General features: G+C 42.8%; 8 protein-coding genes and 1 long non-coding RNA gene across 15 annotated transcripts; 3 read left to right on the top strand and 6 right to left on the bottom strand.

The window, feature by feature from the left end:
• Positions 1 to 4226: 4226 nt before the first annotated feature.
• LOC147309416 (serine/threonine-protein kinase pim-1-like) lies at positions 4227 to 16175 on the bottom strand. 2 transcript variants are annotated; one of them, XM_086269509.1, is made up of 11 exons: positions 16089 to 16175; positions 8875 to 8948; positions 6890 to 8389; positions 6259 to 6495; positions 6008 to 6133; positions 5790 to 5884; positions 5604 to 5651; positions 5301 to 5519; positions 5031 to 5211; positions 4774 to 4944; positions 4227 to 4684 (listed from the first exon to the last, which is right to left on the bottom strand). In XM_086269509.1, the coding sequence occupies exons 3-11, from the start codon at positions 6948 to 6950 to the stop codon at positions 4593 to 4595; spliced, it is 1230 nt and encodes a 409-aa protein (XP_086125635.1). In that variant the 5' UTR covers positions 6951 to 8389; positions 8875 to 8948; positions 16089 to 16175; the 3' UTR covers positions 4227 to 4592. The 2 variants fall into 2 exon arrangements, with proteins under 2 accessions (XP_086125635.1, XP_086125636.1); XM_086269510.1 differs by lacking the exons at positions 8875 to 8948; positions 16089 to 16175 and adding an exon at positions 8634 to 8670.
• Positions 16176 to 19848: 3673 nt separating this feature from the next.
• LOC147309415 (serine/threonine-protein kinase pim-1-like) lies at positions 19849 to 29655 on the bottom strand. The gene is made up of 11 exons (XM_086269508.1): positions 29570 to 29655; positions 25674 to 25747; positions 23689 to 25188; positions 23058 to 23294; positions 22807 to 22932; positions 22589 to 22683; positions 22403 to 22450; positions 22100 to 22318; positions 21830 to 22010; positions 21573 to 21743; positions 19849 to 21483 (listed from the first exon to the last, which is right to left on the bottom strand). The coding sequence occupies exons 3-11, from the start codon at positions 23747 to 23749 to the stop codon at positions 21392 to 21394; spliced, it is 1230 nt and encodes a 409-aa protein (XP_086125634.1). The 5' UTR covers positions 23750 to 25188; positions 25674 to 25747; positions 29570 to 29655; the 3' UTR covers positions 19849 to 21391.
• A 3670-nt stretch (positions 29656 to 33325) lies between these two features.
• LOC147309414 (serine/threonine-protein kinase pim-1-like) lies at positions 33326 to 38471 on the bottom strand. Its single transcript, XM_086269507.1, has 9 exons — positions 37163 to 38471; positions 36533 to 36769; positions 36282 to 36407; positions 36064 to 36158; positions 35878 to 35925; positions 35575 to 35793; positions 35305 to 35485; positions 35048 to 35218; positions 33326 to 34958 (listed from the first exon to the last, which is right to left on the bottom strand). Exons 1-9 carry the CDS (start codon positions 37221 to 37223, stop codon positions 34867 to 34869), a joined length of 1230 nt encoding a protein of 409 aa, XP_086125633.1. The 5' UTR covers positions 37224 to 38471; the 3' UTR covers positions 33326 to 34866.
• Positions 38472 to 43762: 5291 nt separating this feature from the next.
• On the top strand, positions 43763 to 44866 carry LOC147309413 (uncharacterized). Its single transcript, XM_086269860.1, has 4 exons — positions 43763 to 43894; positions 44130 to 44296; positions 44419 to 44617; positions 44717 to 44866. The coding sequence occupies exons 1-4, from the start codon at positions 43763 to 43765 to the stop codon at positions 44864 to 44866; spliced, it is 648 nt and encodes a 215-aa protein (XP_086125986.1).
• Positions 44867 to 46387: 1521 nt separating this feature from the next.
• Positions 46388 to 51569, bottom strand: LOC147309412 (serine/threonine-protein kinase pim-3-like). 2 transcript variants are annotated; one of them, XM_086269506.1, is made up of 10 exons: positions 50640 to 51569; positions 50009 to 50245; positions 49758 to 49883; positions 49540 to 49634; positions 49354 to 49401; positions 49051 to 49269; positions 48781 to 48961; positions 48524 to 48694; positions 46652 to 48434; positions 46388 to 46570 (listed from the first exon to the last, which is right to left on the bottom strand). In XM_086269506.1, exons 1-9 carry the CDS (start codon positions 50698 to 50700, stop codon positions 48343 to 48345), a joined length of 1230 nt encoding a protein of 409 aa, XP_086125632.1. In that variant the 5' UTR covers positions 50701 to 51569; the 3' UTR covers positions 46388 to 46570; positions 46652 to 48342. The 2 variants fall into 2 exon arrangements, with proteins under 2 accessions (XP_086125632.1, XP_086125631.1); XM_086269505.1 differs by lacking the exons at positions 49354 to 49401; positions 49540 to 49634; positions 49758 to 49883; positions 50009 to 50245; positions 50640 to 51569 and having other exon boundaries at positions 46389 to 46570; positions 46652 to 46786; positions 47353 to 48434; positions 49051 to 49286.
• A 17-nt stretch (positions 51570 to 51586) lies between these two features.
• Positions 51587 to 56962, bottom strand: LOC147309411 (uncharacterized). The gene is made up of 4 exons (XR_015125751.1): positions 56749 to 56962; positions 56448 to 56534; positions 52625 to 52698; positions 51587 to 52139 (listed from the first exon to the last, which is right to left on the bottom strand). It is a non-coding gene; the product is annotated as an uncharacterized LOC147309411 (long non-coding RNA).
• Positions 56963 to 61756: 4794 nt separating this feature from the next.
• aldh1l2 (aldehyde dehydrogenase 1 family, member L2) lies at positions 61757 to 83934 on the top strand. Its single transcript, XM_086270004.1, has 23 exons — positions 61757 to 61997; positions 64307 to 64451; positions 71495 to 71729; positions 73790 to 73955; positions 74115 to 74216; positions 74775 to 74864; positions 74947 to 75081; positions 75266 to 75391; positions 75502 to 75593; positions 77164 to 77311; positions 77407 to 77526; positions 77620 to 77747; positions 79223 to 79373; positions 79459 to 79529; positions 79637 to 79742; positions 79830 to 79917; positions 80261 to 80354; positions 80425 to 80524; positions 80723 to 80821; positions 80934 to 81099; positions 81624 to 81729; positions 81816 to 82015; positions 82377 to 83934. Exons 1-23 carry the CDS (start codon positions 61950 to 61952, stop codon positions 82430 to 82432), a joined length of 2772 nt encoding a protein of 923 aa, XP_086126130.1. The 5' UTR covers positions 61757 to 61949; the 3' UTR covers positions 82433 to 83934.
• On the bottom strand, positions 82655 to 88848 carry nopchap1 (NOP protein chaperone 1). Its single transcript, XM_086270010.1, has 4 exons — positions 88704 to 88848; positions 87449 to 87523; positions 87200 to 87333; positions 82655 to 85024 (listed from the first exon to the last, which is right to left on the bottom strand). The coding sequence occupies exons 1-4, from the start codon at positions 88762 to 88764 to the stop codon at positions 84851 to 84853; spliced, it is 444 nt and encodes a 147-aa protein (XP_086126136.1). The 5' UTR covers positions 88765 to 88848; the 3' UTR covers positions 82655 to 84850.
• slc41a2b (solute carrier family 41 member 2b) lies at positions 86489 to 127107 on the top strand. 5 transcript variants are annotated; one of them, XM_086270009.1, is made up of 11 exons: positions 86489 to 86507; positions 91005 to 91643; positions 92598 to 92705; positions 95072 to 95143; positions 95695 to 95839; positions 95980 to 96126; positions 99351 to 99498; positions 99946 to 100025; positions 109070 to 109201; positions 109584 to 109732; positions 124311 to 127107. In XM_086270009.1, the coding sequence occupies exons 2-11, from the start codon at positions 91104 to 91106 to the stop codon at positions 124494 to 124496; spliced, it is 1707 nt and encodes a 568-aa protein (XP_086126135.1). In that variant the 5' UTR covers positions 86489 to 86507; positions 91005 to 91103; the 3' UTR covers positions 124497 to 127107. The 5 variants fall into 5 exon arrangements, with proteins under 5 accessions (XP_086126135.1, XP_086126131.1, XP_086126133.1 ...); XM_086270005.1 differs by lacking the exon at positions 86489 to 86507 and adding an exon at positions 89798 to 89937; XM_086270007.1 differs by lacking the exon at positions 86489 to 86507 and adding an exon at positions 89807 to 89914.
• The last annotated feature ends 14146 nt before the right edge of the window (positions 127108 to 141253 follow it).

The following is a 141253-nucleotide window of genomic DNA, read 5'->3' as shown; positions in this document are numbered from 1 at the left end:
GTCTCTTTCATCTGTTTCACAGCATGCACGGGAACTGGAAACTCGCCGAAGGGAGGCAGAGGAGAGAGAGCGGAGGAAGCAGAGGGAGGTGCAGCTGGAACTGGAAAGACAGCTGAAAGAGGCTGTGATGGTAAAAAAAAAAGTTTTCCACTTGACACCAATTATGTACAGAGTCTTTTCTCCTTGACTTTGATCTTTGAGAACTCCAGCAAAATGTTGACTGTCATTATAAAATTCACACCTAGTCTTTAATGATTTGGAAAAATGGTTATGACAGTCCAGGAAAAGGTAATTCAGGAATAGGTCAGTTTATACCGCTCTGTTGGTGCATCTGTTTATGTAGCTGTGTGTGTGTGTGTGCGTGCATAGATAAAAGACAGCATGCAGGCTGAGATGCAGGTGAAGGAAAAGGAGGCTGAACAACAGAAGAAGAGGATCAGGGAGCTGGAGCTGACACAGCAGCAGCTGGAAGTTGCCCTTAATATGGAGATCCAGGCTCGGCTGGAGGAGGAGAGGGCCAGACTGGAGCTTGAGCGGTAACAATGCATTTCTAACTCTTATTATGGCCCTTTATTATTTTATTTGTGATGGAGATCTGAGATATCCATGAGAAGTATTAACATTTTCAGTTGTTTCTTCCCTTTTTCCCCTCCTTCAGGTTGCTGCAGGCTGAAGATGAAAAGAGGAAACATTTCCAGCTCCTCCAGGAGCAGCAACGTACAATGCAAAACCTCAGCCCCATACAGGAGCTGTCAGATGGCAGAGGACACCCCCTCAGCCCTCAACTCTGCCTCTCAGGAGCTCCAGGATCTGCAGGCATCTCGCCAAAGAAGTCACCAGCGTCTGGAGGTGAACAAGTTTGTTTTGACTGGCTTTGTGAGCAGCATCTTATTTAGTGCTCTTCTAAAACAACACTGATGAAGATGCCTGCATGATTTTTGTTTCCAGGAGGTTCAGGAGAGGCTGAGGAATGCCAGTCAACAGGTACGGCACTGGAACATCCAGCTGAACCGACTGATGACCCCCATTACTCCTGCAGGTGCGGTATTCACTTTGCCTCTTTGCAGCACAGACTTCTGGAACAGAGTGTTAGTATAGTTAATAACAGTGTAGACCAGGGGTGTCAAACTCAAATACACAGTGGGCCAAAATTCAAAACTGGATCAAAGTCGCAGGCTAACTTTAATATTTATTGAAATATATTTATTCCTCCAGATATAAGAATGAACCTTTTCTTATGGACTCAAACACATTTTGCTGAAAAACTGAATATGGAACAAGCAAAGCTTAATACTAAACAATATATATATTAGCTGTATAATACCAGTAGGCCAGCTCTAATAGTAATTTGGTATGGCTTCGCGGGCCAAATGTAATTAGGTTGCGGGCCAAATTTGGCCAGAGTTTGACACCTATGGTGTAGACCATATAATCTGTCAGATAATTGCATTAAAATGCTACAAAAGGCACCTACCCCCAAACATGTCAAGAGATTCATTCAGTGACTTGAATGAAAGAATCTGACTCACCTCAAGTTAATTAAAATTAAAAATAAATCTTATTATGATTTAAACACGGAAATCTTAAAACGAAAAATAAGCGCATGCACAGTTGTTACAGGCTGCAAACATGTTTTATACTGCTTTGAAGTCTGGGACAGCATCATAAGAGGCATAACTGATCTCACCATAGTCCCATGAAGACTCAAGATGAGTGTTTTCACGACTGCCATCTTGGTGTTTTGAAATCAGGCATGATGAATGAAGGGAAGAACTGTCTGTTAAGGTTCTCAGTCGTTCAGGTCATCGTAGTCTAAGGAGCTTGGAAAGAAAAGCATCTGGACTTCTTTAAGTTTCTTGAAGAGCATTTCACCTCTCATTCAAGAAGCTTCTTCAGTTCTCTGAAGAAATTCTGAACTGAAGAAGCTTCTCAGATGAGAAGTGAAACATCTTCAAGAAACTTAAAGAAGTCCAGATGCTTTTCTTTCCAAGCTCCTTAGACTGTAGTTAAACTTCACACACTGGACTTGTCAGTCACACATCCTTCGCCAGTAGGCATTCCCAGAATGATCTTTCCCCTTCTGACGCTTAGAATGACCAAATATGTGCAAAATGGACAATTCCACATGCCACCATGTCAGTCTTTTATTAAATATGACATGAAACAAATGACTGAGCCATTAAATTTGTCACAAAGGTGTTCACCTAATTCCAGGCAAATGGAATAGACTTCTATGGGACCATAAGTCTTTTTGCACTTTGACATTTGTTTTACTTTTCAGATCTGTAACCTATAACTTTTATACTGTATGTGTTTTGATCATAGGAGTCTACTTACTTACTTTTAGCACGTTTAGCAGATGATGTTGGCTTCTTTTTTCAGTACTGGAGCTTCCTGCTCATTGAAGACTTTTCTAAAAGGAAATGCTTAATCCAAAATGGCGTTTTAAGGGCTTGGATTAATGTCAATTTCAGCAAATATTCTTTCTTATGTTAAAAGAACATGGATCTCTGTCAGTGATAACTTCTGACTTTATAACTCAAATTTTAAGAGAGAGCTTCACTGCTAAGCTCTCATCTGTGTGGGTGTCACGGTTCGCTTGAGGACTCACACGCAGGACTCAGAGGCACAGTCTGTATTTATTACAGTTCCACCAGGTGTATATACAAACAGTGCAGGGGATAGTGCTATATACAAAGCGGTGACAGGGAAAAGGCTCTGGGGAAATCCAGGTAGGGAAAAGACACTTGCTCCTCTTCTGACTCTCTCTCCAAACACCGCTCGGGGGATGCAGAGTCGGGTCCAGGGGATCTATGTACAGAAGGAAACACACGTTAGAGGTTTTGCACAGGGAAGCAAAAGAGAACTTGCTCAGAGCCGGGCTGCACTGACGCGAGTCACACACAACGATCCAGTGATGAGTAGAAGCCACTCCCTGGCTTAAATGCTAGCTGCACTGATGAGGCCCAGGTGTTTCCTCCTCAGAGGGGCGTGGGCCGAGGGCGTGAACCCACCATGAGTTCCGCCCTGGCGAGAGAGAGAGAGAGAGCACTACTAGTCAGCGGCCTGCTGATCCCCTGGCCGTGACAGTGGGGTTCAAATCCCTTATTCAGATTAAGATTTTATGTGACATTACATTGGCAAAAATTAAATTTACTTGAATAATGTGAGTATTGGAGTAAGTACTTGAGTAGTTTTTGAATAACTTTCATTTTGTAATGTGCATATTTTATGAATAATGATGTTTCAATACTTTAATCTACTGAATAAGTAAGAATTAGACTTAATAATCTTTTTACTTTAAAAAGGGAAATTGTGTACAATCTTTTATTCTCCAAAATGCACATAATAAAAATGTTTTGGGGAATGTATATGCTTTTTAAAAACCAATTGCTTCTTACTTGATGGATGCTATAACTTTCAGCAAAACTGAACTAAAATGTGTTAACAAGCTTACCAAATAAGAAATGTTTTGCACCAAGGCGTTAAAGAAATGCTAAGAAAAAATGAAAATACTACGTTGCAACCTGTGTGTGTGTGTGTTTATATATCTGTATCTATATAGATATAGATATATATGTGTATTCGTACCCTTTTTTCATCATCTAGTTTCCTGTGCCAGATCTTCTACTGATCCACTGAGGCAGACATGTAAAAAACATGAACTAAAGCATATTTCTGTATATAAACAGGACTTTAAATCTTTATCAACAGCTACTTTAGAGGAAATTCTTCAATAAACTGCAACCAAAGGCTCAACTCAGAGGACAAAACCCAACCTGTTATAAATAGTGTGACACCAAACTTTCTCTTGTGTAAAGTTACAAATAGGAGTAATTATCCACAGAAGCTTTTATACATAATGAAGTTATAATTCGTCCTGTAGAAATTGTACATTTAAGCTATATAGTTCCCTCTGTGATAACTCTGCTATGAATGCCTCTTATTAACTTTTATGCTTTTACAACCCACTATGAGCAAACACTCAGCAACAGTGGGAAGGAAAAACTCCCTTCTTGAAGGAAAAAACCTCTGGTAGAACCTGGAAATCTGTCTAAACTAGTTGGGGGTTAGAGCAACAGATGCAAGTCTTCAGATCATTTGCAGTGTGACTGTCTTTGTGCACACTTTAACCTGATTCAGTTTTCTTATTTGTCAAAATGCACCATGGGTAAAAAAAAACAAAACAAAACAAAATAGTAATGAAGGAGAATCCTCAGCAAAGATGAATTAAACAAGTTTTATTTTGATCCAATTTCCTTTAAGTAAAACACATCTTTATTTGATGACTTTAATGTCATCAAATAAAGACAGTTTTGATGGAGCTCCTGACCCAGCCCAAGCTCTCTATGAAGACGAGGAAAAACTCCCCAGGGGGCCAGATCGATGGGAAGAAACCTCGGGAAAGCCCATTCAAAGAGAGATCCCCTTTCCTGGGATGGCTGGGGGGGTTACAGGAAGTCCGAAAAAGCTAATTTTTTATTTATTTATTTTTTAAGATTGACCCATTCCTGTCCAACAGAAAAAAGAAAGGAGGTTACCACAATGTATCACACTTATATGATAAGGTGTGAATTGTGTGTTTGTGTGTGTTATCTTAGCCAGGGGTGAAGCTGGAGCTCCTCCAGTGTTGGGCGCTTCTCCGGGGCTATAGTTAAACATGCCTCCAAGAAATTCTGGCATTCTTGAAAGAAAGAAAAGATCAAAAAGATGAAGATGATAGTTCTAGTGATCCAAGGCATCAGTGAATCTGGAAGTGTGAAGTTTTCTTACCTGTGGACAGACGCTTTTTGATGCTCAGTTTCTTTGCGAGGAACCTCTCGGTACTAAAGTGCCGTGCATGAAGCGCTTCATACAACACCACTCCCATTTGCCACACCGTGGTGGGTCCACACCTGTAGCAGCTCCTCCTGTACCACTCGGGAGGGGTGTGAAGAGGAGTGCCTAACAAACAGACACAATTACAATTTCTTCTAAAACAAAAGACACAAATTGTTACATCTGTGAAAAGCAGGAGCAGAATATGTTACCATAGAAGACGCGATACAGAGATCGCTGTTTAACAAAGCAGCTCAGTCCAAAGTCAATGATGCGAACTCGAGGCACATCGGAGCCGGTCTCAATCAGAATGTTTTCTCCCTTGATGTCCCGATGAAAGATGTGTTTATCCTCAAGTTCCTTTACAGCATCAACGAGTTGCTTCAGAATGACCTGGAAAAGATGAAAAACACAATAATGAGTTAATGCTTTTCTGCCTTGATTGAATGCTGTACAGTCTAAGGCTCTCCCAGTCAACCTACCTTGGCCTTGTCCTCTGGTAAGGTTCTTCCATATTCTGCTTTGTATTTTTGCAGGTCCACAGCGGGGACAGGTCTCTCCAGCACCAGGATCAGCTCTTTGCCAAGGTCGAACCACTCCAGCAAGGACACAGGTGCTGATATTCCCACTGACCCTTCTGCTTCACCTGCAAGCTTAACCATAATGGCCACTTCCACCGAGAGCATCTTCCCGCTTTCATCCTGAAATATTACAACAAAGTGGATGATGAGGAACGCCGCATTCAATCCAGTAATGTAAAACTAATTCAAGTGTTGGACGCTTACCGCCACTTTGCAGTAGACTTTATTTTTGGGAATGTGTTTGATGGCAACCTAGAAGACACAGAGCATTGGTGAGCATTTCCTCAGTATGACATAATGAAAGGTGGAAACACAGCAGACGTCTCAGTTTACGATATTATCCATTATCTGCGTTACTGCCTGTCTTACTACCATCATCTGAACACTTACTGGAAAACGATCTTCTATCCGGTAGCCAGAAAACACTGCTCCGCAGCCTCCTTCTCCGAGCTGGTGCTCCTCCACATATCTGGCTTGGAATTCACCTGAACAGACAAAACAGCAAATCTTGTTTTATTACAGCTGTGACACAAATTACTCTCCTCTGTAGCCTAAATGTTCCTTTTGCCCTTCCCCTGAATATAAAACCCAAGCTGCTTGCTACTTACGTTTTTGGTCTGCCACTGATTTTTTGTCCTGGTCCACATTCCTTTTTTTTTTCTTGGGTGGCTCTCTGTTGTCTCCCGTGGCCTTTCTTTTGCCATTTTTTGCGCACACCTGTTTGTTGTTCAAGTCTGGAGATGTGGAAAACACCAAAAGCACATCAGCTCACTGGATGATAGACACAAACACTAAACACCAATATCTTAAACCTAGCAACCACACTTAATCTACCCCCTTATTCAACTAATTAGCCTACCTTTACCAGAGTCCAACGAGGAGGATGCTTGCTCCTTGTCACCGCTCATATGGTCAAGAAGTTTAGCCCTCTTTGCTTTCTTTGTTGTGTCCTCTTCATCTTGCACAACCTTGCGCTTCACTCCTTTGACCACATCTGAGCTGGTGGAAGGACCAGCCTGCTCAGCGACCCTCCTCCTTTTCATTGGGGTCTTCTTTTCAGGACTGGCCTTTCTTTTAGCAGTCCTGCTCTTACGATCTATAAACGACAACAACACAGTGGTGAAAAAGAGTCCCCGACATCAAGACTGGAAGCAGTTTGATGGCAAAGAATTTGAAATTGCTTTTGCTTAAATGATCACAAGTTTAATCTTGGGATGAAAAAAAAAAAACTGATCAGTGCGAGTTGATACTAGGTTTACTAAGTCTTAGATCTTGATGGCACTTGTTGGTCTGTTTTTACTGTTGAGTCCAAGAATAAACTTATTACATTATTTTACCAAAAGACCGGTAACCTTTCTTTGATTAGACATCTTGTATTAAAGCTATTTTCAATTAAACATATGATTCAATTGCTCTAAAAATGATTCACACAGTGTCAACATTTCTAGGATTTGGATTTTACCAGGATTTGATTTTATTATTTTACTTACCTTGATCTCCCGAATCTTTCTTATCGGCTGGAGTGGCAATTTTTCTTGTTTCCTTTTTCATTGTAATTTCGGAGACCCTTTAAAATCGAAAATGTAAACCGTAATGAGCTAAGATTGAGTTAATATTCCTTCAAATGTGCACCCTTCAAATGCTTGACTTTTCTAACTGAATTCTGTAAGTGAGCTTTATAAGTAAACTCTGGAAACTACGGCAACACAACATAGAATCTTGCCTTTCAGTGACTTCACTGACTGCCAGTAGTTCAAAGTAGTTTACAGAAAAACACTGGCAGACAAAGCCATAATATTTCATATAATTCAATCATTTCATATCAATTAAACAGTTTCTTTCATTATCTTTCATCATTTGTATAAAGACCTCATCTATGGATGACAGTATGAAGATTTGTGGTTGACCACACACATTATAATAAACACAGTGTCAGCTACATTGTCATCTGATTTAAAGTATTTATTATGTACATTTAACTGTCATGGTAGTGAGTCTGTGACCCAGTGTTTTGTGTTTGTTCATTTATATTCATTGATTATTCTTATGTATGTTTTTGGTTCTCTTTATTGTTTTCTTCTTGTGTTATATTCTTAGGCTTTAGGTTTCTGTTACTTTGCCTTGCCCCTGTGTCCCACGTGTCATGTCTAGTCACTCTTGTTTCCATGTTCCCCAATTTCTCCCCAGTCAGTCATGTCTCTGTGTCAACTCTGTGTCTTTGTAAAAGTCTCTTGTTTGCTGTTTTACTTTGATAGTCATGTGTGCTGTGTTAGTGTTTTCATGTCTGTGAAGGTTCTCAGTCATCTAGGTCATCGTAGTCTAAGGAGTTTGGAAAGAAAGCGTCTGGACTTGAAGTTGCTTGAAGATGTTTCACCTTCTCGGATGAAAAGAACTTAAACTTTGCTTGAACGTCTTCAAGCAACTTAAAGAAGTCCAGACGTTTTCTTTCTAAGCTCCTTAGACTATGTTAGTGTTTTCAGTTTTCCTTCCCCATGGTCTTGTTGTTTGTGATTTCTCGCAGCTGTGCTCTCATCCTGTGTCTTATTCCCTCATTTATCCCTCTGTGTATTTAAGCCCATTGTTTTCCTCTGTTTGCTGTTGGGTTATCTGTGTATCATCCATGACAATTAAATGAAATAGCAAATGCAACTACAATTTCAATGAGATTCATTCCTGGCATTCTACTGCGGTGGCTGAAAGTAGACACCAAGCATTATCACTGTAACTGATGTAAATATTGGACTTGGAGGGGATTCGTCTGATAGACTGATGCAAACATTACTGTGAGGAAATTTTTGAATCTCCCAATTTTCTTTTTTTCAGAAAGAAAGAAAGTTGGTTACTGTATCACATTTGTATGGCAAGATGTGAATTCAGTATGCGTGTGTGTTTGTGTCAGAGAGGAGTTTATCTGAGCCAGGGGTAAAGCAGGAGGTCCTCCAGCATTGGGCACTTCTCCAGGACTTTGTTAAAACTTGTTTTCAAGACGTCTGAAATGAAAGAAGGACAAGAGATATCGAGATGATAATTCCAGTGATCCAAGCGATCACATTGATTTTCTGCAAAATTTTCTTTTTGAGAGTCATTCGGCTGGGCAGGGGGTATAACACATCTGCAATGCAGCAACATCTGCTCTCTGGGCCTGTGTGAGAGTGTTATCTCAATGGCGGGAATGAGGATGTTGGAATTTGGCATCTCAGGCACCAACTCATCTCTTTCCTTAACCGGGCTCACCAGAGATTGGTTTCAGCCTCTCTCCATGCTTTAAGGAGGTTGAGTTGATAAATCTGACTGGCCCCTCCCCTGTCTGACCCTATCTCTTCATAGTCAACACCAATGTTCTCACCGTGTGACCATGAACGGTCCTTACCACTTGGCAAGTAATTTCGAGCTAGAAGAAGGGAGTAAGACAAGCACTTTATGTCCCTGTTAAAATACAACTACATTTTATCAAATATCACTAAGCAGTCCTTACCTTTAAATACAGCCTGGTTTCTTTCTCTTTCTTTCTATATCTCTGAGTGAAGTTAGCTCTCATTCTTTCTCTTCCTGTGAAATACAGCAAGTAGAGCTTTAGATAGCAACACACTGTGACACAGTTAGTGTTTGTTGAGGTGATAGAAATGCTGCATTTGAAATTACCTGACACAACATTTTACTCCCTTTTATGTTCACTCCTTTTTTTCTGAAGTACCGCAAATTATGGGCACGTGGGGTTGTTCTGGTGTTGTGCTAAAAATAAATCAATCAAAACTACAGTACATGGTTTGTTCTTTCATCTCTTTTTATGCGACATCCTCTACTGATTAAAACGCGACTGCCTTTCACTGTTTAGGCTCAAATCTCATTGTTTGAAGGCCTGCAGTGACGTGAAATATTAACTTCCCCCAAATGCGTTAAACCCAAAGTAACGAGTTTGTTTTGAAAATATACGGAGTGGAAACTACAGATATTTGTAGTTTTGCACGTCTTTCTTCCTCCACCAGAGGCCATAGGCGCTGTCGATCTTGTATGTCCTCCTGCGGCAACATCTCTGTGAAGCTGATGCCTTCTTGCTTGCAGGTTGAAGAATCTTTGGTGCGCCTCCACAATTCTTCTTTAATTCGCCTCTGTGTGAATAGAATAATGATGTTTCTGTTTCTGCCATCAACTTGTTTCCCTAAGCGGTGGACAATATCAACAGCCTCTTCTAAGTTCAAGTCAGGGGCAATCTTCTGAAGCGTTTGCAAAACCTTCACTCTAATGTTTTCGTCTTTGTCTTCCTTCACCCCTTTCAGTTTTAGGCACCACCTCATTCGGTAGCGCTCTTGTTCTCTCACTCTTCTTTTCAAGTCTTCGTTTTCTTTAAGCAGCAGTTCATTCGCATTTGCCAGTTTAACAACTTTCAGTTTGCAATCAGCTATCTCTGCAGCGTTAAACTCTACAGCCTTAGCCAAGCTGGCAACCATAGCTGCACTTTGTCTGTTTTGTTCCTTGATATCCTCCAGTTGTGCTTCAAATTTTTTGTCAAGTCCCATAATGGCTTCAAAAATAGTTTTATTGGAGATATCATCAACCTTTCGTCTCCCTGTGAGGTGTCATGCCGAGCAGATATCAGAATTGAGTTCAAGCAAAGTTGACTCTTTTGGTGATTACAGTTTGTCCGGGCGGGCTGTGCGTCTTATTTCATCTGCAGACACGTCGTTGGATGAGGAACAGCTCATGTTGGCATCAGTGGCAGTCAGGATGGCGGCATCTTCCAGAGGGAAGGTCAGGTCGCTGGTCTCTCTGAGCAGGACGCTGTCCACCAACAAGCCCGGTTCCACGGCTGGAGATTACCCTCCTCCGGCTGAAGCCCCCGCTTTTCCCCCGAACAGCGAGCCAGCAGCGGCGCCTCAGCGGAGACCCAAAAGCAGCGGCTGCTCCGTGCTCCTCTTCCCCAGTCAGGGCAGCCAGTTTGTGGGCATGGGCAGAGGACTTTTGAAATACCCCAACATTAAAGAAATGTTCACCATAGCCCAGAAGATCCTGGGTTATGACCTGCTGTCTCTGTGTCTGGAGGGCCCCGAGGACGAGCTGCAGAAAACCCCAAAGTAAGTGCCAGATAAATGTCTGGAAAAGGACAATAACTGCAGGTCCTGCCTTCTTAAATGTGGCCATTTTATCTTTTAAAAAAAAAAAAAAATACTGCTACAGTAATATTAATTTATATTTAAAATGTGCGCACATTATGTATGAAGGTGTGGATGAATGATGCTTGTTGTAAGAAAGCATTTTGAGTGCCCAGTAGAAGAGCATCTTTCAAATGCAAAGTTTCTCATTTCAACTTTAATTACTGCACATGATTAAGGCGATAAGAGTAAATAAGGCTTCCAACAGTGGTTATTTCTTATTATCATATCTTATTTTTATTGGTTTTATCAGTAGATTGTTGTTTCACTCCCACCAAAAACATCACCGTAAATAATCTTCTGATTCTGAATGACCATTTAAAAAAATAAACAAATTGTTCTGAGTTAATTTCAGTTACGGATGTATCAGTGACGTAAATGATATATCGGTCATAATCGGGAGGCTGTTACATTTTTATTTTTTTTTACTTGTTTTGACTTGTCTTTTCTGGGGCGATGAACTTTGCAGAAGGTAGAAAGATTTCTTTTTTGGGGTCTTTTTGTGCATTTGTACAGTGGCGTGTCTAGAAAATTTTTGTTGGGGGGGCCAGGTAGGGGCACAGATTTGGAGAAGGGTGGCAGATGTAATTGGCAGATAATGTTAAAAACAATTCTACCAACCGTTAACCATAATTCAATAACCCTGTAAACCTAATAACCGTAACCTTATTAGAATGAGATTTTAACCACTACGGTGCAAAGTGTTTAGATACTGTGTTGATTAAGTACAAGAGATACAATCAGTCAGTGTTTATTCAGCATTCAAGGACATCAATATTTGCATAGTATTTTTACTGACATGTAGTGAATGAATGAATGAATGAATGAATGAATGAATATTCTTTATTGTCATTGTCACAGGTACAATGAAATTGAAAGATGTCTCTGGTCAGTGCAACATCACAAAAGATAAATACTTAAAAACTATAATGATAGGATATAAAAGATAGAAATACATATAAAATACAGTATTCTCATACCGTAGATACACCCAAGCAATCCAGGCCTAAGGCCCCATACAGACACTCAACATACGACCTAGTTGATATATCACTCAAACAATCAATCACTCAATCAATTTGTTAGCGCATCCAACAAAACATGTCTGAAAGCATTCCAACATCAAGGGCACAAATGACAACAGGGGCAATGAAAGTCATCTACTTTTAGTAGCATTGAGACATGATATTGCAATTGGGTAGAAACTGTGTTTGAGTCTGTTAGTCCTTGTGTATGTTGTTCTATACCGTTTACCTGAAGGCAGCAGTTCGAACATGGAGTGACCAGGGTGTGAGGTGTCCTTTATGATGTTATGGGCTCTTTTGAGGCAGCGGGAACTGTGTAGGTCTTTCAGTTTGAGGAGAGGGCAGCCGATTGTCCTTTGGGCAGCGTTGATTACTCCCTGGAGTGCTTTCCTCTCAGCCACTGTGCAGCTAGCGTACCATATGCCTATGCAGTACGTTAGTATGCTTTCGATGGAGGCTCTGTAGAAAGACAACAGCAGTCTCTGTGTGATGTTGTTCTTCCTAAGCACTCTCAGAAAGTACAGTCTCTGTTGTGTCTTTTTCAGTAGCTCAGAGGTATTCACACTCCAGGATAGGTTTCCCTCTATGCTGACTCCCAAGAAGCGGAAGTCTGCCACCCTCTCCACACAGTCGTCGCTGATGATTAGTGGTTGGATTTCTGTCTTGTGTCTTCTGTAGTCAATTATGAGTTCTTTGGTCTTTTTCGTGTTTAGGAGAAGGTTGTTATCCTTGCACCATGAAGACAGCCGCTCCACCTCATCTCTGTAGGCAGACTCATCTCCCCCAGATATGAGCCCCACCACAGTAGTGTCATCTGCGAACTTTACAATGGCGTTGCTCTGGTGGGCGGGGGTGCAGTCGTGTGTATAAAGCGAGTAGAGCAGTGGACTAAGCACGCAGCCCTGTGGCGACCCAGTGCTTAGATTTAGGGCTGGAGATGTGTAACGTCCCACTCTCACTCTCTGTCTGCGGTCGGTGAGGAAGCTATTGATCCACTTACAGGTGCTGTGAGGAAGCCCTAGGTCTTTTAGCTTGGCGTCCAGTTTGTATGGAAGAATGGTGTTAAATGCCGAGCTATAATCCACAAAGAGCATACGCACATAGCTTCCTTGCCTCTCCAGATGTGTTAATGCTACATTGAGTGCTGTTGCTATGGCGTCCTCTGTCGATCGGTTTGCTCTGTAGGCAAACTGGTGTGGGTCAAGGCTGCTGGGTAGGGCTGCTGTAATGTGGTAACGCACAAGTTTCTCAAAGCACTTCATCACCACCGGGGTTAGTGCCACTGGTCTATAGTCATTTAGGCTAGAGATATGAGATTTCTTGGGCAAGGGTATTATGGTGGAGGTCTTGAGGCAGGGTGGGACGTTTGACTGTTCAAGGGATTGGTTAAAAATCCTGGTGAAAATATAGGCAAGCTGGTCTGCGCAGTCTCTCAGCACACGTCCTGGTACACCATCTGGGCCGGCTGCCTTCCTTGGGTTAACAGCCCGCAGGGTGCGCCTCACTTCATGCTCCTCCAGAGTGATGATGGTACTGCTGCTGTGGGCTGTATGGTGTAGCTGTTCCTCTGAGGCATAGGGTGCAGTGACCTCAAAGCGTGTGAAGAAGATGTTCAGCTCCTCCGCCAATGCTGGGTCACCTTCAGCCATACCTGATTTGGACTTGTAGTTTGTCAGCTGCTGGACACCCTGCCACACCAGCCGGCTGTTCTTACTCTCCAGGTGGTTCTCGATCTTCTTCCTATAGTCCGCCTTGGCCTTCTTAATGCCTTTTTTCAGGTTGGCTCTAGCCCTGCTGTAGCTCTCCCTGCTTCCGGACCTGAAGGCGCTGTTCCTCTCTTTTAACAGCTGCTGGACTTCCTGGGTCATCCATGGCTTTTGGTTGGTGTAAACCCAGATCTGCTTGTCTACTGTGACAGTGTCTATACAGTGTTTGATGTAACAGAGGACACTGTTTGTGAACATTTCCAGGTCTTGATGTTGGAAGATATTCCAGTTGGTTCTGTCAAAGCAGTCCTGTAGCTGTTGAGAAGCGCCCTCTGGCCATGTTGTTATAGTTTTAGTGATGGTCGACGCAGTTTTCCTGATTGGGGCATATGCAGGAATTAGGAGCAGGGATAAATGGTCAGATTGGCCCAGATGTGGTAAAGGTCTTGCTCTGTAGCCCTTCTTGATGTTGGAATAGACTTTATCTAAGGTGTTAGCCCCTCTCGTGGCACACTTCACATGCTGGTGGAAATTAGGGATAGCTGTTTTTAAATCCACCTGATTAAAATCACCCGCTATAATGTGCACTGCGTCAGGATATTTATTGAGTTTATTGTTGATGTTCGTGTGCAAAAGCGCTAGTGCCACGTTAGTATTTGCATCTGGCGGTATGTAAACAGTTGTTATTACCACAACAGTGAACTCCCGTGGAAGATAGATGGGCCTGCATTTGACAGTCAGATATTCTATGTCCGGAGAACAGTGACGGTCTATGATCACTGTGTTTGTACACCAGCTGTTATTCACGTATATGCAGATTCCCCCTCCTTTTCTCTTACCGGAATTGTTTGTTCTATCCTGGCGCTGTGCGGTGTAGCCTGCTAGCTCAATAGCAGAGTCCGGGATGGACTGATGCAGCCAGGACTCAGTGATTAGAAGAATACATGAGTTTTTGATGTGATTGTCCGTTGTTATTTGTAACCTTAGTTCGTCCATCTTGTTCGCCAAGGATCTGACATTCGAGAGATATAAACTCGGGAGCGGTGGTTTGAAAGGCTTCCTCCTTAGCCTGGTTAGCACGCCAGCCCGGCAGCCTCGCTTCCTCCTTCTCTCTCGTCGCCGTCTGCGTCTCCCTCCCGCCGGAATAGTAATCCAAGGAGCGCCCGGTCTCCTCGCTACTTCCTCTGGTATTTTGTGTGAGTGGATAAATTCCATGGTCACGCTCACACGGTAACTCACTCCGATCTTAAGAAGATCATGTCTGCTGAAGATGTTATTCGCTTGACTGATCGCGCACAAAACAAAACACAAAACGTACAAAGATAACCAAACACCACACTGACCAGTGGTACATCGAGCTGCTGCAACTGTGTGCGCCGCCATCACAGTGCACATGTGTTTTGGGCAAAAACATTTTTGAATATTAAAATACGAACATTTTTAACATACATTTGGCAAATTAGCCAATTCCAATGCAAAACCAATGCCTGTTAAAAAAAAAAAAGAAGATAATCTTCTCACAAACTGGTGTTTGATTTTGAAACAGGAAAAAAGTGGAGAAACAACTGAAAAGACTAACATTTGAATAAAACCTGAAAGCAAGTAAATACTTTATATGCTGCCTTACTTTGGTAATATTGAGAACAACACTGGCTGATGATGAAATGCAGTCAGCTGGCATGGTGACACTGCCAGTATTAACCTGCAGGGCTGGACTGGGACAAAAAATTGGGCATTTTCACTACAGATTGGCCCACCAGGTATTAAAGCCATAAAGCCTTTGAATGAAAACAAATGCTGTTGTGACAGTGATGTACAGTCTTTTTGGTATATGTATGATTTCTATACATTTTACGTCAGATAAAAACTTTCTTCGCAAGATTCAGATAATTATTTAATAAAAGCTAGATATTTTAAATGAGAATAAAAAAGAAAAGTATTTCTTTATGCCCTCCTCTCCCTGTTAATGCCCTACCTGGCCCCCTGGCAACACTTTGCTAGACCCGCCCCTGCACAGTTACCAGCTGTCAGCTACATAAAAAAAGGATCCTGGTGTTATTTGTCTCTCAGAAACAGTTCATAACTTCAACTCATTCCTGTCACCTAAAAGGTAAACCTGTTTCTCCATCACCTGTTCAGCTCTGATGGTTCAGTAAGGACATCTCCTGGTTTCATCTTCATGTTTCCCTCTCACCACATATCCAAACCGACATCATGACCAGCAGCTTTACAGCTGTGGCTCCAGCAAACATTCTAACTAAATCAATTCTAACAACAGCTGATCAAGCTTAAACGTGCTGCTGCTGTTTAGCGCGACATCTGCTGGTTTCCTCTTTCTGGCTCAAAGTGGGTGATAAACAAACAAGAGAGACGATCAGCTGATCATTGATCAGTTTCATGATTGAAGTAGCAACAGGAGAGAGAGGAGAGAGAATGAGAGGAGAAGAGGCAGCTGTGCAGCGTAAAGACAGAATAACTCCAGTTTTGTGTCTTTTTCCATTCTAGCTGAAGTCCGGGACAAACTGCGTCTCTTCTCAGCTCAATACCAAACGCGTAATATTTTCTATGAATGAGGGACCATTCCATTTTTAAGGAGCTGTTGGCAACTCTACTAACTAACCTTATGAATAAAATAAAGTTCACTATCAGTAACATCATAGCAACCGAACATCTGTATAAACTTGTCATGCTAGCTCACACAGTATGAGGTATTGTAACTGACTGTAAAAAGTCAGCACAACGAAAATAAACTCCACCTAAACTTGGTTTATATCTGACCCAGATAGACTGCAGCTCATAACTTCTTACCTGAAGTTCAGTTCACCTGACACTCGGACTGGTGGCCGCCTCGGGGCTCTCCTCCTGCTTCCCCTTCCCTCATCCACCTGCTGGCCTCTGTGGAAGCCCCGCCATAGCCACCACCAAACAACTGAGTTATTTTTACACATCGACCTGCATCTTATAACTCATAACTCTTATGTTAAGTGGGGGAACTTGCACAATCGGTGGCTAACTAAATACTTTTTTGCCCCACTGTACACTCACTGGCCAAATTTTTGTTAGATACACCTGTTGAGCTGCTCATTAGGTCAAATACCTAATCAGCCTATCACATAGCAGCAGCTCAGTGCATTTAGGCATGTATACATTAATAAGATGACCTGCTGAAGGTCAAAGGGGATTTAAATGACTTTGAACATGCATTGTTGTTTGTGTCGGACAGGCTTGTCTGAGTATTTCAGAAACTGTACAACCATCTAACCGGTTTATAGAAAATGGTCTGAAATGGAGGAAATCTCCTGTGAGCAGCACTTCTCTGGGAAAAAATCACTTGTTGGTGCCAAAGATCAAAAGCGGAATGAGCAGATTACTTACAGCTGTAAGGAAAGCAACATGAACTCAAATACCCACTTACTTCAACCAAGTTATCAAGAAGAGCACCGCTGAAAGCACAATACGTTGAACCTCGAAGCTGATGGCCTAGTGTCACCTGCTGGATAGAGGTGAAAACACAAAGCAAACAATGTCTCTTTCATCTGTTTCACAGCATGCACGGGAACTGGAAACTCGCCGAAGGGAGGCAGAGGAGAGAGAGCGGAGGAAGCAGAGGGAGGTGCAGCTGGAACTGGAAAGACAGCTGAAAGAGGCTGTGATGGTAAAAAAAAAAGTTTTCCACTTGACACCAATTATGTACAGAGTCTTTTCTCCTTGACTTTGATCTTTGAGAACTCCAGCAAAATGTTGACTGTCATTATAAAATTCACACCTAGTCTTTAATGATTTGGAAAAATGGTTATGACAGTCCAGGAAAAGGTAATTCAGGAATAGGTCAGTTTATACCGCTCTGTTGGTGCATCTGTTTATGTAGCTGTGTGTGTGTGTGTGCATAGATAAAAGACAGCATGCAGGCTGAGATGCAGGTGAAGGAAAAGGAGGCTGAACAACAGAAGAAGAGGATCAGGGAGCTGGAGCTGACACAGCAGCAGCTGGAAGTTGCCCTTAATATGGAGATCCAGGCTCGGCTGGAGGAGGAGAGGGCCAGACTGGAGCTTGAGCGGTAACAATGGATTTCTAACTCTTATTATGGCCCTTTATTATTTTATTTGTGATGGAGATCTGAGATATCCATGAGAAGTATTAACATTTTCAGTTGCTTCTTCCCTTTTTCCCCTCCTTCAGGTTGCTGCAGGCTGAAGATGAAAAGAGGAAACATTTCCAGCTCCTCCAGGAGCAGCAACGTACAATGCAAAACCTCAGCCCCATACAGGAGCTGTCAGATGGCAGAGGACACCCCCTCAGCCCTCAACTCTGCCTCTCAGGAGCTCCAGGATCTGCAGGCATCTCGCCAAAGAAGTCACCAGCGTCTGGAGGTGAACAAGTTTGTTTTGACTGGCTTTGTGAGCAGCATCTTATTTAGTGCTCTTCTAAAACAACACTGATGAAGATGCCTGCATGATTTTTGTTTCCAGGAGGTTCAGGAGAGGCTGAGGAATGCCAGTCAACAGGTACGGCACTGGAACATCCAGCTGAACCGACTGATGACCCCCATTACTCCTGCAGGTGCGGTATTCACTTTGCCTCTTTGCAGCACAGACTTCTGGAACAGAGTGTTAGTATAGTTAATAACAGTGTAGACCAGGGGTGTCAAACTCAAATACACAGTGGGCCAAAATTCAAAACTGGATCAAAGTCGCGGGCTAACTTTAATATTTATTGAAATATATTTATTCCTCCAGATATAAGAATGAACCTTTTCTTATGGACTCAAACACATTTTGCTGAAAAACTGAATATGGAACAAGCAAAGCTTAATACTAAACAATATATATATTAGCTGTATAATACCAGTAGGCCAGCTCTAATAGTAATTTGGTATGGCTTCGCGGGCCAAATGTAATTAGGTTGCGGGCCAAATTTGGCCAGAGTTTGACACCTATGGTGTAGACCATATAATCTGTCAGATAATTGCATTAAAATGCTACAAAAGGCACCTACCCCCAAACATGTCAAGAGATTCATTCAGTGACTTGAATGAAAGAATCTGACTCACCTCAAGTTAATTAAAATTAAAAATAAATCTTATTATGATTTAAACACGGAAATCTTAAAACGAAAAATAAGCGCATGCACAGTTGTTACAGGCTGCAAACATGTTTTATACTGCTTTGAAGTCTGGGACAGCATCATAAGAGGCATAACTGATCTCACCATAGTCCCATGAAGACTCAAGATGAGTGTTTTCACGACTGCCATCTTGGTGTTTTGAAATCAGGCATGATGAATGAAGGGAAGAACTGTCTGTTAAGGTTCTCAGTCGTTCAGGTCATCGTAGTCTAAGGAGCTTGGAAAGAAAAGCATCTGGACTTCTTTAAGTTTCTTGAAGAGCATTTCACCTCTCATTCAAGAAGCTTCTTCAGTTCTCTGAAGAAATTCTGAACTGAAGAAGCTTCTCAGATGAGAAGTGAAACATCTTCAAGAAACTTAAAGAAGTCCAGATGCTTTTCTTTCCAAGCTCCTTAGACTGTAGTTAAACTTCACACACTGGACTTGTCAGTCACACATCCTTCGCCAGTAGGCATTCCCAGAATGATCTTTCCCCTTCTGACGCTTAGAATGACCAAATATGTGCAAAATGGACAATTCCACATGCCACCATGTCAGTCTTTTATTAAATATGACATGAAACAAATGACTGAGCCATTAAATTTGTCACAAAGGTGTTCACCTAATTCCAGGCAAATGGAATAGACTTCTATGGGACCATAAGTCTTTTTGCACTTTGACATTTGTTTTACTTTTCAGATCTGTAACCTATAACTTTTATACTGTATGTGTTTTGATCATAGGAGTCTACTTACTTACTTTTAGCACGTTTAGCAGATGATGTTGGCTTCTTTTTTCAGTACTGGAGCTTCCTGCTCATTGAAGACTTTTCTAAAAGGAAATGCTTAATCCAAAATGGCGTTTTAAGGGCTTGGATTAATGTCAATTTCAGCAAATATTCTTTCTTATGTTAAAAGAACATGGATCTCTGTCAGTGATAACTTCTGACTTTATAACTCAAATTTTAAGAGAGAGCTTCACTGCTAAGCTCTCATCTGTGTGGGTGTCACGGTTCGCTTGAGGACTCACACGCAGGACTCAGAGGCACAGTCAGTATTTATTACAGTTCCACCAGGTGTATATACAAACAGTGCAGGGGATAGTGCTATATACAAAGCGGTGACAGGGAAAAGGCTCTGGGGAAATCCAGGTAGGGAAAAGACACTTGCTCCTCTTCTGACTCTCTCTCCAAACACCGCTCGGGGGATGCAGAGTCGGGTCCAGGGGATCTATGTACAGAAGGAAACACACGTTAGAGGTTTTGCACAGGGAAGCAAAAGAGAACTTGCTCAGAGCCGGGCTGCACTGACGCGAGTCACACACAACGATCCAGTGATGAGTAGAAGCCACTCCCTGGCTTAAATGCTAGCTGCACTGATGAGGCCCAGGTGTTTCCTCCTCAGAGGGGCGTGGGCCGAGGGCGTGAACCCACCATGAGTTCCGCCCTGGCGAGAGAGAGAGAGAGAGCACTACTAGTCAGCGGCCTGCTGATCCCCTGGCCGTGACAGTGGGGTTCAAATCCCTTATTCAGATTAAGATTTTATGTGACATTACATTGGCAAAAATTAAATTTACTTGAATAATGTGAGTATTGGAGTAAGTACTTGAGTAGTTTTTGAATAACTTTCATTTTGTAATGTGCATATTTTATGAATAATGATGTTTCAATACTTTAATCTACTGAATAAGTAAGAATTAGACTTAATAATCTTTTTACTTTAAAAAGGGAAATTGTGTACAATCTTTTATTCTCCAAAATGCACATAATAAAAATGTTTTGGGGAATGTATATGCTTTTTAAAAACCAATTGCTTCTTACTTGATGCATGCTATAACTTTCAGCAAAACTGAACTAAAATGTGTTAACAAGCTTACCAAATAAGAAATGTTTTGCACCAAGGCGTTAAAGAAATGCTAAGAAAAAATGAAAATACTACGTTGCAACCTGTGTGTGTGTGTGTTTATATATCTGTATCTATATAGATATAGATATATATGTGTATTCGTACCCTTTTTTCATCATCTAGTTTCCTGTGCCAGATCTACTGATCCACTGAGGCAGACATGTAAAAAACATGAACTAAAGCATATTTCTGTATATAAACAGGACTTTAAATCTTTATCAACAGCTACTTTAGAGGAAATTCTTCAATAAACTGCAACCAAAGGCTCAACTCAGAGGACAAAACCCAACCTGTTATAAATAGTGTGACAGCAAACTTTCTCTTGTGTAAAGTTACAAATAGGAGTAATTATCCACAGAAGCTTTTATACATAATGAAGTTATAATTCGTCCTGTAGAAATTGTACATTTAAGCTATATAGTTCCCTCTGTGATAACTCTGCTATGAATGCCTCTTATTAACTTTTATGCTTTTACAACCCACTATGAGCAAACACTCAGCAACAGTGGGAAGGAAAAACTCCCTTCTTGAAGGAAAAAACCTCTGGTAGAACCTGGAAATCTGTCTAAACTAGTTGGGGGTTAGAGCAACAGATGCAAGTCTTCAGATCATTTGCAGTGTGACTGTCTTTGTGCACACTTTAACCTGATTCAGTTTTCTTATTTGTCAAAATGCACCATGGGTAAAAAAAAACAAAACAAAACAAAATAGTAATGAAGGAGAATCCTCAGCAAAGATGAATTAAACAAGTTTTATTTTGATCCAATTTTACTTTAAGTAAAACACATCTTTATTTGATGACTTTAATGTCATCAAATAAAGACAGTTTTGATGGAGCTCCTGACCCGGCCCAAGCTCTCTATGAAGACGAGGAAAAACTCCCCAGGGGGCCAGATCGATGGGAAGAAACCTCGGGAAAGCCCATTCAAAGAGAGATCCCCTTTCCTGGGATGGCTGGGGGGGTTACAGGAAGTCCGAAAAAGCTAATTTTTTATTTATTTATTTTTTAAGATTGACCCATTCCTGTCCAACAGAAAAAAGAAAGGAGGTTACCACAATGTATCACACTTATATGATAAGGTGTGAATTGTGTGTTTGTGTGTGTTATCTTAGCCAGGGGTGAAGCTGGAGCTCCTCCAGTGTTGGGCGCTTCTCCGGGGCTATAGTTAAACATGCCTCCAAGAAATTCTGGCATTCTTGAAAGAAAGAAAAGATCAAAAAGATGAAGATGATAGTTCTAGTGATCCAAGGCATCAGTGAATCTGGAAGTGTGAAGTTTTCTTACCTGTGGACAGACGCTTTTTGATGCTCAGTTTCTTTGCGAGGAACCTCTCGGTACTAAAGTGCCGTGCATGAAGCGCTTCATACAACACCACTCCCATTTGCCACACCGTGGTGGGTCCACACCTGTAGCAGCTCCTCCTGTACCACTCGGGAGGGGTGTGAAGAGGAGTGCCTAACAAACAGACACAATTACAATTTCTTCTAAAACAAAAGACACAAATTGTTACATCTGTGAAAAGCAGGAGCAGAATATGTTACCATAGAAGACGCGATACAGAGATCGCTGTTTAACAAAGCAGCTCAGTCCAAAGTCAATGATGCGAACTCGAGGCACATCGGAGCCGGTCTCAATCAGAATGTTTTCTCCCTTGATGTCCCGATGAAAGATGTGTTTATCCTCAAGTTCCTTTACAGCATCAACGAGTTGCTTCAGAATGACCTGGAAAAGATGAAAAACACAATAATGAGTTAATGCTTTTCTGCCTTGATTGAATGCTGTACAGTCTAAGGCTCTCCCAGTCAACCTACCTTGGCCTTGTCCTCTGGTAAGGTTCTTCCATATTCTGCTTTGTATTTTTGCAGGTCCACAGCGGGGACAGGTCTCTCCAGCACCAGGATCAGCTCTTTGCCAAGGTCGAACCACTCCAGCAAGGACACAGGTGCTGATATTCCCACTGACCCTTCTGCTTCACCTGCAAGTTTAACCATAATGGCCACTTCCACCGAGAGCATCTTCCCGCTTTCATCCTGAAATATTACAACAAAGTGGATGATGAGGAACGCCGCATTCAATCCAGTAATGTAAAACTAATTCAAGTGTTGGACGCTTACCGCCACTTTGCAGTAGACTTTATTTTTGGGAATGTGTTTGATGGCAACCTAGAAGACACAGAGCATTGGTGAGCATTTCCTCAGTATGACATAATGAAAGGTGGAAACACAGCAGACGTCTCAGTTTACAATATTATCCATTATCTGCGTTACTGCCTGTCTTACTACCATCATCTGAACACTTACTGGAAAACGATCTTCTATCCGGTAGCCAGAAAACACTGCTCCGCAGCCTCCTTCTCCGAGCTGGTGCTCCTCCACATATCTGGCTTGGAATTCACCTGAACAGACAAAACAGCAAATCTTGTTTTATTACAGCTGTGACACAAATTACTCTCCTCTGTAGCCTAAATGTTCCTTTTGCCCTTCCCCTGAATATAAAACCCAAGCTGCTTGCTACTTACGTTTTTGGTCTGCCACTGATTTTTTGTCCTGGTCCACATTCCTTTTTTTTTTCTTGGGTGGCTCTCTGTTGTCTCCCGTGGCCTTTCTTTTGCCATTTTTTGCGCACACCTGTTTGTTGTTCAAGTCTGGAGATGTGGAAAACACCAAAAGCACATCAGCTCACTGGATGATAGACACAAACACTAAACACCAATATCTTAAACCTAGCAACCACACTTAATCTACCCCCTTATTCAACTAATTAGCCTACCTTTACCAGAGTCCAACGAGGAGGATGCTTGCTCCTTGTCACCGCTCATATGGTCAAGAAGTTTAGCCCTCTTTGCTTTCTTTGTTGTGTCCTCTTCATCTTGCACAACCTTGCGCTTCACTCCTTTGACCACATCTGAGCTGGTGGAAGGACCAGCCTGCTCAGCGACCCTCCTCCTTTTCATTGGGGTCTTCTTTTCAGGACTGGCCTTTCTTTTAGCAGTCCTGCTCTTACGATCTATAAACGACAACAACACAGTGGTGAAAAAGAGTCCCCGACATCAAGACTGGAAGCAGTTTGATGGCAAAGAATTTGAAATTGCTTTTGCTTAAATGATCACAAGTTTAATCTTGGGATGAAAAAAAAAAAACTGATCAGTGCGAGTTGATACTAGGTTTACTAAGTCTTAGATCTTGATGGCACTTGTTGGTCTGTTTTTACTGTTGAGTCCAAGAATAAACTTATTACATTATTTTACCAAAAGACCGGTAACCTTTCTTTGATTAGACATCTTGTATTAAAGCTATTTTCAATTAAACATATGATTCAATTGCTCTAAAAATGATTCACACAGTGTCAACATTTCTAGGATTTGGATTTTACCAGGATTTGATTTTATTATTTTACTTACCTTGATCTCCCGAATCTTTCTTATCGGCTGGAGTGGCAATTTTTCTTGTTTCCTTTTTCATTGTAATTTCGGAGACCCTTTAAAATCGAAAATGTAAACCGTAATGAGCTAAGATTGAGTTAATATTCCTTCAAATGTGCACCCTTCAAATGCTTGACTTTTCTAACTGAATTCTGTAAGTGAGCTTTATAAGTAAACTCTGGAAACTACGGCAACACAACATAGAATCTTGCCTTTCAGTGACTTCACTGACTGCCAGTAGTTCAAAGTAGTTTACAGAAAAACACTGGCAGACAAAGCCATAATATTTCATATAATTCAATCATTTCATATCAATTAAACAGTTTCTTTCATTATCTTTCATCATTTGTATAAAGACCTCATCTATGGATGACAGTATGAAGATTTGTGGTTGACCACACACATTATAATAAACACAGTGTCAGCTACATTGTCATCTGATTTAAAGTATTTATTATGTACATTTAACTGTCATGGTAGTGAGTCTGTGACCCAGTGTTTTGTGTTTGTTCATTTATATTCATTGATTATTCTTATGTATGTTTTTGGTTCTCTTTATTGTTTTCTTCTTGTGTTATATTCTTAGGCTTTAGGTTTCTGTTACTTTGCCTTGCCCCTGTGTCCCACGTGTCATGTCTAGTCACTCTTGTTTCCATGTTCCCCAATTTCTCCCCAGTCAGTCATGTCTCTGTGTCAACTCTGTGTCTTTGTAAAAGTCTCTTGTTTGCTGTTTTACTTTGATAGTCATGTGTGCTGTGTTAGTGTTTTCATGTCTGTGAAGGTTCTCAGTCATCTAGGTCATCGTAGTCTAAGGAGTTTGGAAAGAAAGCGTCTGGACTTGAAGTTGCTTGAAGATGTTTCACCTTCTCGGATGAAAAGAACTTAAACTTTGCTTGAACGTCTTCAAGCAACTTAAAGAAGTCCAGACGTTTTCTTTCTAAGCTCCTTAGACTATGTTAGTGTTTTCAGTTTTCCTTCCCCATGGTCTTGTTGTTTGTGATTTCTCGCAGCTGTGCTCTCATCCTGTGTCTTATTCCCTCATTTATCCCTCTGTGTATTTAAGCCCATTGTTTTCCTCTGTTTGCTGTTGGGTTATCTGTGTATCATCCATGACAATTAAATGAAATAGCAAATGCAACTACAATTTCAATGAGATTCATTCCTGGCATTCTACTGCGGTGGCTGAAAGTAGACACCAAGCATTATCACTGTAACTGATGTAAATATTGGACTTGGAGGGGATTCGTCTGATAGACTGATGCAAACATTACTGTGAGGACATTTTTGAATCTCCCAATTTTCTTTTTTTCTGAAAGAAAGAAAGTTGGTTACTGTATCACATTTGTATGGCAAGATGTGAATTCAGTATGCGTGTGTGTTTGTGTCAGAGAGGAGTTTATCTGAGCCAGGGGTAAAGCAGGAGGTCCTCCAGCATTGGGCACTTCTCCAGGACTTTGTTAAAACTTGTTTTCAAGACGTCTGAAATGAAAGAAGGACAAGAGATATCGAGATGATAATTCCAGTGATCCAAGCGATCACATTGATTTTCTGCAAAATTTTCTTTTTGAGAGTCATTCGGCTGGGCAGGGGGTATAACACATCTGCAATGCAGCAACATCTGCTCTCTGGGCCTGTGTGAGAGTGTTATCTCAATGGCGGGAATGAGGATGTTGGAATTTGGCATCTCAGGCACCAACTCATCTCTTTCCTTAACCGGGCTCACCAGAGATTGGTTTCAGCCTCTCTCCATGCTTTAAGGAGGTTGAGTTGATAAATCTGACTGGCCCCTCCCCTGTCTGACCCTATCTCTTCATAGTCAACACCAATGTTCTCACCGTGTGACCATGAACGGTCCTTACCACTTGGCAAGTAATTTCGAGCTAGAAGAAGGGAGTAAGACAAGCACTTTATGTCCCTGTTAAAATACAACTACATTTTATCAAATATCACTAAGCAGTCCTTACCTTTAAATACAGCCTGGTTTCTTTCTCTTTCTTTCTATATCTCTGAGTGAAGTTAGCTCTCATTCTTTCTCTTCCTGTGAAATACAGCAAGTAGAGCTTTAGATAGCAACACACTGTGACACAGTTAGTGTTTGTTGAGGTGATAGAAATGCTGCATTTGAAATTACCTGACACAACATTTTACTCCCTTTTATGTTCACTCCTTTTTTTCTGAAGTACCGCAAATTATGGGCACGTGGGGTTGTTCTGGTGTTGTGCTAAAAATAAATAAATCAAAACTACAGTACATGGTTTGTTCTTTCATCTCTTTTTATGCGACATCCTCTACTGATTAAAACGCGACTGCCTTTCACTGTTTAGGCTCAAATCTCATTGTTTGAAGGCCTGCAGTGACGTGAAATATTAACTTCCCCCAAATGCGTTAAACCCAAAGTAACGAGTTTGTTTTGAAAATATACGGAGTGGAAACTACAGATATTTGTAGTTTTGCACGTCTTTCTTCCTCCACCAGAGGCCATAGGCGCTGTCGATCTTGTATGTCCTCCTGCGGCAACATCTCTGTGAAGCTGATGCCTTCTTGCTTGCAGGTTGAAGAATCTTTGGTGCGCCTCCACAATTCTTCTTTAATTCGCCTCTGTGTGAATAGAATAATGATGTTTCTGTTTCTGCCATCAACTTGTTTCCCTAAGCGGTGGACAATATCAACAGCCTCTTCTAAGTTCAAGTCAGGGGCAATCTTCTGAAGCGTTTGCAAAACCTTCACTCTAATGTTTTCGTCTTTGTCTTCCTTCACCCCTTTCAGTTTTAGGCACCACCTCATTCGGTAGCGCTCTTGTTCTCTCACTCTTCTTTTCAAGTCTTCGTTTTCTTTAAGCAGCAGTTCATTCGCATTTGCCAGTTTAACAACTTTCAGTTTACAATCAGCTATCTCTGCAGCGTTAAACTCTACAGCCTTAGCCAAGCTGGCAACCATAGCTGCACTTTGTCTGTTTTGTTCCTTGATATCCTCCAGTTGTGCTTCAAATTTTTTGTCAAGTCCCATAATGGCTTCAAAAATAGTTTTATTGGAGATATCATCAACCTTTCGTCTCCCTGTGAGGTGTCATGCCGAGCAGATATCAGAATTGAGTTCAAGCAAAGTTGACTCTTTTGGTGATTACAGTTTGTCCGGGCGGGCTGTGCGTCTTATTTCATCTGCAGACACGTCGTTGGATGAGGAACAGCTCATGTTGGCATCAGTGGCAGTCAGGATGGCGGCATCTTCCAGAGGGAAGGTCAGGTCGCTGGTCTCTCTGAGCAGGACGCTGTCCACCAACAAGCCCGGTTCCACGGCTGGAGATTACCCTCCTCCGGCTGAAGCCCCCGCTTTTCCCCCGAACAGCGAGCCAGCAGCGGCGCCTCAGCGGAGACCCAAAAGCAGCGGCTGCTCCGTGCTCCTCTTCCCCAGTCAGGGCAGCCAGTTTGTGGGCATGGGCAGAGGACTTTTGAAATACCCCAACATTAAAGAAATGTTCACCATAGCCCAGAAGATCCTGGGTTATGACCTGCTGTCTCTGTGTCTGGAGGGCCCCGAGGACGAGCTGCAGAAAACCCCAAAGTAAGTGCCAGATAAATGTCTGGAAAAGGACAATAACTGCAGGTCCTGCCTTCTTAAATGTGGCCATTTTATCTTTTTAAAAAAAAAAAAAAATACTGCTACAGTAATATTAATTTATATTTAAAATGTGCGCACATTATGTATGAAGGTGTGGATGAATGATGCTTGTTGTAAGAAAGCATTTTGAGTGCCCAGTAGAAGAGCATCTTTCAAATGCAAAGTTTCTCATTTCAACTTTAATTACTGCACATGATTAAGGCCATAAGAGTAAATAAGGCTTCCAACAGTGGTTATTTCTTATTATCATATCTTATTTTTATTGGTTTTATCAGTAGATTGTTGTTTCACTCCCACCAAAAACATCACCGTAAATAATCTTCTGATTCTGAATGACCATTTAAAAAAATAAACAAATTGTTCTGAGTTAATTTCAGTTACGGATGTATCAGTGACGTAAATGATATATCGGTCATAATCGGGAGGCTGTTACATTTTTATTTTTTTTTACTTGTTTTGACTTGTCTTTTCTGGGGCGATGAACTTTGCAGAAGGTAGAAAGATTTCTTTTTTGGGGTCTTTTTGTGCATTTGTACAGTGGCGTGTCTAGAAAATTTTTGTTGGGGGGGCCAGGTAGGGGCACAGATTTGGAGAAGGGTGGCAGATGTAATTGGCAGATAATGTTAAAAACAATTCTACCAACCGTTAACCATAATTCAATAACCCTGTAAACCTAATAACCGTAACCTTATTAGAATGAGATTTTAACCACTACGGTGCAAAGTGTTTAGATACTGTGTTGATTAAGTACAAGAGATACAATCAGTCAGTGTTTATTCAGCATTCAAGGACATCAATATTTGCATAGTATTTTTACTGACATGTAGTGCACATGTGTTTTGGGCAAAAACATTTTTGAATATTAAAATACGAACATTTTTAACATACAATTGGCAAATTAGCCAATTCCAATGCAAAACCAATGCCTGTTAAAAAAAGAAGATAATCTTCTCACAAACTGGTGTTTGATTTTGAAACAGGAAAAAAGTGGAGAAACAACTGAAAAGACTAACATTTGAATAAAACCTGAAAGCAAGTAAATACTTTATATGCTGCCTTACTTTGGTAATATTGAGAACAACACTGGCTGATGATGAAATGCAGTCAGCTGGCATGGTGACACTGCCAGTATTAACCTGCAGGGCTGGACTGGGACAAAAAATTGGGCATTTTCACTACAGATTGGCCCACCAGGTAGTAAAGCCATAAAGCCTTTGAATGAAAACAAATGCTGTTGTGACAGTGATGTACAGTCTTTTTGGTATATGTATGATTTCTATACATTTTACGTCAGATAAAAACTTTCTTCGCAAGATTCAGATAATTATTTAATAAAAGCTAGATATTTTAAATGAGAATAAAAAAGAAAAGTATTTCTTTATGCCCTCCTCTCCCTGTTAATGCCCTACCTGGCCCCCTGGCAACACTTTGCTAGACCCGCCCCTGCACAGTTACCAGCTGTCAGCTACATAAAAAAAGGATCCTGGTGTTATTTGTCTCTCAGAAACAGTTCATAACTTCAACTCATTCCTGTCACCTAAAAGGTAAACCTGTTTCTCCATCACCTGTTCAGCTCTGATGGTTCAGTAAGGACATCTCCTGGTTTCATCTTCATGTTTCCCTCTCACCACATATCCAAACCGACATCATGACCAGCAGCTTTACAGCTGTGGCTCCAGCAAACATTCTAACTAAATAAATTCTAACAACAGCTGATCAAGCTTAAACGTGCTGCTGCTGTTTAGCGCGACATCTGCTGGTTTCCTCTTTCTGGCTCAAAGTGGGTGATAAACAAACAAGAGAGACGATCAGCTGATCATTGATCAGTTTCATGATTGAAGTAGCAACAGGAGAGAGAGGAGAGATAATGAGAGGAGAAGAGGCAGCTGTGCAGCGTAAAGACAGAATAACTCCAGTTTTGTGTCTTTTTCCATTCTAGCTGAAGTCCGGGACAAACTGCGTCTCTTCTCAGCTCAATACCAAACGCGTAATATTTTCTATGAATGAGGGACCATTCCATTTTTAAGGAGCTGTTGGCAACTCTACTAACTAACCTTATGAATAAAATAAAGTTCACTATCAGTAACATCATAGCAACCGAACATCTGTATAAACTTGTCATGCTAGCTCACACAGTATGAGGTATTGTAACTGACTGTAAAAAGTCAGCACAACGAAAATAAACTCCACCTAAACTTGGTTTATATCTGACCCAGATAGACTGCAGCTCATAACTTCTTACCTGAAGTTCAGTTCACCTGACACTCGGACTGGTGGCCGCCTCGGGGCTCTCCTCCTGCTTCCCCTTCCCTCATCCACCTGCTGGCCTCTGTGGAAGCCCCGCCATAGCCACCACCAAACAACTGAGTTATTTTTACACATCGACCTGCATCTTATAACTCATAACTCTTATGTTAAGTGGGGGAACTTGCACAATCGGTGGCTAACTAAATACTTTTTTGCCCCACTGTACACTCACTGGCCAAATTTTTGTTAGATACACCTGTTGAGCTGCTCATTAGGTCAAATACCTAATCAGCCTATCACATAGCAGCAGCTCAGTGCATTTAGGCATGTATACATTAATAAGATGACCTGCTGAAGGTCAAAGGGGATTTAAATGACTTTGAACATGCATTGTTGTTTGTGTCGGACAGGCTTGTCTGAGTATTTCAGAAACTGTACAACCATCTAACCGGTTTATAGAAAATGGTCTGAAATGGAGGAAATCTCCTGTGAGCAGCACTTCTCTGGGAAAAAATCACTTGTTGGTGCCAAAGATCAAAAGCGGAATGAGCAGATTACTTACAGCTGTAAGGAAAGCAACATGAACTCAAATACCCACTTACTTCAACCAAGTTATCAAGAAGAGCACCGCTGAAAGCACAATACGTTGAACCTCGAAGCTGATGGCCTAGTGTCACCTGCTGGATAGAGGTGAAAACACAAAGCAAACAATGTCTCTTTCATCTGTTTCACAGCATGCACGGGAACTGGAAACTCGCCGAAGGGAGGCAGAGGAGAGAGAGCGGAGGAAGCAGAGGGAGGTGCAGCTGGAACTGGAAAGACAGCTGAAAGAGGCTGTGATGGTAAAAAAAAAAGTTTTCCACTTGACACCAATTATGTACAGAGTCTTTTCTCCTTGACTTTGATCTTTGAGAACTCCAGCAAAATGTTGACTGTCATTATAAAATTCACACCTAGTCTTTAATGATTTGGAAAAATGGTTATGACAGTCCAGGAAAAGGTAATTCAGGAATAGGTCAGTTTATACCGCTCTGTTGGTGCATCTGTTTATGTAGCTGTGTGTGTGTGTGTGCATAGATAAAAGACAGCATGCAGGCTGAGATGCAGGTGAAGGAAAAGGAGGCTGAACAACAGAAGAAGAGGATCAGGGAGCTGGAGCTGACACAGCAGCAGCTGGAAGTTGCCCTTAATATGGAGATCCAGGCTCGGCTGGAGGAGGAGAGGGCCAGACTGGAGCTTGAGCGGTAACAATGGATTTCTAACTCTTATTATGGCCCTTTATTATTTTATTTGTGATGGAGATCTGAGATATCCATGAGAAGTATTAACATTTTCAGTTGCTTCTTCCCTTTTTCCCCTCCTTCAGGTTGCTGCAGGCTGAAGATGAAAAGAGGAAACATTTCCAGCTCCTCCAGGAGCAGCAACGTACAATGCAAAACCTCAGCCCCATACAGGAGCTGTCAGATGGCAGAGGACACCCCCTCAGCCCTCAACTCTGCCTCTCAGGAGCTCCAGGATCTGCAGGCATCTCGCCAAAGAAGTCACCAGCGTCTGGAGGTGAACAAGTTTGTTTTGACTGGCTTTGTGAGCAGCATCTTATTTAGTGCTCTTCTAAAACAACACTGATGAAGATGCCTGCATGATTTTTGTTTCCAGGAGGTTCAGGAGAGGCTGAGGAATGCCAGTCAACAGGTACGGCACTGGAACATCCAGCTGAACCGACTGATGACCCCCATTACTCCTGCAGGTGCGGTATTCACTTTGCCTCTTTGCAGCACAGACTTCTGGAACAGAGTGTTAGTATAGTTAATAACAGTGTAGACCAGGGGTGTCAAACTCAAATACACAGTGGGCCAAAATTCAAAACTGGATCAAAGTCGCGGGCTAACTTTAATATTTATTGAAATATATTTATTCCTCCAGATATAAGAATGAACCTTTTCTTATGGACTCAAACACATTTTGCTGAAAAACTGAATATGGAACAAGCAAAGCTTAATACTAAACAATATATATATTAGCTGTATAATACCAGTAGGCCAGCTCTAATAGTAATTTGGTATGGCTTCGCGGGCCAAATGTAATTAGGTTGCGGGCCAAATTTGGCCAGAGTTTGACACCTATGGTGTAGACCATATAATCTGTCAGATAATTGCATTAAAATGCTACAAAAGGCACCTACCCCCAAACATGTCAAGAGATTCATTCAGTGACTTGAATGAAAGAATCTGACTCACCTCAAGTTAATTAAAATTAAAAATAAATCTTATTATGATTTAAACACGGAAATCTTAAAACGAAAAATAAGCGCATGCACAGTTGTTACAGGCTGCAAACATGTTTTATACTGCTTTGAAGTCTGGGACAGCATCATAAGAGGCATAACTGATCTCACCATAGTCCCATGAAGACTCAAGATGAGTGTTTTCATCTTGGTGTTTTGAAATCAGGCATGATGAATGAAGGGAAGAACTGTCTGTTAAGGTTCTCAGTCGTTCAGGTCATCGTAGTCTAAGGAGCTTGGAAAGAAAAGCATCTGGACTTCTTTAAGTTTCTTGAAGAGCATTTCACCTCTCATTCAAGAAGCTTCTTCAGTTCTCTGAAGAAATTCTGAACTGAAGAAGCTTCTCAGATGAGAAGTGAAACATCTTCAAGAAACTTAAAGAAGTCCAGATGCTTTTCTTTCCAAGCTCCTTAGACTGTAGTTAAACTTCACACACTGGACTTGTCAGTCACACATCCTTCGCCAGTAGGCATTCCCAGAATGATCTTTCCCCTTCTGACGCTTAGAATGACCAAATATGTGCAAAATGGACAATTCCACATGCCACCATGTCAGTCTTTTATTAAATATGACATGAAACAAATGACTGAGCCATTAAATTTGTCACAAAGGTGTTCACCTAATTCCAGGCAAATGGAATAGACTTCTATGGGACCATAAGTCTTTTTGCACTTTGACATTTGTTTTACTTTTCAGATCTGTAACCTATAACTTTTATACTGTATGTGTTTTGATCATAGGAGTCTACTTACTTACTTTTAGCACGTTTAGCAGATGATGTTGGCTTCTTTTTTCAGTACTGGAGCTTCCTGCTCATTGAAGACTTTTCTAAAAGGAAATGCTTAATCCAAAATGGCGTTTTAAGGGCTTGGATTAATGTCAATTTCAGCAAATATTCTTTCTTATGTTAAAAGAACATGGATCTCTGTCAGTGATAACTTCTGACTTTATAACTCAAATTTTAAGAGAGAGCTTCACTGCTAAGCTCTCATCTGTGTGGGTGTCACGGTTCGCTTGAGGACTCACACGCAGGACTCAGAGGCACAGTCTGTATTTATTACAGTTCCACCAGGTGTATATACAAACAGTGCAGGGGATAGTGCTATATACAAAGCGGTGACAGGGAAAAGGCTCTGGGGAAATCCAGGTAGGGAAAAGACACTTGCTCCTCTTCTGACTCTCTCTCCAAACACCGCTCGGGGGATGCAGAGTCGGGTCCAGGGGATCTATGTACAGAAGGAAACACACGTTAGAGGTTTTGCACAGGGAAGCAAAAGAGAACTTGCTCAGAGCCGGGCTGCACTGACGCGAGTCACACACAACGATCCAGTGATGAGTAGAAGCCACTCCCTGGCTTAAATGCTAGCTGCACTGATGAGGCCCAGGTGTTTCCTCCTCAGAGGGGCGTGGGCCGAGGGCGTGAACCCACCATGAGTTCCGCCCTGGCGAGAGAGAGAGAGAGAGCACTACTAGTCAGCGGCCTGCTGATCCCCTGGCCGTGACAGTGGGGTTCAAATCCCTTATTCAGATTAAGATTTTATGTGACATTACATTGGCAAAAATTAAATTTACTTGAATAATGTGAGTATTGGAGTAAGTACTTGAGTAGTTTTTGAATAACTTTCATTTTGTAATGTGCATATTTTATGAATAATGATGTTTCAATACTTTAATCTACTGAATAAGTAAGAATTAGACTTAATAATCTTTTTACTTTAAAAAGGGAAATTGTGTACAATCTTTTATTCTCCAAAATGCACATAATAAAAATGTTTTGGGGAATGTATATGCTTTTTAAAAACCAATTGCTTCTTACTTGATGCATGCTATAACTTTCAGCAAAACTGAACTAAAATGTGTTAACAAGCTTACCAAATAAGAAATGTTTTGCACCAAGGCGTTAAAGAAATGCTAAGAAAAAATGAAAATACTACGTTGCAACCTGTGTGTGTGTGTGTTTATATATCTGTATCTATATAGATATAGATATATATGTGTATTCGTACCCTTTTTTCATCATCTAGTTTCCTGTGCCAGATCTTCTACTGATCCACTGAGGCAGACATGTAAAAAACATGAACTAAAGCATATTTCTGTATATAAACAGGACTTTAAATCTTTATCAACAGCTACTTTAGAGGAAATTCTTCAATAAACTGCAACCAAAGGCTCAACTCAGAGGACAAAACCCAACCTGTTATAAATAGTGTGACAGCAAACTTTCTCTTGTGTAAAGTTACAAATAGGAGTAATTATCCACAGAAGCTTTTATACATAATGAAGTTATAATTCGTCCTGTAGAAATTGTACATTTAAGCTATATAGTTCCCTCTGTGATAACTCTGCTATGAATGCCTCTTATTAACTTTTATGCTTTTACAACCCACTATGAGCAAACACTCAGCAACAGTGGGAAGGAAAAACTCCCTTCTTGAAGGAAAAAACCTCTGGTAGAACCTGGAAATCTGTCTAAACTAGTTGGGGGTTAGAGCAACAGATGCAAGTCTTCAGATCATTTGCAGTGTGACTGTCTTTGTGCACACTTTAACCTGATTCAGTTTTCTTATTTGTCAAAATGCACCATGGGTAAAAAAAAACAAAACAAAACAAAATAGTAATGAAGGAGAATCCTCAGCAAAGATGAATTAAACAAGTTTTATTTTGATCCAATTTTACTTTAAGTAAAACACATCTTTATTTGATGACTTTAATGTCATCAAATAAAGACAGTTTTGATGGAGCTCCTGACCCGGCCCAAGCTCTCTATGAAGACGAGGAAAAACTCCCCAGGGGGCCAGATCGATGGGAAGAAACCTCGGGAAAGCCCATTCAAAGAGAGATCCCCTTTCCTGGGATGGCTGGGGGGGTTACAGGAAGTCCGAAAAAGCTAATTTTTTATTTATTTATTTTTTAAGATTGACCCATTCCTGTCCAACAGAAAAAAGAAAGGAGGTTACCACAATGTATCACACTTATATGATAAGGTGTGAATTGTGTGTTTGTGTGTGTTATCTTAGCCAGGGGTGAAGCTGGAGCTCCTCCAGTGTTGGGCGCTTCTCCGGGGCTATAGTTAAACATGCCTCCAAGAAATTCTGGCATTCTTGAAAGAAAGAAAAGATCAAAAAGATGAAGATGATAGTTCTAGTGATCCAAGGCATCAGTGAATCTGGAAGTGTGAAGTTTTCTTACCTGTGGACAGACGCTTTTTGATGCTCAGTTTCTTTGCGAGGAACCTCTCGGTACTAAAGTGCCGTGCATGAAGCGCTTCATACAACACCACTCCCATTTGCCACACCGTGGTGGGTCCACACCTGTAGCAGCTCCTCCTGTACCACTCGGGAGGGGTGTGAAGAGGAGTGCCTAACAAACAGACACAATTACAATTTCTTCTAAAACAAAAGACACAAATTGTTACATCTGTGAAAAGCAGGAGCAGAATATGTTACCATAGAAGACGCGATACAGAGATCGCTGTTTAACAAAGCAGCTCAGTCCAAAGTCAATGATGCGAACTCGAGGCACATCGGAGCCGGTCTCAATCAGAATGTTTTCTCCCTTGATGTCCCGATGAAAGATGTGTTTATCCTCAAGTTCCTTTACAGCATCAACGAGTTGCTTCAGAATGACCTGGAAAAGATGAAAAACACAATAATGAGTTAATGCTTTTCTGCCTTGATTGAATGCTGTACAGTCTAAGGCTCTCCCAGTCAACCTACCTTGGCCTTGTCCTCTGGTAAGGTTCTTCCATATTCTGCTTTGTATTTTTGCAGGTCCACAGCGGGGACAGGTCTCTCCAGCACCAGGATCAGCTCTTTGCCAAGGTCGAACCACTCCAGCAAGGACACAGGTGCTGATATTCCCACTGACCCTTCTGCTTCACCTGCAAGTTTAACCATAATGGCCACTTCCACCGAGAGCATCTTCCCGCTTTCATCCTGAAATATTACAACAAAGTGGATGATGAGGAACGCCGCATTCAATCCAGTAATGTAAAACTAATTCAAGTGTTGGACGCTTACCGCCACTTTGCAGTAGACTTTATTTTTGGGAATGTGTTTGATGGCAACCTAGAAGACACAGAGCATTGGTGAGCATTTCCTCAGTATGACATAATGAAAGGTGGAAACACAGCAGACGTCTCAGTTTACGATATTATCCATTATCTGCGTTACTGCCTGTCTTACTACCATCATCTGAACACTTACTGGAAAACGATCTTCTATCCGGTAGCCAGAAAACACTGCTCCGCAGCCTCCTTCTCCGAGCTGGTGCTCCTCCACATATCTGGCTTGGAATTCACCTGAACAGACAAAACAGCAAATCTTGTTTTATTACAGCTGTGACACAAATTACTCTCCTCTGTAGCCTAAATGTTCCTTTTGCCCTTCCCCTGAATATAAAACCCAAGCTGCTTGCTACTTACGTTTTTGGTCTGCCACTGATTTTTTGTCCTGGTCCACATTCCTTTTTTTTTTCTTGGGTGACTCTCTATCGTCTCCCGTGGCCTTTCTTTTGCCATGTTTTGCGCACACCTGTTTGTTGTTCAAGTCTGGAGATGTGGAAAACACCAAAAGCACATCAGCTCACTGGATGATAGACACAAACACTAAACACCAATATCTTAAACCTAGCAACCACACTTAATCTACCCCCTTATTCAACTAATTAGCCTACCTTTACCAGAGTCCAACGAGGAGGATGCTTGCTCCTTGTCACCGCTCATATGGTCAAGAAGTTTAGCCCTCTTTGCTTTCTTTGTTGTGTCCTCTTCATCTTGCACAACCTTGCGCTTCACTCCTTTGACCACATCTGAGCTGGTGGAAGGACCAGCCTGCTCAGCGACCCTCCTCCTTTTCATTGGGGTCTTCTTTTCAGGACTGGCCTTTCTTTTAGCAGTCCTGCTCTTACGATCTATAAACGACAACAACACAGTGGTGAAAAAGAGTCCCCGACATCAAGACTGGAAGCAGTTTGATGGCAAAGAATTTGAAATTGCTTTTGCTTAAATGATCACAAGTTTAATCTTGGGATGAAAAAAAAAAACTGATCAGTGCGAGTTGATACTAGGTTTACTAAGTCTTAGATCTTGATGGCACTTGTTGGTCTGTTTTTACTGTTGAGTCCAAGAATAAACTTATTACATTATTTTACCAAAAGACCGGTAACCTTTCTTTGATTAGACATCTTGTATTAAAGCTATTTTCAATTAAACATATGATTCAATTGCTCCAAAAATGATTCACACAGTGTCAACATTTCTAGGATTTGGATTTTACCAGGATTTGATTTTATTATTTTACTTACCTTGATCTCCCGAATCTTTCTTATCGGCTGGAGTGGCAATTTTTCTTGTTTCCTTTTTCATTGTAATTTCGGAGACCCTTTAAAATCGAAAATGTAAACCGTAATGAGCTAAGATTGAGTTAATATTCCTTCAAATGTGCACCCTTCAAATGCTTGACTTTTCTAACTGAATTCTGTAAGTGAGCTTTATAAGTAAACTCTGGAAACTACGGCAACACAACATAGAATCTTGCCTTTCAGTGACTTCACTGACTGCCAGTAGTTCAAAGTAGTTTACAGAAAAACACTGGCAGACAAAGCCATAATATTTCATATAATTCAATCATTTCATATCAATTAAACAGTTTCTTTCATTATCTTTCATCATTTGTATAAAGACCTCATCTATGGATGACAGTATGAAGATTTGTGGTTGACCACACACATTATAATAAACACAGTGTCAGCTACATTGTCATCTGATTTAAAGTATTTATTATGTACATTTAACTGTCATGGTAGTGAGTCTGTGACCCAGTGTTTTGTGTTTGTTCATTTATATTCATTGATTATTCTTATGTATGTTTTTGGTTCTCTTTATTGTTTTCTTCTTGTGTTATATTCTTAGGCTTTAGGTTTCTGTTACTTTGCCTTGCCCCTGTGTCCCACGTGTCATGTCTAGTCACTCTTGTTTCCATGTTCCCCAATTTCTCCCCAGTCAGTCATGTCTCTGTGTCAACTCTGTGTCTTTGTAAAAGTCTCTTGTTTGCTGTTTTACTTTGATAGTCATGTGTGCTGTGTTAGTGTTTTCATGTCTGTGAAGGTTCTCAGTCATCTAGGTCATCGTAGTCTAAGGAGTTTGGAAAGAAAGCGTCTGGACTTGAAGTTGCTTGAAGATGTTTCACCTTCTCGGATGAAAAGAACTTAAACTTTGCTTGAACGTCTTCAAGCAACTTAAAGAAGTCCAGACGTTTTCTTTCTAAGCTCCTTAGACTATGTTAGTGTTTTCAGTTTTCCTTCCCCATGGTCTTGTTGTTTGTGATTTCTCGCAGCTGTGCTCTCATCCTGTGTCTTATTCCCTCATTTATCCCTCTGTGTATTTAAGCCCATTGTTTTCCTCTGTTTGCTGTTGGGTTATCTGTGTATCATCCATGACAATTAAATGAAATAGCAAATGCAACTACAATTTCAATGAGATTCATTCCTGGCATTCTACTGCGGTGGCTGAAAGTAGACACCAAGCATTATCACTGTAACTGATGTAAATATTGGACTTGGAGGGGATTCGTCTGATAGACTGATGCAAACATTACTGTGAGGACATTTTTGAATCTCCCAATTTTCTTTTTTTCAGAAAGAAAGAAAGTTGGTTACTGTATCACATTTGTATGGCAAGATGTGAATTCAGTATGCGTGTGTGTTTGTGTCAGAGAGGAGTTTATCTGAGCCAGGGGTAAAGCAGGAGGTCCTCCAGCATTGGGCACTTCTCCAGGACTTTGTTAAAACTTGTTTTCAAGACGTCTGAAATGAAAGAAGGACAAGAGATATCGAGATGATAATTCCAGTGATCCAAGCGATCACATTGATTTTCTGCAAAATTTTCTTTTTGAGAGTCATTCGGCTGGGCAGGGGGTATAACACATCTGCAATGCAGCAACATCTGCTCTCTGGGCCTGTGTGAGAGTGTTATCTCAATGGCGGGAATGAGGATGTTGGAATTTGGCATCTCAGGCACCAACTCATCTCTTTCCTTAACCGGGCTCACCAGAGATTGGTTTCAGCCTCTCTCCATGCTTTAAGGAGGTTGAGTTGATAAATCTGACTGGCCCCTCCCCTGTCTGACCCTATCTCTTCATAGTCAACACCAATGTTCTCACCGTGTGACCATGAACGGTCCTTACCACTTGGCAAGTAATTTCGAGCTAGAAGAAGGGAGTAAGACAAGCACTTTATGTCCCTGTTAAAATACAACTACATTTTATCAAATATCACTAAGCAGTCCTTACCTTTAAATACAGCCTGGTTTCTTTCTCTTTCTTTCTATATCTCTGAGTGAAGTTAGCTCTCATTCTTTCTCTTCCTGTGAAATACAGCAAGTAGAGCTTTAGATAGCAACACACTGTGACACAGTTAGTGTTTGTTGAGGTGATAGAAATGCTGCATTTGAAATTACCTGACACAACATTTTACTCCCTTTTATGTTCACTCCTTTTTTTCTGAAGTACCGCAAATTATGGGCACGTGGGGTTGTTCTGGTGTTGTGCTAAAAATAAATAAATCAAAACTACAGTACATGGTTTGTTCTTTCATCTCTTTTTATGCGACATCCTCTACTGATTAAAACGCAACTGCCTTTCACTGTTTAGGCTCAAATCTCATTGTTTGAAGGCCTGCAGTGACGTGAAATATTAACTTCCCCCAAATGCGTTAAACCCAAAGTAACGAGTTTGTTTTGAAAATATACGGAGTGGAAACTACAGATATTTGTAGTTTTGCACGTCTTTCTTCCTCCACCAGAGGCCATAGGCGCTGTCGATCTTGTATGTCCTCCTGCGGCAACATCTCTGTGAAGCTGATGCCTTCTTGCTTGCAGGTTGAAGAATCTTTGGTGCGCCTCCACAATTCTTCTTTAATTCGCCTCTGTGTGAATAGAATAATGATGTTTCTGTTTCTGCCATCAACTTGTTTCCCTAAGCGGTGGACAATATCAACAGCCTCTTCTAAGTTCAAGTCAGGGGCAATCTTCTGAAGCGTTTGCAAAACCTTCACTCTAATGTTTTCGTCTTTGTCTTCCTTCACCCCTTTCAGTTTTAGGCACCACCTCATTCGGTAGCGCTCTTGTTCTCTCACTCTTCTTTTCAAGTCTTCGTTTTCTTTAAGCAGCAGTTCATTCGCATTTGCCAGTTTAACAACTTTCAGTTTGCAATCAGCTATCTCTGCAGCGTTAAACTCTACAGCCTTAGCCAAGCTGGCAACCATAGCTGCACTTTGTCTGTTTTGTTCCTTGATATCCTCCAGTTGTGCTTCAAATTTTTTGTCAAGTCCCATAATGGCTTCAAAAATAGTTTTATTGGAGATATCATCAACCTTTCGTCTCCCTGTGAGGTGTCATGCCGAGCAGATATCAGAATTGAGTTCAAGCAAAGTTGACTCTTTTGGTGATTACAGTTTGTCCGGGCGGGCTGTGCGTCTTATTTCATCTGCAGACACGTCGTTGGATGAGGAACAGCTCATGTTGGCATCAGTGGCAGTCAGGATGGCGGCATCTTCCAGAGGGAAGGTCAGGTCGCTGGTCTCTCTGAGCAGGACGCTGTCCACCAACAAGCCCGGTTCCACGGCTGGAGATTACCCTCCTCCGGCTGAAGCCCCCGCTTTTCCCCCGAACAGCGAGCCAGCAGCGGCGCCTCAGCGGAGACCCAAAAGCAGCGGCTGCTCCGTGCTCCTCTTCCCCAGTCAGGGCAGCCAGTTTGTGGGCATGGGCAGAGGACTTTTGAAATACCCCAACATTAAAGAAATGTTCACCATAGCCCAGAAGATCCTGGGTTATGACCTGCTGTCTCTGTGTCTGGAGGGCCCCGAGGACGAGCTGCAGAAAACCCCAAAGTAAGTGCCAGATAAATGTCTGGAAAAGGACAATAACTGCAGGTCCTGCCTTCTTAAATGTGGCCATTTTATCTTTTTTAAAAAAAAAAAAAAATACTGCTACAGTAATATTAATTTATATTTAAAATGTGCGCACATTATGTATGAAGGTGTGGATGAATGATGCTTGTTGTAAGAAAGCATTTTGAGTGCCCAGTAGAAGAGCATCTTTCAAATGCAAAGTTTCTCATTTCAACTTTAATTACTGCACATGATTAAGGCCATAAGAGTAAATAAGGCTTCCAACAGTGGTTATTTCTTATTATCATATCTTATTTTTATTGGTTTTATCAGTAGATTGTTGTTTCACTCCCACCAAAAACATCACCGTAAATAATCTTCTGATTCTGAATGACCATTTAAAAAAATAAACAAATTGTTCTGAGTTAATTTCAGTTACGGATGTATCAGTGACGTAAATGATATATCGGTCATAATCGGGAGGCTGTTACATTTTTATTTTTTTTTACTTGTTTTGACTTGTCTTTTCTGGGGCGATGAACTTTGCAGAAGGTAGAAAGATTTCTTTTTTGGGGTCTTTTTGTGCATTTGTACAGTGGCGTGTCTAGAAAATTTTTGTTGGGGGGGCCAGGTAGGGGCACAGATTTGGAGAAGGGTGGCAGATGTAATTGGCAGATAATGTTAAAAACAATTCTACCAACCGTTAACCATAATTCAATAACCCTGTAAACCTAATAACCGTAACCTTATTAGAATGAGATTTTAACCACTACGGTGCAAAGTGTTTAGATACTGTGTTGATTAAGTACAAGAGATACAATCAGTCAGTGTTTATTCAGCATTCAAGGACATCAATATTTGCATAGTATTTTACTGACATGTAGTGCACATGTGTTTTGGGCAAAAACATTTTTGAATATTAAAATACGAACATTTTTAACATACAATTGGCAAATTAGCCAATTCCAATGCAAAACCAATGCCTGTTAAAAAAAGAAAGAAGATAATCTTCTCACAAACTGGTGTTTGATTTTGAAACAGGAAAAAAGTGGAGAAACAACTGAAAAGACTAACATTTGAATAAAACCTGAAAGCAAGTAAATACTTTATATGCTGCCTTACTTTGGTAATATTGAGAACAACACTGGCTGATGATGAAATGCAGTCAGCTGGCATGGTGACACTGCCAGTATTAACCTGCAGGGCTGGACTGGGACAAAAAATTGGGCATTTTCACTACAGATTGGCCCACCAGGTATTAAAGCCATAAAGCCTTTGAATGAAAACAAATGCTGTTGTGACAGTGATGTACAGTCTTTTTGGTATATGTATGATTTCTATACATTTTACGTCAGATAAAAACTTTCTTCGCAAGATTCAGATAATTATTTAATAAAAGCGAGATATTTTAAATGAGAATAAAAAAGAAAAGTATTTCTTTATGCCCTCCTCTCCCTGTTAATGCCCTACCTGCCCCCCTGGCAACACTTTGCTAGACCCGCCCCTGCACAGTTACCAGCTGTCAGCTACATAAAAAAAGGATCCTGGTGTTATTTGTCTCTCAGAAACAGTTCATAACTTCAACTCATTCCTGTCACCTAAAAGGTAAACCTGTTTCTCCATCACCTGTTCAGCTCTGATGGTTCAGTAAGGACATCTCCTGGTTTCATCTTCATGTTTCCCTCTCACCACATATCCAAACCGACATCATGACCAGCAGCTTTACAGCTGTGGCTCCAGCAAACATTCTAACTAAATAAATTCTAACAACAGCTGATCAAGCTTAAACGTGCTGCTGCTGTTTAGCGCGACATCTGCTGGTTTCCTCTTTCTGGCTCAAAGTGGGCGATAAATAAACAAGAGAGACGATCAGCTGATCATTGATCAGTTTCATGATTGAAGTAGCAACAGGAGAGAGAGGAGAGAGAATGAGAGGAGAAGAGGCAGCTGTGCAGCGTAAAGACAGAATAAATCCAGTTTTGTGTCTTTTTCCATCCTAGCTGAAGTCCGGGACAAACTGCGTCTCTTCTCAGCTCAATACCAAACCCGTAATATTTTCTATGAATGAGGGACCATTCCATTTTTAAGGAGCTGTTGGCAACTCTACTAACTAACCTTATGAATAAAATAAAGTTCACTATCAGTAACATCATAGCAACCGAACATCTGTATAAACTTGTCATGCTAGCTCACACAGTATGAGGTATTGTAACTGACTGTAAAAAGTCAGCACAACGAAAATAAACTCCACCTAAACTTGGTTTATATCTGACCCAGATAGACTGCAGCTCATAACTTCTTACCTGAAGTTCAGTTCACCTGACACTCGGACTGGTGGCCGCCTCGGGGCTCTCCTCCTGCTTCCCCTTCCCTCATCCACCTGCTGGCCTCTGTGGAAGCCCCGCCATAGCCACCACCAAACCACTGAGTTATTTTTACACATCGACCTGCATCTTATAACTCATAACTCTTATGTTAAGTGGGGGAACTTGCACAATCGGTGGCTAACTAAATACTTTTTTGCCCCACTGTACACTCACTGGCCAAATTTTTGTTAGATACACCTGTTGAGCTGCTCATTAGGTCAAATACCTAATCAGCCTATCACATAGCAGCAGCTCAGTGCATTTAGGCATGTATACATTAATAAGATGACCTGCTGAAGGTCAAAGGGGATTTAAATGACTTTGAACATGCATTGTTGTTTGTGTCGGACAGGCTTGTCTGAGTATTTCAGAAACTGTACAACCATCTAACCGGTTTATAGAAAATGGTCTGAAATGGAGGAAATCTCCTGTGAGCAGCACTTCTCTGGGAAAACATCACTTGTTGGTGCCAAAGATCAAAAGCGGAATGAGCAGATTACTTACAGCTGTAAGGAAAGCAACATGAACTCAAATACCCACTTACTTCAACCAAGTTATCAAGAAGAGCACCGCTGAAAGCACAATACGTTGAACCTCTAAGCTGATGGCCTAGTGTCACCTGCTGGATAGAGGTGAAAACACAAAGCAAACAATGTCTCTTTCATCTGTTTCACAGCATGCACGGGAACTGGAAACTCGCCGAAGGGAGGCAGAGGAGAGAGAGCGGAGGAAGCAGAGGGAGGTGCAGCTGGAACTGGAAAGACAGCTGAAAGAGGCTGTGATGGTAAAAAAAAAAGTTTTCCACTTGACACCAATTATGTACAGAGTCTTTTCTCCTTGACTTTGATCTTTGAGAACTCCAGCAAAATGTTGACTGTCATTATAAAATTCACACCTAGTCTTTAATGATTTGGAAAAATGGTTATGACAGTCCAGGAAAAGGTAATTCAGGAATAGGTCAGTTTATACCGCTCTGTTGGTGCATCTGTTTATGTAGCTGTGTGTGTGTGTGTGCATAGATAAAAGACAGCATGCAGGCTGAGATGCAGGTGAAGGAAAAGGAGGCTGAACAACAGAAGAAGAGGATCAGGGAGCTGGAGCTGACACAGCAGCAGCTGGAAGTTGCCCTTAATATGGAGATCCAGGCTCGGCTGGAGGAGGAGAGGGCCAGACTGGAGCTTGAGCGGTAACAATGGATTTCTAACTCTTATTATGGCCCTTTATTATTTTATTTGTGATGGAGATCTGAGATATCCATGAGAAGTATTAACATTTTCAGTTGCTTCTTCCCTTTTTCCCCTCCTTCAGGTTGCTGCAGGCTGAAGATGAAAAGAGGAAACATTTCCAGCTCCTCCAGGAGCAGCAACGTACAATGCAAAACCTCAGCCCCATACAGGAGCTGTCAGATGGCAGTCCCGATGAGGACACCCCCTCAGCCCTCAACTCTGCCTCTCAGGAGCTCCAGGATCTGCAGGCATCTCGCCAAAGAAGTCACCAGCGTCTGGAGGTGAACAAGTTTGTTTTGACTGGCTTTGTGAGCAGCATCTTATTTAGTGCTCTTCTAAAACAACACTGATGAAGATGCCTGCATGATTTTTGTTTCCAGGAGGTTCAGGAGAGGCTGAGGAATGCCAGTCAACAGGTACGGCACTGGAACATCCAGCTGAACCGACTGATGACCCCCATTACTCCTGCAGGTGCGGTATTCACTTTGCCTCTTTGCAGCACAGACTTCTGGAACAGAGTGTTAGTATAGTTAATAACAGTGTAGACCAGGGGTGTCAAACTCAAATACACAGTGGGCCAAAATTCAAAACTGGATCAAAGTCGCGGGCTAACTTTAATATTTATTGAAATATATTTATTCCTCCAGATATAAGAATGAACCTTTTCTTATGGACTCAAACACATTTTGCTGAAAAACTGAATATGGAACAAGCAAAGCTTAATACTAAACAATATATATATTAGCTGTATAATACCAGTAGGCCAGCTCTAATAGTAATTTGGTATGGCTTCGCGGGCCAAATGTAATTAGGTTGCGGGCCAAATTTGGCCAGAGTTTGACACCTATGGTGTAGACCATATAATCTGTCAGATAATTGCATTAAAATGCTACAAAAGGCACCTACCCCCAAACATGTCAAGAGATTCATTCAGTGACTTGAATGAAAGAATCTGACTCACCTCAAGTTAATTAAAATTAAAAATAAATCTTATTATGATTTAAACACGGAAATCTTAAAACGAAAAATAAGCGCATGCACAGTTGTTACAGGCTGCAAACATGTTTTATACTGCTTTGAAGTCTGGGACAGCATCATAAGAGGCATAACTGATCTCACCATAGTCCCATGAAGACTCAAGATGAGTGTTTTCATCTTGGTGTTTTGAAATCAGGCATGATGAATGAAGGGAAGAACTGTCTGTGAAGGTTCTCAGTCGTTCAGGTCATCGTAGTCTAAGGAGCTTGGAAAGAAAAGCATCTGGACTTCTTTAAGTTTCTTGAAGAGCATTTCACCTCTCATTCAAGAAGCTTCTTCAGTTCTCTGAAGAAATTCTGAACTGAAGAAGCTTCTCAGATGAGAAGTGAAACATCTTCAAGAAACTTAAAGAAGTCCAGATGCTTTTCTTTCCAAGCTCCTTAGACTGTAGTTAAACTTCACACACTGGACTTGTCAGTCACACATCCTTCGCCAGTAGGCATTCCCAGAATGATCTTTCCCCTTCTGACGCTTAGAATGACCAAATATGTGCAAAATGGACAATTCCACATGCCACCATGTCAGTCTTTTATTAAATATGACATGAAACAAATGACTGAGCCATTAAATTTGTCACAAAGGTGTTCACCTAATTCCAGGCAAATGGAATAGACTTCTATGGGACCATAAGTCTTTTTGCACTTTGACATTTGTTTTACTTTTCAGATCTGTAACCTATAACTTTTATACTGTATGTGTTTTGATCATAGGAGTCTACTTACTTACTTTTAGCACGTTTAGCAGATGATGTTGGCTTCTTTTTTCAGTACTGGAGCTTCCTGCTCATTGAAGACTTTTCTAAAAGGAAATGCTTAATCCAAAATGGCGTTTTAAGGGCTTGGATTAATGTCAATTTCAGCAAATATTCTTTCTTATGTTAAAAGAACATGGATCTCTGTCAGTGATAACTTCTGACTTTATAACTCAAATTTTAAGAGAGAGCTTCACTGCTAAGCTCTCATCTGTGTGGGTGTCACGGTTCGCTTGAGGACTCACACGCAGGACTCAGAGGCACAGTCTGTATTTATTACAGTTCCACCAGGTGTATATACAAACAGTGCAGGGGATAGTGCTATATACAAAGCGGTGACAGGGAAAAGGCTCTGGGGAAATCCAGGTAGGGAAAAGACACTTGCTCCTCTTCTGACTCTCTCTCCAAACACCGCTCGGGGGATGCAGAGTCGGGTCCAGGGGATCTATGTACAGAAGGAAACACACGTTAGAGGTTTTGCACAGGGAAGCAAAAGAGAACTTGCTCAGAGCCGGGCTGCACTGACGCGAGTCACACACAACGATCCAGTGATGAGTAGAAGCCACTCCCTGGCTTAAATGCTGGCTGCACTGATGAGGCCCAGGTGTTTCCTCCTCAGAGGGGCGTGGGCCGAGGGCGTGAACCCACCATGAGTTCCGCCCTGGCGAGAGAGAGAGAGAGAGAACACTACTAGTCAGCGGCCTGCTGATCCCCTGGCCGTGACAGTGGGGTTCAAATCCCTTATTCAGATTAAGATTTTATGTGACATTACATTGGCAAAAATTAAATTTACTTGAATAATGTGAGTATTGGAGTAAGTACTTGAGTAGTTTTTGAATAACTTTAATTTTGTAATGTGCATATTTTATGAATAATGATGTTTCAATACTTTAATCTACTGAATAAGTAAGAATTAGACTTAATAATCTTTTTACTTTAAAAAGGGAAATTGTGTACAATCTTTTATTCTCCAAAATGCACATAATAAAAATGTTTTGGGGAATGTATATGCTTTTTAAAAACCAATTGCTTCTTACTTGATGCATGCTATAACTTTCAGCAAAACTGAACTAAAATGTGTTAACAAGCTTACCAAATAAGAAATGTTTTGCACCAAGGCGTTAAAGAAATGCTAAGAAAAAATGAAAATACTACGTTGCAACCTGTGTGTGTGTGTGTTTATATATCTGTATCTATATAGATATAGATATATATGTGTATTCGTACCCTTTTTTCATCATCTAGTTTCCTGTGCCAGATCTTCTACTGATCCACTGAGGCAGACATGTAAAAAACATGAACTAAAGCATATTTCTGTATATAAACAGGACTTTAAATCTTTATCAACAGCTACTTTAGAGGAAATTCTTCAATAAACTGCAACCAAAGGCTCAACTCAGAGGACAAAACCCAACCTGTTATAAATAGTGTGACAGCAAACTTTCTCTTGTGTAAAGTTACAAATAGGAGTAATTATCCACAGAAGCTTTTATACATAATGAAGTTATAATTCGTCCTAATTTAAGCTATATAGTTCCCTCTGTGATAACTCTGCTATGAATGCCTCTTATTAACTTTTATGCTTTTACAACCCACTATGAGCAAACACTCAGCAACAGTGGGAAGGAAGAACTCCCTTCTTGAAGGAAAAAACCTCTGGTAGAACCAGGAAATCTGTCTAAACTAGTTGGGGGTTAGAGCAACAGATGCAAGTCTTCAGATCATTTGCAGTGTGACTGTCTTTGTGCACACTTTAACCTGATTCAGTTTTCTTATTTGTCAAAATGCACCATGGGTAAAAAAAAACAAAACAAAACAAAATAGTAATGAAGGAGAATCCTCAGCAAAGATGAATTAAACAAGTTTTATTTTGATCCAATTTTACTTTAAGTAAAACACATCTTTATTTGATGACTTTAATGTCATTAAATAAAGACAGTTTTGATGGAGCTCCTGACCCGGCCCAAGCTCTCTATGAAGACGAGGAAAAACTCCCCAGGGGGCCAGATCGATGGGAAGAAACCTCGGGAAAGCCCATTCAAAGAGAGATCCCCTTTCCTGGGATGGCTGGGGGGGTTACAGGAAGTCCGAAAAAGCTAATTTTTTATTTATTTATTTTTTAAGATTGACCCATTCCTGTCCAACAGAAAAAAGAAAGGAGGTTACCACAATGTATCACACTTATATGATAAGGTGTGAATTGTGTGTTTGTGTGTGTTATCTTAGCCAGGGGTGAAGCTGGAGCTCCTCCAGTGTTGGGCGCTTCTCCGGGGCTATAGTTAAACATGCCTCCAAGAAATTCTGGCATTCTTGAAAGAAAGAAAAGATCAAAAAGATGAAGATGATAGTTCTAGTGATCCAAGGCATCAGTGAATCTGGAAGTGTGAAGTTTTCTTACCTGTGGACAGACGCTTTTTGATGCTCAGTTTCTTTGCGAGGAACCTCTCGGTACTAAAGTGCCGTGCATGAAGCGCTTCATACAACACCACTCCCATTTGCCACACCGTGGTGGGTCCACACCTGTAGCAGCTCCTCCTGTACCACTCGGGAGGGGTGTGAAGAGGAGTGCCTAACAAACAGACACAATTACAATTTCTTCTAAAACAAAAGACACAAATTGTTACATCTGTGAAAAGCAGGAGCAGAATATGTTACCATAGAAGACGCGATACAGAGATCGCTGTTTAACAAAGCAGCTCAGTCCAAAGTCAATGATGCGAACTCGAGGCACATCGGAGCCGGTCTCAATCAGAATGTTTTCTCCCTTGATGTCCCGATGAAAGATGTGTTTATCCTCAAGTTCCTTTACAGCATCAACGAGTTGCTTCAGAATGACCTGGAAAAGATGAAAAACACAATAATGAGTTAATGCTTTTCTGCCTTGATTGAATGCTGTACAGTCTAAGGCTCTCCCAGTCAACCTACCTTGGCCTTGTCCTCTGGTAAGGTTCTTCCATATTCTGCTTTGTATTTTTGCAGGTCCACAGCGGGGACAGGTCTCTCCAGCACCAGGATCAGCTCTTTGCCAAGGTCGAACCACTCCAGCAAGGACACAGGTGCTGATATTCCCACTGACCCTTCTGCTTCACCTGCAAGTTTAACCATAATGGCCACTTCCACCGAGAGCATCTTCCCGCTTTCATCCTGAAATATTACAACAAAGTGGATGATGAGGAACGCCGCATTCAATCCAGTAATGTAAAACTAATTCAAGTGTTGGACGCTTACCGCCACTTTGCAGTAGACTTTATTTTTGGGAATGTGTTTGATGGCAACCTAGAAGACACAGAGCATTGGTGAGCATTTCCTCAGTATGACATAATGAAAGGTGGAAACACAGCAGACGTCTCAGTTTACGATATTATCCATTATCTGCGTTACTGCCTGTCTTACTACCATCATCTGAACACTTACTGGAAAACGATCTTCTATCCGGTAGCCAGAAAACACTGCTCCGCAGCCTCCTTCTCCGAGCTGGTGCTCCTCCACATATCTGGCTTGGAATTCACCTGAACAGACAAAACAGCAAATCTTGTTTTATTACAGCTGTGACACAAATTACTCTCCTCTGTAGCCTAAATGTTCCTTTTGCCCTTCCCCTGAATATAAAACCCAAGCTGCTTGCTACTTACGTTTTTGGTCTGCCACTGATTTTTTGTCCTGGTCCACATTCCTTTTTTTTTTCTTGGGTGACTCTCTATCGTCTCCCGTGGCCTTTCTTTTGCCATTTTTTGCGCACACCTGTTTGTTGTTCAAGTCTGGAGATGTGGAAAACACCAAAAGCACATCAGCTCACTGGATGATAGACACAAACACTAAACACCAATATCTTAAACCTAGCAACCACACTTAATCTACCCCCTTATTCAACTAATTAGCCTACCTTTACCAGAGTCCAACGAGGAGGATGCTTGCTCCTTGTCACCGCTCATATGGTCAAGAAGTTTAGCCCTCTTTGCTTTCTTTGTTGTGTCCTCTTCATCTTGCACAACCTTGCGCTTCACTCCTTTGACCACATCTGAGCTGGTGGAAGGACCAGCCTGCTCAGCGACCCTCCTCCTTTTCATTGGGGTCTTCTTTTCAGGACTGGCCTTTCTTTTAGCAGTCCTGCTCTTACGATCTATAAACGACAACAACACAGTGGTGAAAAAGAGTCCCCGACATCAAGACTGGAAGCAGTTTGATGGCAAAGAATTTGAAATTGCTTTTGCTTAAATGATCACAAGTTTAATCTTGGGATGAAAAAAAAAAAACTGATCAGTGCGAGTTGATACTAGGTTTACTAAGTCTTAGATCTTGATGGCACTTGTTGGTCTGTTTTTACTGTTGAGTCCAAGAATAAACTTATTACATTATTTTACCAAAAGACCGGTAACCTTTCTTTGATTAGACATCTTGTATTAAAGCTATTTTCAATTAAACATATGATTCAATTGCTCCAAAAATGATTCACACAGTGTCAACATTTCTAGGATTTGGATTTTACCAGGATTTGATTTTATTATTTTACTTACCTTGATCTCCCGAATCTTTCTTATCGGCTGGAGTGGCAATTTTTCTTGTTTCCTTTTTCATTGTAATTTCGGAGACCCTTTAAAATCGAAAATGTAAACCGTAATGAGCTAAGATTGAGTTAATACTCCTTCAAATGTGCACCCTTCAAATGCTTGACTTTTCTAACTGAATTCTGTAAGTGAGCTTTATAAGTAAACTCTGGAAACTACGGCAACACAACATAGAATCTTGCCTTTCAGTGACTTCACTGACTGCCAGTAGTTCAAAGTAGTTTACAGAAAAACACTGGCAGACAAAGCCATAATATTTCATATAATTCAATCATTTCATATCAATTAAACAGTTTCTTTCATTATCTTTCATCATTTGTATAAAGACCTCATCTATGGATGACAGTATGAAGATTTGTGGTTGACCACACACATTATAATAAACACAGTGTCAGCTACATTGTCATCTGATTTAAAGTATTTATTATGTACATTTAACTGTCATGGTAGTGAGTCTGTGACCCAGTGTTTTGTGTTTGTTCATTTATATTCATTGATTATTCTTATGTATGTTTTTGGTTCTCTTTATTGTTTTCTTCTTGTGTTATATTCTTAGGCTTTAGGTTTCTGTTACTTTGCCTTGCCCCTGTGTCCCACGTGTCATGTCTAGTCACTCTTGTTTCCATGTTCCCCAATTTCTCCCCAGTCAGTCATGTCTCTGTGTCAACTCTGTGTCTTTGTAAAAGTCTCTTGTTTGCTGTTTTACTTTGATAGTCATGTGTGCTGTGTTAGTGTTTTCATGTCTGTGAAGGTTCTCAGTCATCTAGGTCATCGTAGTCTAAGGAGTTTGGAAAGAAAGCGTCTGGACTTGAAGTTGCTTGAAGATGTTTCACCTTCTCGGATGAAAAGAACTTAAACTTTGCTTGAACGTCTTCAAGCAACTTAAAGAAGTCCAGACGTTTTCTTTCTGAGCTCCTTAGACTATGTTAGTGTTTTCAGTTTTCCTTCCCCATGGTCTTGTTGTTTGTGATTTCTCGCAGCTGTGCTCTCATCCTGTGTCTTATTCCCTCATTTATCCCTCTGTGTATTTAAGCCCATTGTTTTCCTCTGTTTGCTGTTGGGTTATCTGTGTATCATCCATGACAATTAAATGAAATAGCAAATGCAACTACAATTTCAATGAGATTCATTCCTGGCATTCTACTGCGGTGGCTGAAAGTAGACACCAAGCATTATCACTGTAACTGATGTAAATATTGGACTTGGAGGGGATTCGTCTGATAGACTGATGCAAACATTACTGTGAGGAAATTTTTGAATCTCCCAATTTTCTTTTTTTCAGAAAGAAAGAAAGTTGGTTACTGTATCACATTTGTATGGCAAGATGTGAATTCAGTATGCGTGTGTGTTTGTGTCAGAGAGGAGTTTATCTGAGCCAGGGGTAAAGCAGGAGGTCCTCCAGCATTGGGCACTTCTCCAGGACTTTGTTAAAACTTGTTTTCAAGACGTCTGAAATGAAAGAAGGACAAGAGATATCGAGATGATAATTCCAGTGATCCAAGCGATCACATTGATTTTCTGCAAAATTTTCTTTTTGAGAGTCATTCGGCTGGGCAGGGGGTATAACACATCTGCAATGCAGCAACATCTGCTCTCTGGGCCTGTGTGAGAGTGTTATCTCAATGGCGGGAATGAGGATGTTGGAATTTGGCATCTCAGGCACCAACTCATCTCTTTCCTTAACCGGGCTCACCAGAGATTGGTTTCAGCCTCTCTCCATGCTTTAAGGAGGTTGAGTTGATAAATCTGACTGGCCCCTCCCCTGTCTGACCCTATCTCTTCATAGTCAACACCAATGTTCTCACCGTGTGACCATGAACGGTCCTTACCACTTGGCAAGTAATTTCGAGCTAGAAGAAGGGAGTAAGACAAGCACTTTATGTCCCTGTTAAAATACAACTACATTTTATCAAATATCACTAAGCAGTCCTTACCTTTAAATACAGCCTGGTTTCTTTCTCTTTCTTTCTATATCTCTGAGTGAAGTTAGCTCTCATTCTTTCTCTTCCTGTGAAATACAGCAAGTAGAGCTTTAGATAGCAACACACTGTGACACAGTTAGTGTTTGTTGAGGTGATAGAAATGCTGCATTTGAAATTACCTGACACAACATTTTACTCCCTTTTATGTTCACTCCTTTTTTTCTGAAGTACCGCAAATTATGGGCACGTGGGGTTGTTCTGGTGTTGTGCTAAAAATAAATAAATCAAAACTACAGTACATGGTTTGTTCTTTCATCTCTTTTTATGCGACATCCTCTACTGATTAAAACGCGACTGCCTTTCACTGTTTAGGCTCAAATCTCATTGTTTGAAGGCCTGCAGTGACGTGAAATATTAACTTCCCCCAAATGCGTTAAACCCAAAGTAACGAGTTTGTTTTGAAAATATACGGAGTGGAAACTACAGATATTTGTAGTTTTGCACGTCTTTCTTCCTCCACCAGAGGCCATAGGCGCTGTCGATCTTGTATGTCCTCCTGCGGCAACATCTCTGTGAAGCTGATGCCTTCTTGCTTGCAGGTTGAAGAATCTTTGGTGCGCCTCCACAATTCTTCTTTAATTCGCCTCTGTGTGAATAGAATAATGATGTTTCTGTTTCTGCCATCAACTTGTTTCCCTAAGCGGTGGACAATATCAACAGCCTCTTCTAAGTTCAAGTCAGGGGCAATCTTCTGAAGCGTTTGCAAAACCTTCACTCTAATGTTTTCGTCTTTGTCTTCCTTCACCCCTTTCAGTTTTAGGCACCACCTCATTCGGTAGCGCTCTTGTTCTCTCACTCTTCTTTTCAAGTCTTCGTTTTCTTTAAGCAGCAGTTCATTCGCATTTGCCAGTTTAACAACTTTCAGTTTGCAATCAGCTATCTCTGCAGCGTTAAACTCTACAGCCTTAGCCAAGCTGGCAACCATAGCTGCACTTTGTCTGTTTTGTTCCTTGATATCCTCCAGTTGTGCTTCAAATTTTTTGTCAAGTCCCATAATGGCTTCAAAAATAGTTTTATTGGAGATATCATCTTCCTTCGCTGAAGATTTTGTTCTTTTCTCCTCTGGCGGTTGTTTTCGTCTCCCTGTGAGGTGTCATGCCGAGCAGATATCAGAATTGAGTTCAAGCAAAGTTGACTCTTTTGGTGATTACAGTTTGTCCGGGCGGGCTGTGCGTCTTATTTCATCTGCAGACACGTCGTTGGATGAGGAACAGCTCATGTTGGCATCAGTGGCAGTCAGGATGGCGGCATCTTCCAGAGGGAAGGTCAGGTCGCTGGTCTCTCTGAGCAGGACGCTGTCCACCAACAAGCCCGGTTCCACGGCTGGAGATTACCCTCCTCCGGCTGAAGCCCCCGCTTTTCCCCCGAACAGCGAGCCAGCAGCGGCGCCTCAGCGGAGACCCAAAAGCAGCGGCTGCTCCGTGCTCCTCTTCCCCAGTCAGGGCAGCCAGTTTGTGGGCATGGGCAGAGGACTTTTGAAATACCCCAACATTAAAGAAATGTTCACCATAGCCCAGAAGATCCTGGGTTATGACCTGCTGTCTCTGTGTCTGGAGGGCCCCGAGGACGAGCTGCAGAAAACCCCAAAGTAAGTGCCAGATAAATGTCTGGAAAAGGACAATAACTGCAGGTCCTGCCTTCTTAAATGTGGCCATTTTATCTTTTTAAAAAAAAAAAAAATACTGCTACAGTAATATTAATTTATATTTAAAATGTGCGCACATTATGTATGAAGGTGTGGATGAATGATGCTTGTTGTAAGAAAGCATTTTGAGTGCCCAGTAGAAGAGCATCTTTCAAATGCAAAGTTTCTCATTTCAACTTTAATTACTGCACATGATTAAGGCCATAAGAGTAAATAAGGCTTCCAACAGTGGTTATTTCTTATTATCATATCTTATTTTTATTGGTTTTATCAGTAGATTGTTGTTTCACTCCCACCAAAAACATCACCGTAAATAATCTTCTGATTCTGAATGACCATTTAAAAAAATAAACAAATTGTTCTGAGTTAATTTCAGTTACGGATGTATCAGTGACGTAAATGATATATCGGTCATATTTATTTTTTTTTACTTGTTTTGACTTGTCTTTTCTGGGGCGATGAACTTTGCAGAAGGTAGAAAGATTTCTTTTTTGGGGTCTTTTTGTGCATTTGTACAGTGGCGTGTCTAGAAAATTTTTGTTGGGGGGGCCAGGTAGGGGCACAGATTTGGAGAAGGGTGGCAGATGTAATTGGCAGATAATGTTAAAAACAATTCTACCAACCGTTAACCATAATTCAATAACCCTGTAAACCTAATAACCGTAACCTTATTAGAATGAGATTTTAACCACTACGGTGCAAAGTGTTTAGATACTGTGTTGATTAAGTACAAGAGATACAATCAGTCAGTGTTTATTCAGCATTCAAGGACATCAATATTTGCATAGTATTTTTACTGACATGTAGTGCACGTGTTTTGGGCAAAAACATTTTTGAATATTAAAATACGAACATTTTTAACATACAATTGGCAAATTAGCCAATTCCAATGCAAAACCAATGCCTGTTAAAAAAAAAAAAAGAAGATAATCTTCTCACAAACTGGTGTTTGATTTGTTGTTTGAACAACACTGGCTGATGATGAAATGCAGTCAGCTGGCATGGTGACACTGCCAGTATTAACCTGCAGGGCTGGACTGGGACAAAAAATTGGGCATTTTCACTACAGACTGGCCCACCAGGTATTAAAGCCATAAAGCCTTTGAATGAAAACAAATGCTGTTGTGACAGTGATGTACAGTCTTTTTGGTATATGTATGATTTCTATACATTTTACGTCAGATAAAAACTTTCTTCGCAAGATTCAGATAATTATTTAATAAAAGCTAGATATTTTAAATGAGAATAAAAAAGAAAAGTATTTCTTTATGCCCTCCTCTCCCTGTTAATGCCCTACCTGGCCCCCTGGCAACACTTTGCTAGACCCGCCCCTGCACAGTTACCAGCTGTCAGCTACATAAAAAAAGGATCCTGGTGTTATTTGTCTCTCAGAAACAGTTCATAACTTCAACTCATTCCTGTCACCTAAAAGGTAAACCTGTTTCTCCATCACCTGTTCAGCTCTGATGGTTCAGTAAGGACATCTCCTGGTTTCATCTTCATGTTTCCCTCTCACCACATATCCAAACCGACATCATGACCAGCAGCTTTACAGCTGTGGCTCCAGCAAACATTCTAACTAAATAAATTCTAACAACAGCTGATCAAGCTTAAACGTGCTGCTGCTGTTTAGCGCGACATCTGCTGGTTTCCTCTTTCTGGCTCAAAGTGGGTGATAAACAAACAAGAGAGACGATCAGCTGATCATTGATCAGTTTCATGATTGAAGTAGCAACAGGAGAGAGAGGAGAGAGAATGAGAGGAGAAGAGGCAGCTGTGCAGCGTAAAGACAGAATAACTCCAGTTTTGTGTCTTTTTCCATCCTAGCTGAAGTCCGGGACAAACTGCGTCTCTTCTCAGCTCAATACCAAACGCGTAATATTTTCTCTGAATGAGGGACCATTCCATTTTTAAGGAGCTGTTGGCAACTCTACTAACTAACCTTATGAATAAAATAAAGTTCACTATCAGTAACATCATAGCAACCGAACATCTGTATAAACTTGTCATGCTAGCTCACACAGTATGAGGTATTGTAACTGACAGTAAAAAGTCAGCACAACGAAAATAAACTCCACCTAAACTTAGTTTATATCTGACCCAGATAGACTGCAGCTCATAACTTCTTACCTGAAGTTCAGTTCACCTGACACTCGGACTGGTGGCCGCCTCGGGGCTCTCCTCCTGCCTCCCCTTCCCTCATCCACCTGCTGGCCTCTGTGGAAGCCCCGCCATAGCCACCACCAAACCACTGAGTTATTTTTACACATCGACCTGCATCTTATAACTCATAACTCTTATGTTAGCTCCCCTCAGTAGCATACTGTCTGAAATATTCGATGGTTGCAAAAATTCTTTAAGTGTTATTTTTTTCCTTGGGATTCTAATTTCACCGAAGTTTACTAAACTCAACAAACTTAATATTACTTACCGGGACATTTATTCTGTCCTCATTTTCTTTCACCGAAAAATTGTTTCCTGCAGTGTTGTCCTTCGTGCTTGGCTCTCCTACCTTTGCTAACGTGATGCGCATAGCGCAGAAGCCGATGCTGCATTCACTTACACTCGGATATCTGAGCTTCACCGTGAAAACATAATCGTACATTTGATATTTGATTGAATTTTATTGTTTTACCTTTGGGGTGGCCAGTCTGGTTGGGGGGGTGGCCTGTGCCCCCCCAGGCCACCCCGCTGGACACGCCATTGAGCTACGGTTGTAGCCACAGCTGCCCTGGGGCAGACTGACAGAAGCGAGGCTGCCATATCGTGCCATCGGCCCCTCTGGCCAACATTAGTAGGCAAGTAGGGTAAAGTGTCTTGCCCAAGGACACAATGACCAGGACAGAAAGCCCAGGGATCGAACCGGCGACCTTCCGGTTACAGATGCGATTCCCAACCCCCTGAGCCACGGTCGCCCCGTATTTAGTTTTAAAGCAAGTTACAGGGCTTTTCCTGCCTTTCTGGAGGGATTATATTTCACTAAAAAACGATCTAATATGCATGTCCACATAATTATGCATTATTATAATTATAATATATTAAAATATATTAAATATATTTTAATATATTAAAAACACACGCTGTATTTTAAAGAACATACATTAAGAAGCAGATTATATTAGATTTATATTTTAAATAAGACAAAATTTGGATTTTACAGCAGTAAAATGATTGTATCTCTACAGTTTAAAGATGTAATAAGCTTTGCCCTGCACAGAGTGGATAGTGAAACAAATGGAATCATCATAAATACATTATTTCATATTTATTACTTCCCCCTCCTCATTGCTTTATTATTGTAGCTCTAGTAATAAATATGTAAGGATTCTGGATCAGCACAGTGATGCCCATAGTATATACAGTATTCTGAAGAAGGTCTAAAATATCACTGTGTGTGCGTGCATGTGTGTGTTTTATTTAGATGGATTTTTATTTTTATTTTTTTATTTTTATTTTTTTCTAAATGACATCAGAAACAGCAGTATGCGACATTACGTGATGGCAGAGCTTCAGTTCATCCTTTGTCATTTTTTTTTTTTTTTTTTTTTTTAATAAATAGGACAGGGGGAATGAATGAGAGAAAGAGGGGGAGAGAAAGAAAGAAAACCAAAGGGGAGAAGAGACGGTGAGAAGGGGGGGGAAGAGAGAGAGAAAAAAAAAAGAACTCCTGGGTCACCTGTATGGAGAAAAAAAAAAACAAACAAAAAAAACAAACAGAGGAGACAGCAAACAACAAAGAGCAACATAATAATAGAGAAAACAAAGCACCATCACAATAAACTAGCTAGTCATAGATATCAGTATTTACTAAGTAATAAACGATATTGTGCAGCACGCAAGATAGACAGCGCACAGTGTGCTTTGAGGCAGCAGCCAAGAAAGCTTTAGTCCGCGTCTGTGAATACCCATGTGTGCATACCTGTGTGGATCAGCATGCTTGCATTCCAAAGGTTTCTCCATGTAATGATCTGCTAGGGAGTGTGGGGGGGCCACAGCCCCGTCCTCCAGGGTGTGAAGCGGGTATGGAGGAGATCAAAACTCCAGACATCCAGAGGCCCCCAGAATACAAGAGACCAAGGAAGACCAACAGAGGGGCAGCCGCGCCACTGTTCCAGTAAGAGCTGAGGAGAGTCCCAGATGAGGGCTCGCCCAGCAGCCGCGGAGCAGAAGTCAGGGGGAGTTGCAGTGACGCGCCCGTGAGCTCCGCCGGCCCCCAGCTGTGCCTGAGTGACCGAGCCCCAGGCCGAGAGGCCGGGGGCACCCCACCTCCAAAGGGGCCCGAGCGAGCCCCAGGCCCCAGGCCCCAGGCCCCGACAAGCGGCCGCCAAGGAGTGAGCCGGTGTGTACCCGGACGCCCACCCCCAGACCCAAAGAACCACCAACACACCGACACCTGAGGGAGTCCGCCACCGGCAGGGGAAGTGGTGGTAGGGGGAGATAGGCCTCCAAACCTTGGAGGGCCTGAGATGTCCCCAGAGAGGTGGCGTCTGATACCCAACCTGACATATAGACACAGACATACAGGCACACACAGACACAAACATCCATTCCCACCCTCATGCTCTCATATGCACTCACTCCACACTCAACCAACGTGGAGACAGACATAAAGAGACGCTGTACACACAATCACACTCCCCAAGCGTACTCTACAAACCGGGTCTAGGTACCCTTGCCCCTGGAGGGGGGAATTGCACCCAGACCCAGGTGGTGTTACCCTTTTCCCTGCGGTGGGGAGAGGCAGACCGCCCCGACTCCGCAGCAGCAGGGAGGCCCCACACCCCAGACCGCAGTCGGACGGCCAACTCCTCCTACTAGCCCTCCCGCTCCAGCAGGCCGCAGAGAATGGGGGTGAGAGAAGACTCCAAACCTCCCTCCACCCGCTCATTGTAGTGTTGATGCATGTGTGTTCTAAGGTGCATTTAAAACCCAGGAGGGCATGGAGCTACCTGCCAGAGAGCAGCAGGTAAGCGCATAGTCCCTCCTGCTAGCCCTCAATGACTAAGTGTATTTAAAATTGAGAGGTGGGCAACGACGCCAGGGGTGAGGTATACACCCTGATGGTAATTTGGACTCCGTGATTGTGCCCACCCCCAAGATCCTATATGTATGTGTAATGAGAGTGTGAATAATGTGAATGTCTAAGTTGTGGGATAAAATTGAGGCAGAGGCAGCCAGAAGGGGACAGAGGGGGGGGGGGGGGGGGGGGTAGCCTCCTCTGCACCCTGGTGACATACCCCCACTCCAAGGCCCTGCATGTGTGGGTGGTTGTGGAGGAGCGGGAAGAGGGAGGCAGCTGGAGATGGGGAGGGAAGGAAGGGAGGGGCAGGTAACCCCTCCCTGGGGCCAGCTCCCCCGCTGACCCCAGTAGGTACTCCCACCCTCCGCGACCCGCCAGGGAAGGGGGGCCCAGGCCCATCAGACCCAGTGCAGTAGCGCCCTCCGGCTCCACAGAGCCCTGGACAGTCCACCCAACCCCACCACAGAGAAAACTGCACCCACCCCACCATCCACACATCTTCCAGACTACATAAGACGGTAAACGCCCAGGCTGAGATCTTCCTCCATCTCTCCTAGATGGATTTTTAAAAAAAATATTACTCATGATATAACATTGTGCAGACATGGCTGGTAAGGACATGAGGAGGAAACAGCAGGAGCTGTGTGAGGCTACTAAAGGCAGTGCTATAACATTTTTCTGTCATCATTTTATTTTAGATGCTGGAGTTGTTAGGTGTGGATAATTAGATTATAGTTTATTGCAATAGCAAGTTGTGCCTTGTTCTCACATAGCAAGTGGAGAGTGATATATGAAATGATGGGATGGAAGGAAGAAGAGAAGCAAAGAGTGATTCACAGGCAGAGCCTAAGCGCTGTCACCAATCTTTGCATTTTGTTATTATCTCATGACACTTGTTTAATCAGCTACCATCTCTCCTGTGGACTTTTTAATGTCTACAGTCTCAGATCAACACAGCCCTGCCCTTCCCATATTAGATTCTTGATGAATGTGTGTTGTTGTTATTCAGCCTGGTTCAATGTGCCCCTTTTTAACTTTGAGCACCCGCCCCTTTAAACCTCTCTGCACGGCCCTGCGTACTGGTCCAGGTCTGTGTGGGTGAACATATTCCAGTCTGTGTTTTTAAATCTGTCCTGGAGCACTGCCTCTGTCCCCTCTGGCCACACTTTAATTGTCCTCACAGCAGGTTTCACACGTTGGATGAGTGGTGAATACCGAGGTGTGAGGAACAGGGAGAGATGGTCCGATTGTCCAATGTGGGGGAGGGGTGTGGCTTTGTAGGCTCCAGCCAGGTTGGAATACACATGGTCTAAAGTCTTGTCTCCTCTGGTGTGGCAGGAGACATGTTGGTGTGGTTGAGGTCGCCAGCAACAATAAAAGCAGCCTCGGGGTGTTTATTCTGGTGTTTGTTAATGGCTGCAGAAAGTTCTTTCATGGCCAACCTAGCATTAGCGTCGGGGGGGGGGGGGGGGATATACACGGCAGTGAGTATGATAGAGGTGAGTTCTCTGGGGAGATAATAAGGTCTGCATTTGACCATTAAAAACTCCGCATTAGGTGAGCAGTGACTCTCGGTAGTAGTGGAGTTCATGCACCAAGCATTGTTAATATAAATGCACAAACCTCCACCTCTGGTCTTGCCGGAGGCATCTGCGGCTCGGTGTGTGTGGCGTCCTGCTAACTCGATAACATTGTCCGGGCAGCTGTTGTTCAACCATGTTTCGGTGAAAAACATGACATTGTTAATGATGTTATTCATAATAATAACATAATAATAACATCATTAAAGGCAGTGCTGTTTTTATCACTGTACTGGAAAAAGTGCTCTTATACTAATAGTAAGACTTTAGGCTGACAGCATGCAGTCTGTTGGGCAGCTTTAAGACGGATTGCACTGCCCTTTGCCGCTTACAGGAATAAATGAGTGCTTGATCTGCCAGCAGCCTGTGTCAGTTTGAACCTGTGCTGGCCAGCTGTTTGATTAGAGCCTGTTCTACGTGGGAGTTTGGGCAGGTGCACAGCAGAGTAGATATTTTGGGCTTTTTCAGTGTTTGTTTGACAGATACACAGAGAAAGGACAGGAAAACGTATTTTTGGTTTTTCTGATGTGAATTATGGTCAATATCTTTTTCAGAGGTCCACAGTTTAGCTTTTGGCAGAATTTATGACAGTAACTGAATCTACACAGAGATAAACATGTATGTATACTATGAACATGTATGTATAATTCGCTTAAGTCATTCACAATCCCAGACTAAAGCAACGTATAACGAGCTCAATGACCAATAACCATGAGAAGGACGAATTCCCACGCGTGACCGCGCCGGCAAGGAGGTAAAATAAGCACCACGGGAACGCGCACGTCCGGTACAGTAGGCAGGACGTACCGCGTCTGCTGCCGTCGAGTATAAGCTGGCTGTGACGAGCCCACACCACGGTCCGCCGCTGAGTCTGGCTCACACGGGCAGCATAAGGTGCAGCGTGTGAAGACAGGAGCGCGCCTACCTCAGCTGGGGGCTCTGAACATCCGGCAGCGTCTCGATTTATTGTCGTTTCTATTGCATTGAACACACACGCGCGCATATAGATTAAAAACAAACAACAGCGCCATTATGTTGTGGACGGCGAGTCAAGTCTTGAGGAAATTCTCCACTTCATCCGTGAGTAACGTTGCAAACAATCACCGGGGTTTGATGCGTGAGCTGCTCTGATTGCGCGAACATCGTTTCTCTAAATGTGTCTGTGTAGCGCTGAACGCATGCAGCGGTCTGCGGGTCATGAGGAGGACTGAGCCAGGCTCGGGTCTGACTGCACTCATTCTTAGTAAGTCACTCAGCTGCTGTATTTTCAGCCAACACGGGAAAAGATGGTGCACACTTTGCCACGTTACGGTGTCAACGGCGCCCTCCTCCTCTGTTCCTCCCGCTGCGCGCTCGGACGGAGCTGGCCTTTACTGTACAATATCTGGAGGAGTTGCATCATCATCACAGGAGGCTCACAGTGTACTGGCTGGAGCCCGGCTTACTTACGACCCTGCTGGGCTGAAAGAGGCAGCATCAGACGGGCTCTTTCATTTCTTATCTATTTACCGTGTCGCTTGGAAGTTGCTGTGCAGCAGCAGCCAGACCTGTCAAATGTGCACTTGACAGGATCTTACATATGTGCATGGGAAACCTGAAACCTCCATGCTTAACACATGAGGGGGAGGTTCTGGCATGCACTTGTCACTGCTGGGTAAGGGTTGTAATCTTCATCAGCCAATAGCTTTTCTCTGAGCTGCCTTTAGCCAATAACAGAGTTAAAGGCCACTAAGACCGCCAAGGGAGGTTGAGATTTAAGGATTTCTCACATATGCAATGAACAGGTGTAAAATAAAATATTACAAGGGTCTGACAAAAAGTCAATAATATGTAACTTCAGGGAAAAAAAGCTTAATGATGACGGACATTTGCCCTGGTTGTGAAAAGTTATATTATGGGAAACAGAAGCAAAGAGGTTTCTGCTGCCCCAGTTTGACTGTCAGTTTAATCAGAAACTGCTGTGCTGTTAAAACTTGTGAGCTCGCCATCGTTTCTTTATATTTTGCTTTCAAAAAGTTTAAAGTGGTCTTGAGTTATAGTTTTCCAGGCTCTTTGGAGGTCTTTCAAAGTCCTTCTTTGGACATTGGCCACATTTTTACTCATTTTCAGTCCAGTCATTAAACCTGACCATTTTCAGAGCACTTTGTTTGTCAACTTGAATCAGTCAGGCATGGACAAAGGACCAAATTCAAGAGAAGAATGGCTGAACCCATTTTAAACTGCATGTTTAGGCATAAAAGAGTATGTTGCACCAACAAGGTGGTTCCCAAACAGCTGTTAGCCAGAGAAGTGGGATATCTCTGTAGGTGCACTGTGTTCTTAAAAAACAAGACAACTGGAGGACAAAAGAAGAACAAGCAGGCATAAAAGAGTATCTGCAGCAGATGACCAATATCTGAATGTTAGTTCTGTAAGAAAATGATCAAATCCTGCACACAGCACCTAATAGTGCGCCTGCCCTGCAGTTGGTTCGTCTACTGTTTTCATAAACCTGATGAGAAATAGTCTCAGTGGAATCGTGGCTGTCAGGAATCCATTGTTAAGGATGGAAAACAGGGAGAAAAGGATGAAGTATGCAAGAACTGGACTGACAGTAATTGTGGAGGATGAATACAGATTGGAGATTTTTGCTCAAACTTTAGTCAGTATATACAGAGGTGAGTATTCAGTCATGTTTAAAATACTCGGGGCTGCGTTCCAGCCGGTGGACACAAAGTACTGTCAGAGTTTGGTCCAGCGTGCGGTCACATCTGGGAAGTGCCTGGGAACAGCTTCATTTTTCATGATCCCTCGCACACGACATATACTGGATATTAAACACACTATCAGTCATGGATGGGCCGTCCCAGAGCCTGGGCCACCGCCTTCTTCTCCTCCTGATTCTTCTTCTGATTGTTGTTGTTGAAGAGGTTTGACTTCATCATGACCGAGAACAGAACTAAAGGAAACCCGCCTCCAAAGAAGAGCTTTGGAATATCTTTCATGAAGCGTAGAGAACAATTACTGATGATTATTTAACGACATACAAGAATTCCTGCCTAAGCGAGTTCAGGCTGTGTTGAAGAATAAAGGTGTTCCTACCAAATATTGGCTTTCCTGTTTCTTCCACACAACTGTTTTTTTCTATTTATGTTTACAAATTTGTTACAACTATTTTTGCCAGTTACATTCCAAGAGAAAAGAGGTGTGGCTTAAGACCTTTGTACAGTACTGTAGGTCAAAGTAAAATAACTGCTTACTGGAAGTTGCATAAAATCTATTGAACTGTAGTGAAGTGTCTAAAGTCTTCTTCTGCAGAAAGACTAGGGCATGAGCATTTGCAGTGTTTCCAGTATGTCTGATGTGCTTTCAGTGAAGTTGAAACTTGTGTGTTTTTGCTCCCTTTACAGCATCATTACCAGAACAAGTTAAAGCTAGCAATTATTGGCCAGAGCCTGTTTGGTCAGGAGGTCTACAGCAACCTGAGGAAGCAGGGGCACAAGGTGGTGGGTGTGTTCACGGTCCCTGACAAGGATGGCAAGGCTGACCCCCTGGGTAAGTTTCCTGTTCATTCACAGGTTTCTCTCTGACATGTCAGATACCAAACTTTCAACATTGCTGTCTTCTTGTCCTCCCAGTTTGCTATTATTATTTTTAATAGTGGGGCATTTGGAGTCACTACTTCTTCAGTTGGTAAAATAAACACCTAAGAACGATGGAAAAGCGTTGTGTTCTACAGTACAAGGAAATGTTTCATTATCAACCCAACTATCAAACAGGCTGCCTGGGCTTGTTTTGTCATTTTGGCCGTAAAATTACAAATTAATTCTCATCTTATAGGAACCTTTAGAAATCTAGCCAGAGCTGCGTTTCTGCCTGTGTTCAGACTCTAGTACCTTGTGAAGGCTTTGTGCTACTGATAGAATAATATCCCCATAAAGCCTGTTTTCTCTTCTTTTCGAAACACTTTGAATTTTGTCTCCAATCGCTAACAGAGTCGTGGCTTTTCAAAGAGCCTCGCCACAAAGGTTTGAGTCAGTTTGTGTCACACTTTGTAGAAGTGGAGGAACTTAAAGTTTGTTCATGTAACCCATAATTATCTAAAAGAGGTGTTTGGATCCACCTTAAGAATACAGGGGCCCGTTCTTCGTACGTCGCTTACTACATCCAAGATCAAATCATCGCGCTAACCGTGAGCTCGCTAATCCGGTTCCCCGAACACACCTGCTGTTGACGATTACTACAGCTGGACGCAGGAATGTGACATCACTGGGTGTCGTAAAAGGGGCTACGCATCGATAGTAGAAACATTGATCGGCAACCCGCTGATTGGTCGGCGAAAATGTCCAAGGGGCGTGCTCGGTATTTTCCGGCAGCAGAGCAAGAACTCATGAGTGAGGGATTTCAGGAGTTTCAGAGTTTAATTAAAACGCAAGAGAACACTGCAAAGGCTGCAAAAGCAAGGAGCGAGGGCTGGCAGAAAGTTGCTGACAAATCAAACTCGTAGGTAATTTAATAATAATAATAATAATGGATTGGGTTTATATAGCGCTTTCCAAGGCACCCAAAGCGCTTTACGATACCACTATTCATTCACTCCCACATTCACACACTGGTGGAGGCAGCTACGGTTGTAGCCAGGCTGCCATATCGCGCCATCGGCCCCTCTGGCCAACACCAGTAGGCGGTAGGGTAGATCTATCATATGACACTATATTGTCCAATATCATATGGCATTATATTATATTATAATATGTTATATTATATCCCCTTTCACATTAGAGCCACAACAGGACCCACAAGAACATGGGAACAAGTAAAAGTGGAATACAGGAGTATTCTACAGAATGGTAATATTTATCTCTTAGATTGCTTTGCGTCTCTTGGCAAGGTAATACTGGCCTGTAATACTCTGTTAGTTTGTTCATAACAGCAACCAAGAAAAGGGCAGAGGAAAAAAAGACAGGTGGTGGTCCTGCACCCCCTCGTCAACAAGTTGGTTAAGTGAATAATACCCTCACGGGAATATCGATATCTCTCAATGAGCACACTGTCGCGCTGAGCTAAAGGATCCTGTCTGTCCCGCAATATACGCTGAATTCTGAGGACTCTCCTTATCAATCTTGCACCTTCCGCAATGGGTTGGTCGCGTATACGGACAGGACATGGCTGCGACAGGCTTCCCAAATCCACCTTCGCTTTTATAGCCGTGGTCTCTCATCTTGATTACACGAAGTAATTTACAATTACTACTCTGAAATATGAATTACATCTGTAATAATCACATACATGTAATAGAATGTTAATAGTACATTTCCCTTTTTTAGGAAATGACCTGTATGTATCTGTGTGACATCAATAAAAGGATCAAGTGCTGCATTATCTTTAGTTACATTGATAATATTTATTTATGGTGAAACAGTGGTGGAATATCGCTGTTGCTTTCGTATAAATGAAGCGGACATACCTGCGTGGCCGCGATCTAATCCTGTTTACATAAAGTAAACCTGCTCCCGAGCAGGTTTACGCTTACGGCTCTGTTGCTATGACAGCAAGTCCCGGATGAGCTTCGGGGAACCGACTGATCCAGGATCACGCGAAATCGTCAACAATCTAATCCGGCTAACCTACTTAGCGAGGTACGAAGAACGGGCCCCTGGTCTAGTTCTAGCTTCTATTTTAATTCCTGAGCTCTTCAGTTGTGTTTTCGTCTGTTTGGTGCTGAGTAGGTGTTAAGTTGAAATGTTAAATGTTTGTCATTTTTATGTTTACCATTTGTACATAGTATTAAAGAATTCTTTCTGTCCTCCCCTCCCCAGATCCTTAAGATTCTGGGAGGGGGGGTGGTAGTGTTTTTATCACAGTAACACCCTTGTTTGATGTTAGCAAACCTCCTCCCCTTTGTATGGCTTCACTGTGTTATCTAGGGTGAACCATCTAGGGTGTGGGGAGACTACCCTCTTTATGACCAAGGATGTTCCTACTGTGCTTTTATGTTATATGACCCTTTGATCAGCAGGAACACACACACACACACACACACACACACACACACCCAGTGCCTTGTCTTTGTAACCAAGGGGGGTTACGGGGGAAGGTATGTGTTGTAAACTATTGTTTATTGTGTGAACGTTGTCAATAAAAGGGAGCGAGAGGGGGCCGAGAGAGAGAGAGGTTATTTGTGATGAGCTGAGATACCGACAAGGCCTCCCTTGCAAGTAAAACGATCGATCGCCGTTGCCTTGTTTTTCTTTCACGGGAATAAGTTCTGGGATCAGCGTGGTCTGACTTTAGACCCAACAGTAGGTAGTTTAGCAGTAGGGCTGTGCGATATGACCAAAATCTCATATCTCGATATAAGACATCTGTCGTCCGATAACGATATAAATCACAAATGTAACATTTTCTGTAAAGTCTGTGAATCTCGGGCAGCTTGACTTGCGTGAAGTGTTTCCTGCTGGGCGTCGTGTAGCTGAGTCGAGTGTTTTAGCCGATGCATGAAACTATATATTTTTAGACATAAGTTGTAACGGCGCCGTTTTCTTTGAGTATTTATTACACGGCGTGCTGCGGGGAGAAGCCTGTTCTAACGTTTGAGTCTAAGGTTTATTTTTTAGCACCTGACTGCTCTTTTTTACTTCTCATCCGTAAACACTCTGCATCTTTCACGTGATTCAGTTTATTTTGAAAAGTCTCAACAGGATCTTGAGCTTTATTGTGAAAGGTTTATGTGGAAAATAAACAAGCGGACACGCGATGGTTTTACCCTCGTTGTTGCTAACGACAACGCATAAAAACAGGCGCTTGTCCATCCTTAGTGTGGTTATATTAAATATAAGAGAAAGAGAGAACTTTAACTAATGAATATAGCCACTACAGTGACATCAGAACCATGAAAAATATCGCCGTAAACCGTTTATTTTGTGACACCACGAAACAAACGACAGCGTAAAATGAAACGATAGATGTTTTTATATCGTCATCCGATATATATCGTTACATCGAGCAGCCCTATTTAGCAGTGCCAAATGTTCAGCTGAGACTACGACAAACGTAGGCTGTAAAATCAAAATAATGTGCTGTAATAAATTCACATGAAGGGCAGGCTATGCTACTCCTTTCAGTTATTATTGCAAATAGGGAAACTTCTTTTTCCTCGCCCCTGATTAGATCATGTAATGCTTAAACATTTAGATGCTTGTACGTGACAGCAGCACTACTATTTAAAGTTCAGTGTTAATCAGACTGTGTAAACTTTGAAATCACATATAACATTACAAATAAAAGAGATTACAATTAGAATCTGCATAAAACTAATAACAGCCTGTAGGTGAGATGAAGCTCTGTCCCTGGTACTAACTGTGGGTCACCAGAGGCCTGTGCTGCAGCTGAGGTAGATGCGTGTTGACTACAGTGCTCCTGGACAAAGACAGGCCTTTATTCTGCATTAGTTGCGGGATAGGGGCTCCATTGTCTGTGTGAGGAGAGGCCCTGTGTGGCCCAGAGATGTAACTCTGAGGTGAAAAGTCTGCAACAGGGAGGGTGCGCTTTGGTGATGCCGTCTCACCACGGAGCATCATCTGCTGCCTCCTGGCTTCACCTGTTGTTGAAAACTTAATTTCTTCTTCTATGGTTCATAACCTGGAGCAGATGTCTACATTGCATCATCCCACTGTTTGTATATGTTTGAGTTTTTTTCAGTTCAATTTGACTTACATAGCACCAAATCACAACAAAAGTCTCCTCAGGGTGCTTGATATTATATTATATTATATTATATTATATTATATTATATTATATTATATTATAGTATATTATATTATATTATATTATATTATATTATATTATAGTATATTATATTATATTATATTATATTATATTATATTATATTATAGTATATTATATTATATTATATTATATTATATTATAGTATATTATATTATATTATATAGTTTTGAGATCCCTTCCCAGACGCCTTAACGCCCACTCACATCCTGGGCCATCTGACCTCAGGAATTCGCATGATAAGGTGGGGCCAGGTTTCACAATGAACACACCCGAAACTCTGGCTGATTGGGACCCACACCCAGTTTCACACCTTGGCTCAGGCGATTAGAGGATCATCAGGGGGTCCTTTTGTCCCTCTGTGGGGGGAAACTCCCACTAGGTTTATATCTGGGACTCTCCACCATTTGACCTTAGAACTGAAGAAGCTTCTCGGATGAGAGGTGAAACGTCTTCAAGCAACTTAAAGAAGTCCAGATGCTTTTCTTTGCAAGCTCCTTTGACAATAATATAGTATAGTAGTCTTTCTACGATAATGGAGAAAAAACCTCAGATGACCCACTATGAGCAAGCACTTAGCAACAGGGGGAAGGAAAAGCTTCCTTTTAATAGGAAGAAACCTCTGACAGCACCAGGCTCATGGAGGGGTCGCAATCTGCTGTGACCAGTTAAGGGTTGGGGGGACGAAGACTAAAGGATCCTTTTGGGCAGAAGTAGTTTTCATAAGAGTTTGTGGTGTCATTGTTAGCATCTTGTGGCATCCGTGTAAAGTAATGAGCATGATTTAGGACTGAAGGGGAGTACTCATGCTTACCTGGTGCACTTATTACAGGCTGTGTTGCAGCGTAAAGAGTCCTCCTCGACACCTCACTGTTAATCTGTTTTTTCTTTTTCTTTTGAAGCATCTTCACACAAAGCCACTTAAACATTTTTATATATTATCCTGAGCAGTTCATTGCATGTGCAACAAGTATGTATGAATTTTTACATGTCACGCTTCTCAGGCAGCTTTCAAGTCTCCACAAGTTGATTTTCACATTGAAATGAACATTTCAGTTAGTGTTATCTAATCTTTGCTAGTGCTAGATTAGCAGCGGGACAAAGTTGGCAAATGCCCAGGAGCAAAAGAGCCTCTGACGATCACTGTTTGCATAGTCTGTAGGATTAAGATAAGATAAGATAGAACTTTATTAATCCCTCGGGTGGGTTGCTCTGGGAAGTTCGATTTCCAAAAAGCACAGCACCGACAGAAGTTACAGAATATCATATATATACACACACACACACACACACACATACACACACACACACACACACACACACACACACACACACACACACACACACACATATATAAATACAGAGACAAATATAAATAAAATATACAAAGGGGATAAATAGAATAAATAGGAATAAAAAATAAAAATACAAGTGAATTGCACATTTCAAGTATTGAGTCTATTGCACTGTTGACTATTTACAAAAAGTATTGCACAAGGTATTGTACAGTGAGGTGAAGAGGCACTACAGCTTAGTTGTTCCCCCCTCCTTTGTCCTCCTGTTTCCCCTCCCTCTCCCCTCCAGAGAGGAGTTAAACAGTCTGATGGCGTGTGGGACAAAGGAGTTTTTAAGTCTGTTAGTTCTTGTCTTGGGGAGAAGCAACCTGTCACTGAACAGACTCTTCTGGTTGTTTATGGCCGTGTGCAGAGGATGCCCAGCATTGTTCATAATGTCCATCAGTTTCTTTAATGTCCTTTTCTCTGCCACTGTCACCAGAGTGTCCAGCTTCATGCCGACCACAGAGCTAGCCCTCCTGATCAGTTTCTCCAGCCTGCATGAGTCCTTCTTTGCTGTGCTGCTCCCCCAGCACACCACAGCATAGAAAAGTACTCCAGCAACCACCGACTGGTAAAACATCCTCAGGAGCTTCCTGCAGATGTTGAAAGACCTCAGCCTCCTGAGGAAGTACAGTCGGCACATTACAAATGCAAATTGTAATATCTCAAATTGCCTTCAAGGGCCTTTAAAGCCAAGTTTAAATAAATAAATGACATGATACATTTTAAGGAATTAATTTTAAAAGTAAAAGGTTTCTGGTGTAGCAAGTGGATATTTATGTTTTTACATCTAATCAGGACAGAAAAATGACTTTTTAAGGGTTATATGTTGAACAATCAAAAGTCCAGTGCAGCAGTGTCCCTGTTACATGATGCAGCATCTTTTTATCCTAACTTTTAAACACTCCAACACACCAACTGTTCCTCTGTTCCCACGGCGGCCGCCAACCAGGGGCATTTGTTCCATGTCACTTCCCATCTCTTTATTTTATTCTCCGGCTAAAAACAAAAGGGTTTATATTTAAATGAAGGTTGACGTTAAATTAAAATATATTGTTGGTCACAGTTTATAATAAACTGATTGTAAATGCATTATTTACTTACAGTGTCTTCAGACTGTGGTTTTCCTTCATCTTAAGCTGTGCCAGTGTTGTCTTCTCCAGTTATTCCAGGAATTTAATTTTAAGTCACACTCCTTACAGATTATCTGACGTCCTTCTGTGCATCAAAATCTCTTCAAAGACATACTTTGTAAACACTTTGCCTGCCGCAGTAGCTGTGTAACTGCAAGCCACTTTGCAGCCAGCTCATCCTTTCATTCGTTGTCTGATTTAATTCATTTTATAGTCTTTGTCTTTTCTAAACTTGCAGTATTTAATTTCTGACATACACTTAGACTTTTAGCTCATTACTCAGGACCTCCATGAAGCCGTGGCGTTCAGGACTGCATCCCTAAAATGTCCTCTTTTCTCTTAGCGGTGGCGGCAGAAAAAGAGGGGACACCTGTGTTCAAATTCCCACGGTGGCGGGTTAAGGGGAAACCCATCCCAGAAGTGGTGGATGCCTACAAGGCGGTGGGTGCTGAGCTCAATGTCATGCCCTTCTGCTCACAGTTCATCCCCATGAACGTCATCGACCACCCAAAGCATGGCTCCATCATCTACCACCCCTCCATCCTGCCCCTGCACAGAGGAGCCTCAGCAATCAATTGGTGAGAAAGAAGGGGGTTCGAAAGGAGTTTGTTTGACAGCTTGGGATATGCTGGTGATACTGGTACACTGAACAAAGTGGATTTAATTATAAGGAATATAAATATTCTGTCCTATCAAAAGACAGGAAGGCTTAAGAAATGAGCCTTCCTGTCTTGTCAGAGGTTATTTTGGGGAAAAGACCCAACAGAAACAGAGCGACCAACAACGAGTAATCCCAATAAGGCAGAAAGTATCTCCATCGATTGTTGATGGGAAACTGGTCTCAGAGCTCACTGAGAGAGAGAGAGAGAGCTGTGCAGGAAGTGCGATTATTATTGTGATGGAAGCAAGGGGATCCACACTTTGTTTCCATAAAGTATCCTGATTACATGTTTTTGCAGAAGCTGTTTGCCTGCTCCTTGATCTGTTGTTGAAATTGGTTTATTCGCTTTTAGCTGAGATTCTGACATTCCTGTGGATACCACACGTCTATATTTAAATCTGGCGGTACATCCCATTAAACCCGATGTCGTCCCCCCCCCCCCGGTACTGGGGGCGTTGGGGCTTAAACAATAAACAACAGGTTAATTGTTGTTGTTAATGGCCTTGTTTAGCATGAATGGCCATGTGGGAGGGGTTTATCAGTAGGAAAAGCTGTAAAACTCATGAAAATACAGTTAAAAGTCCAAAATGTATTCTTGTGCTTTTTTGCAGAGATCAAACACGTTAAGAATTATAAATGGCTTCAAGCGCACATTCAGGCCTGTGAGACTCATTTACACACTCATCCGTCTCTTTGTGCACCTGGCCTTTGCCAAAACACCTGCAACCTTTGGAACGTCTTCCCCCATCCTTCCTTACGTAATGGTACGATCCCAGTCTGTCTGTGCATGTGATTGGCCCACCTTTGCCTGTATGGACTCCCAGCAGTGCTGAAGCTTTGGCTCCAACATGCAAACAGTCCATGAATAACTGACATGTGTAATTATGTTTGCCACCCCTGGTCTGGTAGGTTTAAACCTGCGATGTTTGACCTCAAACTCGAAGCAGCCTGGCTTTCTTATCTCTTCTACTTCCAACAACAAATCTCAACCCAAGAAAGGAAAAGTCTCCAAGCTCCTCCTTCATGAAAAACCCCAAACTCTCATGTTAAGTGAGGTTTCGAACTTATTTTCAGCACATCAGTGATCGACAAAGAGCACAGAGACAGTTACAGTTTGCCCGAGCCGAAGGCTGAGACTCACCATAATGTAATGCTGGCTCAACAGGAGCATGAGTTATAGGTGTTGCTTTCTGCAGAAATCTTTCCCACGAGTTTCTTTAACTTAGCAAAGAGGCTAGCTAAGAACCGTCCAAAGCTCAAACTGTTCAGTGCAACTATAAATGTAGTTATGTATAAACATACTTTGATTAAAAAGAAAAACACTGCTCACCATTTTTCTCTAAGTAGAAAGCGATCGTTTTAAGGAAAGGACTGTTGAGAACATTTTCTTAGTAACATTTCAGCAGGCAGTAAAATATGGTATTTAACAGACCGCTGGGCACCTCTGCATGCATCTGTAATAGAACAACACAGTCGGGTCGATGTGTTTCCTGGTTTGACTGTCATAAAAAAGCTATGGGCTTGCTGGTGGTGGAGCGGTGTGCCATCAAACCTTCCTCATTATGGAATCCTTCCTTTCCTGGTTAGCTTTCTCCGCGTGCAGAGGCGCTGACACTTCAAACTGAGCACGAGCCAGTTTAGCAGAAATGCTCACCCTGAAACAATAAATCAAAGATAATCAAATTTGTCTCTGTGTGGAACCTTTATGGTTAAAGTTGTCATGCAGTACAGCTGTCATGTCACACAGTCAATGCGCTGAGTTGCCTTTAATAAGAAACCTGTTGCCCATACAACCTTAACGATGGCTTCTCCCCACTTTCTCTGTATTGCACCTTTAAAGGGCTCCCTGATTGTGGTTTTTTCTGGTTTCAGGATTAACTGTTAGTACACTGTAATGGTCTACTTTATAGCCTTTATCTGTTCTAAATATAATTGTTTAATGACACAGCTCTTTGTTTCCCTTTTATATGTCACCAGGACTCTGATCCATGGAGATAAGAAAGCCGGCTTCACAGTGTTCTGGGCTGATGATGGACTGGATACCGGACCCATCCTGCTGCAGCGCGAGTGTGATGTCGAGCCCAATGACACTGTGGACACACTGTACAACCGCTTCCTCTTCCCCGGGGGCATCAAGGCTATGGTAATCACATGGACCTCAGTATAATGAAAAGGACTAGTTCTAATCATTTGGACCTTCAGCATCTAAACCTACATTGCACTACTCCACCAACCCCAATGTTTGTGCTTGTGTTTGAACTGAAACACTGAGCTGTCACCTGGACTCTGTTTCTTGGTGCAGGTGGAGTCTGTGCAGCTCATTGCTGATGGAAAAGCCCCTCGGACTCCTCAGCCAGAGGAAGGAGCGAGCTATGAAGGCATTCAGAAGAAATCCAACGCCAAGGTGAACGTTAGACGGCAGTCTGAGATCAGGCACTACATCATATCAGGAACGTGCATCGGGTCTGGATTGCCATCAGGGGTGTATCCAGACCTTCAGAATGACGGTCTGAATATTATTCCTGCACAACAACTGTGTATGAGTCGGGTTGTTCGGCTTTATAATAGCTTACAAGAAACACTGATAGAGTCTATCATTTATACGACCAAGCCCAAGTTAACCCCTCTTTACACATGCAGCTCGTACTCTGAACAGCTGCTCAGTGTAATAACTCTCTCACTGGAAATTTCCTATTAGCTGTGCAAGTGAGACTGGTTTGGGGTGGGTCTCCCTGTAACGTGAAAGCGCGAGGTGGAGCTGATCTTAGCGGCTTCCTGATTTGTCACATGGAGAGATGTTTGCTTGCAGCTATTACAAATGTGCTATTCCTGGAGCAGTCTCGTTTTCTAGCATCATTTTTCCACGTGTTGCTAAATCGGAGGCCGTCAGCTGACCTTCCTTCTCTTTCTCGGAAACGTAGCTCAGGCACTGTTTACACTGGCTTCTTCTTGTGTCCCCCAGGTGAATCTGGCACAGCCAGCCGAGGCGATCCACAACTGGATCCGTGGCCACGACAAAGTCCCCGGTGCTTGGACGGTCATTGATGGCCAGGTGTGTTTTCCAGAATGACTGAGCAAAGATAATACCAAACATTCTGGATGTATTTTAAAATCTTCTCTGGGTCTGTCCTCAGTCTGTGACCCTTTATGGCTCCTCCATGTTGGGGGGGTCTGTACCCGAGGGCCAGCCGCTGGACATCGAGGGGGCTTCTCAGGCTGCTCGTGTCACCAAAAACGGGCTCGTCCTGTATGGAACTGACGGCAAAGCTGTGAGTGACCTTATAAAACAAATAACTGAGAGCAAACAAAAGCCGAGCTGGATGAGTGTGTCGGTGCCTCTATTAGCTATCAGACAGTGAACTCCAGAGGCAATAAGGTTAACTCAACCACAGCTGACTGAATCAAATGCACTGCCAGCATGCCTGTTTCATCTTTACTCTGTTTGTGCCACAGCTCCTAGTGAAGAACCTGCAGTTTGAAGATGGGAAAATGATTCCTGCTTCCAAATATTTCTCTTCCGGAGAAAGCGCCAGTGTGGAGCTGACCGATGACGAGAAGACAATGGCAGAGGAGATCAGGGCAAGTGAACCCCTGTGTTATCTGATTCTTTTTAGCCTGCTGTCTCCCAATAGACTGTAAATGATTTAAATGAAAGACATCAGCCCATTTAAAACATTTTTTTACTGCAGAACATCTGGAAGGGCATCCTCAGCAACGTGCCAGCCATTGAGGACACCACAGACTTCTTCAAGTCCGGCGCCGCCTCCATGGATGTGGTCAGGTGAGACGGATCAGTGCAGGGACTGCTCAGAAATGTTTTACCTCTTCTTGTTATCCACAGGTGGAGCAGTCTTTTCATTTTACAGATACAATTATGTCATGTATTTTAAGTTGTGCTGAAGATGGCACGCTCAGTTTCTAGTTTAGGCCACATTTAAAATCTCAGATCTTTGGGCTCAAATCCTGAATTCACTTTAAAAAAACACAGTCTATACAGAACACTGTGCAGCTAACGCCTTCTTTAAATTTGTTATGGGTAAAAGATACTGGCTTATATCAGAAGTAACCTCTAGAATAAATGCATAGTATAGCTTTTATAAAGAAAACACCATGATAAACCAACTGTGTGCACATTTTACACAAAAAAGAGAAAGTCTGCATAATTTCAGGCTCTGATTCAATAACTGAATTCTACATTTAAAAGTTATTTCAAAGCAGATGTTTCAGTCCAGAGTACCTTTTTCCGACTTTTCCAACCTGACCAGTAAATCTTCATTTTGATATCAGTTATTGTGTTTGTTTGTATATGTCGGGGGTTTTTCCACTGTGGACATTGGAAACCACTACAGACTGTATATAAACAATGGACATAGCCACCCTGTTATCATTAATTGCAATTTGAAGCCTCAGCATGAGTTTAGCTGGTTGGCTTCATAAGCAAGCTGCGGTCATAAACAGTCCTCTGGTTTATGAACGCAGTTCCTCTAGTGGCCACTAGAGGACCTGCGTTCATAAACAGTCCAACACACAGATGCACGTAATAAAATACTATCATTTTACTCTCCGAGAGCACAGCGTCTTTGGAATGGATTCAGCCAAACAGGAAGTCACATTATTTCACAGATAATTCCATTAAAAATGCTTCACAAGGCACCAGCGCAGTGAGGCCACAGCTCCCTGTGTGAACATCTGTCAGTCAGATTTGACAGATGTTTTTTTGTGTTAGCAATAAAAATCATTCACCTCACAGCTGTTATGAAGGGGTACACTATCCAAAGAGCCTAAAAGCTTTTTATACTGGACTACAAACATGGTTTTAATGCTGTGTTTGGGCATTTTAACATGGGTGTTTGTGCAGTTCCTCTAGTGGCCACTAGAGGAACTGCAGTTTTTTTGTTTTCTTTTCCACTTATGGATTGGCTGCATTTTTTCAGGGCTGTCTGCCTGGGGTAACCACACATAAATGTCTGCTTTTGTAATGTTAAGTGTCCTGTTGTGATTTGGCGCCATATAAATAAAATTGAATTGACAGCTGAATTGCATTGAATGGAATTGTAGCAATTGGAGAGTCTCCTGATACCAGTCTGGATAATACAAAAACCCTGACCCAGTCTCACTGCCAACAATGCAGCTTTAACACACACATTTATATGTGAATAATACATGAACAGAGATATTACATTCGAGGTGATTGGTTTATATCTCGCGCCCTTTAACCAGACAGCAGGAGCTTGGTGTGCGTGTCTCACCTTTAGTTGTTAACATGAATGTGAGTTCACCAAGCAGAAACAAAAGCTTATAAACGTGTAAAAACGCAGTGTGTGATAAAGAGCTGTCCTCACTGTGTGCAGACTGGTTGAGGAGGTGAAGCAGAAGTGTGCTGGCGTGCAGCTACAGAACGAGGATGTGTACATGGCCACCACATTCCAGGACTTCATCCAGATGTTTGTCCGCAAGCTGCGAGGAGAGGACCAGGAGGAGGAGCTCGTCGTTGATTATGTGAGTCTAAATCCGAGCTAAAGCAAAATCAATCAAGTAACGAGGGGAGATCCCGTCACTCAAACCCAGTTGGGGTTTTCTCCATTGTTACCTAGGCAACCAAAGACGTAAACAACATGACAGTGAAAATGCCATATCAGTGTTTCATCAACGGCAAGTTTGAGGATTCAGAAAATGGAAAGACCTATGATAGCATCAGCCCCACTGATGGATCCGTGAGTCACATGACCACACTCACTATGCTCAATGCACAGATTTTCCATGCCATGTTCACTGGATCATGTTTGACGATCTCAACCTTCAACCAGGTGATCTGTAAGGTGTCTTATGCCTCAGTGGGTGATGTGGACAGAGCTGTGGCTGCTGCCAAAGAAGCTTACGAAAATGGGCCCTGGGGCAAGATGAACCCCAGAGACAGAGGAAGTCTTCTTTACAGGTGAGTACCTCCCTCTAGAGGATTACTTTGGGGTTGCAGAAACATCAGAACTGTGGAGGGGGGGTTTGGGGGAGAATCTGATCTAGATTATCATATTAAGATTTGGGACACATCGTCAGTAGTGGACCTTGGATTCATCGGGTGTTGCCAAGTTGGCATACCACAGCTTCTTACGCTCAATTGCTGCCTCCCATGGTACCGTCAGCTCAATGACGTACGCAAGTTTTCAGGAGTTAGACCAAAGGACGAGGTCTGGTCGCAAAATTGTTGTTATGATCTCTGCGGGAAAAATTAGCCTCTGATCCAAGTCCACTTGCATCTGCCAATCCCTGGCAACCTTCAGCGGGCCCAGGTCTGGGTTGAGGGGCTCGTCCTCGGCTTGTCTCCTTCCTGGATAAATGTTGATGAAAACTGACGCTCCTCTTGGTTCGTGAAGGTTGAGCGTTGATGGATTTTCTTTTGCGCTCAACTTTCTCGGCTAGACACCTGAGAACCTGGTTGTGTCTCCATGTGTGTCTGCCCTGAGTAAGGCTAGTCCTACAACCAACCAAGATGTGCTTGAATGTTGCTGGGACTGTACACAGGGGGCAGGATGGGTCCTTTCCAAACCACAGCTGCAGATTTATTGGGGAAGGCAGCACATCGCATGTCGCTCGGATGATGAAACTTAGTCTATTAGACTCCATGTCCCAGATTTCACTCCATGAGAGTTTCCTCTTTTCCACACTCTCCCAATTCATCCAGCGACCCTGCTTGGCCAGCGCTACGGCTCTGGCATGTCTGGCTGTTTCCTCCTGTCGCTGCACCTCCGCCACCACCATTTCCCGACGTTCGGTTACAGATACCTGTTGCCACTGAGGTGTTACTGCGCCAAGACCAAATCCTCCTCTGCCCTGTTGGACGTGACCCACCACGTCACGATGGTGAAGAGCAGATTTCACCTGTAGCACCGATGTGGCCGGGGTCCACTTCCTCCCCGTTGCTAGGGTGGGAGCAGTGCCTCCCACTATGGGGTCCCGGGAGTCCGTGAGTGACATCTCAAGCCTCACTTGTGCACATTCAAACTCCTCTACCAGGCTAGAGATAGGCAATGACAGTATCCTGTCGCTGTAGAGTCCAACGCTGCTGGGGCACTTGGGAAGTCCGAGCCACTTCTTAACGTAGGAGCTCACTAGCCTCTCTAGTCGATTGGCATGATTGAGTGAGACCTCGTACTTTGTCAACGGCCACAGTAGTCTGGGTAATAACCCAAACTGGAAGCACCAGAGCTTCAGTTTCCCTGGGAGTGCAGTGTTGTTAATCCGCTGAGGTCATCCGCCAAGTTCTGCCTTAACTGTTCTAGTTGCCACGTATCACTGAGGTCTGCATCGTCCCACTGTCCCAGGCTCTTTATGGGCTTCTCTAAGACTGTTGGAATTGGTTCTCCACGGATATAGAATAGATATAGAGAGTTAACATCGAGCTCCTCCCTTCAGGCTTGCTGACCTGATGGAGGAACATCAGGAGGAGCTGGCCACCATCGAGTCCATCGACTCAGGAGCCGTGTACACGCTGGCCCTCAAGACACATGTCGGCATGTCCATCCAAACCTTCCGTTACTTTGCTGGCTGGTGTGACAAGATCCAGGTAGGTGAAGGTTTCTCAGGGTTTGTGTGTTAGTGGCACACAACCTAAGCTCTTCACTTCAGCACACTCTGTCTGTTTTCTGCAGGGTAAGACGATTCCCATCAACCAAGCCCGGCCCAACCGCAACCTGACCTTCACTAAGAAAGAGCCTCTGGGGTAAAAGCTCTGCATTCACTAACCTGAACCTAATTATCCTCAGCTATTTAGACAGTATACGCATTTCTGTGGATTTCACTGACTGAAGAGCTTATTTCCTGTCACAGTGTGTGTGCCATAGTCATCCCGTGGAACTACCCTCTCATGATGCTGGCGTGGAAGAGTGCAGCTTGCCTGGCAGCTGGAAACACGCTGGTTCTCAAACCTGCACAGGTGGGTTCATTGTTCCTCGTGCTGTGTACTGTTTCAGTTCTTCCTGGGCATTTTATGTGTTGTAATGATTATTTTTGATATTTACAGGTCACTCCACTGACGGCACTAAAGTTTGCTGAGCTTTCAGTGAAGGCAGGCATCCCAAAAGGAGTCATCAATATTTTACCAGGCTCTGGTAATGAACAGTATCTGTACAGTTTAAACAGGCTCTTTTTGGTTATTCCTTCTTTAGGGAAAGTTCTCAAAGATCAGCGCTGTGAGCACTTCAGTCCTTCTCTCTGTGCTTCATTTGCATCGTTTTATTTGCCTGGAGAGCTAAAACTGTACAATCACAGCAGGGAAAAAGGAGCATTTGTTTGTCCTTCAGCCTGTGTGGATTTTTGTGACTACAACATTAGAAATAGCTGTAGGCAGAACTACTCACAGCACGTGTAGAAGTGTCCAGTTGACTGCAGCACATGTGGAAGATTGTGTCATCCCCCTGGGCTCTGTCACGTGACCTTCTCGATCTCCTCCAGGTGGCGTGGTTGGACAGCGTCTGTCCGAGCACCCAGACATCCGCAAGCTGGGCTTCACCGGCTCTACGCCTATCGGCAAACAGATCATGAAGAGGTAAAACCCGGCTGACTCTTACAGGTCGCACACCACAGCTGCACAGTACTTTACTCTCTCTCTCTCACAGCTGTGCAGTCAGTAATCTGAAGAAAGTTTCTCTGGAGCTCGGGGGGAAGTCCCCCCTCCTCATCTTCAGTGACTGCGACATGGATAAGGCTGTTCGCATGGTGAGGGAACAACGCTCAGGGAACCAATTTGTGATATTTTGTAGACCAGTTAGTTGTGCATATAAATATTAATTATGAATAATCACGAGACAGTTCGGTTCCTTTCAAGGTTCTGGTGTTGGTGAGATCCTGAAACGCCACAGAGTGTGACTGAAATGGCACACTGATGCTTGTGTGTTTGTGCGTGCTGCCTCACAGGGCATGAGCTCGGTGTTTTTCAACAAGGGCGAGAACTGCATCGCTGCCGGCCGTCTCTTTGTGGAGGAGTCCATACACGACGAGTTCATTGACCGAGTGGTGAGTGCCGAAACAGCCATCATGTGACTTTAGAAGAAGCAGAAGAAGCCAAACCGGCATTATTAGCTGTCAGAAAAATCATAATCCTGTCTTTACACCCTCTCCTTAAAAGGTGGAGGAGATCAAGAAGATGAAGATCGGAGACCCCCTGGATCGCTCCACAGACCACGGCCCACAGAACCACAAAGCCCACTTGGACAAGCTGCTGGAGTACTGTGAGATCGGGGTGAAGGAGGGAGCCACACTGGTGTACGGAGGCACACGGGTCGACAGGCCAGGTAGAACACGCCCCTCTCTGGAGGCTAAATGGCTGCTACACTCGTCCTCTGTTGTTTTAGTCCTTGAATACTGCATGTAAGAACAGAAAGATGATTTTCATTACCAATTTAATGTCTCATCTAAAGATTGTTTCTCTTTCAAAAACCAGCCAAATAACTGGGAGCATGAAGTTGGTGCAGAAAAAGCACAAATCGGATTCTAATATATGAGCAAGTTAGGTTGCACCAGCACTGACTGTGGAATCAGTACATTCAGGCCTTATCATGGAATATTCAAACAAACTATTATTTGAAATCTTGAAACCACAGTATAGATTTATAGTTTTCACATGGTCATTGATACCAAATCTATTTTTCCAACATCCATTATGAGCCTGTCACAATAAAAGCACCTGACAGGGCTCAGTCATGGAGCACGAATTCATTTTTTAAAATGACATAAAACAAGAAAGGTCAAATAAAACAGTAAAGCTGCTGTAACGCAGTTCATCAGAGCGTGATTATGGGCGCCCGTCTTCCTTCAGGTTTCTTCATGGAGCCCACCGTGTTCACTGATGTGGAGGACCACATGTTCCTCGCCAAAGAAGAGTCCTTTGGTCCCGTCATGGTGGTGTCCAAATTTAAGGACGGGTAAGTCGAGGGTAACGAGTATCACACCGTAGAGTCGTGGCTCGGTGTTTCATATCCTCGCTCTGCTCTTTTCCTCCAACCTCCAGAGATGTGGACGGCGTGCTGCAGAGAGCCAATGACACGGAGTACGGTCTGGCTTCAGGCGTGTTCACGCGCGACATTAACAAGGCCATGTATGTGAGCGAGCGGCTGGAGGCTGGAACCGTGTTTGTGAACACCTACAACAAGACTGATGTTGCCACACCTTTTGGGGGTTTCAAGCAGTCAGGCTTTGGCAAAGACCTCGGTGAGAAGACAACTGGAATTTATTACATTTATTTAATATTATATTCAAATTTTATTTGTCACACACACAACCATACACAGTATGACATGAGGTGAAATGCTTGTAGCTGTGCGATGCAATGCCTGACCATTAAATGACAGTGGTTTTACAGTATTTACAATTTACAGGTTATACAAAATTTACATGAGTAGGGCTGTTTCAATTCTGACTTTTGAATTGATGCTAGCTGGCGTGGTGGTCACGCTTACTGATAAGCTTCTGTTATTCAAAGTAAATATATGACGTTATTATAACTCCTTTTTTTAAAGTAGGAAACCTTTTGTCCCACAAGCTTTTAACAAGTTGTCGTTTGTGTCCACAGGTGAGGATGCTCTCATGGAATATCTCAAGACCAAAGCAGTGACAGTGGAATACTGAGGCTCACAATCTCCCAATGAACTCTGAACAAGAACAGGAACTCAGTGTGTGTGTGTGTGTGTGTGTGCAAATGGTTCAGAGCATGTGTACTGTATGAGTGATGGGGGAAAGCTTGGTTGACCTTGAGGTGGACAACATGCCTTCTTTGTTTTGCAGCCATGTTTCCACAGCTGGTCCCTGAGGAGCTGAGCTGCTCCTGGCTGTACTTTTAAAGATGTAAAAATAATTAGCACAGCAAAAAATCTAAACACTATCAGTTATCTTCACTGATTCGTCCAAACGTCATGCTGCCTTCTTCATCCCTTTAAGACCTTTTTAAAATGTTTTTTACCTTTCTCTGGTTTTTCATTCTTGGATCACCTGATCTGTGTACTGCCATCAGGGTGCCGTGTGTGCTGGATGCCTTTCGGCTCACGTTTACTCACCCACGAATACTGCAGCTTTGTGTAGGCTGCAAACAAAATAGCAATATTAAACATCCACACTGGTCCGAAAAATGGGGATGTTTGAGTCTAGAAAGCAGCATTAAAATAGCTTTACAAATTTTCAGGAAGCTTCCTGATCAGCGGTGCTCAGCACACAGTTCTGGAACAAGGCTAGGAAAACAGAAGACACGTAAACCGTGTGAGAAGCAGGATAAACTGAGGCCAGCGGTCAGGACATCGCTGTTTGGACAGACGTCGATCTCTTTGGCTGTAAATGTAAACCTTTCTGTGTTTCTGATCAGACCCAGAGATCTTTGATGAATGTTAACGATGAAAACAATGTATAAACTGATTTTAAGCTTTCAGATTTTAGTTAGAACAAACTACATAAGAGCTCAGAGACTGGAGTGTGTAATCCAGAGCAGTTAAGTCACGTTTTAAGTTCCTTTCAGCTTTTCCTCGTGTTTCGGGTCATTTTCTTTGGTTCGCTGCGTCACATCAAACAATCCTGATTTCCTGAAATGGTTGCTTAGCAGCTGAATTTAAAATGTCAAAGAATCAATGTGAGATATTTCTAAGCTGTGATGAACCGCCTCGAGCTGGGTGCTGCATTAGAACTGAGCTAAGCCAGTATTTAACGTCAGTGTTAGTTTAGCTGTTTACATCACGCCCGTTCAGACATCCTGACACATCCACTCGGTGTCCAAACGTCACTTTCTGTGTAAATACTTTTTTAAACAGGTTAAAAAGACTCTTTGATACATTTTGACCTTGTATTTGTGAACTGCAGCAGGACTATGTAGTGTTCTCTATTCATTAAAGTACACCAGCCAGATGTTTTATACATCGATCATGTGACAAAGTCGTAAACTTAATTTTCTAATTATGCCACATTGTCAGTGAAGGCAGCGCGGGCTACGATGCAAATGTTTCTCAGTCTTTATGAGAGCGATCGTGTCAATAAACAGTAAGGCTCCAGAAAGCTTGGTGTCCATTTGACTTTGTAATGCTGACGTTGATTAAAGGCGCTGCGCAGCAACACTCGTTTCAGTGTTTTATAGGATGGACCACGATCTGATGATCAGTCATTAAAAACTGTTGAATACAAACATTGTGACTGCGACACTCACAGGGTGAAACATGCATTCGGGGGCACTTTTTAGGCATTTTGTGTTTTCAGCTTTTACAAAAATTACCATTCAATGTCATCATTAAACTTTATTCAGTTGGTTCAAAATCACATTCACAGCCTTGTTTCAAAAAAGGAGAATCTGTGGAAAATTTAAATATAATTCTTAACAGAAGTGAAAACAACAAATATACACAGAGGCTCGGATTCTAAAAGCTGAGAGCGCTTTATGCTGTGCACTTTAAGCATTGTTTGTCACACTGGGTACATGATGAGGGTACAGTATATTGCTCAGGCGAGTGCTGTCAGTGAGCCTGCTGTATCCACAAACACAAAGAAGAAACAGGCGCCTCATGTGGTGTAAAACGGTCCAATGATGGATGCTGCATCCACGGAGACAAAGACAATATGCTGCACAGTTCAAGTGCCAGCATCTGCAATGGGATCCAGGATCATTCATCCATGTGGGGTGGGTCACTCACTCAATGCTGGTTGTGGAGCAGGCTTTGTTTCATTACCATCTGTACTCACAATTCACTTCCTGCTTCAGCAGAGAGCTGAAGTGAACGGTTTGAAGCCCAAACTGATGCAAGGATGTGTTCACGTTCATGAAGCAGAGGACGAGGAGACAACACAGCATGCAGACATCGTGGTCACAGGGCAGACTCCCAGCATTTGTTCTGGCTCTATGGGCAGTTTGTGTGCACATTTCAGTGTTCACTGTACTCCCACAGGCAGCAGCTGTTCTGTCTGTGTGTGAAGAAGGTTTGAAAGAAACAAGAAACTCTGACATGACATCTGAGGATCTCGTTGGCAAAACGTTTCCCATGGAAAAGAAACTAAAGGTCCCTCTGTCTGACTCGTCTACTCCCCCTGCTGGTCCAGAACCAGGATGTTGACTTTCTTTTTCTTGCCTTTGTCTCCGGGCAGTTTAAAGTTCTGCTCTGTGACCTCGTCGTCATCGTCGCTGCAGTCCGACTCCTCAGAGTCCGACGTCTCGCTGTCACCTGACTCATTGAGCTCCACGAGTGCTACATCCTGAGGACACGGGGACAAAATTACACGACTGGTGAAAGACGCACTTAAAGCAGCTAAATGGAGAGAAACTGATTAAATGAGCAGTAGATTGAGACTTATCCACCACCAGAAGAACAAATAAAATTTGTCATTTGCAAAAGTGTTCAGAGCCTTAACTCAGTGCTGCGTGGAAGCGTCTGCAGCAGCAGTTACAACTCATGGCTACCTGGATTTTGGCAGCTTGTGTGCCACGTTCACATCTTTGCAGCGCTGTTGGGGACAGTTAGCTGTTCTGAAACGATCTCTGCCCCGGGTGTTGAGAAGAGCACACACAGAATGATGATGCCACCATCATGCTTGTCTTTATGGACGTTAATAGAAAGTAATAAATAGTACAGACAGTTTGGGCCTTTTTTGTTGTCAAAATAAGAGACCGACTCTCCTCGTGTGCTCCGAATTCTTTAAACGGAGCTCTTAATAGAGTCGATTTCAGTTTTTCACTTTTGTTTTGGAAACGCAGGAAAGAATTAAGAACAGGACAAAAACAGTAAATTAATGCTAACTGAACTGCACGTAAGTTGTAATGTTGAATAAAAGTATGATGGTTCAAAGATTAAAGTCGTGTGTAGGGCTGGGCGATAGGGCCTAAAATTCTATCATGATATAATTTGAAGCACGTGCGGTAACGATATATATCGCGATATATTCTTTTCTTCTGTATAACCTATTTTCCACACTATAAGGACTTAAAATCCTTTAATTTTCTCAAAAATCGAGAGTGTGCCTTATGTATGAATTCTGGTTGTGCTTACTGACCTCGAACCGATTTGGGCAGAAATCTGTTAAAAATGTTTTAGTACAACTTTGGTAAGCAGCACTGCTTGATGGATGTCAGAGCATTACGGCTGCCGTAGTGAGGAGCTTCGGAGTAATCTGGGTCCAAAACTCCGTCAACTTCAGGTCCCAAAGTCAAACAAACACTGAGAGTTAAAAACGGTCCAAATTCTTTCATCTTTAATTAAATCATCAGCGTTGCTGCTTTACCAGGTGTAACAATGAAGTTTAACATCCATGAAAACAGAATTTATTAAATTTAACGAAGTTAGCAGGAAGTTAGCAGGAAGTTAGCTCGCTAGTTTCCACCTAAACATTTCATACCATGTTCTGACAGAGATTTTTGAAACTAATTCAAACGTACAGCTCTGCTACCACTTCCAACATAAATGAAGACAGAAAACTAAACAGCAGTGGTGTTTGCAGGGTTACTGAAGTTGGACTAGCTGGTATATAATGATGTGCTACGTGATTGCTAGCGACACAGCGATGTTAGCATAACATTAGCACAGTGAAGCTGGAGGACGAACTCCAACTTTTTTTCCACTCGATAAAAGTTAACGTGAGGGATTCTGGTGGTCAGGGACAAATGCAGTCGCATAGCAGGATGCTGTACACGGGCCAAACTTCAGTCAGGAGAACAACTGAGATCATTCATCCACAATACGAGGTTAGTTATTAATATACTGCAACAACATGGGAACAGAGCAGCTGCGAGAGAATTCAACATTAATGAATCAATGTTATGGAAGTGGAGGAAATGCAGTTTTCGGCTTTCCCCATATTTCAACAGTGCTTCATCTCTTTGCTGTGACTGTCGCCCGCCACAATTTGCAGATGATAATGGTTGTAGCCGCTGCGATGCTTTCGACCAAAACAGGCGCAGCTTGATGACATCATCAACATGCGTTATCACGATAGAGCGGTATAGTCAAAATCTCTATCGTTGGCCAAATTTATATCGTTTATATCGCCCACCCCTAGTCGTGTGCTGCTGTTGGAAAAACAAGGCTCAGTACTGTAACACTTCCCCCACATGCTGCATGTCTAATTGTGTTGACATGGTGACGACTGAGCTCTACAGAGTTCCAGTTTAAACAAAGGTAAGAAAAAAATATGCATGCATGTAACCGAGTTATTTGAGTTACTCGATGCATTGCTGCAGTCCTAGCAGTCACACACAGCAGACCTCTTTGGAATAACGCAGCCCTTGTATGAAAGGAGCTGCCAGATTTACCCAGAGACCAGCTGCCCTAACCTCCAACACTTCTCTACTGCAGAGTCCTTTATGTTCCATGTCACAGTTCAGTACGTCACCAGATGGTGGCAGTGCAGCTGGTTCAGCGGCAGGCCGATACTCACCATCTCTATGACCCTCTCTGCCTCGTCCACACTCTCTATGTCAAAGCGTCCAGCAGGAGCCTCCTCCATCTGTCTTTTCAGCTTCTCGTTGGCCTCCGCCATCTGAGGGAGGAAGCTCTGCAGCCGGTCCAGAACTGATTCACAGGGAAAGACCCGCACACACACACATCACTAAACATCACTCTTATGCTTTTTGGTAGATCAACCATCGACCAACTTGTCACTAAAAAGAATGCTTGACATTCTCACCGCTGCTTCTGGGGACTCTCTCTGTCTGCAGTGATCTTCCAGCTTTTGGATTGAGGAGAAGCTTCTCACTGAGACCTAGCAGCACAACACACAGATCAGTTACTCCTCATGACCAAACTTATGCTCCTATACTGCGGGAAAAGAAAGACACGTTTCTCATGAGTGGGTTAATGTGTAGAAATCCTTTCAATCTTTTAAATACAGCAGTTGTGGCAACACGTCCCTGATAGAGGTCCCTAAGAAAGTTAGTGAAATGACCATTCTGTGTAGCTAAGATTTGGGTTTACTCTAGTCAGCACAATGATTAATCTAAATCTGGAAAGCTGCAGAGAAAGTTGCCAAACTGAGAAATAATCAGGCATCAATCAGTCTATCTGGATGGACCACAAAGTTGGGTCACAGCAGCAGCAGGGAGGATACTCCAAATGTCCTTCTCCCACCCAGTGCTTTCCCAGTCCTCCCAGGGGAGAGTTGGATGACATACCACACTCTAATTTATAATGTGAGTCCAAATATAGACAAAAAATAAAACAACAGAAAAGGAAAATGCAGACTTTGACATGGTGTGTGAAGATTGGTTTCTCTAATGTCTCTAACGGCACTTTTACTCTAACTGACAGACATCAACAGAAACCTCCAACAAAACATCGCAGAAACATTATAACCTGATTTACTTTTACCCAGTGTGGAGTCTTTGTCTGAGTTTGTGGCTGACATGTTTCTCTACATTCAAAAACTACCATCACAATTAGAGACTGTCCGTTTATTTATAAGTAAAACTGTTTTTCCCCACGCTGTAAACACGTGATCCGTGGACTTTGTTTTAACTTCCATTAGTCTAAGATGGGTTTATTTGTTATAAAGGTCGACTACGTTTCAATTAAGGACTCAACATGACCTGCAGAGTCACAGCACTGAACTGTGGCACTAAACTTACCGAGGAAATCGGGCCTCAGCGCTCTGAAGTCAAAGCAAAGACCGCAGTTTTTTAGGACCGTGTTTGCACGAAGTCTTTAGGTAATAACTTTGTTTATATGACGCTGGCAATGATTTAACTAAACGTGTAGTTTTCATTACTCCATGTAGCTGCTTACATATATTCAAATAGTCTGACAGACAGTCAGTATTTTACAACAAAATACTGACACAGAAGCTGGCTTTCCTGTACGAATGTGCAGTTTAGGCTCTGTACTTCTTCCCAGTCCAACTCTCCTGACATTTTGACAAAACAGAAAGAAATAAAAAGCATCCAAACCTCCTCCGTTACCACACGACAGCAACGCCTGCGAGCTCGTTGTCTTTACGTTTAATTCCATGTTAGATTTAGAGAGGACACGATAATGTTTTCCTCCACATGTGGGTTTTTTTGGTCGAAATCCACATCCGTGTGAAAGGTAGGGACAAAGCTTGTTTTAGGAATTATACAGCGCCCCCTGGTGTTTGGGATGAACTCTAGCGTTTACGCACACATTCCAAGCTCCTTACTACACTGTCAGGTTTTATACAAATATTTTGGCTGGCTTTTCATACCTGGCTTTATTCCAGTGGGATTCAAATTACCCCATTTACCTGAAATATGATAATGTTTGGAGTGTTTTTGAAAGAAAAGAAAGCTAATTATGGTGTTACTGTGTTATTAATCTTGTGCAAGCAATTTCTACATAAATGTCGTTTTTTTAAGACCAAACCAACACTGGCTCACTGGAAAAACGACTTAAACCTGTTGGTTAAATCTTTGACTTTAGTTAAAAAGAAAAAGGCTGCTTTTTTGTTTCCTTTGTGGAAGATTTTGATTTAGTGAGTTAATAATCTGTTAAATTATGTGACCCCATCTTTATATTTTCTTTTTCCTATGTATGAAAGTTGCTAATATGTAAGGAATGTTTATTCTCTGAATGTGTAATATATGGTGCATTTTGTTTGTATGTTAATTTTACTAATAAAAAACAAAACAAAACAAAAACCCAACTACACACTGTTAGGTGTAAAGATTACGCACATCCTCCAGATGGGGACCGAGACTGTCAGGTTTAAACTCCCCAGCTGATAGACTCGGCTTACCTGCAATTAATACTACCAAAACTACCACTATGTAATGTGGGTAATACAATAAAAATTATATCTGAAAGTTTTGTTCTAATCCGCTGAAGCCAGCTGATGTTTTATTCTATAGCAGTAATGTTAATGCAGTCATAATGCAGTCGAAGATTAAAAGTGCATTACTTAATATAGATGTGAGGAAAACCATCCCATTTGTCGGACATACTATGTCTTTGGATCTGTAATCAGGTCAACCCGGATTTATAACTTCTGGTAAGCAGGCGTTGTTTTCAAACGGAGTCGCTCGTCGTGTCGCGTAGACGATCTTGGTTGGCCAGTTTCGCTCTGACGCGGCTCTCTGGCTGGCTAGCTGTCAGAGGAAAGGACTGGCATCTCCTCTGGGTGGAATTTCTTCACAGTGAAAACGTATGTCAAGGATAAAAACAACGGTAATAATAATCCTTAGCACTGAAGAGTTATATATATCCTATCTACTTGTAATACTGGCTAACTGTGGCCACCGTATTCTCCCGGTTTACGTTTAACGCTGGGTAAGTAGGCAGCCGACGTGCCTTCTACTGTTTTGATTCCTCCACAGCTAGCTAGCAGCATTTCCGTGTTATGTGGCGACCATAAACATATACACAACCAGCCTGTTTGTGTCAAGTTCCTGTTTGGCTAAATGATCCATGAATGGCAGCTGTGGTGTGAGACGGCGCTGAATAGGATGGTGGTAATAAATGGGCCTGAACAGTGGCAATTAAAAAAGTATGAAAACTGTCGTCTCGAGAACATTTTACCAACGAAACGCAGATAAACTGGAGACACCGGAACAGCAGCAAATTATGGAAGAACTTTGTGAACATCCTCGGTTGGTACATTTAAAGAAGCAGCTCGGTGGACCTCGGATTTAAAGACTTGATGCTCAATCATTCAGGGAAGCAAATCTCCAAAAGTTGGTTCTGTTCATCTGGACGCAGCGTTTTGTGGGAGAAAGGTTTCGTCGCTTGGATGCTAGCTCGGGTTTAGTTTGTCAGCCCACAGCAGCGACACTAGCAGCTAACTTCGACTCTCTATATTCATCGTCATCATCGTTTCAAACGAGACGTGAATGACAGGAACAGGCTGAATTGTATTTCCGGTGCTCTTTGGGATGCTTCTCAGCTGTTCCTGTTCATTTCTTTAATTTTCTAACTGGTAGCAGTCCTTTAACAGAAAGCGTTGTTGAGGTGAGCAGTGATGCTGGCACTGATATATCTGTGATGGTGATCCAGTCTTTCTTCCCGTCGTTGCTTGATGATGTATTAAAAATAAAGTGTTGTATGTTACAGCAGCTTCAGCACAACCCTTCCCTGCAGTAATGACACGTACGCTCTAACGTCACCTCTTGTTTCTCTGCATTTCCACTTTAAGAACCGTTTGTTCCTCTTTATCACTTACTGTTGTTTTGTCTTATACATATCAGCAGCTGGCAGATATTCCTCTTCTCATTTCATTTCGTGTGTGTTTTCTTTAGGCTGATGAATCCCTGAAGCTCGCTTCGACCGCTCGCTGCCTGGACACCGCCCTCAGACCGGATGACAGGAGATGAGACACTGGAGCCCTGGACCACATCATGAGCATTCAAAGCCTACAAGGAGCTATAGGGGAGTCTCTTGGCTCTAGTCTCACAGTGCGCATGAGTGGAGCAGGTGGCGGGTGGAACAGCCTCTCCCTGAAACCTGTTTCCCCGGGGTGGATCGCCTCCATTTTCCACACCATGGTCCCCACCGGTTACACCAAACTTCAGGAGGAGCGGTTGGCCATGGTGGACCTTGGAGCTAAATCTGAGGCCAACTCACTCCAGAACGGGTACAGACAGGAGACGTCTCATATAGAAGGTAGACGGGTTCTGGACCGGGCCTCTCGGGCCTCTTTGACTTTAGCAGACTGTGGCGATGGAGACTGCTCGGAGACGGAGCCTATGCTCACTGAGAGGAGGCTCTCAGGTGAAGAGGCAGATGGGGAGGAGGAAGAGGAGGAGGAAGGGCTGGGATCGAACACGCAGAATATGCCAAAGGAGTCAGTGCTGGCTATGGCATTTCAGATTTTGGTGCCTTTCCTTCTAGCCGGATTTGGAACCGTATCAGCTGGAATGGTGCTGGATGTTGTGCAGGTAAATTGAGCAACCAGCATTATTAAACCAGTCAAAGCAGGCTGGGATTAAAGGCTCATTCAAGCTCCTTACAAATATGGGTTTTGTTCAGTTTTGCTCTCTGTGAATGTGGAACATAGTAGCACAACTGCAGCGAAGTTACCAAGGCTGGGAAGTGTTGTGCTGTAAAGCTACATTTGAAAGTAGTAGTCACCCAACCCCACCAGGCTGCAGTAAAAGGACAGTGTTGGCTGAGGTGGAAAAATAACTAAACACATCAGTCACTGACTAATAATGATCACATTATCCAAACCTTCCTTGGGTTATATGCTGGCAACCAAGCTTGATATGACTGTAATCTCACCAGGCCGCTCTGTAACGGCACTCTGTCATATCACATGTTTAAGGTGCACGTCTGTGAGCAGGGTGTTTTACATAGAAGTCCCAGGTTGGAGACGGGGACCTCTGTTCTACTTCTAGAATTTCTAAACCGTAGTTTTAATTTCAGTGTTTCTCTGTGAATGTGTTGAAGATTTTAACGTAGAAACGCAGCGCCCACTCGAGCGTGGTCCTGCCTGCAACCCTTTCCGTTTCTGCACATTTACATTTTTTGGGTGAAACCATCTGTCAGACGGTGGAAGCGTGAGCCAACGAGCTGGAAGAGTGCTGCTCGCGTCCCAAATGTGTCCTTCATGCAAACGTGAAAGCTTTGCTGTGGGCAGTCAGTAAGGTGTGAGGAGAAGAGTTTCTTGCTTTGCTCAGCTGACATTACAGCAGTCGTGTTATCCCTGTTGGCAACATCTGACAGAATTACGAAGCTTTAAAAGAAAAGTCTGTGAATGCTGCTGGATTTACTTCACTGCTTCACAGCTAAATGATGCAAATCCCCAGTTTGCCTTATCCTGAAAACACAACATGTAAGTGTGAAGTTCAGTGATAGCCAGAAAAAGCAAAGTGACTTTCTGGTGTCTGCAGCACTGGGAGGCGTTCCAGTACATCACAGAGATCTTCATCCTGGTACCCGCTCTGCTCGGCCTCAAGGGAAACCTGGAGATGACTTTGGCCTCGAGGCTGTCCACAGCGGTGAGACACACACACACACACACACACACACACACACACATGCTCTGTAGCCCATTCCACTCTAAGACCCCAACACAATAGCATCTTTATGTGTAGTAATAGTAAACAACACCCTAAACTGAAGAACTGTCATTCTTTCTTGTAATGCACTTGTGGTTGTGGAAGCTGTGTCACTGTTATTCCGTCTTCACATTCGATGTTGTTGTAATCAGACGTCAGGCTGCTTTGTCCTGCGAGCTTGTTGTTTCACTCTCAGAAGGACGGAGTGGTTTCCCGTCAGCCTCGTGCTCGTAGCTGCTGTTCGAGGATCACTGATAGTGCAGTGATGTCACTGTGTACGTAGTTGCATCATTTTTGTTTTTGTGGTCATGACTCACCTCCACAGAGCCTCTAACTGTGATTAGGTGTTCATCATCCAGCCCAGTCTGGAATTATAGCTCCAGTGCCGTCGACGCTGTGCGGTGAACACCACAGGCTTATGTGCCCAGCTGTTACAATGACTTTGGGCGTTTCCACGTAAGAATTACTTAAAGTGTTTGAGAAATAGTTGGAGTCAGGAGGAATTTGCTGACGGGGAGTTGGGAGAGGCTGTTGCAGCCAGGATCAAATGGTCAGACGGTGAATTGTTGCTCTGCTAAAGAGGGTGAGCATGTGTTTGCACCCTGTCCCATCAAACAGGCTCTCCTTCTGTCCATAACCTTACTCGTTGCAGTCCTGTTTGTCCAAGTAGAAGAGGTGACTGAGCAGAATTCTCTCTTTGTTGGTTTTCGGCTCTTCCTGCTCCCCACGCACAAGCTCCACATTCACAGCGCTGTGTCAACATAGAGAGTGGAGCGTAGCATGAGCCAAGTTTCCTCAGCGGTGTCCCAAAAACAGTTTGTCTTCATGTTACTGTTGCTCTGCTCAGCTGCTCTGCCCTGCAGTGCTGAGAAATGCAGGAGGACTTATGACAGTTGTTGCATGTGTGAAGTCACACGTGATTTCAGAAATGTCATTACAGTTAATTGAATTTGTTCACGTTAGTTCAGCTAAGCATCAGAGTGGGACAGACAGGTGGTCAGTAAGGCACAGGTGCCCACATATGAGCAAAATGACTGTAGGCCACAGAAAAAGGTCTTTTCTTTGTGCAGTGCAGAGCTCACTCAGAGTGAATCCCAGCTTCTCATCTTAGAGCCACAATTTACAGAAGTCCCCTAAACATGTCACGTCCAGGCAGTGTGAAGTTACTGCTGTGAAAGAGGACGGCTGAAAAGATGCACTCACAGGAAATGTGCCTGATCATAGCAACAACCACTCATCCAAACAGTGAGTCTGCAGTCACAGCTAACCAAGATGATTACATACAGATACAATGTTCTGCTATCTTCCACAGAGCTTTACATCATCTGAGTGATATATTTACAAGAGTGTGAACATTTTGTGCAGCTATTGTGTTATGTGTCACCTTTATGACATGGTTGGGAATTTATTAATGTTTGTGAATGTCCTCACAGATGTGCGAGACACCGCGGACAGAATTCCTGAGCTGTTAGTGGGATACAGAGTCGGATTATATCTTTGTTCAGTTTTACTCCAGTTATTGGCAAAACCACATTGTTGAAAATGACTAACGATGTTCTCATTTTTAAAAAGTGTGTGTGTGTGTGTGTGTGTGTGTGTGTGTGAGTGATACATGTGATCAATCACTCATACAGAAAAAGGTTAGACCCATGAAAGTGCTCCATCTCTGGTAAATGTCATCAGGTTTTATCGTCACGTCACGTGTGCAGGTACACGGGTACAGCACATGCAAGTGTGCGAGCTCCTCAAGCAACAGAGGTGTGCAAAAGTACAATAACACAAGAACAAGCAGAATATAGGAATGGCTAAATCTGAGAGTTATATGAATAATATATGGACAATATAGGAGTGCATTACTGAATATGTATATCTACGTGTGTGTGTGTGTGTGTGTGTGTGTGTGTATGCAAACCAAGTGGCATTTATATACAGTGTGGAGTGCACAATGTTGAAGTTGTGGTAAGTGAAGGTGAGGTGTTCAGCAGCCTGATGGAAAAAGCACATCTTCACATTCATAGCAGTAAATGTGTTTGTGTAGCACGGATGGTTCAGATGGAGAGTGTGACGACTGAAAAGGCCAGACCCAGTGTTTGTGTTAGTCTTTGCTTTTAAGTCTATTTGTTACACCTGGGAAGTTTAGTACTCTTTGGTTTTTGCAGGGAAACCCACAATATGAAATACTGGGATTAAATGGGACCACTTTTAAGTTTCTAGCATTTAATCAATTTAGTGTCAATCCTGGAAAATAAGTGGCATTTCCAACACAGGCTTTACTCTGTAAAATAACTCTTCCCATCCCAACTCAGGTCAATGTGGGCAAGATGGATTCTCCCATCGAGAAGTGGAATCTAATCATAGGGAACCTGGCACTGAAGCAGGTAATGGCTCACAGTGGCTGTCTCATTGTAGAGAGAACACGTTCATATAAAAACGAATCAATCCTGCATCCTTTGCATTGGCATGAGCTGCAGTTTTATTCGTTTCTCTTCCTTTTTACTGGGAGCAGTTTTTAGAAACACCTTTTACTCAGGTGTTTTTCCCTTTTTGGTCATAACAAAAAACATTAAATTGTATTTTATATGTTGAATGAAATATCACAAATCTTTGATAATATTAATGCAGTGCTATGGCTAATATCCAGTGTGTATATGTTGATACGGTGCACGGACCGTGCGGGTGTTTATTTAGACCAAAGTCTTTGGCTGTGTCGTAAGACCGAGTGCATGCTGTGTTAATATCTACCTATGTACGATAAACACACCACAACATGACGTATGTAATGATAAAGCTACACGCTGAGCCGTTCGTCCTGCATGTAACGTGTCACCAGGAACTATTAGGGAAAAATGGACGTGCACGTGTTGCTGCTAAAGCTCACTTTGTGTCATTAATAAGCAAGTCTGGATCATCTCCTGCCTCTCTGCCCCAGGTTCAGGCCACTGTTGTGGGTTTCCTGGCGGCCGTAGCAGCCGTGGTTCTTGGTTGGATTCCAGAGGGGAAGTTTCAGATGAGCCACGCTGTTTTGCTCTGCTCCAGCAGCGTGGCCACGGCCTTCATAGCCTCCCTGCTGCAGGGTAAATACACACACTGTGACGCGGTATAAGCTGGTAATGCTGCTGCTGCTTCATGTCAGGCCTTTTAACACGCACGTTTTCAGTTGCCTATAATGTGATGGCTGTGAGTAATGTGCTTATCCTCTTGATGTCATATTCAGGTATCATCATGGTGGGGGTAATTGTGGGCTCGAAGAAGACGGGGATTAACCCAGACAACGTAGCCACGCCCATTGCAGCCAGTTTTGGTGACCTCATAACCTTGGCGATCCTGGCCTGGATAAGCCAAGGCTTGTACAAGTGCCTGGGTAGGTCCTACCTTTACTACACTTGCATATGTTCTGACCGCATTACAAGGAGCCACTTTGTTTCACAGTCAGCCAATCGGCTCATTATATTCATAGAACCCATATATTACTGATCCATACTGTGTAGAATTAGGACACCTGTTCTGAAGAACCTTCCGCCTCCACCGAGCTCTGTTCAGGCTGCTGAGCCCATCATGAAAACATCGGCGCATAAATAAAGATTATTGGCGAGCACAGAGGGTGTGCACTTTTAGTTTTACCACAAATTATTAAGAGTGTATAAAATTGTACCTGTGCAAACTTCAGTTTTATTTCTTAGCGCCAAATCACAACAACAGTCGCCTCAAGGCGCTTTATATTGTACAGTAGATCGCACAATAAGGTGAATACAAACGCACCTGAGGGGATTATATCAGACATCGCAGCCAAGTAGTCTTTGGTCTTATCTGTCTGTCCACTGACGGCACACATGCTTACATGATAAAATGTCTGTCTTTGTGCCAGTTTATCTGGTAAAAGTCAGTGTGAACATCCATCCGTGCATTCGCCGCACACAGTGATGGAGCTCCATCGCTGCGTATCCAAGGCTGGGTTGTAGAGCCCAGATGAGCCCGACTGAAAGATGTAATCTCTCCAGCGTGTCCTGGCTCAGCCTCCCCCACAGCCACACTTTCCTTCAGCCAAACTTTTTACACCAACATTCTCCTTTGAATATCTTCTTAGGCTCTTGCTTTACTGATGGAACAAGAGAGGATGTCAAATGTACTTTCTTTTGAATAAACTTGCAGATGTACTGTATGGAGATCTGCATTAAAGGGCTCACAGTGACTGCCTAAGAGCCCTCATGCATATGATCATTTATTAGTGGGCCATCACATGCATGAATGCACCTCGGAGTGTTTCAGTCTGAGTGCGGATGTTTAAATTCAGTCATAATATCCAGTTCAAATATGCTTCATGTGGTACTGTAGAGTCATACACTCCCGCAGTCGGCCAGCAGGGGTCCTTCCTGTCTCACTCTGTAAGAACATCAGCCTCCAGTTTCAGGACAGACCATCTCTCTTCCTCCTGACATGCGCTCCACATGTTTAATTCATGTGACAGCAGACCTGTGCTGCACCACCTTGTATTACTCAGTGCAGCCACATTAGAAGCGTTTTCCTTTGGAAACCATCTCATGCTAACTAAACCCGTCAGGTCTAATTGCTGAGCACAGATGTTCTCCATTATAAAAGGAATAGTTTAGTGCTGGGAGCTAAATTTCTTAAGCACACTTCAGATTTCCATGGCAGGGCAGTGAGGCTGTCTGGCTGTGTCGCTCACACTGGCTCTCTTGTTTTTGAGCCCAGCAGACACCTGCCCACTAAACTCAAACTAACGGTCAGTTTACTCGCAGATGATGAAAACTGAAATCGCTCGTCTGTCTGTTCTCGTAAGAAAAGCTAAAGCGAGAGTCATTTAGAGGCATTGAGGGAAACAGCCAAGTAGAGACGCAAGCGAGACATTGCAGCTGTAGGAATCATGTGGAGTCCTCTTGGGTTTATTTATAGTGCTGTTAACCAACAGGATTGTTACAGAGTGCTATACTGAGAGGGCTCAACAATGGATGAGAGCAGCGATAATGTGAGTGTGAGATGAAGCACTAACACCAAGAAAAGGGCCCAGAGTTTATGCACAGGTTGTGTTGATACATCGCACAAATTAACAGATGGGTGTTTACATGCCGGCTGCATGTAAACCTGCAGAAAAGCATTCAATGCAACACGGTGCACACCCATGACACGAGGAAGCAGAACTACGATTTTAATGAGTGGGATAAAGGATTTCTCCTTATATGTGAAACCGTTACATTAACGGGTCCAAAGGAAGGTTGGGCTTTGGCCCACAGTCAGCTGAGACTGCTCACGTGAAAGCTGCTGTAGGTTCACCTTTAGATAAGAATGAAGAATTCATCAGTCTGAGTCTTCTTTCTGAGTTGTCTGTTGTGAGACAGACGCTGCCATAGTGCAGGACTTTGTACTCTATGCACCAACTCTAAATGACAGTTGTCCTCTTTCTATATATTTTTCACACTGACTTCAGTACAGTGAAATGCTGCAGTCTCATCCACTTCACCTCATCTATGATAGACGTGAGTCGGACTTGAAATAGTTGAAATAACAGAAGAAGAAAGCAGTTCTTTTGTTTGGTCCCCACCTGCTCAGGTAACCTCGCCACCACGTCTCTTTGCAGGCTCCTTCTTGTTAAACAGGTTTTCTTGACAGCAAGAAAGCAGAACACTTTCTTCTTCTTCTCATTATTATTATTTTCTGCTTGCCCAGTTCATGCTGGGTGCACGACTAGCATCTAAAAACACGGTGGTAGTTATCATCACTCTTTGGAAACACCATTTCTTTCCCAAGCATTAGAAGAATGGAGCCATTTAGATAGCTGGCAGCTGCTCCGTCCCTCTTCCTGGCAGAGTGTCGTAGCAAAATGTATTCCTTCAGGGATGGGCAGGAATATCAATTGCTTGCTCGCAGGTTTATTCACCGAAGCAAGATAATTATTGACACGTGCAACGTCTAAAGGTAGAAGAGTCTAACTGGGACTTTGCCTGTTAGCCAGCTTACTTAGTCTATGTTAACTTGGTGCCACATTTCCAGAGGCTGCTCTGGGGCAAGGCTCCGCTCCAGATATGACTCCGTTTATCTGTTTCACATTTTAAAATCCAAGGCCTACTAGAGCCCGTTGTATCCTGAGCTGGACACCACGCCCTTTCTTTTCTTTAGACCATCAAGATAGTAAATGTGGGACTGCTTGCTAATGACAGTTACTGAGTGCTTGAAATGTTGGAAACATCTGGTGGTGGCTTCATGCAGGTGCTTTAGTCTAATTACCTCTCCAAAATAACTGTTATATTTTAGTTGAAACAAAGACGTTTACTGTTAGAGTCTTAGAGCAAGTGAGAGAAAATATCCGGTGTGTATTTACTGGATGGATTTAGGACTGGATGCCAACGGGCAGAGTCAGCCACAAGTAAAGAATCTTCATTCCTTAAAGTGCTGGAAAAAAGTCCTGTTTGTGGTGCTGAACCATTGTTCCAGCAATCTGAACGTCCCGATGAACAGAATCAACATGTTGGGATTTTCTTACCCGCGTCATTGAGACGTTTCAGGTGTTACTCAGTTTCACCTGAGCAGGAAACGGACAGAAACTAAAACCCAAGTGTGTCTCCTCTGCAGATTCCTATCCGTATGTGTCGTCGTTGGTTTGGGCCTTCTTCATGTGTCTGACTCCGCTGTGGATCGTCATCTCCTCCAAGCACCCCGCCAGCCGCACCCTGCTCTACTCAGGATGGGAGCCCGTCATCACTGCTATGGTCATCAGCAGGTGTGTGTGTGTGTTTAGTCTTCTGAAGGAAAAAGAACAGCTGTCCCGAGTCTGCACCTCCCAGCGTCTGGTTTGCATGATGACTCATCCCCTAAACAAATTGCGGCATCCCAGCACATACACCCTCAGGTCTCCTTGAGCCTGGCGGCCTTACAGAGGAGCCAGTAGGAAGCAAATTACTGTCCCGCTCACTCTCTCTCACTCTCTCCTCTCAACAATCAGTGCTGCTGATATTACAGACCCACACAGGCTGTAATAGAGGAGGGGGAGCTGGGCTGTGAACAATTGAAAAATCCTTCATTCTCTCTGTCCAGTACAGCCATGAAGGATTTTAGTAGCTCTTCTAGAGAAGCACACAAATCCACTGTACACATCACTTAGGTGAAGGTGAGCCTATGCCTTTCCATGCACTCTGAGTTAATGAGCTAATTATGTTGTGCTCTGCAGCATCGGAGGGCTCATCCTGGACAAAACGGTGTCTGACCCAAATCTGGCCGGCATTGTAGTGTACACCCCCGTTGTCAACGGTGAGTATTGACACCGCTTCCTTCTTTTGTTCTGTGCAGCATAGAGGTGTTGCTGATGTGCAGTCGTGTGCCCGGGGGGCATGAACAGACACGGAGGGGCTGGCTAAAGACCAGACCAAAAGTTTTAGTAACAGCTTCTTAAATCCTATTTATAAAACACACACATGAAAAATCCCACTCCTCCTTGAATCTTCCATCCTCTAATTCTTTCAGGATACAGCATTACAGTAGGGTTGGGCGATATGGTGAAATTTTCCGAGAATTTTAAGTCCAATAATCGACGATGGGCGATATATTCGTGCATGTGCAGAATTTTTGATGGGCGGAGCAATGTAATCATGCACAGACTAATTTGTGCGTTTACAACACAGAAGAAGTCCAAACATGGACAAACAAATTACCAAAACAATATAAAGTCGCCACTTTGGGATGAAGGAGGTAAACCTAAGGATGTAACCAAAGCGGTGTGCCGCTTGTGCAGACGTATAGTGCGAGCAGAGGACTCAAAAACGACTAACTTGCATGAGCATGTACGCGTCCACCATCCGAATGTTTTTGTCTGAACGTAGGCACTGCCTTTCTTTCTTTCTGTTATGAGTTTGAGTAAATGAATCGCTGCGTTTGGGCGCACTCTGAGGAGGGTGCATGTGCTCGCAGATGAAAGAGGGTGCTGTTGAAAGAGCGCTATTATTCTGTTGACTGCTTCTGTTAGCGCCATCATTATTAGCAAACTTACTCATGGGCAAATAAATAAATCGCTCTTGTACCCACTCTGTGTGTGTGTGTGTGTGTGTCAGTGTCACATGGTTGCCATGAGTATTACATGTAGAGGCAGCACAGTGGTGCAGTGATTAGCACTGAGCTCGGTCCCACCACCTGGCTGTGGACTTTGCGTGGGTACTCCAGCTTCCTCCCACAGTCAAAGACGTACAGTTAGCAGGGTTAATATTAGTCTAGTGTCTTTATAAGACTACAGTTATAGAGAAAAACACTCAACACCCATCAGACACCATCCTCCCCATGAGCAAGCACTTTGGTGACAGTGGGAAGGAAAAACGTAATTTTAACATCGAGAAACTTCCAGCAGGCTCAGGGAGGGGCGGAGCCATCTGCTGCGACCACTCGCAGAGGTGGGACATGCTTTTTTTCCCTCTTTAATATTGGCACAAATAGAAGTAATATTTCATGTGTCAAATGTTAGTGAATCAGGTCTCTAATATTCTGCACCTGAAACGAACTCCCAGAAATACGTTTGCAACAAGTTCAGTTACAAAAATCTCCGAGTTCCCACCTCTTGCACGCAGTCCTTTGTAAATACCAGCAGTATAGTTTTTAATTACATTTATTCCTAGTTAGCTGTACCACAGCACATTAGTTAATCTGCTCCATAGTGTCTTAGTAAGGTGTACATGCTGCTAGAGCTGAACAGAACCCACCCTTTTCAGAAATGTCCATATCTGGTGTTTCTGCTCCGCTCAACTTAATATGTGCCTTCATCTTTGTTTATGAGCTGTTTCTGCACAGCTGCTACTGTAATAGCAGCTGTGCACGGTACGAGACACCCTGTGAAGTCAGAACAGGAACAGTTTAGGAATAATCGTTATGGGCTTCATGTCCTCAACAATAGATTTGATAGTTACCAACTCAACTTTGTTCTTTCTGTGATGAGAGAGGAAGCGTCACATCCAGTCTGAGTGTAGCTGCTGCTCCTGGCACACCCTGGGGCTACACATGTTGTGGCTGGATGTGTGAACCATTATTAAGATAAAAAGTGAAATAAATAAATAAAAACACATAATTAAACAGACCAAACGAATTAAAATATGCCTCTTTTGATGTGGTCACGCTGAAGGCCTCGAGCCTGAGACATCAGACTCTGCAGTACATCCTAACACAGGTAAGTGTAGATGGCTGCTGTTCTGAAAATTCAGTTTTAACAGATTCCTCCTGCTTCCAGAAATGAATTAACGAAGCACTGTATTCATCTCAAAAATAAAGACACAATTGCGTGACCAAAGAGAAAGGCAGCGATCGACAGGCTGACCTGAGGAGTCCGGCCCATACATTTAAATGCAGGCGTTCCTGCAATAGCCAGCTGGGCGTCCATGCCCCACCAAGCTGCTCTCAAAGTCTGTTTGATCTGTTCCTCTTTTCATCTTATCACATTAAGATGCCTCTGCGTTTGTATGTGTAGCTTCTACCGTTGGCTTTTAAGATCACCTCTGTGATGGTTCACAGACACACTATTAAATAGTAGCTTAAAGGTGCATTACAGCTAAATATGTACCCTCATAAAGCTTTTAACCTGAGACACTGTGCTAACCAACCACAAACAGTTTCTTGGTCCAACAACTGTGTTAGAAAACACGGCGTCATTGAAGCATGGTAATAATGTTGCATGTTGTCACTCTGTGCTATAATGTAGGCTTGGATGTTATTGAATGATCACATTCCCTGAAAGCCATAATTTGGGAACTTATAACTTAGTTTACATTTTTGGCAGAGTTATAAATATGACGGCTTGGCTAACAGCAGTTCTTGTTTTTAATTTAGACCTCGAGCTCCTCCCTCAGCACATTGCTTTCATACTGGAGCAAACCTTTAGTTCTGGGTTGTGCTTTTGATTCTGTGCTGCTTTACTGAACTTATTTATGACGGACATCATTTAATGCAACCCAGAGTGTTTCGTGGCCACATCTCTGTCACAGCCTTTAGCTGGCGCTCCACTTGCTGACTGTGTTGATAAGTGGGCTGAATCAGCAGCCAGGTTCAGTAATGACCTGCTCTTCTCCACATGTAGCAAAGCGCCCTGTCGAAGCACATCACAGGGTTTGAAGACTGTCCTTTGAATTAGGAGAAGAACTGTCGCTGCTACCATCAGTTTAGACTTTGGCCTTTCTGTGTTACTGTCAGCTCTTTAACCTATAACGTGCCTTGAAGCAGCTGATGTTGTGATTTAGCAGTTTTTGCAGCTGCAACTCAAACACGTGTGTGTATGCAGGTGTTTTCTTTGCTCTGGCCGCTCAGAGTAATTTAGCAGTATTTAACGTAAAGTAGTGAGACAACACTTAGCAATAATTTTGTCAGGAGGGATGTGTTGCACGTATTTAGTCGCACTGAAAATGAAATTGGAAAAGACCACTACAGGGTCACCTGTGCTATGATAGAAGGTGTGGAAGTGATTTAGATTAAATGGATCTTGCCTTGTTGGTGCAGTAAAGGTTCCTGGTGGCCAAAGGGCTGCTGTGAAGGCAGACAAATGGCTCTCAGAGGAGACAAAGGCCACATCTAGAAATAATGGAAAAGCTCTCTGCTGGTGTGCTTTGGATTTTCTGTTTTTTCTGCTGTTTTTCTGACAGCGCTTTTTTCAGATCTTAATGAGCAGCAGCATTAAAGCGCATTTGATTTGACTGGAAACGAGCTGCTTAACGTGGAAGTTTGGGAACAGAGAAACTGCTTCTGTTGTTGTTTGTCTCATTTATCTCTCTCAGCTTTATAATTAATGCAGTCTTTGACCCTGGGAGCAGAGATGGAGACAAAGTGTTTCTACACAAGATGGATAACACACTGCAGAGTCTATTTGTCTTTTTCCTCTAGCTGCTCAGTTCCCAGGTGTGAACGTACGTGAATGTACGAGCAGCGGAGGGACGTGCTCGGTACACACTCCCTGGATAAACAAGGGTTACTAAAGAGCCTCCAGATGCTCATCACCATAAATAAGTTACCTAATGAGACTGGTTTAGGCAGACAGTTGGAATCCGTCTGTCTCCGGTCCTCTTCCATTTCCCCTTACCTTTCCCTCATCACATTTCCCACTGCCAGTGGGCTCAACCGCAGCTGCCAGGGCTCTGGCACCGCCACAACAACAGATAAGCTTTTAATTAAATGCCATTAATGAGAGACGTTTAAGGAGATGGAGTACGAACCTGACTCTAATTGGTTTTCTACTGAGACGTACCCCCGGCACAAAGCAGCTGTGGAACCACTGCGTGTCCGTTTGTGAGCACTGGGACTTTTTGATTTTGTTTGCACCGTTGGGAAAAGAAGCCATCTCCGATTTCAGGAATCGCAGAGCGAGTGCCTCGTGTCTTTTGGCTGATAAAAATGCACCAGCGCTCCTGTCCTAATAAAAGTACATTTGAAGAAAGGGCAGACGGAGCAGAGATGGGGAAAGCATGTGGATGTTTGATTAGCAAAGAGTGGGGGAGGGGGTGTGTAGGGCTTGGTAAGAAGGCAGGTTAAATGAAACATGGGGGAGAGAAAGCCCTCTTTTCCCACACTGACCTCCATTATTTCGTTTTAATGCTTCAGGGTTATTTCGTTCAGTTTAAGCTTAACTATCCTGATACTGCAGGTTTCAAACTGGGTTCTGACATCTTTAGTATCCAGGGAGCGTCTGACGGTTTCCTCTTGTCCGCGTTGTGCGATGCACATCGCAGGGTTTTGTCATCTTTTGTTTCTTTTGATCTGAAATGCGTTTTCAGGTGTGTGTCTTAGAGACTTTTATGTGACTTTGTGAAACGTGCAGATACATTATGCTGCATATTTTTGTACCAGACATCACTGAGAGACAGCCCAGTCTTTAATCTTTGCTTGTCATCTGGGCATATTTGCCTATTTTTCTTTCCTTCTGTTGTTTGCTTCAGGATAAGGTGTCTGCCTTTTTTACATCTAACTCCTACCAATAAGTCAGCTACCCTGTAGCTTCCACGAAGGTTTGCCGTGGCCCAGACATCCTCATCGCCCTCATTGCTCCTGTCAGACCAAGTGACCTAAATAAGTTAGATTGCCCTCTTAACCACCTTCAGCTAACTCTGCCCCCTGCTGAGGTGGCAAGAATGCCCTCATACCCCAAACTGTGTCGTTGAGGATGTCAGAATCGGTGCTCCATCACATCAACCAAATGTGATCATTTAACATATTTTTGAAATACCAAATTCAGTACTAAAATGAAACTTTCAAATGTATGAAGGTTGGAAAAACACTCTTGGCAAATTGGATGCTTAAATTGTCAGCCTACACATTTCCTTCCCTCCGTCAAACTCTGTGTTAAACATATTTTATCACACCACAAAACGTGTGTTGGAACACAACCAGCCTAAAATTATTCATATAAATATAAAAGTAATTTTTAAAATGGTGAAAAATATTTATCACGTCCTCTGAATAGCTAAAGGCACGTTGGTGACGTAGGCAGATGATTGTTTGGACACAGTTGTACTCACCTGGACTGTACGCTGACCTGCTGCTGTGGTTCTTTACAACCAAACCAATTTATTAAGTCTGACGTAGTTATCCGTTTCATTTTCCAAGTGCTTCTTTCATAAGACAAAGAAGCACAGAGATGATGGAGAACCAGCCCTGCAGGACAGCGTCTCTGGCTGTGGGAGTGTTTCTAATATTCAGTCAGGCTGACAGGCTGACCTGAAGGAGGGAACACAGGTAGTGTTAGCCAAATGTTAATGCCTTGACCCAGAGTGACGGGTGGATCCTGGTAGTGGGTTCAATGTGAGTGGAGTTGCCCCCCACCTTCTTCAAATCTAACAAAAGTGGGATCAAACGTTTGTGCTGCAAAAATGTTTGTTTGTGCTGCTTTCATTTTAAAAATATTAATAAAATAATGTCCTGATGCGTGCTTAATCATCCATTCTGTTCATCTGGACATTTTCAGTGGGAGAAGATTCTCGTCACTCATCCAGTGACTTCTTCAGTCTCAGCTGACAGCCGCTTTCTCCAACCTTATAAACAGGACATGTGCAGTGAAGAGAGATCTTACATCTGTCTCCACTGGCATCCCAGTCACGGAAGCGTTGGAGGTAGTTTGTAAGAGATTACAGGATCACCCCAACCTCAGCAACAGGACCACTCTCAGCACTGATCAGTTGTGTTTGCTTTTGGAAGTGTGTCTTAATTCCACGGGTTACCCAGTTTCACCCATTGTGACCAATTTGTGCGTGGAGGAGGTGGGAAACCGGGCTTTGTTATCGGTCACGACAGGTGTGTGATGAGCCCTTTCCTCCTTTTTAAAATGGTAGCTGCACAAACGTTTGATACCACTTTTGTTAGATTTGAAGAAGGTGGGGGGGCAACTTCACTCACATGTGTGATCACTCTGTCATTCTCACATGGTTTTGGTTTGCTGTGATAAATGCATATGAGTGTACTAGTGCTGGCTGATATGGGGGAAATCTAATATCACAATATTTTTTTAGCTATATCGCTTTTGGTGACCGAGTAGTTGTGGGAACCGACTAGTGTGCAGCGCCCTGTCGTCACCTCCAAACGTTTTCTATACAGTTCCCTTATAGCAGTCAAATAGTGCAGTCACTAATGCTGCTGGTGCTTCAGACAGAATGACAGCAGGACACAGCTTCACAGATGTGAACAGTCCCTCGAGTACGAGCCGCATACATAACTGCATCGACTGCATACACATTAGAGCCCAGTCACTCGCTCTGTCTCTCTGTTGTTTTGGGTGTTTCACATAATATATCCACATGTTGATGAGATCTAACTTTCAGTGCAATCCAAACTCAAACTTGATCCAGCTCTTTTTCCCAGGCCAGCTGCCCCTACTTCCTGTCTATATTTCTCCACTCTGACACGAGGTTCACATCATCTCCACATTGTACCTTTAAAGAATGGCATGGGATTGTGTCCGACGGAAACGGTGAGGACAGGAATGTGAGGGGACAGATGGCAGAGAGCGTGAACGCTCGTTGTGAAGTGATATCTGTTTACAGGCCCTGTGGGAGGGCTGCTAATGCTCCAGCGTCACCAGGCAGACAAAGAGCTTCAATAGATGGAGTTAAGTGGACATCACCCTGAGGTGGCAGCGGTGTCTAATCTAATATAGTCACTACAAAACGAATTTGGGAGGCTTAACCACGCGGCGTCGCTTCTTGTCCTTTGTATTTGGTTTCCAGCACATGATCACAGTGACCATCCGATGACATGTAGTCCTGTGAACCTTCTGAATAGCAAATACGTGAATTATTTCTGAATAAATCATCCTCCTTCCTGCCAGTTCTCACCTCCCCTGAACACTTCTTTATGTACATAACAGCAGTAGGACTTTGTTCTCTTCTGACCTGCTCTGTGTACACCTGTCTGCTAGCTGGTTCTTCGTGTCTTTGTGTAAGTTCTCCTCTGTGGTTTAGTCACCACGCTGTGGCTACAGGAACAAAAACACAAGAAATGTGTTTGTGTGTCACCTGCTGAAGGAAAGGTGATGCTGAGGCACGTGAATATAACATCAGCATGTTTGTCAGTACAGATGGTGTTTCATATTTCCATCACTGATCATCTGCTAGATGATTAAATGCATGATGAAAAAATCCAAATCTAAAGCATTTTGAAATAAAGAAGATTGGAATCATTTCACTGTCTTGGAAAACATGCAAAATGTGAACATATTGAGAGCTTTGTGATGCAAGAGCAGAAACACCAGGACTCTTTGTTCACTTTGGCAGATAGATCCAGAGGAACATGAGACAAAACTGTTCAGCGATAACCAAAGGAAACCTCACAACCCCCCCGGAGAGGTGCTACATGCTAGCAGGCAGAGCCTTGAGGAAACCGGGGTTGTGCTAGAAACAAACCGATCTGAAAACGTGAACACTGGTAACCTGCTGGTGGTGAAAGCTTTACTTTAAAATGACAGACTCTAATTACAGTATAAGTATTTAGATTTGTAGTTATTTGTTGTAGCGCTCTAAGCTAGCTGTGGCCTTGTTGTAAGTCTCTATAACATTGAAGCAAAACCAGTTTCTGCTAACTTTGGGTTGATGGTGCTGTATCTCAACATGCAGAACTAAGTTCTCAGCAATCGTTGTTCTCTACCTCCGTGATGTAAATGGACAACAGTCCACACAGAATCACAGACACCCTACATGCAGAGTTCTACGAGTTTGTTCTACATTTTTCATTTTGACCTTTCGTGGTACGTACGCAACAAATAGAGTCGACCTTTAACAGAACAGGCGTCTCCTCTCAGCTACAGACATTTTTATCTAATTCTAACAGGTCTCACTGTTCACAATCACGTTTTATTTTTGAAAATCTTGAAGTGTTAGCGAAATATGTTGCAGAGCTAATGTGTCTTAATTACCCTAAGCTATGCCCACAGGTTTCCAATGTTTAAGCACAATTAAAAATCAAGAAGCATTTAGAAAAAAAGAAGAAGAAGAAGAAGAAGAAGCGCCTTGTTGTCAGTTACTCATGTGCTCTACTTTGCAACCTGAGGTCACCTGTCTGTTTTTTAACAGCACTCCCTGCAGTGTCACAATGCATATCATTTCATAAAGTACATCATGCATTATCATGACTCCAGCAGTGCCTGTTGTTTTACTCTAAAGCAGCGGAATTTATGGTTTTCAGGGTTTTTATCGTTAACTCTGTTTCCCCGCGTCTTTTCCTGTGTTGTAGTTGTGCGTCTTATTTTGAAAGAAATATTTACATGTTACCATAGCGACCAGAGGGCATTAAGAAGCAGAGAGGAGGATGTTACTCTCCACGTTGTTGGCGCAGTTCAGGAGGACGCTGCTAATAAAGTTACACAGTGAATTCATCTTTATTATTATATTTACAAAATACCAGTTTTTGTCTCGGTCGTATCGTTTTATTTTGTTGTATTTATCCGCCACACCTTAAAGGCCGCAGCGTGAAAACATTGTCTGACATTAAACCGTCTGTGGAGCAACAAAGGTTGGGGAGCGCGGCTCTAAATAATATTTGGTACTGATTCTTATAGAGGACTTTTCTACCCTGGAGCACCGAAAGCACTTTATAAACATGCCTCATTCACCCATTCATACAAGCATTCACACTCTGATAGCTGCATCAGAGAACAACTTTGGATATTTGGCATGCAGACTGGAGCAGCTGGTGGTCTGCTCTACCCACGCTTTGGGAGATATGTTAGCAGGTTTTTGAACTCTTAAATATTGATGTCTTCTCACTTAGGAAAGGTGAAAAGTAGTGTTTCGTTTCAGCTTCATGCTGTTGTTGAAGTTATGTTGATAACTGCTTTCTGTAACGTGCAGGTATTGGAGGTAACCTGGTGGCTATTCAGTCAAGCAGGATCTCCACCCACCTTCATTTCCACTGTGCTCCTGGGGAAGTTCCCAATGAGGCCAAGGGCTGCTACTACCCCTGCCGCACATTCTGTGGTACAGGTCAGTGTACACACACACACACACACACACACACACACACACACACACACACACACACTGTTTAATTGGCTTTCACGCACGTATACGTGTTTAAAGTAGGCTTGGATGTCATGTTTTATGATGGTGTCAGAATGATGATCAGGCTCAACTGAAGACTTTGAAACGAGCTTTTAGCCATTCCCCTGGCTCGTTCGTTGTGAGACCCTCTCCTGCAGGCGTAGATTAGCTCTGTGTTTGGAAGAAGCAGTGGGGGCAGCTGGTGGACTGCGTGAGCGGGTACAGTTTGTCACCAGCCTGTGTGTTTTTCATAAAGAATAGAAGAATGTATTTTGGATCCCTCACGTTCAGCTCTAATGTTTTCATCTTGTTTGTATTTTCTCAGGCGCCAATCATCGTTCTGCACAGATGCTCTTCCTTTCGGCCATCCCCGGTCACCTGATTTTCCTCTACGCCATCCACTTCATGAAGAGTGGCCACACAACCCTGACGCCCATCTTTATGTCTGTCTACCTAGCTGCTGCTATGCTGCAGGTGAGTACACAGCCAGTGTAAAGAATTCTAGAATAATCCTTCCACATGAAGCATTTAAGCTCACTGGCTCTTTTTGCAATCCCATCTCAGACCTTAATGCTTTGTTATCAACACCAACAAAAAGGCATTGCTCAGGCTCCTCTGTGATTCCAGTTGTTTAAAGCTGTATAAAGTGACTATATGTGGTCCGACAGGCCGCTTTAGTGACAAAATATTAGGCTCACATTCATCAGTGTACAAAGGCTCTACATCAGTGCTCACCCTGATGTCTTCAGTTTGCATCAGCAGATTTTTTGCAACATCTACAAAGTTTAAACAGAAGAAATGATAGCATGTTTTTAATCCGCTGTGTTAATTGTATTTAAGAGGGTCAGCGAAAACAGCAACACCTGTGAACCTGTGTGAAAATATTCCGAGTCAGATATAAAAGGAAGATGAGTCTGTGTCTTCCTCAACAGCAGGTGGAGATGCAGGTGTGTGAGTGTTGTGGTTTGAGGCGGTGCCTGAAGGAATCTTATTTTGTTTTGGCAGCAGGTATGATAATTATGAAGGAGCAGCTTGAATTATGATTGGCTGCTTTCACTTCTTAGGTGCATCGTGATCTGTCTTTAAGGTCTGGAATTCGAAGAATTGACTTCGCGTGTGCGTGTGTGCGTGTGTGTGCGTGCGTGCGTGTGTGTGTGTGTGCGTGTGTGCGTGTGTGTGTGTGCGTGCGTGCGTGCGTGTGTGTGTGTGTGTGTGCGTGCGTGCGTGCGTGTGTGTGTGCGTGCGTGCGCATGTGTGCGTGTGTGTGTGTGTGTGTGCTTGCATGTGCATGCGTGTGTGTGTCTCGGACTCTTGCTCTGCCCAAAGGCTTTTTGAGGCTTCCCTAAATCTTTAATGCAGACACAGAACATTAAGATGTAATCCTGGCCACTGAGGCATTGGACATTCTCCTAATCAATTAAGAGCAGAGCCGCTTTAAGGATCCTTCAGTCCCAAATAGAACATCAGATGGCAGAGACGACTCTCGGGACTGCAGGAGTAAAAAGTGTTTGTATCCAGCCTTTTTCACATTGAAGTCACCAAAGAAGATGACTGATCTGTTCAAGAGCTGAATCCTGCTTTGTGTGGGTCTTTCTGCACGTCTTCATAGATGGAAGTGTTTTAGGGTACAAATGTTTATTGAAGTAAGATGCAGAAATGGCTCCCAGAAGTACGTGTGCTTTGTCACGAGGTTTCTCCTCGTGCCATATTTAATCATCATTTTACACCGTCATATGGATGGATGCTAAACTCTGTAATATTCAAGAGGAAAATGTTGAATAGTAAATTCATATGATTCAGTTTGCATTGTGTTTGCAGTGCCTGCACACGTTCGTGTCTCAGCCGTTTGAAGAAAATAAAAAAGCCACCGTGCTCCAAACAGCAGACAGACACAGCTGATGACACACTGGTAGCATGGTGGGGCATCTAGTAGAGTTAGAAAGAAGATCAGAAAAAAGGAGCTTAAAGGGACTACAGGGAGTGCAGAATTATTAGGCAAGTTGTATTTTTGAGGAATAATTTTATTATTGAACAACAACCATGTTCTCAATGAACCCAAAAAACTCATTAATATCAAAGCTGAATGTTTTTAGTTTGTTTTTAGTTTTAGCTATTTTAGGGGGATATCTGTGTGTGCAGGTGACTATTACTGTGCATAATTATTAGGCAACTTAACAAAAAACAAATATATACCCATTTCAATGATTTATTTTTACCAGTGACACCAATATAACATCTCCACATTCACAAATATACATTTCTGACATTCAAAAACAAAACAAAAACAAATCAGCGACCAATATAGCCACCTTTCTTTGCAAGGACACTCAAAAGCCTGCCATCCATGGATTCTGTCAGTGTTTTGATCTGTTCACCATCAACATTGCGTGCAGCAGCAACCACAGCCTCCCAGACACTGTTCAGAGAGGTGTACTGTTTTCCCTCCTTGTAAATCTCACATTTGATGATGGACCACAGGTTCTCAATGGGGTTCAGATCAGGTGAACAAGGAGGCCATGTCATTAGTTTTTCTTCTTTTATACCCTTTCTTGCCAGCCACGCTGTGGAGTACTTGGACGCGTCTGATGGAGCATTGTCCTGCATGAAAATCATGTTTTTCTTGAAGGATGCAGACTTCTTCCTGTACCACTGCTTGAAGAAGGTGTCTTCCAGAAACTGGCAGTAGGACTGGGAGTTGAGCTTGACTCCATCCTCAACCCGAAAAGGCCCCACAAGCTCATCTTTGATGATACCAGCCCAAACCAGTACTCCACCTCCACCTTGCTGGCGTCTGAGTGGGACTGGAGCTCTCTGCCCTTTACCAATCCAGCCACGGGCCCATCCATCTGGCCCATCAAGACTCACTCTCATTTCATCAGTCCATAAAACCTTAGAAAAACCAGTCTTGAGATATTTCTTGGCCCAGTCTTGACGTTTCAGCTTGTGTGTCTTGTTCAGTGGTGGTCGTCTTTCAGCCTTTCTTACCTTGGCCATGTCTCTGAGTATTGCACACCTTGTGCTTTTGGGCACTCCAGTGATGTTGCAGCTCTGAAATATGGCCAAACTGGTGGCAAGTGGCATCTTGGCAGCTGCACGCTTGACTTTTCTCAGTTCATGGGCAGTTATTTTGCACCTTGGTTTTTCCACACGCTTCTTGCGACCCTGTTGACTATTTTGAATGAAACGCTTGATTGTTCGATGATCACGCTTCAGAAGCTTTGCAATTTTGAGACTGCTGCATCCCTCTGCAAGATATCTCACTATTTTTGACTTTTCTGAGCCTGTCAAGTCCTTCTTTTGACCCATTTTGCCAAAGGAAAAGACGTTGCCTAATAATTATGCACACCTGATATAGGGTGTTGATGTCATTAGACCACACCCCTTCTCATTACAGCGATGCACATCACCTAATATGCTTAATTGGTAGTAGGCTTTCGAGCCTATACAGCTTGGAGTAAGACAACATGCATGAAGAGGATGATGTGGACAAAATACTCATTTGCCTAATAATTCTGCACTCCCTGTAAATATGACCACAAAAATGACCTGATGGAGGTTTAATACAAGTGGAACAGTGGTTCTGCGCCGCATGGAGCCACTACAGATGGCGTCTGAACGAGCAGGGAAACTGTCGAAAAAGAGCAAATATTTTTTATAGGGAGAATAAGCAAATACTTCTGTGTGCTTTGTCTCTTGTTTTGCTCGTGTCAAACATGACCTCATGGGGCTTCCAAATAGCAGCGTTGGTTTACAGCACAGTGAACTGATCATGTGTTTACACTGAGAACTATTGAAGCAAAGCGCTGCAGTCAGTGAGCAGGTCTGCAGGGCTGGAAAACTAATGTGTGGGTGTGTGAGGATTATAAGCAGGGGATAGTAGCTTCACCTTCAGCGAGCCTCCGCCTGTAATGCAGACCAGTGCAAATGATGCAATGCCCACCAGCAAACTCACATGTGCAAAAAAAGCGTGACACTTTAAGGTCGTAAAGGGAGCGCTGGCTACTACTGTAAAGATGCATAATATCTGATTGCATGAGGAACATTAGTTTTAACACTGTTTATGACTTGGAGTAGATCGTTTCTGCACTGGCTCTGAGAAAAAAGTAGCCTTGGTCAGTGCTCGTAAAAGACCCCGATGCACTCACTGCACATCGGAAACTGAAACCACATTACCCACACGGATACATTTCATTTGGTTTTTGCCAGTAAGTCTTTTTAAAGAAATAAATGCTCAATTCAAACTGGCTGTGCGAATACCCAGTTGAGATTCAATATGGACTTATTTTTCCCACACCTTCCAATGTCGTTCCAAATTTTCTCCTACATTCGATGCAGCGCGAGACCCCCAAAAAAGTGTGTAACATGGCAGAATTTGATAATGTCATTCAGTTCTACTTTAACTGTAGCAGTCTGCTTCTTTAATAGCAGTGATAAGCAGAAACTGCACATGGTACAGTTTGATAGCGTTCCATTGAAAGTGAAAGCAGAGAAAATAAGGGGAGAAATTGAAACATTCCTGCAAAATAGCCCGACTCATTGTGCTATCTCTGCCTGCTTCACAGTACAGTCACTAGTTAGGAAGGAAGAATGGGGTTGTGCATGTTTTGGCGCACGGTGATTAATAATTTTACATAAATCCATAGGGATTAAAAAAAGCCTGGAACATGGCAAGAGATGAAGCATGAAAACATAAACAAATCACACAAGACAGCACGATTTAATGTTAGCCCACAGCATATCCAGTATAAGAATGAGGCAATACTGAATAAACTAAGGCAACACGGTGCAGTCAGTGGTGGTGTGAAGGGAAAGTAGAGAGTTTGACAGATTGGGATTGGAGCAACTTTGTCTGATGAGGTTAAACAAAGTTTAATAGTGAAGCATATGCATGTCTATGATAATGTTAATGGAAGCCAAGTTCCTGGATAACACAGAGGTAGTACACAGGAAAACATGAATCAATAATAACTGAGGTAACCATCTCTTACTCTGAAGACATGATCTCATTATTCCAGTGAGTGTCAGATCTTATCCAACTCAACGTAGTTTGGGCTCTCATCTGTCAGCAAGCGTTTGGTCCACAAACCAGTCAGCTTCACGCATGCATCAAAAGACAGTATGGCCAGGCTTTCTGAGGTCCGCATGACATTTTCCTATCAAGTACACCAGTATAAGTGTCAGCTCAAATGCAGTCAGGGTGTCTGTCAGGCAGTGCTCAGCAGCAGCAGGATCGTATTTTGCTAGTTTAATAGAGTAATTGCTGTGAAAGGTTGCCTAGAGGCAAAATACAGAGGAGTGTTTCTGAATGTGCTCAGTAGACAGCTCAACGCTCTCAGATGTGAAATCATCGTCATCAAAACACCAAAACAAAGCAGATTTTATTTCCCGATTTGGCTTTGACTGCTGTGTGATGTGAGCGACAGCTGAAACGTGAATCCAAAAACAAACCAAGCCTCGATTTTTGTGATGGTAAAATCCAAGAGATTTTACAACCAGCAGCAACTTTGGGGTTGAAAGATTACGCCTGTAGAGACGTGCCGAATAGCTTCTTGAGGCTGGCTCCAAGAGTCAGTCCCTTTAGACTTCCATGTTAAAGTGTATCATAACAACTGTACTCAAGACCACTGCTTTTTAATAAATCGCACTATTAAACTTTATAAATGCTTAAAGTTAGCGTTGTGGCTGCTGGCACAGATAAGTTGCAAGCACCCGGCTTTATCCCCGTCCCTCTTCCCCGCTCTTTTTCTTTCCCTCTTTCTTTCTCCCGTTTCTTTTCCCCAGTCAAGTCTGTCCCGTGTTCAGCAAATGAAAATAAAATGAACAATAAAAGGTGAATCAAATAGACCAATACGGCAAGGCTGGGATGGTCCATTTGGTAAAGTAAATTTCTTTGGCTTTAGACAATAATTCTGATGGCAAAAGAACCAAACGGGACAGGCAAAAAAAAAAAGCAAGCACCCGGCTGCTGGGTGAATGAAATTCACGTATTTTATTGTAAAATTTAGCACTGATGCCTAGGGCTGTTCGATGTAACGATATATATCGGATGACGATATACAAACATCTATCGTTTCATTTCACGCTGTCATTTGTTTCGTGGTGTCGCAAAATAAACTGTTTACAGTAATATTTGTTCATGGTTCTGATGTCACTGTAGTGGCTATATTCATTTCTTCAAGTTCTCTCTTTCTCTTATATTTAATATAACCACACTACGGACGGACAAGCGCCTGTTTTTATGCGTTGTCGTTAGCAACAACGACGGTAAAACCATCACGTGTCCGCTTGTTTACGTTCCACATAAACCTTTCACAATAAAGCTCAAGATCCTGTTGAGACTTTTCAAAATAAACTGAATCATGTGAAAGATGCAGAATGTTTACGGATGAGAAGTAAAAAAGAGCCGCCAGGTGCTAAAAAATAAACCTTAGACTCAAACGTCAGAACAGGCTTTTCCCCGCAGCACGCCGTGTAATAAATACTCAAAGAAAACGGCGCCGTTACAACTTATGTCTAAAAATGTGTCGTTTCATGCATCGGTTAAAACACTCGACTCAGCTACATGACGCCCAGCTGGAAACACTTCACCTGCCCGAGATTCACAGAATTTACAGAAAATGTTACATTTGTGTGATTTATATCGTTATCGGACGATAGATGTCTGATATCGGGAGATGAGATTCTGGTCATATCACACAGCCCTACTAATGCTCCTCTGTGCTGGATCTATGTAGAGACTACACAAGTGGAAATGCTGTTGCCGGTTTCTGAGCAGGCTGCATCAACAGCACATACATTATAAGGGAGGTGCATATCAGGTTAGGGCATAAGGTTTTAGAAGGGTTTGTGGTTACAACGTTCCTATGGCATTGATTTGATACAGACATATAAATCTAATGTCATTTATATGTGCCTCTGTAACATGCATCCAGATCATCTCTGGATGCATGTTGCTTATCAGGCTTGCAGTAAGAGCCATGTGCCTGTTCATCTTAGCCGATATGATGCCTGACAGGAGCTTCCATGTAGGACTGAGGCAGGTTATTGGTCGGTAGTTGGAGGGGACCGGTCCCTTCTGGGGGTCCTTTGGGGATCAGGACCGTCCGGCCTTCGGTTAGCCATTCCAGGTGTCTCTCGTTAACTAGCAGCTGGTTCATTTGTGCTGCCAGACGCTCGTGGAGTGCAGTCAGCTTCTTTAGCCAGTAGGCGTGAACCATGTCGGGCCCTGGTGCTGTCCAACTCTTCATACTGGAGACCCTTTCTTGGATATCTGCCACTGTGATGGCTACTGGACCCTGTTCAGGGAGGTCGCTGTGGTCTGCTCTTAGATCCACTAGCCACTGAGCATTGCCGTTATGGGTTGTGTCCTTCTCCCATATGCTCTTCCAGTATTGCTCCGTCTCCAGCCTTGGTGGTGCTGTTCTCATATTGTTCCCCTGCCACTGAGAGTACACCTTTGCTGGTTCTGTGGAGAACAGCTGGTTTATTCTCCTGCCTTCGATATCTCTTGTGTACCTTGCGGCTGTGAGTCGTTGCTTGGCAGTCTCAAAGGTTTCAGGTATGGACAGCTTGCTGTACTTATTAGGCACCTTCTTCATCACACCTTACTGCAGCTCCAATAGTTGGCTAACCTCCATCCATGCTACTGTGATCTTGGCCTCTAGTCTCCTCCATGGAGGATATTGCTCCTTGTGGCTGTTCAACTCGTAGCCAAGCATCTCACTGATCTCTGCTGCTGTAGTGCAGATCAGCTGGTTAGTCTCTGTAATGGTAGCGGTAGGTAGGTCCGTAGTGCTGCATTCACATCATCTAGTAGATGATCTGTCTGTACTTCACGTAGTCTTGGAAACCGGCAACGGAGGATCCAAGTTTAACGCTTTCAGGTCAGTTCCTCTTGCAGTCAACACTTTCTTCCTTCGCTCTCGGGGCTTGGTACCTAATCTCAGGTGAGGGTGATGATACAGTGGGGCAAAAAAGTATTTAGCCAGCCACCGATTGTGCAAGTTCCCCCACTTAAAATGATGACAGAGGTCAGTAATTTGCACCAGAGGTACACTTCAACTGCGAGAGACAGAATGTGAAAAAAAAAATCCATGAATCCACATGGTAGGATTTGTAAAGAATTTATTCGTAAATCAGGGTGGAAAATAAGTATTTGGTCACCTCAAACAAGGAAAATCTCACAGACCTGTAACGTCTTCTGTAAGAAGCTTTTCTGTCCCCCACTCGTTACCTGTATGAATGGCACCTGTTTGAACTCATCATCTGTATAAAAGACACCTGTCCACAGCCTCAAACAGTCAGACTCCAAACTCCGCCATGGCCAAGACCAAAGAGCTTTCGAAGGACACCAGGAAAAGTATTGTAGACCTGCACCAGACTGGGAAGAGTGAATCTACAATAGGCAAGCAGCTTGGTGTGAAAAAATCAACTGTGGGAGCAAATCATCAGAAAATGGAAGACATACAAGACCACTGATAATCTCCCTCGATCTGGGGCTCCACGCAAGATCTCATCCCGTGGGGTCAAAATGATCATGAGAACGGTGAGCAAAGATCCCAGAACCACACGGGGGGACCTGGTGAATGACCTGCAGAGAGCTGGGACCAAAGTAACAAAGGTCACCATCAGTAACACACTACAACGGCAGGGAATCAAATCCCGCAGTGCCAGACGTGTTCCGCTGCTGAAGCCAGTGCATGTCCAGGCCCGTCTGAAGTTTGCCAGAGAGCACATGGATGATACAGCAGAGGATTGGGAGAATGTCATGTGGTCAGATGAAACCAAAGTAGAACTTTTTGGTATAAACTCAACTCGTCGTGTTTGGAGGAAGAAGAACACTGAGTTGCATCCCAAGAACACCATACCTACTGTGAAGCATGGGGGTGGAAACATCATGCTATGGGGCTGTTTTTCTGCCAAGGGGACAGGACGACTGATCCGTGTTAAGGACAGAATGAATGGGGCCATGTATCGTGAGATTTTGAGCCAAAACCTCCTTCCATCAGTGAGAACTTTGAAGATGAAACGAGGCTGGGTCTTCCAACATGACAATGATCCAAAACACACCGCCCGGGCAACAAAGGAGTGGCTCTGTAAGAAGCATTTGAAAGTCCTGGAGTGGCCTAGCCAGTCTCCAGACCTCAACCCCATAGAAAATCTGTGGCGGGAGTTGAAAGTCCGTGTTGCTCGGCGACAGCCCCAAAACATCACTGCTCTCGAGAAGATCTGCATGGAGGAATGGGCCAAAATACCAGCTACTGTGTGTGCAAACCTGGTAAAGACCTATAGTAAACGTTTGACCTCTGTTATTGCCAACAAAGGTTATGTTACAAAGTATTGAGTTGTATTTTTGTTATTGACCAAATACTTATTTTCCACCCTGATTTACGAATAAATTCTTTACAGATCCTACCATGTGGATTCATGGATTTATTTTTCACATTCTGTCTCTCACAGTTGAAGTGTACCTCTGGTGCAAATTACTGACCTCTGTCATCATTTTAGGTGGGGGAACTTGCACAATCGGTGGCTGACTAAATACTTTTTTGCCCCACTGTATATGTCCCCAATACATATAAATATATGATCACTCCTTGCTCCAAAAGCCAAGTATGGCTAGTATTGTAATGTTGAGGTAGAACCAGCTTACTTTCAGACGTGATTTTGGCTTCCACAATTGTGAATAGAAAATCATTGTAAAAAACGTTTACTATTAAGCTCTTCTTCTTTTCTGTGGTTGTAAGTCAAGTACACTCTTGCATGGTTTCTTCCCTCCCAAAAAGCTCAAGGTCACCTATTTTTAAGTGCAGCTTGAGCAGGATGACTAGCAGGGAGGCACTGGTGAAAAAGATCAATCTCACAAGGTTGGTGTACAATAAGTGAAGATGTGGAACGGTTATTAATCACTGCAGAGACAGTCATTCGGTTTGCATTCAACAGCACACAACAGTTAGCTTGGGCTCAGCTCTATGCTTTACGATAAGCTCAGTGGAGAATCACATGTAGAACATGATGCTGGTAATAAAGGTTTAAAAAAGGTTCCAAAAATAAAAGATCTAAAGCAGCCATGCTAATTTCTGTTGCTGTGTTTCTGTTACACTCATTTGATGGAATTCAGCTACTAAAATTATATCCATGTTTCCCAAGATATGGATGTTTGAAGTTAGTCATAAAAAAGTCATCCTGACCAAAAACGTGATTTTGATTTTGACAGATCAGCAAAATTGATTTATGTTTTTAATCCTAAATGAAGACCATAAAGCTTTCTTGTACGTATGAGGTTATAAGGATTAAAATGAGTAGACATGCACCATGCACCACGGCTGTATATCCCTACAGACCTGTGGCCAGGTGCATCATAAAGAAAGCTGATTTATGCTGAGGAGAAAATATTGAATATAAGAAATGCTCCCAGATACAATAAGCTCTCTTAAATTTATCGTATTTGCCACTTAAAAAAGATCTTTCAGTGTACTTTTGTATTAAATGACTTCCCCTTTAAATCTTCTAATTCAAAACAGATGAATTCAAATGAAATGCTATAATAAAATACCCAAGTCCGTGTATTCAAGTCATTCTCAAACTTAATTTTGTTATAGCCTGGAAAAAGAAAAGATTATTCAATAATGGCTCAATAAAGCAGCTTGCAATGGTCCACAAATCAAGCATTTCACTGAGCACTACTGTAGAATACAGCAAAATCCAATTATGTTTGCCCAGATGATAAATACTAGAGTATCTAATAAAGTGGCTTCAAGTGATACTGTTTGTATCACTGCAGGATTTGCAGGTTTCTTTGAGCACAGGGTTCCATATATACTGTATATATGTTGCATATTTAGCTGAGCTGCAGAGAAAAAAGGGGCTCAGAGATGTAACCATGAATAAGCAAAAAGATGTCTACGTAACAGCTCCGCGCACATATCAACAACACAGTATAACCTTACCTCTCAGAGATGATTAAACATTGATTATTTCAGAACATCTATTTAGCACAAGTCTTTGTTGTAGTCATTACAGACCACCTTACAGTGTTTGCATGTCTTTTTATTGCCTCACCACTATCAGAAGAAACACTTTCAGTCGTCCATACTTTCTGTCTGGTAACAAGCAACGTCCAATTATTTACAGGATTAAAGGATTTACATGAAAGATATTCAGTGATTCCAGCAGCGTCCTGAATTGTCTCTTAATCTCATAATTCCTCTGTGTTTGCAACATTACAACTCACCATAGTTCTTTGAAGCAAAGCACCAGCAACTGCACAAACTAAACATAAAGAGTCCTTCTTGGCAGACCTCCAGTCATTCAAGAGTTTCAAGGCTTGGAGACGAGTCAGTCAGTCATTGCATTTTATGCAAATGGTCCAAAATAAAAGTAAAGTCTGACATTTTTACTGAAGCAAAGACTCTCAGGTTGCACTCATACAGTTTAGTCTGTACCACGCCTTGGAAAGCTTGTATTCACTTTAGTTGGACATGAGCAGGTGTGTCCATGTAGCACAACTGAAAGCTGCTGTCAAAAACCCACAGTGCTACAAAGCAAACAGAAAGTTAAACTTACATTTTGTCCTGAGAGAGTGCTGTTATTAACAACAAGACAACCCAGTCTGGCTGAGACCTGTCAGCCTATGGAAGGAAGAGTTTTCTGCAAGCCTCCATGTTCCTTGCTTCGTTGTATGTACAGATCATACACAGGAATTTAAAATTGCAGTGCTCCCAACAAATAGTAGCTCAGTGCTCCAACATTCGGAAGAAGGGACTGCTCTCAGGGACGGGGGGGGGGGATCATTACTCCAACCCAAGATTGAGTCCCAAGCCCCAAGAACGATGGAAGGAGGAGCGTTGAGTGCAAGAGGAACTGACCTGAAAGATAGGATCATTGCGAAGGTGGAAACCTGGACCCTCTGTAGCCGGTTACCAACACTGCATCACGTACCCTCAGAAGGTCTACTTGAAGTTGTGGATGCAGCACTGTGGATGATCCCTGCTGCAACCATCACTGAGGCTAATCAGCCGATCTTGACCACGCTAGCAGTGATCAGTGAGATGCTTGGCTATAAGATGGACAGCCTTAAGGAGCAGTACCCTCCATGGAGAAGGAGACTAGAGGCCAAGATCAAGTTAGCACAGGGAAAAGTAGCCAACTATGGGAGCTGCAGAAGAAGCTGCCTAAGAAGTGCAGCAGGCTGACCTGAGGCCTTGGAAACTGCCAAGCAAAGACTCAGAGGCTTGGGCAGCCGCTCGGAGAGGTATGCTAAATAAATAGAAGGCAGCTGTACGAAACCAGCCGAGGTCTATGCCCAGCGGCAGGGGAACAATATGAGAACAGCATAATTTTTGTGTCTTTGAACTGTATTTTTATTTCAGTCACCTGTGTACGTGGACCGTCGCAGTCGAACATGGCCATCTCCAGAGATCAAACAGCTTCTTTGTGTAGACAAATCATCCCCCTTCACTCAGGCATGATTAAGGAACCAGGTACAGATGCTGTGGTCGAGACTGCTTGATGGATCGACACTCTGCTGGAGTTCCTTTTTTCATCTTTCATTTGGTTAATCGCATTTTTAACTTGGATGTGTCTCATTTGTTAAAAAACGCGGCTCCCTTTGCACACAAGCGCCTCTCCTTCCCCTCCCGCCTGAAAACCAAAGCTAAGCTGTGAACTGTAAATGATAGTGTAGTCGGCATTTTTAGATCCAGGATGGTTCAAAGGCAACAGTTTCAGCAGCTGAGAGGATGTGCTGCCCTGTCACCATGAATGAAAGACAAAGTGACAACGCCCGTGCTTGCGAATGGGTTTGAAAGCTTGTTATTTACCTGAGAGACGCTTTGCAGGGTCATGACTGAAGATTATTAGATGTGAAAGCAGGAGAACGCATTGTTTAACCGTATCAGATGTTCCATCACAGCCAAAGACAAGCCGGGCTGTCAGCAGGTTATCAGAACTCATACATTAATGTTATTAAACAAAAAACATCATTGTCATAACCAAACCGTCCCCCCTCTTCTGATATCATCATCCCTACTTTGCATGATGGTATCAATCAATGTCTGGAATACTTTGTTTGTCGAATGTTTTCACTGCCAACTTGGACAGCTCATTTCCTCTTAAATTATAGACCTGTCCTTATCTTTTAATAGACTTTTCTTTTCCTCTCGCCACCGTTCCACTTCATGTGTGGAAACTTGAATTATGAATAACACTCTAAGAACTCGTCTCTCGGTCTGCTGCTCTGTCCATTACTCCTCCTCGTCTTTGTTGCGGTTGCAGTTTTAAGTGTTTACGCTACTCTGCTTGGCATTTAAAGCACCTATTCATTTTCTTTCTCTTTCTTTTTAAGTATAAAGTTCTAAGGTTGCTTTTCTCTTTCTTATGAAAAAGAAAAATACTACTTGGAAAGTCAAAAGAAAGAAGGAAAAGTCAAGACTTCCCAAAATTGCCATTATCATAATTATGATTATTATCTACATTATATTGCCGTTTAGAAAGCAGCGTGTCTGAGAGTCTGGAGCTATGCAAACATGCTGCTGTGCAGTTATGTTTGCCACTTCACTCAGAGTTTGAACATTTGAGTTACGTGCTGCACTGTTTTTCACCACTGTGATAGCCAGTCCTGTCCTAATAATAAGTGTGCATGCATGTATAATTATACTTTGTATGGAGTTGTTTGACGCTGAGAAATACAAGTTAGTTATCTTAGTTTTAGACAAAAAGGAGTAACAGCACGAATCTCCAGCTTAATATCAGGTTATATATTTTGCAACACAGGCATTAAGTGTGATGCGCATCCTATTCAATTAAATATATTTATCAGTGCTGTCAATAGATTAAAAAAATTAACTAATTAATCTCACAATTTTCTGTAATTAATCGCGATTAATCGCAATTACTTGATCAATAGCCTGGCTGTAATTACATTTTTTCAACTTTATATTTAAGCTTGTAACTGACATTTATGCAGTTACAAGATACTAATAGGGAAGTATACACTAATATATATATTAGTGCTGTCAAACTATTAAAATGTTTATGCAGACTGATCACAGGGGAACTGTGGATTAATTTGGATTAATGATTAAACATCATTTATTTTTATTCTATATTAATCACGTTTCATTTTGCATGAGCAAACAGACTCGAGAAAAAAGGGCAAACATCGCACTTAACATGTTGAACATTCATGTAAAAACTCTGTAAACATGTATCCTCTCTCTGTCTGTCTTGGGGAGGCTTCACGTGCTTGAACGAGGAACCAAAGCTGTGTAAAGGTTCTCAGTGATGTTAACAGGTCTGCAGTTTGTTCCGCGTGGCGTCAGTCGATGTGTCCGAGGTCGACTTCCTGAGGCCCCGATGCTCCGCGAGTGTCCAAGCTGGGTGAGGCGTTAGCCAAAGTGCTAGCAGCATCCTGGCTAACGTGTGCTTCGAGTCAATGTGATATTTTAAGCTGGAAGCGCTTCGGTGAAAACAGAATTCCTTCTTGCACAACGTGCAAAATACCTTATGTGGGTCGACTGTTCCCTCTTATTTTTTAATGCTAAAGTTCCCACAGAGAGGGCCGAAGCGCGTTTATCATCTTCCACATCGAGTTGATTGGTGCAGCTGGCCGTCACTACACACCAGCTGCCCCGTGCGCATGTGCGCAGCTGACTCTACTTGGACAAACTGCCCGAAATGCCTTTATAGAAACATTGCAGGGATTCTGAGTCGCTCTGCACTCCAGGTGTGTTAAAAATTGTAATCCTGTTGCCCGTGATGGCGGATTAATATTAACACGTTAATTTTGACAGCACTAATATTTATATAATCACAACAACAGTTGCCTCGAGGCACTTGTATTGTAAGGTAAAGACCCCACAAGTACGTTCTAATCCTGTAATCGTAGCAAGAAAACAGAGACGCGGGTTTACCATCGTTCATATTATCCTGACAGGGATGATAGATTTTCTGCTGCATGTTTGTCTCAGTGAGCCCACCTGGGTATGCGTGTATACTTCCTGCACGCTCTCGATCAAAGCTGCCTTCTAATCCTTCTCTTCTCTTCTTCTAGGTACTCCTGTTGTTGTGTATAGCAGACTGGATGGTGCACTCAATATGGAGGAGCGGCAAAGACCCAGACAGTTTCTCCATCCCTTACCTGACGGCGCTAGGGGACTTGTTGGGCACCGCCCTGCTGGCACTCAGCTTTCACTTCCTGTGGCTCATAGGAGATCAGGACAGCGACGTGGGCGACTGAAAGCGTGCCACTTCTCCGTCTCTAATGCCCTTAAGCCTTGTTGTACTGGCGGTGCTCCCTGTTGCTGGTCAGCACATTCCTTAACTTCACATCCTGGATGAAACTTTTAATCTACACGAGGGTTTAAAAATTGTTCCTGTTTATTTCTACATGCAAACCACACCGTACTCGTTAAATTTCTGTTTTTGTGTAGCGATTGTGACCTGCATCATTTGCACCAAAGCACTGCTGGTCTTGTTCACTGGAGCAGGAAATCACCAGCCATCGCCCACAAACCTGAAGAAACCTTAACTGGTGGACTCTGCAGCCCAGCATCAGTCAGAGGCCTTCAGTGAAAAATTAAAAACATGTCTTTTATGTGGAATATATTTTGGGGATTGTGTCTGCCACCATGTCTAGTAAGATCAACAAGTGAAGCCTGACTGTTAGCAGATGAACTCGACTGCTACAGACTCGAGAACAGCTCGAGTCTGTACTGATGGTACGAAACGTTTACCTGTGTACTTTTGTTTTTATTTGTTTCATGGTTTGTGTTGGATTTCTCTGTTCTCTGCATATTTAAGGGACGTTCCTCTCCTGTTGTACCCACGCTCTGTGCACCAATCAGCTGTGGGCTGGACATCTGGGGCCGCCTTGTGGTGTGTGGCCTTTTCAGCAACAATGTAAGCTTCTGTGGTTTGTTTTCAGAGGGCGTCCCCGTGGATCCCACTCTTTCTGATCAGTCTTGTGGAGAGCCACTGCTGTCACTTTTTTACTTTCTGTGTTCTCAGTGTTTTGTGGATCGGGGACCAAAACGTCTGCTCAGCACTGATGTTTGTTTGAATTTAAGTTTTAAACCAAGAATCATCTTCTTAAAGATGCTTGTGTTGAACAGGGGTCAAAACAGATTATGCCACATTGCTGATAGTGGACCTTTGATTAAGTCCTGACCCACAAGCTTAACAGCCACAACCTACCTGGAGCAGTGCTTGGTGGGGGTGGAGGTGTTGGTGGGTTCTGGTCTTTTCTTTTGTTACTATTCCAACACTGAAGTGACAGGAAAGGATCAGGTGTTGTTTAATCTAAGATGTGCATGTTTGGTCATGTTGCAGCTGGCTACTTCCAGGGTTAATGTTTATTAAGTTACTCTGTGAGATTACCAGTAACATACCTGTTAGTCTTGGCTGACATAACATTACATTTACCAAACATATTTAGACCTCACACCGGAAACCTGACAACTGTAAACGTCAGAAGCTCTGCATAACATTGCATACGAGCACTTGAACGCCCTGTGCAGGGACGTTCAGATGATTAGTGCATGTGCACATGCTTCATGTTTCAAACGCGTGAGCACAGACGTTACTATAATTAGCCTGCGAGTGCACAGGGACACTTTTAATGATACAGCCAGTTTTGAAGTATCAGGAGGTATGAACAGCTGGTCTGACATTCATATATTCAGGATTAATATTTAGCAGGGAGGGTATTTCTTATGTTGTACATCATCTTTACTGTCACAATGTCACGTAAACCTTGGTAACCCACAATGCCAACCACCACACAGCTCCGCCTCCCAGATCAGATCTTGTGCCTGTGTCAGTGCGCCCTCTGACCTCTGTTTGACCTCTCTTCCTCGTGTATGATCACTCTGATGCTGTTTACAATTCCACTGTTTGGAACTTTCCTTCAAAGACCAGCCTGTCCCCGCAGGAACCTGGCAAATGTGGGAACACGGAGCGTTCTCATTACAAGGAGCTCTGTCACCACCGTCTCATAAACAGTGCAGACCGACACGGCGGCTACAGAGTCACAGGTTCAACTACAACAACCGTTCTCTTTGTTGGGAGCCTCACTGCTCCACCTCGGGGCGAACCCAGAGCAGCCTGAGCGTTCGTAGCACCTGTACAAAAATATGAAATACTTTCATTTGGGTGTATTTTGGGTCACTTTAAATAAAATCATCAAATTTTAGGCTAAAAAAAGAGATTTTTTTCGTCCTGTCAATTATGACCCAGAATTAATTTCTGCTTTTTGTTTGTGAGACGAGGTTTGTGAAACAGTGGGACCACTGGCCTCCCACGGTGGATGATCACATGCTGTTTACACGATGAATCATCAGTTCTCAGACTGAACAGCAGATTTCACCTTGAAAAGATTCTTTTTTCTGAATGTATTGTTTCATTATTCAGAGAGCAGTGATTCAGCTGAGTCAGCCTGATGGGAAATCATTCCCTGTAGCTCCTCCGGGAATGAGACGGGAGATTAAACCCACTCGTTGAAGTTATCCGATGTGCGTGTGTGAACGTAGCCAGTGGTTCTCTTTAAACCCAAAATGTGCCTCTCGAGATTTACTGGTTGACGAGGTATTTTTCACTCTGTCACACCATTAATGCAACTTTCTTTCTCCTGTATTGTAACACTGTGCAATGAGCTTCTTTTGTACTCTCAGTTTCTGAAGAGTTTCATTCCAGAACAGCATATCCACCATCCTAACTGTGGGAAACTACATGCAGATATCAGACGCGTTCTCGGATCGGGGCTGTTTTTTGGAATGAAACCCTTTGTTTAGGTTTGTGGCTCATATGGGCCACAAATGATTCAAAAATAATAAATATCCTTGATTTGAAAAGCAGTTTATTTCTGGGTGTTTTTGTTGAAGCATCATATCAAGCAGACTTCATTTTTGAAGTCAGCTTGTGTATCTTGTATGTCTGAATATGCAGAGAAGAAGAAGAAGAGGCACATGTGACATCCCCCCTTTTTAAGTGAGCGAAGCACAATTAAACAGGTTGAGCTTCTTTGCAGCTTACTCCTTTTCATCAGCATCATTGGCTGAGAGAGCAGAAAACAGAGATTCATTTATATGGTCTGCACCAGTTTAATCCCATCAAGACCATCAGGCAGGAAACCCAGCATGATCATATGTGGGTCCTTATGACAACCAAAGAAAACACAGGCAGTGTGAACGTGAGAATATTTGACAGTTACTATCTGGGTGTGCCGTGTGTCACTTCAGTTTTCCTGAAATCTCTTTAATCCTGTTTGATGATGATTAAAAGCATGATGCCAACTGTTGGGTTTCTTTTCTGTGTGACTGAAACAAAAAGTTTTTTCAGAAGCGGGAACAGAATTTCCTCGCTGGAGCGAACTGATAAGAAAACAAGCAGCTCCTGAGAAAACAGTTCCTCTAACATGATGGAAGCGAGAAATAGGATGCAGCTTGAATGTTGATTGTCACAATGCATGTATTTCTTGGAAGCAGGAGAACAGAGCATCAAAAGAAAAGGCGGGGTGGAGGGGGGGCTGCTGATCCTCTGCGTGGCCTGAATTCAAAGTCTGGGATGTATAACTGATGGATTTCCCGTATCTCTTTGAACTTGGTGAGGAGCATCCCAGCAGTCTTCACAACTTTCCAGGATTGTCAAGTCGATTTTCTTGCCCTTCATGTGATCAAGCTCAGAAGCAGCAGATATAGATTATTTATGTTTGTGGATTTTCTTTTGCTGGCTGAGAGGATTAGATCAGATGTACTTTAGATGAGGGGTTTGCATCGACTAACAGCACAAGCACACAAAGAAAGGCTTGTTATGCCAGTCATGCATCAGGGTGCATTGTTGAATTATCTACGGGCAAAGCTTTGATTCATATGCAGTTTAACGACGCACCTCTGTGAGAGTCTACATTGTTCCTTTTTAACAAGGTCGACTGGGACATTTTGCTAGCCTAATAAACTGAATGGTTATAGCTTGTGGCTATGTACACCTTCTGCAGGCTGCTAGTTGAGCAACATTGACCCAGCAATAAAGCCTCCAGCCCCACCGCGCTCTTTCAGTCAACCCACAATACTCGGTTAGCTTGGAGTGTGTTAGAATGAAGTGTGGCATGGCTGGCAGCCTGCGTGTGCATCACTGAGCTGCTACCTGAGGATGTCAGGGAAACAATAGATGCTTCATACACCATAATTGGAAACACATTTTTCCAGAGGCCTGTGCGTCCTGCTGTTTAAGCTGAGGTGACTGTTGAGGGGCAGCTCACATCACAGGTCATTATTATTATGTATTTTCTTTAGCCAGCTAGATTGTTTTGGTAAAAAATGCCTAACTTTTGGAAACGGCCACTTTGAAATTTACTTTTTCATTTCACTGTGTGAAATTTAATGTAGGAGCCATTTCCTGTCTACTGAACTGCAGCCACTGTGTAACAGCGTGCCTCTACCTGTGTTGGGGAGCTCATTATAGTGACGTTAGAACAGGATGTAAAAAATTCCCATTTCAGCTTCTTTAGTTTGGTGGGTGAGGATAAAACTCCAGATAAAAACTGTAAACTTGTGTCGAATCAAGTTACAAATGCAGATCCATCTGCTTTGGCAGCAGCCAAACGTAGCTAATATTTATCTTTTTTATTTATTGAGTAACTGTGATGTGATGTATAGAAAAAGACCTCAGTTTGGTTCGTGACTCTTGTTTCACTATACTCCCGGGTACAGGAGACATTTCTATAGATCATATCTTCAGAAGCTGGCACACACCAAGGCAAGCCGGAAGCTTTTGGACAGTCTTTGCATCATGAAGCAAAACTGCTGAGACCATGACAACAACCACACCCTTGTATTATGTGGTCTGCATAACTGTATATGTTTATGCAAAATCACCTCTTTGCAAAGCTGTTCAGCTCCTAAAGCTCAGGTCATGCAGGAGTGGCCTGCAGCACATTTTTGAAGCAGTCATTTAAACTGTCTTTAAGGGGGGAAACAAATAAACAACATTTGAAATTTTCTCTGAACTTCTGACAGATTATTATTGTTCATTCATACATATTAAGATAAATGAGAGAGAGTTCCTGGGAAAAGCAGAAGGCAGTACGATGGCTTTAGTTTCAGACTTAAATTAGAGACCTGCAGCATCTTTATCATCTTAGATCAGTTATTATAAACTGTTTAGATGTCTTTAAATGATTTGTCATCAACTTACACAAACCCAATTTTAGAGGTTCGTAAAAAATCTCTCAGACAAAAGCACGAGTCCTTGTCCTGTTGGATGACTTACCGTTGTGCAAATAACAAATAGTCTCCCAAATACAGTGCAAGCCCAGCGTGGGGAATTACAACACTTTGTGCATTTATCATTTTTACTTTGTAGCAAATAAACAAATTGTTTCTTTTTTCTGGCTTCATGAACTAATAAATGTCTAACATCTTGCACACGTCCTGCTTTTATTTATTACAAAGTCAGAATAACATACTTATCATCTGTTGCTGGTAGAGTGGATCTTTATGTGTAAGGAACAGGACTCCCTTACTAATATTATTTATTATAACTTTATGCAACATCGCACATCAATAACATTTGCACACAAGAGGTTTAATTATTTATTGAATGTTTGAGTATTTTAATAATTAGCAGGGAGCCTTTTGTTCCAGGTCCTGCACAGCTGCTCCTCATCAAGAGGTGTGGTGGTTTTCTGTGAGGAGGAATGAACAGTTACTGGGAGCGAATGAGGTCTACCAGGAAAATGTGCAGAGGTAAAGCTAATGCAAAGAAGTAGCTGCTGAGATGTGATTACTCACCTGTCTTTTCTGTCCTCTCCAGGGTGTTTGGGCAAATATTTCCCCGAGGGTCCGAACATCATTGAAAAGTACCGGGAGAGACCATGGGCTAAGGGAGTGTGGGGAGCAGAGATGCGTTACTGTAACGCGTTACTTAGTAGGAGAGAGTATGAGCGTGCAGCGTTTAAAGCGTGGAAGTACTGACCTTACTTTGAGTTTGATTCCATAAAAAGTGACAAAAACATTAGCGTCCGCTGTTCACTGCGTGGGACGAAAACTTGGTTTTACAGCGAAAAAACCCCTAAACGTCCAGGCAAGCACCGAGTGCGCTGCCACTAGAATGTGACATTCACAGAGAAACTGACCGCTGCGGCACACCTGCACCAGGGTAAACCTCCGCCTGCCCCACTCCTGCTATACAGGTGAAAATAGAGCAACAGGACCGCTGAGTCTTTGACTTTATTTATTTTCTGCTGTGTTTTACTTACACTCACTCTTTCAAATAGATGTAAACACAAAAAATATTTTATTTTATGTGCTGGAATGTGCAGAAAATAGGTTTAAATGTTAAACAAATGTCTTCCAGTCAGAGAATGTTGCATATAATTTAATGTTTGCTTGGTTAAAAGATTAAAACTAATAAAACAAGTTTTAAAAAGAAACCTTTTCCATTTGATTACATTTTGTATGATTGATTATGCAGAAAAAGTAGAATTGGGCTGAAAGATCTATCACTTTATCACCTATTCAGGGGATAAATCACGTTTTCAAAAGTACCTAAGTAACTAATTACTTTTGAAAATAAATAATCAGTAAAGTAACAGGATTACTTTTTTGGGGAAGTAATCAGTAATTACTGATTACTTTTTTCAAGTAACTTGACCAACACTGGTGGGGAGTCTAATTAATATTATATAATAATTTATATCAAATATTGAATGAAAATGTAAAATGCATGTATATATGTATTTAATGGGTTTGCTGTCGACTGTTGGTGGAAGGTTGGAATTTGGAAAACTCGCCTGACAGTAAGGCTGCCAGTTGTCATTAGACAGGAGAGTGAGCGTCATGGCCTCGTATATACGGGCAAATAAACACCTCTTGGTCTTCCTCACTGTAAATCCAGCCGCTGCAAAAGGCAACACAAGTATTAGAATCTTTCAAAAATGTGTTCAAAATCATATTTTCATCTTAAATGTACATAAGTAGAAGGCTTTAAAAGCTTTTTGACTGGCCATAAGCTTTTCCTTTTTGTTGGGACCAACCACTACAAAAGCACGTACACATCCTGTCATGGGAGTGAATGCAGTATGAAAAGGAATCTGCACGTTCATGTAAATCATGTCAGCCTTCATTGTGTCTGAGCTGAGTCTGGCTGATGCCCCAGGGTGACATTCCTCTGCATCCAGGCTGTATGCACTGAAGGATTAAACTGTCATGCTGATGTGCTTTGACCTGCACTTCTCTGTCCTCTTCAATGAGTTCTTACTCACATGGGAAACATCATCGCTGTCTAAACGTTGAGTCATTTCTCAAAAAAACCCAGAGACAGCTGGTAGCCAGTCTGGATATGGCACCGTGACCTGTGCACCTCTGCCGTAGTGGGCTCTATTTTTTACACTGACAGTAACTGTACTTTGGACGGGGGAATATTGATGGTGCTGGGAGGACAGATGACTCAGCCTGCAGCGGGCGCTCAGCGCTCCTGAAGAGAAACGCCGGTCGATCGGTCTTTATTTAGACTGTTATCAATCTTATTTGGCACCAAAGCCAAACCCAGACAGCAGGGGGAGGCTGGCAGCTATTACTCTGTGGGGAGATGCACAGCTGTGCCACTCTGTGAACACTCCACACATACTAATTGCACACGACCAGAGGGACACAAGTGAGGACACATTTCAGAGTGAGTGACAATGTTTCCTCTAATCTTCATCTGCAATCATGTGAATCCAGAAGAAATGGCCAGTAGCCGTCCTCCAACCTGCACCTGGCCTCCACGAGATATTGTAGAAACCGAGTACTTTTAACTTTCCACAGCAGGTTAGAGAGAGAGTATATCACGAGCTGTTTGCAAATTCTTAACACATTTTATTCATTTGACCACTAAATCACACAGCAAAAGAAAAACCTTCCAGCTTTTTGTGGATTTTTTTGAGACCTGGAATTCAAATGTGCTCGTCTTTCAAGCACTTTCACTCAACGTCTGCTGTTGAAATGTGTTTCAGTCAAACATGGATTTGACAGTCAGTGTAAAAAGGTTATTCAGACATTTTTTGCAGTTCATGTTTAAGATTTCTTCTTTCAGTTCCAATAAACGAATTTATTTGACTGATTATATTTGAATCTCTGAGTATAGTCCCACAGGGAGTCAGCCTGCTAAAGTAACAGCCATGATGAACAGACTGACCGCGCGAGGTGGCTGATTACTCTTTATCTCCGTTTCTGGAGGAGGATCTCCGTCCTCCTCTCTTCCTTCCATCTTCCTTCACATCTAGACGATGCTTCACTTCACAGTCACCACCACCTGCATAGCTGGTGTGACTGCAGGGCAGCTAAACACAGCACAGCAGGAAGGAGGGAGTGAAGTCTTCTTTTCTTTTTTCATTTTTATTCATTATTTTTAAATTTTTGGAGTTCACGTTTGATTAGACTACACCTGCTTCATGGCTCTTTGTTGCCCATGAATTGGACTTCAGTCAGCAGACACATTCCCCCAGCAGCAGGTCTGCAGTTACAAGCTGTTGCCAGACCGGATATGAGGGTGGACAGCTACATCTTCAGCATGAATAATCGCCCCATAAGCTGTAATATGCATCTTTTCACCTTCAGGATGCTCTGCAGATGCCACTCATTCCTGATGAGCTGTCTGCACTGAGAAAGGACCCGGACAAACAGATGGTGAGAGCAGCCAGTCTTCACTTAAAAAGATATATGGATGCAGACAGGAGACGTGTCTGACCAAAGTTTGGTTTTACTCTTTCATTTGGCATAAGAACACGTGCGAATAACAAATGGACCAAGGAAGAACACAGACAGTTCAGAAATATTCTATCTACGATTTAGATGAAGGATGTCCCATCATAGTACAGCGTTTCCAACTGAAACAGGAAGCTGAAGTGTGACACCAAGTGGGAACATTCAAAAGTGAAAAGCTGCTTAGTTGGGTTATTAACGATGGTCGTTTCAACAAAAAGCAACTTTCACCCACAGACATTAACATAAATACTTTTCTCTGGGAACATTCCTCAGACTTTGGTCCATACCGACGCTGCATCGCAGCAGCTCAACATAAGGACTCATAGCAGAGCACCCGCGCACACTTGTACATACGCTCCATGTAAGATAAGAGATGAAAAATAAGAACAAAGTGGGAGTTTAAAGAAGTTTCAGTTTGTGTTGGCATTTTGGGCAGACTTTATTAAAAACTGATTTCAGGGTTAAAGCAAGGATCAGGTCTCGGTTACAGATATGGTAAGGGTTCGGCACTCAGTCCTGATGGTTTGGAAACGCATCAAAGTCAATGAATGCTTTTACAAAGATCTGAGAATTTAATGCAGTGCAACAAAAACCAGTTTGAAGAAATTGTGGTGGAGGTGTGGTCGCTGGTTTAGCTGCAGGGGAGGAGCTCAAGGGGGCGGTGCCAAGGAGGCTAGAGGGACAGGTGACGGCGATCGGTCCAATGAGGCTCCTCCCTTTATATGCAGCGAAGCCTGCGACCAGAGGGAGGTGTGTGTGAGCAGGGTGTGAGCGTACACGACTGTCACATCAATAAATGCTTCCAGTAATAAAAACATAGCAGTGTGTCGGGACGACTTCTACAAAAAGACAACAGCAATGAAATATAGGAAGACTGAACAATATAAATATTAACACTGACTCAACGTCGAGCCATTGTTCACACCAAAAATGTCCCTACTGTTTGATTAACATAAGAATATTACTGTACAAATAACCACACTTCAGCACTATGTTGAATATTTCAAAATGCACTTAACTATAAAACTTGATACTGTTGTATTTCCAACACAGTGCAAACACTTCTGATTCCTTCTTTCATTCAAATGAAGAAAGTCTTTGAAATTTTGTGGGATCATCTTTAGGGCAAGAATAATGAGAAGACCAGTAAGTTAGTGGTAGTTAGTTCCCCCAGTCTCCCCAGTCTCCCCACTGGCAGCTACATCAACGCTGTGCACACCAGCCAATAGAAGAGCTTCTCCCTCTCTGACCACTAGGCCATCTCATACTGTAAATTCTTCCTCTCGGTGACTGATGACACTTTTATCGCAACAGTAGCCATCAGCAAGCAGAATGCTTGTGATGTGATTGCTGCGATCTGCCTCTGCTCTGTTCTTTGGGACCTCAAATCTAAATGTCATCACTTGAATAAATCAGTGGGTGATTCATCATCACATCAGATAATCCATTCAGTCTGCATGTATTGCCAACACATTTCATCTTTATGGAAGAAAAATTGACCAACCATCTGCATTTTGTTTCACAGCAAAATCCTCCCTAACATTTGGGCACTGACAAATCTGTGCTGCTGACTAATGTTCTTTCCTCAAGGACGGGAGGAAGTGTCTCGTACGAGCTTCTGTAGAGAAACTGAGATTTAAAGCCGCTCAAAAGTTGCTGGTGTTAGCCTGCACCCACATCACTCTGATCCTATCATGGAAACTGATATTATCTGTGATAACAAGGCATGAAAATAGTATCTTATTATCTTAGTTTATTTTAATGAAGCTTATACGTTAGTGCAGTAAGGAAGATCTAGGCTACTCGTCTGTTCCATTTCCCACGCTGCCAAGCTCAGTGCTGATGTTATTTCTCTGGTCCAACCTTCTTGCCTGCTTCTGGGTCACCTCTGTTTTCACTTTAAACATTCATACACACAAACTGATGGACTGGTTGAATTCAGTGAAGGCTGGCTTTAAAGCTGAGTAAGATCGTGGTGGGAAGGGTATTAGTGCCTATATGTAAGATAAATAGATCTACAAGTGTGACAACTGCACTACTGGATGGTATTAGGACAGTAGCTATGAAGAGCCAATCAACTTTAAACTTAGTGATCTTCTGTCACTCCACCTGTCAACCCGCCTCCTCCCTATTGCTCCACGCTGTCAGAGCTCAGAGCGCTCCGAACATCAAAGTGAACTCAACACAAATTCTTAGCTTGAGGCTTCGTAGCACTAACGGCGAGATCAAAGTCCCTGAGCCTGGTTCTGCTGAGACCGTCGTCTTGTTAAAGGCAAGTTCTTCTTCTCCACTGTCACCAAGTGTTCACTCACAAGGGATCAAGTGATCACTGGGGTTCGCTCTCTAATACTTGCAAAATGCTCTTATATCTCCCAGACCTGTTGCTCATCACTTAATCGGCTCATGATCTTAATGACTGGTCTGTCCTGTAACTAGTGAACACTCGTGCTCCTGTCCCCCTCCTGTTCCCTGACTTATGTTCCTTTTAGCGGACACAGCCTGTGAGACAAACCTGAGCTGTCATGCAGGGCTTCATCTTATCCAGATAACTTCAGCGTTAACCCTGGATTTCCTATCCTATGAAGGTGGTTCTTCTTTCTTTTGTCCCTAGCTGGCAGTCAGCAATACATCAGTATTCCAATAAGCCAATATGTCGCTGTGGGTGCTGTAGGGTTTCCATCTTGGTCAACGATGCACTTCCAGGCCCTGCGATCTGTGGCCTTGACCTTCACTTGCTCGAGGGTTAGACGTCGTTGTTGAAGATCATCTTATTGGGCGTGTCACGCTCGATTGTCCAATGGGAGGGGCGATGGTTGCTCATGCAGCAGACGTGGCCAAACCATTGCAGTTGTTGCTTCTGGATCAGCCCTTCCATTAAGGGCTGCTGGTGACACTACATATCGCACTGTTGCTAAGACAGTCATAGAGGGACACTTGAAGAATCTGATGCAAACAGCACATTTGGAAGACCGCGAGCTTGTTGAGGTCGTGCTTGAGGATGGCCCAGGTCTCGGGTCCATAGAGAAGAATGGGTAATACCAGTGTGCATTACTGGTGGATGGTGGTTCACTTCATATTAGTATGATTATAATGTCTCTGGGTCAGGGACGAGTTCCTGCCCCAAGTGGAGGAGTTCAAGTATCTCAGGGTCTTGTTTGCGAGTGAAGGGAGGAGGGAGCCGGAGATCGACAGACGGATTGGGGCTGCAGCTGCAGTGATGCGGACGCTGCACCGGTCCGTCGTGGTGAAGAGGGAGCTGAGTGTAAAAGCGAAGCTCTCAATTTACCGGTCGATCTACGTCCCTACCCTCACCTATGGCCACGAGCTGTGGGTAGTGACCGAAAGAACGAGATCGCAGATACAAGCGGCGGAAATGAGCTTCCTCCGAAGGGTGGCTGGCCTCTCCCTTAGAGATAGGGTGAGAAGTTCGGCCATCCGGGAGGGGCTCAGAGTAGAGCAGCTGCTGCTCCACATCGAAAGGAGCCAGCTGAGGTGGTTCGGGCATCTGACAAGGATGCCCCCTGGGCGCCTCCTGGGTGAGGTGTTCCAGGCATGTCCCACCGGGAGGAGGCCCCGGGGCAGACCCAGGACACGCTGGAGAGATTATATCTCTCGGCTGGCCTGGGAACGCCTTGGTATTCCCCCGGATAAGCTGGAGGAGGTGGCTGGGGAGAGGGAGGTCTGGGCCTCTTTGCTTAGGCTGCTGCCCCCGCGACCCGGCCTCGGATAAGCGGAAGAAAATTGATGGATGGATGGAACTTATAGTGTGAGGATTAATTTAGAGATCAGCAGGTGTGAAATCACTGCCACTGACTAATCACTTCTCTAGAAAACAGTGTTACTGTTCTTGGGAGCTCTGTCAGACCTCTGCAGACAGAGTAGGAGGATGTAAACCTTTTCACTATCATATGAAGTCTTTATGTTTAGCTGAAGAGCTCAGAAATAAATATAGAATCTTAGACGCAACTTTATTCAGTTTGACAATGATTTGATATTTCTATAAGCATTCAAATATAATCATGACACATACACTGTACTTGCTGGCCTCATGTCACGTTTGTATGTAGACTAAGGCTATGTTTGAAATCTGTTTTTATATTTGACATTTACTCTCAAAACTTTACACACCATGTTTTTACTGAGTCTTATATTTTACGTCATTAAGCCGTACCTCACTAAAAACACTGAATGAAGCGCAAGCGGTGCAGAAAAGTCTGCTGGTTCAATTGATGATTAAGAAAATCTGCTGCTTTGTTGCTGAATTCCAGCCACTAGAGCAGCGCTCTCCAACCTTTTTTGCGCCACGGACCGGTTTATGCCCGACAATGTTTTCACGGACCGGCCTTTAAGGTGTCGTGGATAAATACAACAAAATAAAACTAGTACCGGTACCGAAAAAAAGAAGATTTATTCATAACACACATGAAAAGACCCAGGAAAACCGAGTAAACGATAAAAACGATAACAAAATAACGCTGAAAACCGATAAAAACCCTGAAAACCAGACATTTCACACCTGAGCCTCAACTCTCGCGGCCTGGTACCAAACGACTCACGGACCGGTACCGGTCCGAGACCCGGGGGTTGGGGACCGCTGCTCTAGAACACATGACACACACCAAGATTACCTGTTCAATCAATAACATGAATGTCACTTTGCTCTGCTGACAAACTAAAGTGATGTTCAGGTCTCATTTATTAGGACGTGGGATACTAACCTTTAATGTTTACAGTAAATGCATCCAGTGTAAAGTCTCAGATGTCTGATGTGCAGCAGTCACCATAGACATAGCAGCACTGAGAGCGCACTCACCCATAAAATTAACTTGAATTAAAAATTTTATTTTGTTGCTCTGTGCGTCAAATCAGCAGATTCATGATTTTCTGCAGCATTAATCGTGTGTCCTTGTTGTTCTTTAAAGATTTTATCGTTATCTGACAACACCTCCGAAGAAGGCGGTGCTCATGGGGATCATTTTCTTTGTAAAGTCAGGATTTATACGCTTAACTAATAGAAACGTACCTGCTCATCCTTATCTCAGGGAGACACTGAAGCTCCCCCCTGCAGAGAAAACACTTTCCTTAGTCACTCAGCGGCTCCCTGCAAATATCCATTATGTGTTCCAAAAACCTTCCAGAGCTACGAACAATTGTCAGTTTACCTCTTGGGTCCATTTGCAGTTAAACTTGACAATAAAATTTCCAATTAGATTTGTATGTATAATTATAAAATGTGCCAACCTTGGTCCAAATCATTTGTGATCTGTGATCCCCGGGCGACAAATACATGACAGAGTAAAATTTGGATGTACTAGGAACATACACGCTAATGCAGTTCTATAACATTAGCTATGTACAAACAGACATGCAGAGATATCTCAGTTGCCCTACTTCCTGTTCTGTCACACTGGGCTTATTTTCCTGGTTTCCTTCTGTTTGTTTACTTGCAGTGTCTTCTGTAATGTTGCTCTAGAGCTCATTAAAATCTCTTGACTTTACTGCTGTCCTGTTTTTAAGGACCGACCTAATTCCTGACAAAAACAAAAACAGTGAGAACGTTTTTTTCTAAAAAATATTTCCATATTATAATTTCTCTCATTACGTCTGATAATATAAGGACAGTCCAAGGGAGTTACAAAGCTGTTATGTTACATGCTATTCATGTGCACAGCAAGTCCCTGCTGGTATGGGACTGGAACCCCTGGGTGGAAAAAACATGCCTGTAAATCTGAAATCTGGTTTATGAGCAGTGCTCAAATCTGTAATCCAAGCAGTTTTGCATTTTGCTGCTAGACATTTCCAAAGTGTGTGCACTGATTTGCCAGTGGCTTATTTCCTTAGAGAGCTGAGAGCTCCATGCTAGTCTTAAACTAGTAGCTTCTTTGTGCAGTGAAATGAACAGTAAATGTGTGAAATGTGCAAAACACAACTTTGTAATATCCATAAAACAGATATGATGGATGGTGTAAAAACTGAAATGCTCCATTCCTCGTTCTCAGAAGAAATTATTTGCTGCAGTTGGTATTTATAAATCTACTGTGTCCCATACTGGCATTAAACTTTGTAGCCTTAAACTACTGTAAGTACCCTTCTGTCTCAGGCAAAGACAGAACCAATCTGGGTGTGGGTCCCAATCAACTCTGGCTGATTGGGACCCACACCCAGTTTCCCACCTTGGCTCAGGTGATTAGAGGATCATCAGGGGTCCTTTTGTCCCTCTGTGGGGGGAAACTCCCACTAGGTTTATATCTGGGACTCTCCACCATTTGACCTTAGAACTGAAGAAGCTTCTCGGATGAGAGGTGAAACGTCTTCAAGCAACTTAAAGAAGTCCAGACGCTTTTCTTTGCAAGCTCCTTTGACTACGATCCAGATTTAAACTCACTGTTTTTCGTGCCCCTGTGTAGATACTAAAACTCCTTTTTTAAACTACTACGCTGCCTTTCTTTGTTTTTCCCCCGTGGTTGAAAAATGAAACTGCTATTTTTCAGTCTTCACTGAAACACACACACACACATGCACCAGTTGCTCTTGGGCCTCCCTCTAATGACAGGGTGTGTAGTTAAGAGGCTAGTGAGGGCAGTGTGTATTTCAAAGTTGGGACCACAAGGTCATCCAGGAGCAACGCCTCCAAGTCTGTATTTCTGAATGCGTATGTGCTGACAAGGGGGACCGGCAGTGCTACACTCGGTACACTCAGTAGTCCATCAAAATACAGTCCTCGTATACACTCCCTGTCCTTTCAGTGCGCCTTGTTTACAAGGAGGAGTGTTTACATATTATATTACAGTGCTGCTACCACAGCGGTGCTGTGTGGGGATGAGAAACGTTTGTCAGCAGTTCTATTCAAGGCCAAAACTAATCGTCAGGGTAAATGAGTGCAGTGATTTTTCCACCAGAACATGACACACACACACACACACACACACACAGACACACACACACACAGACACACACACACACACACACACACACACACACACACAGACAGACAGACAGACACACACACACACACACACACACACACAGACAGACAGACAGACAGACACACACACACACACACACACACACACACAGACAGACACACACACACACAGACGCACACACAGACAGACACACACACACAGACGCACACACACACAGACAGACAGACAGACAGACAGACACACACACACACAGACAGACAGACAGACACACACAGACAGACACAGACACACACACACACACACACACACACACACACACAGACACACACACACACACAGACTGCTGGTTCATCTCACCTGCAGGTCATCATTGTCAATTATGAGCCAACATTTAAGGACCAGCTCGAGCCATCACCCCCTGCCAGACTGTCTGCTGCCTGCCTTGGGCTCAATATCTACACCTCACCTGGTTGCTAGAGGCTGGCCTTCATGTTGGACACTCACCTGGCTGCTTCCCCCTGGATTCTCAGCTCTCTATCTCCCAAGTCTCCTTCAAACAGTCGCTTCAGATGTAGTGGAGTAACCCAGTTGTCCTCTTTGAGTAAATCCATTCTCTCTGATGCTCACTCCTGATGATTACCTGGTAACCAAGTCTCCTGTGTTTAACAAAGTCTTTTCACTCTGCGTATTATGCTGCCTCTTGTGTCTGCATTCAAGTCCAAACCTGGAATCAGTCACCTCAGCTCGTGAAAATGGGAAATGGGCGCAAATATGACCTGAAATCCAGCACATGGAACAAAACCAGACTTTGTATAATAATAAACTTTAAAGTCAACATTTGGCTGTATGACCATCGTTATCCTTCAACACTGACCGAACTCTCCTACACAAGCTTTCTTGTAATTTCTTGAAATAGTCTTCAGGATTAGTTCTGCAGGTTTCTTCTTGAAGGACATTCAGAAGATCTTTGGACGTTTGACTGCCTTTCTTCATCAAAATGATCCCACACTGCTTCAATAATGCTCCGGCTTTTGTCACTTCTTGTGTCATTTGGCACAATTCAGCCTTTTCTTCCTATTCTTCATTAATATAGAATGGCTTTGTGTCAGCCACCTTGCTAATTTTCAGATACTGTTCCTGTGCTTTGAATACTTTCTTAGGCCTGCCAGGGAGCCAACCAATATAAATGACCTTTACTAATTCTGCCAACAATAGGAGTCAAATATCCAGCCAGGATCATGCAGAAGCCTGTTGACGGCTACTGAAAGCTTCTGGTTGAAGTTCAGCTTGCTAAAGACCATTAAACCAAATATTAGTGTATGAATAAA

The sequence above is a fragment of the Aulonocara sp. 'chitande type north' Nkhata Bay genome, linkage group LG17, assembly GCF_057382095.1.
Source record: "Aulonocara sp. 'chitande type north' Nkhata Bay isolate Kocher_YH1m ecotype deep benthic linkage group LG17, A_spYH_male_GT1.1, whole genome shotgun sequence".
Classification (NCBI taxonomy): Eukaryota; Metazoa; Chordata; class Actinopteri; order Cichliformes; family Cichlidae; genus Aulonocara; species Aulonocara sp. 'chitande type north' Nkhata Bay.
The sequence above is the reverse complement of the archived record's forward strand: the minus strand, read 5'-3'. Positions and strand labels throughout refer to the sequence as shown.

Excerpts from the sequence above, each read along its gene's own strand:
- nopchap1 (XM_086270010.1), bottom strand. The coding sequence starts at position 88,764 with ATGGAATTAAACGTAAAGACAACGAGCTCGCAGGCGTTGCTGTCGTGT. Across the intron at positions 87,524-88,703 it reads GTCGTGTGGTAACGGAGGAG|GTCTCAGTGAGAAGCTTCTC; the intron begins GTTTGGATGCTT and ends TTGTGCTGCTAG. Across the intron at positions 85,025-87,199 it reads CAGAGAGGGTCATAGAGATG|GATGTAGCACTCGTGGAGCT; the intron begins GTGAGTATCGGC and ends CCGTGTCCTCAG.
- LOC147309412 (XM_086269506.1), bottom strand. The coding sequence starts at position 50,700 with ATGAAAAAGGAAACAAGAAAAATTGCCACTCCAGCCGATAAGAAAGAT. Across the intron at positions 49,884-50,008 it reads CTCGTTGGACTCTGGTAAAG|ACTTGAACAACAAACAGGTG; the intron begins GTAGGCTAATTA and ends CCACATCTCCAG. Across the intron at positions 49,270-49,353 it reads AAGTCTACTGCAAAGTGGCG|GATGAAAGCGGGAAGATGCT; the intron begins GTAAGCGTCCAA and ends GTAATATTTCAG.
- LOC147309414 (XM_086269507.1), bottom strand. The coding sequence starts at position 37,223 with ATGAAAAAGGAAACAAGAAAAATTGCCACTCCAGCCGATAAGAAAGAT. Across the intron at positions 36,408-36,532 it reads CTCGTTGGACTCTGGTAAAG|ACTTGAACAACAAACAGGTG; the intron begins GTAGGCTAATTA and ends CCACATCTCCAG. Across the intron at positions 36,159-36,281 it reads ATCAGTGGCAGACCAAAAAC|GTGAATTCCAAGCCAGATAT; the intron begins GTAAGTAGCAAG and ends TTGTCTGTTCAG.
- aldh1l2 (XM_086270004.1), top strand. The coding sequence starts at position 61,950 with ATGTTGTGGACGGCGAGTCAAGTCTTGAGGAAATTCTCCACTTCATCC. Across the intron at positions 79,743-79,829 it reads TGGTTCTCAAACCTGCACAG|GTCACTCCACTGACGGCACT; the intron begins GTGGGTTCATTG and ends TGATATTTACAG. Across the intron at positions 80,355-80,424 it reads GGCAAACAGATCATGAAGAG|CTGTGCAGTCAGTAATCTGA; the intron begins GTAAAACCCGGC and ends TCTCTCTCACAG.
- LOC147309413 (XM_086269860.1), top strand. The coding sequence starts at position 43,763 with ATGTCTCTTTCATCTGTTTCACAGCATGCACGGGAACTGGAAACTCGC. Across the intron at positions 43,895-44,129 it reads AGCTGAAAGAGGCTGTGATG|ATAAAAGACAGCATGCAGGC; the intron begins GTAAAAAAAAAA and ends GTGTGTGCATAG. Across the intron at positions 44,297-44,418 it reads GCCAGACTGGAGCTTGAGCG|GTTGCTGCAGGCTGAAGATG; the intron begins GTAACAATGGAT and ends CCCCTCCTTCAG.
- LOC147309416 (XM_086269509.1), bottom strand. The coding sequence starts at position 6,950 with ATGAAAAAGGAAACAAGAAAAATTGCCACTCCAGCCGATAAGAAAGAT. Across the intron at positions 5,212-5,300 it reads TACCAGAGGACAAGGCCAAG|GTCATTCTGAAGCAACTCGT; the intron begins GTAGGTTGACTG and ends CATCTTTTCCAG. Across the intron at positions 4,945-5,030 it reads TCTGTATCGCGTCTTCTATG|GCACTCCTCTTCACACCCCT; the intron begins GTAACATATTCT and ends TCTGTTTGTTAG.
- slc41a2b (XM_086270009.1), top strand. The coding sequence starts at position 91,104 with ATGAGCATTCAAAGCCTACAAGGAGCTATAGGGGAGTCTCTTGGCTCT. Across the intron at positions 95,144-95,694 it reads GGAACCTGGCACTGAAGCAG|GTTCAGGCCACTGTTGTGGG; the intron begins GTAATGGCTCAC and ends TCTCTGCCCCAG. Across the intron at positions 100,026-109,069 it reads GTACACCCCCGTTGTCAACG|GTATTGGAGGTAACCTGGTG; the intron begins GTGAGTATTGAC and ends TGTAACGTGCAG.
- LOC147309415 (XM_086269508.1), bottom strand. The coding sequence starts at position 23,749 with ATGAAAAAGGAAACAAGAAAAATTGCCACTCCAGCCGATAAGAAAGAT. Across the intron at positions 22,933-23,057 it reads CTCGTTGGACTCTGGTAAAG|ACTTGAACAACAAACAGGTG; the intron begins GTAGGCTAATTA and ends CCACATCTCCAG. Across the intron at positions 22,451-22,588 it reads GGATAGAAGATCGTTTTCCA|GTTGCCATCAAACACATTCC; the intron begins GTAAGTGTTCAG and ends TGTGTCTTCTAG.